The 144,179-nt window shown below is 40.9% G+C and overlaps 1 protein-coding gene across 1 annotated transcript; it reads left to right on the top strand.

Annotated features, from left to right (window-relative positions):
• Positions 1-50,989: 50,989 nt before the first annotated feature.
• enpep (glutamyl aminopeptidase) lies at positions 50,990-113,440 on the top strand. Its single transcript, XM_060832609.1, has 20 exons — positions 50,990-51,727; positions 80,376-80,517; positions 80,987-81,118; positions 82,014-82,134; positions 83,920-84,074; positions 85,241-85,354; positions 87,619-87,753; positions 92,930-92,995; positions 93,342-93,407; positions 93,498-93,649; positions 94,971-95,047; positions 98,985-99,115; positions 99,237-99,292; positions 99,825-99,975; positions 100,075-100,148; positions 100,239-100,340; positions 101,085-101,255; positions 105,360-105,500; positions 111,819-111,900; positions 112,976-113,440. Exons 1-20 carry the CDS (start codon positions 51,090-51,092, stop codon positions 113,117-113,119), a joined length of 2,850 nt encoding a protein of 949 aa, XP_060688592.1. The 5' UTR covers positions 50,990-51,089; the 3' UTR covers positions 113,120-113,440.
• Positions 113,441-144,179: the final 30,739 nt, after the last annotated feature.

Below are 144,179 nucleotides of genomic sequence, written 5' to 3'. Positions count from 1 at the left end.
TAACACAACTCTTTGTTATGCTAAAAGAAGTTAAACATTTGCAATAATCAGGAGACCTACTCTTGCAAGTGTCATTTCTGATTTTTGTGGATTTGTGGACATCATGTGCATGGTTCCTGAGGATAGCTAGCCATTTAAATACAATTGCTGCTGTCTGTAATCCGGAGTGAGTTGAGAAGACCATTTCAGAGCAGATCTCTTTCAATGAATTTATTTTAGGTATTTATTATTATAGAGTCATAGAGATGTACAGCATGGAAATGGACCCTACGGTCCAACCTGTCCATGCCGACCAGATATCCCAACCCAATCCAGATATCCCACCTGCCAGCACCCGGCCCATATCCCTCCAAACCCTTCCTATTCATATACCCATCCAAATGCCTCTTAAATGTTGCAATTGTACCAGCCTCCACCATATCCTCTGGCAGCTCATTCCATACATGTACCACCCTCTGCGTGATAAAGTTGCCCCTTACGTCTCTTACATATCTTTCCCCTCTCACCCTAAACCTGTGACCTCGAGTTCGGGACTCCCCCAACCCCAGGAAAAAGACTTTGTCTATTTATCCTATCCATGCCCCTCATAATTTTGTAAGCCTCTATAAGGTCACCCCTCAGCCTCCAACACTCCAGGGAAAACAGCCCCAGCCTGTTCAACCTCTCCCTATAGCTCAGATCCTCCAACCCTTGCAACGTCCTTGTAAATAGTCAGAGACTATTTCCCAGGGCAGAAATGACTAACACGAGGGGTCATAGTTTTAAGCTGGTTGGAAGAAAGTATAGAGGGGATGTCAGAGGCGGGTTCTTTATACAGAGAGTTGTGAGAGCATGGAATGCGTTGCCAGCAGCAGTTGTGGACACATTGGGGACATTTAAGGGACTCCTGGACATGCATATGGTCACAGAAATTTGAGGGTGCATACATGAGGATCAGTGATCAGCATAACATCGTGGGCTGAAGGGCCTGTTCTTGCTGTATTGTTCTAAGTTCTATGTTCTAAATCTTTCCTGAACTCTTTCAAGTTTCACAACAACTTTCCATTTGGAAGGAGACCAGAATTGTACGCAATATTCCAACAATGTCCTGTACAGCCGCAACATGACCTCCCAACTCCTGTACTCAATACTCTGACCAATAAAGGAAAGCATATCAAATGCCTTCTTCACTATCCTATCTACCTGCAACTCCACTTTCAAAAAGCTATGAACCTGCACTCCAAGGTCTCTTTGTTCAGCAACACTCCCTAGGACCTTACCATTAAGTGTATAAGTCCTGCTAAGATTTGCTTTCCCAAAATGCAGCACCTCACATTTATCTGAATTAAACTCCATCTGCCACTTCTCAGCCCATGGGCCCATCTGATCCAGATCCTGTTGTAATCTGAGATAACCCTCTTCGCTGTCCACTACACCTCCAATTTTGGTGTCATCTGCAAACTTACTAACTGTACCTCTTATGCTCGCATCCAAATCATTTATGTAAATGACAAAAAGTAGAGGGCCCAGCACTGATCCTTGTGGCACTTCACTGGTCACAGGCCTCCAGTCTGAAAAACAACTGTCCACCACTACCCTCAGTCTTCTACCTTTCAGCCAGTTCTGTATCAAAATGGCTAGTTCTCCCTGTATTCCATGAGATCTAACCTTGCTAATCAGTCTCCCATGGGGAACCTTGTTGAATGCCTTACTGAAGTCCATATAGATCACATCTACTGCTCTGCCCTCATCAATCGTCTTTGTTACTTCTTCAAAAAACTCAATCAAGTTTGTGAGACATGATGTCCAACACCCAAATCCATGTTGACTATTCCGAATCAGTCGTTGCCTTTACAAATACATGTACATATGATTTATTTATTTCCCTTTGGAAAGGTGGTTATCATTTCATGACAAATAAACAAAAAGTAGAGAGAGAGCTAAGTGTGGAACAGTGAGGCACAAAGTACCGCTGACATAAATTCATTTAAACAGAAAAGACGACATCTAGAGATCAAAGGGGTGAAAAGAAACAAGAACGTGGATTCAAAAGAGAAGAAAAAAAAGAAGAGAGAGAGAAAGAGAGAGAAAGGGAGTGAGAAGAAACATTTCAAAGGGAAAAATAGATGCAGGAGAGAGAAGGCGAATTTCAATTAAAGAAGTTTGAACTAAGAAGGGAGGATTAATTTGAACTCAGTACAGAAACTGATGAGAAAAGGATTTCCTTCAACTCAAGTCCAAGCTGTAATTTATCAAGGCAATCCCTATATTTGAAGAAAAAGATATAGAGATCTTTTCCCTTTGCTTGGAAAAGATGCAAAATAAATGATGAGTCATAGAAAGGTGGCTGCTAAACAGGCAGCACAAACTAACCAGCAAATCTCAGAGGGAGCTAATGGCATGGTGGTAATGTCACTGGATTTGCAATCCAGAAACCCAAGCTTTGTTGTGGGGATATGGATTTGAATTCCACCAAGGTGGATGGCGAAAACTGATCTTAATTTTTTAAAAATTGTATTAGAAACCTTCTCTAATGATGACCATGTTAGGTTGCCAATTGTTACAAAAACATCTGTGGTTCACTAATGTCCTTTTAAGAAGGGCATTTGCCATTCTTACTGTTCTAGTTTACATGTGACTTCAGCAAAGTGGTTCTTCTCGCCCCTTTGAGTAATGCTGGCCTAGCCATTGATATTTGGACTCCATCATTGCTAATCTTTGAGGGGAGATTTCTGCAGAATACGAGATGGGGAAAATGATGATCCTCAGTGCTTATGGACTGGTCCCTGAAACTTGCACATAGAAATTTGGAAATTTGTGTATCAGCCTGAGCAGACATACTTAGAGTTTGAGATTGGAAAACAACTTTGACAACTGAGTACATGCTTTTAAAATAGGTGAAGTAATTCTTCAATTTTTAAATTCTTCAAGAATTTAAAAAATCACTCCCTTCCTCGATGAGGACAAATATGGTGAACCAGAAGATTTCAAAATCCAGGCAAGCAGCCACAGGGGCTGATGAATATTGCAATATTAAGGAGTTAGATATTTCAAAGTCACTGCAAAGTCACTGGTAGTTCTAAAATATTAGTTACATATAATTTGCCTAGGAACAAATCGAAATGAAAACAATATCTTCAGTTAGGATATCTTGTTGGCATGGATAAGTTGGACAGAAAGGTCTGTTTCTGTGCTGTACATCTGTATGACTCTATGACTCGATGTGGTTCTATGGAGCACAGTTTTAAAATTAGAATTTGCCTTTTTTAGGACTGAGATCTGGTGAATTATTTTCTCAGAGAATGCAGTGCAATTTTGAAACTCTGCCTCAGTAGATGTTGGTGACAGGTGGATATATTGGATATACTTAAGGCAAGGTGAATATACTCATACTAGGCAGGGGAATTAAAGGTTATGCATGTGGATGGGAATGTGAAATTTGAAACATATGGATTGGCCACGATCTTATTGAATAGTAGAACAGGCTTAAAGGGCTGGATGGTTTACTTCTGATCCTATTTTATCTGCTCATATGAACAAGGGTGGGACTTTTTAAATCCATTATTCATGAGTCCTCTCCGCCTATTATCACCTCTCACTATTCCTTGCACCACCTTTCTACAATATTGCTAGCACTGCTCTGTGATTAAATACAGGCTGATTTTTGCTGTACTAAATTGTTTGCATGCGATGTGAAAAGGGCATCAGCTAAATCTTCTCTCTATCCACTGCGTAGTTGAATACTTGAGATTGAAGGGACTCTATCCAATTGCCTCAGTTACTTGATCCTAGTTTCATCTCTGGTTTATCCATATGACTGTAGTAAAGTTTGCTTCTATTTTGCTTCAGCCAGAAGTACCACGTTTCAGAAATTCTAATAGGAAGGGAATGGCATTAACTTTAGTGTCCAATAAATTCTTTCTGTATGCTGAATCTGTATTCCTGAATCAGGAATAATTTGCATTGAATCTTTGATCACAGCTTCCTTTTTGGCTGCCTCACTATCATGAGCCAATGATAAACCTGCCTCTGGCGAACTGTTTACTGGAACACAAACAATCATACCTCGAATGAACCTAGAAGTGGATATACTGAGGAAGGTTGATTAGGCCTTTGGCCTAGCTGTTCTGGCCTAAACAGATGGGAGCATAAAAGTGTTCAGATATTTTAAAGAGTAGATTCATCTATAAGACTCTATGCTACATCTCCTACATCAGCCTCAAATTGTTAATAATTATGAAAACAAGGAGAAATATCATTCCATGAAGCACTCTCAAAACAGGCACACCATAAGATATGGGTTTAATCTCCAGTACAATGTTCCTGACAATGATTTTAGCTCTGATCTTTTTTGCTTCATCAACTGCAAATTCAACGGTCTGAGTGTACAGCTTGGTTTTTGCAATCAGCACATTTCCAGAAAACATGATTACACAACTCTCTGTTACATCCAGTAGTGAACGGGAGGTCAAGGAATATGCAACTGTGATTTTCTGGGAGATATGCATAGGAAATATCATAACACCATTATTGCCAGGACTTGCTGTTTCAGCTTTCTCTGGATTTGATATTAAGAATGTGTACAATGAGCAAAATACAAAACTGTAATCCAGGGTTAATTCTTTGGTAGCATGTTAGGTATTTAATTACAGCTGACATTTTGAAATAAAATACAAAGTGAGCTAAATGGAGTAGCTTCCACCTGAGGTTTGTTGAAATTCCCTTAGCTTGCCATTTGACCTAAACCCTTTAATTGACATTCTGTTTTTCTGTGCTTCAATAAAAGATTTTGTTTCATGCAATCTCTATCTGTACTTTAGAATGAAACATCCTTCTAGGACTGTGACTAACAAAATAAGATATGAGATTTATGATCACTTATTCTTCTACCTTAATTTCAGTGGGGAACAGTAAATCACATGTCATCACTTCACTAAGGAGGTTCTCACTGAAATCTGCTACCTACACTGAACTGCACCTTCAGAGAACACAAGAACACTAACTTCGGAGCAAGGGATGATATAGCCCATCTCGATCAGTCCAACATTTAATACAGTAATTGCTGATGTTGAACTTCAACTCTGCATTCCAGCCCACTGTCCATATACTTTGATTCCCTGAGAAACCAGAAATCTGTCTAACCCAGCCTTATATATCTTAATATCTGAATGCTGAACGTTGGTTGATAAGAAAGTCTTAACCTCTTTGTAAAATTTAGTTTTGTTTAGATCTAATATTTAACCGAAATTCACTGTCTAAGGTCTAAGCAGGATTTTACTAGTTCTCCACTGAAGGAGCAAGTGAAGTTAGCTAATTAATGAGCTGAAACTCCTTTTTCTGTCACTATACATAGCTAACTCTTGTGGCGCAGTGATAGTGTTCCTAACTCTAAGCCAGAGAGGATGGGATTCAAGGCCCACCTGCTCCAGAGGTCTGTAATAGCATTCTGAACAGGTTGATTAGGAAAAATAGGTTAAATAAAAGAAGTAGTTAACTGTTGGAAAACTGTTGGATTTTCTGGTGGTGGTTTGTAGGTAGATGATTTGATGATGGCAAGCAAGCCATTCAGCTATGTGTATGAGTACTTCTGTTTCAAAAACATGCTTATGGGCAAGGGTCTGGTAGTGCAATAGTAATTTTCCTATCTCTAGATTCGAAAGTTTGAGTTCAATCCCAACTGCTCCAAAGATCTGTTTCAATAAACAAATTTAAAAACCTATGAATACAGGTATATTGATACACCTTGCACAGAGTATGACAATGGAGAAAGTGATGGAAGGAGCTACTCTAACACACTTCTCCTTGCAGGAATTGTCATCTCACTCTTTGACAGGAGGAAAAGCTGGCTGTTTGGTGAAGATCTGGTAAGTGGTTAACACTTAATCTACACCAAAAGCTCAGAATATACAGGAACTGTTAGAAACATTAATAAAATGTATTAAAAATATAATTCAATCAAATAAATAACTGTTAATTAAAACATAAGGATAACAGGACAAATAATACAGTAGGTTCTGCTATAACATACTTATAGCTCTCGTGCAATCCCGTCTTATAAGAAAATCACATAATAGCAGCACCATTTAAACTAATGGGGCCAGAATTGCATGATAACCGATACCCACTTTAAAAGTTTGTGGCATAGAAACATCATCCCCAATTTGTCAATTGTGTTGCAGCAAATTTACATTAACAAAACTCACGTTATAGTCAAACAACCTTCATGTCATAGTTACAGCACATGAGAACTCATGGATGATTCCAGGGAAAATGCATCTGTGGTAAGGTTTTGCAGGTTATTTTAACTTGCTGGTTAAAGCACAGCAGGTCAGGCAGCATCCAAGGAACAGGAAATTCGACGTTTCGGGCCAGAGCCCTTCATCAGGAAGGCTTTCCTGCTGTGCTTTAACCAGCAACACATTTTCAGCTCTGATCTCCAGCATCTGCAGACCTCACTTTTTACTCGGAGGTTATTTTAACTTGCCTAGATGAGCTGGCTACAGTACTGTAGTACAACCACCTAATTTGGGAGAGCACAAAGGAATATTGTGCAAATTAGAAGACTGTTTTTTGCAGAAAAAGTTAAAGTCCAGATGTTGTTGCCTGTCTGGTGGCATGGTTGAAGATGTCTGATCAGGCTGGAGTGGAACTTGCAGTGATGGCAGGACGGTCCAGTTGTCATGGTCCATGCTTATGCCCGAAACGTCGAATTTCCTATTCCTTGGATGCTGCCTAAACTGCTGTGCTTTAACCAGCAACACATTTTCAACTGTGATTTCCAGCATCTGCAGACCTCATTTTTTACCCATACATATTTATATATATATACACCAATATTTAGTTATTCATTCACAGATGTGGCCGTTCATCACTCGGCTTTGCTCATGCCAGAGGGTAGTTAAGAGTCAACCACATTACTGGAGTCAATGGAAGCTAGACCACGCAAGGATGGCAGTTACCTTCTTTGAAGGACATTAGCAAAGTGGATGGGGTTTTCCGACAAACATGGTCGTGATATCCAAATTTTTATTGAATTCAAATTCTACCATCTGCCATGGTGGGATTTAAACTCAGGTCCTCAAAGCATTCCCTGGGTTTCTGAATTAACTGTCCAACAATAATACCACTAGGCTGTCATCTCCCCAACAACTGGCAATGGCATGGAGTAACATAACCAGGAGATGGAAAGAGGTTCTGTACAGGCAGCAGGAGGAGCTTGGCATCAAATTAAGAAGCAGAAGCTCAATCTGTGGATTATTGCTAGATCTATTTCAAGTCTTTCTCATTTAGCAGGCTGGTAGTGCCACACAACCTAATAGAGGGTATCTTCAAAGTGAAGACAGTTCTTCATCATCGTACTTACTGTGTAGCGGTTACTTCTACCAATACTGTCATGGACAGATGCATCTGCAACAAGTAAATTAGCAAGGATGGGGTCAAATAACTTGTTTTGTTTTTCTTACCATCTATCACAGACCCAGTCCAGCTGATTTTTTTCTTTAGGACTTGTCAGCTTGGTCAACTCAGTCGTGGTGTTAGCAAGGCATTCTTGGTCATGGACATTGGAGTACTCCACCCTGCGTATATTCTGTCTCTATTGCTTTCTCTGGCTGGTGCTCAACATGGAGAAGCACTGATTCATCAGCCTAGGGGAGGCAGTAGGTGATTATCAGGAGGAAGAATACTTACCTGTGTTTGACCTGCTAACATATAATTTTACAAGATCTAGAGTCACTGTTGAAGAAACCCAGAGCAACATGCTCCTGACTCCTGTAGCACTCACTATGGTACACTAGGGTAACACTTGCATTTGGAACAGGACAGGCCCAAGGGTGCTGATGGTGGTGTCTGGGCCATTACATGTACAGTATGATTCCCTGAGAATAAGTTTCTCAGGCGTTTGCCTGACCCATCTGCAGGATAGATTCCCTCCCCCAACTTTTCTAAAAATCCCAGATAAGGAGGATTTTGCAGGGTGTGATTGCCATTATAATTTCTGGACTCATTTTTAAAATTCATTCATGGGATGTGGGCTATGTTCCCTCTAAGCTGTGCAGCTGTTTGGCCATGCAGCCACTTGAAGGGTCTGCACACACTAATCAATGAGCAACCACATTGACTTCTGGTTTTGTAAGTCACTACTACCCACAGATCTGTAGGTAAAATTAGAGAGAATGTAGGATGTGGGGGTGTCATTGGTTAGGCCACACTATTTCCCATCTCTAATTGCTCAAAAGACAGATAAGTGTCAACCACATTGTTGTGGGTCTGGTGTCATGTATAGATCAGTCCAGCTAAACTGACAAATTTCCTTTCCTTCTAGGAATGTATGAACCAGATGGTATATTACAGCCATCGATAACGTTTATGTGGTCATGATTAGGCTAGCTTTTATCTATGATTTTGGATTAATTCAAACTTCACCATCAACCATAGCATGACTCAGACCTATATTTCTAGAACACTAGTTTACTGCTTGGAATAAGTTCCAGTAATATTACCACTGTGTCTCCCCTTTAGGTGTATGCATTTAATTGTCTTTGCTACTTTCAGCCTGACTGCTTGCCATAACCATACTTCCTATCGTTTAGTAATGAAGAGTACTATCTCATCCAAGGGGGACAAACACATTTCCATTGATTCCTGATGAAGGGCTCTGACCCGAAACATCGATTTTCCTACTGCTCAGATGCTGCCTGACCTGCTGTGCTTTTCCAGCAACACACTCTCAACTCTGATCTCCAACATCTGCAGACCTCACTGTCTCCTGCAGGAGGATTGAGCAATGGCTAAGACTGGTGGTTCAGTTGTAAGGAAGTTGTATTTGAAGATGAGTTTCCTGACTATGGCTATTTACATGAGGTAATTAAAGTTTTTTCAACACTATATCCAGGCCCTTATTTTCTGCATTGGCTATAAAAAACATTCATTCTGCCTGCTTTTCTTTCCAGACACCTTATGGCCTACTTTGTGTCACGTATTTCTCTGCGCTACTGTGCAGTTATAGAGAACAGCGGTATCTGCTCTCTCATTGTTACACCAAGTCACTCTTCTTCCTTACAGTATCTTCCACAGGGACCTTGAGGACTTACTAAGATCTACAATGGACAAGCTCTTTAGGAGTTACATGCTTGCTTGAAACAGGTCAGATTATCTTTGATTCTGGATCCCTTGCTGAGACAAGCAAGCCCCTCAGTAGAATGTTTTCTTCTGGCCGCACAAAGCCATTATAAACATGCACAGACAGCACAATGTTGTGTACTTTCTGCATCTGAAGAAACAGGTGTAGGTTAATTGTGCACTGCAATCCTTGCCTCCCATTTTCAGAATTATACAATTCTATTTCAAAATTTAGAACAAATTTAGAAGTAAAATTAGGAAGCAATTTTTCCGCACCAAAGTTGAAGCTAACTCTCCTCAAGATGTGAATTTTGGGTCAATTGAAATCTTGAAACTTAAGAGTGATGGATTGTTGTAAGTGAGATTTGCGTTTCACAGAAACATAGAATGATTACAGTTCTGACGGAGACACGTCTGTGAGTTTATGTTAACTTCCTGCAACAGCTATTCAGCTACTCTCACTACCCGTTTTCTCCCCATAATCCTAAATATGTTTAAATACAAGCATTTATTGAATTCCCTTTCAAAAGCCACAATGGAATCTGCCTTTACCACTCTCCTAGATAGGGCATTCAAGATTCTAACCACAAAGGCAAGTAAAATAGATCTGAGGTGCAAATCAGCTTGATACAATACAATAACAGAATAGACTTGAAGGGTTTTACTGGCACAGCTCTTCACAGCCCCAAATCTATCTAACAAACTTAGCATTGTGTAAACTGAAATGCTGATTGTTTACACTTCAACAGACAACAGAATGAATTTCACTCTGTGTAATGATTGGAGACAGGTGGATCTTATTGACTATGAGATCCGTGAATGGGGCTGTTATCCTGGGCAAATCAGGGAGCCCTGGCTGACAGATAGAAAGATGGAATCAGAAAGTCTCTTGACTTCAGGTACTGACCCCAATCTGGCTGGTCACAGTCACTGTACTGTGCAACATGTAAATAAAGGGAGACTTGGTGATGGGACAGCAGCCTCTGTGCAGTTATTTGCATTTTGTTCCAAAGGGAAACAATCACTAGAAGTTTTTGTTTAACATTCAAATAAAATTAATGTACTGTGGATGCCCTAGACCTGAAATAAAAACAGAATGTCTTGGAGAAATTCAACAGATCAGGCACCATCTGCAGAGAGAGAGAAACAAAGTTAATTGACTCCAAATTCTCTCAAATATAAACTTTCTGCAGCATTTTCATTTTTTATTCACATTTAGTCTTTTCTTTTTACAACAGATTGCTGGTGGAAATATGATCATTTGTCTTGTGTCCTGTGCTTAATGGTACAAGGCTCAAGTTATGAATTGAGGCAGATGATTTCAATACATATACTAAATAGATGTCTTGAATACCAACTCTAGATCAACTGCATTTAAGAAGCAGTTGACAGAATCTGTACATTAAAGATATTTGCCAATGTGACAGGGAGAAAACTTAACACAATTTGTGTTATTTGCCCTTCAGGATGAATCTTTCCCCAGTAATTTCTGCTAATGTTTGCATTTTTTAAAAAAATTGTGTTGTAAAAGGTTATATAGTACTGTGATAAAGCTACAATAAAATCATCTCCACATATCCATAAACTATATTTCGATATAATTATCAGCATAAGTAAAAGTCCAACAGATTGGTAAGCAATGTAGGAGGAACTTTAGCCTTGAGAAACAAGTATGCCAGAGGCAAGTAAATAAAATAAGATTTTAGATCACAACCCACCCAGGCATTTTAGCAGCACCTCCCAAATCTGCAGCCGCTTTCATCTAGATCAGGCAGATGAGCACACCTGCATATTGCCATTCATGCCACACACTATCTTCAATAGAAAATATATAGCTGTTCATTTACTGCTGCTTAATCAAAATCCTGGAACTCTCTTCTGAATAGGTGAGCTTATACTATATGGAATGAAATGATTCAAATAGTTTAAAGTCAGTTTGTGTTTTTCATGAAGGAATTTTTAAAACAAACAGGATTAGAGGCATGTTGTATAGGCCTTACAGCATATCAGAACAGGGTGAATATCTTCAACCAGAGAGCAATGACATTCTGTGGTTGCCTTTGGAGGCATGTAGTAGCTTCACTGCTCTGTTCCATTGTTAAAAATCACACAACACCAAGGGTATAGTCCAACAGGTTTGTTTGGAAGCACTAACCTTTGGGGCGCTGCTCATTCGTCAGGTCATTGTGGAACAAGACCATAAGACAGAATTTATAGCAATAGATTACAATGACATGCAACTGAAATGACATATTGAACAAACCTAAATTGTTGGGAAGTCTTTCACCTTTTAGAATGGGTTGCAGGTTCATTAATATGTAAATCCCGGAATTTATTTCAAGTCTTTTAAGTCACATTCCAGGTTTGTTCAATATATCATTTCAGTGCTTCCTTTGGGAAGAAGAGAGGACTTTAAATTAAATAAGAGTAGTGGTGCATCAAGCTTGTGTAGATGTATCAAATCAAGGGGTAGAGTCAAAGGAAGACTGCAAAATAGTAACATGAGAAATGAAAGCAGAAAGAAACAGAATAAACCAAAGATTACACGGACTGTAAAGACTGGTTGTTTCAATGACAAAAAAGCCAAAACTAGAAATGCATTGCATTCAAAGCAAAGCAAAGCAAATTAACTTATAACACACTTCCAAGTAAATAAATACAATCTGAAAGCTGTTATAGAGACATGGCTGCAGGACAAAAGGTTTGGATCCTGAGTTTTAAGAGGTACCTAACATTCAGGAAGTACTGGGTGCTAGGTAATGGTAGAGGAGGAACACAGGTAACCAAAGATTACACTGGTGCAACAGTTAGATAGCACCTTGATTCAGAGACCAGGATGTCAAAGTTGTTTGAGTGGAGATAACGAATAGTAAGAAAGTCACTGGTGGGTGTGGTCTACAGTGTTCCTCCCCACCCCACCCCATAGAAACAACAATGTAGGATGAAGCATACATGTAGAAATGTTGAGTGCTTGTGATAAAGAGACAGCAAAAATGATAAGGTGTGTAAATTGGAAAAATTGGATTGACAATGATGATGAGTTCATAGAACATTTAAGAAATAGAACCAAACCAAGAGCAAGTTACACTGACTTCATTTTGTGATAGGATTATTTAATGTCCTTAGAGCAGATACACACCAAGGTAGCAGCAATGTGATTGAATTTTTACATGTTTCATATGTTTATAACTGCCTTCCATTTAAGCATCTGGAGGTCATCCGGCCTCCAAGTTGTGTCATTCTTCAATGTTTTCAAGCTCAGTGCTCGTTTTTGCAAGACTGTTAGCACTTCTTCCAGACACAATACAAAATTCCTTAAAGAGATTAGCTTTACGTAGGACAGATCTAGCTTTAATGGTGTTAGCCATTCATACCATTGGCTGCATGCTGATGCCTCTAACCAGCTAACAACACGATTAGTGCTAGCTAGAGGCTGAAATTATTGAAATGAGCAAGCGATACAATGTTGGCATGCTATCAGCATAACAATCAGTTGGATCTTTTGGTCCCCACATGAAGTTTGCAGGGCTTTAGAATTTTAACCCCCATTTCTGTTGGCATTCAGTTAAAATTAATTCTAAACCTACATAACAATAATTGCTGCAGTTCAGTCTTTGTCCCATAATAATTAATATGAAAACTACATCTATATTTTTCGAAGAGAGACCAGCACTCTATGGATGAAAGGGAAAACAAACCAGCCTTCCAACATTTTCAACGCTGCATGACACCGATGTTGCAAAATATATTGTACTTTATTAGTAGCACTTGGAATACATTCATTCATACTTGCCACTTCCAATTGAGTATTTTAAGAAGTAATCCATTAACAGGTATCTTCCCAGCTGATTGACCATCATAAATACACATGACATGAGTACAAATTGAATGGAAAATTGGTGCTAGTGATCTATAGCTGAAAATGTGTTGCTGGAAAAGCGCAGCAGGTCAGGCAGCATCCAAGGAACAGGAAAATCGATGTTTCGGGCATAAGCCCTTCTTCAGGAATTAGATTAGACTTACAGTGTGGAAACAGGCCCTTCGGCCCAACAAGTCCACACCGACCCGCCAAAGCGCAACCCACCCATACCCCTACATTTACCCCTTACCTAACACTACGGGCAATTTAGCATGGCCAATTCACCTGACCCGCACATCTTTGGACTGTGGGAGGAAACCGGAGCACCCGGAGGAAACCCACGCAGACACGGGGAGAACGTGCAAACTCCAAATGGTCTATAGGAATGGTCTATACACAGCTACAATTATTTGCTTTGAATGAAGAAGCTGTCTGGATTTCATTTGATTTCTAATCCTACAAAGAACTGCAAAATAGAAAATTAACCCCAAAAGTCTCTTAGTATTTGAATATCTTAACCTCAGTTATAGCTCTTGTGATAATTGGCAGGCTCTCTCTTGTGGCATAAACCTTGGAGGTAAGCCACTCTGTTTGTGAAAGTGTCATTTCTTGTCACTTCAATTGAATCTGACCTTTGGCAAGATCAATTTATTACTATCAGTAAAGAGTTCGTACGGAAAACATTTGATGATGGGGTTCTGGTTAGTGTGCCTAATTAGCAGACTAGGAAAAATTTCACAACTCCAGTGGATGCACCGCTGGAAATATAGGAGCTTCGAACCTTTGTTACATTTTAAAATTTGCATTTTTGGTTTGAATTCAACAGGACTGAAGCTAGCATATTGATGTGAGCATGATATGCCATCTTTGGATAGTTCTTAAGCTCATAAGATATAGGAGCTGAATCAGGCCATTCAGCCCATCGAGTCTGCTCCACCTCTTGACCATGGCTCACCCCCATTCTCTTGCCTTCTCTCCATATCCCATCGACCCATCACCAATCAAAAATATGTCTAACTCTTCCTTAAGTTTACTCTCTGTCCCAGCATCCACTGTACTTTGGGGTAGTGAATTTCACAGATTAATTTGTTCCCCATGAAACTTTTGAATATTGTTTTCCTCAGGGTCAACCAACGCTCTATTGATTCTATTAGTTATTGCTATATTCCTTTATTGTTAGATCAATATCGTCTTTTAAAATTGCTACTGTGTTTCAGAACTGTTTTGCTTGTTGTATTTGCTGAGTTTAATGGCAAAGTATATGACTGTAACTAAACATCAAAGCACTATGCTAAATGATAATGCTGTCTCTTTGTACACTATAGAGATGTAAAAATGCATATATTTCCCAAATTGGGTCATAATCCTACCTGCGATTGCACCCTTCACTAACACCTAGGCCCAAATGTTCTCTGGTTCTGCATTTCCCCACTTTATCTCTTGATCTCAGGACTTCAATCACATGAACATCTAAAATTGACTGCACACAGGGTTGTGGTTGTCTGTCTGACCTGCATGCAGGAGAACACAATGGTGGGAAAATGGGGGCCGAAGGGAGTGAGAAGGGTAATTACAATGTGCATGTGTGTTGGGGAAGAAATGCAAGGAGATGTAATGGATGCACAAAGATAATTGGGTATAAGCCTGTGTATGTGAGTGCAGCTGATTAGTGTGTGTGGGATGGGGTTGTGAGGGGCTAGTGTACATCTGGGAAGTGGTTGAGGACAGATTAAAGCTGGTTGCATTTTGTGTGTGTGTTTCTGGTAGGACTAGAGAAGCTGCTTAAGATGTGTGTGGACATGTGGTGCTGGAGAGAAGGGCTTCACTGAGCCTTCTGTCAGTGGAAAATGTAGAGAACTTGGCTGATATTGGAGTATACAGTAAATGTTCACACATTACATTCTATGCTTGCTCAGAAGCAGTTTCCTTGTATAGACCATCCCAGTGTGTATGGAGCAAGCTCCAAATCCAGGAAAGTTACTCAGTGAATCGAATCCATTTTACTTTAAGGTTATAGTTTATGTAAAATTGACAGTGAAACTATCGTCTTTGGGACAGTGAATGGTATTTTCTGCTATTTAAAATCCTTAGCAAACAAAATCTTATTTGATTCATCTTGCATGAAAATCACTGATGTCAAAATTATTTTTAGGGAAGCTTTGTGTGATGTTGCTATAGCTCAGTAATACTGAATGAAAATACAAATGTCAATAATATTCACTGCTCCCATAAGTAAAAGTCCATGAGCTGGAGTGTCTCAGATGAGGCTATGAGCTACTGAGTACATACAATAGTAACATTTTCAGAATGTACCTTAAATGCACAATTTTTCATATGGCTATGATCTATTATGTGTTGCTGTATAAAATGCAAATTTAGAATTATGTTGCTATGTTGTTTTCATTGTCACCAGTGGTCAAGTGTTATATGGCATCATAATGGAAAATAATTCAGAAAACACTGTCTCATAAACAATGTATTTCCTTTATGGTTGGATTTACAACAGTAAAGAGTGCCAAGGTAATAAATATTTATATGTAAGGACATACTTAAGTACTATGATTACTTTAGCTGGGAGTTTTCCATTTCCTTGTGCAGCATCAGCAATGGAAAGAAAATGTGGGAATAAAAAGTTACTCGAGCCTATTAGACTTTCAAGCTGCTCTCTTATTAGACAAATATGACTGCTGGTGCTTTAACTTGAGGGTCATCATGCCTCAAGTGAGGGGAGAGGTTGAGAAGGGGAGTTCTTCATGGTGACCTCAGCCGGTGTAGGAATTGAAACCCACGCTATTGGCATCACTGTGCATCGCAAACCAGGCATCCATAGCAAAAATGAGAAGATCAGAACCTGAAAGTTCAATTTAAAAATCTGATTTAGCCCTTAAAGGTGGAACCAATGCATTCAGAATCTCACTAACAAACAGCAATTATCTTATTTCCTTCCTTGCCTTTGCAACTCAAAATGGCACTTCCTATTTTTTTCCCTACTTCACTGAGAACCACAGCCAGGCTAGGGTTTCAGCCTTCATGTTTGGAGGGTTTGGGAAGGGGGTGGGGGGGATGTTATTTGGGGTCAATCTGTGGATTCCGGGGAGAGCTCAATTTTGGACATGGGGATTCATTGGACGGGGTCACTGAGAGAATGTGTATAATGGGATTTCATAGAGTATTGAAGGGAAGAGGGAGCTCCAAGATGGTAGAGTTCACAAACTGCAATCACTCCAGTCTCTACTTGAGGAGAGTGCATGGTCAAATCGGGCTTGGCAATGTGGAAATCCATACGTGCAGGGGCAAATAGTTACATAAAGGAAGCTGAATGGAAAAGGAGAATGCTAAAAGGTCATAGGGACCACAAGGATAGCAATACAAAAGAGAACCTTAAGGATGGAGGGGTGGTCGTTTTGCCCCCCCGGGAAGTGCTCATAAATCACTCACAAGACATGAAATCAAAACATTGCTATCTTTGAAGCAAAATTAACTGGACAATAATGATACAAATTACTGCCACAACATTTAGAATATGTGGAGTAAATTAGTTCTTCTGTTTGAGCCAGAGTAGAATTGCTTGCATTTATGGTCCCTCCAGGCATCTGCTGAATCATTCAATGACTGATTCAGTAGAGCCTACTTGCAATTCATTAACATTCCTCATTTTTTGCAAGAATGAGCATTAAAAATTATTGCCTGAAGCTATCATGACAATTATATAGTTGGCAGTAATCACTTCCTTGTTGTGTCAGATAAGTGCATCTAATCAGATGTTAACTAAAATGTTACATTTGGGTTTGCCATTTTGTGAATCACTTATCATACCTGACACTGGAAGACAATGCTTCCCTTTCTGGGACATGTCCTGATCAATGATGGTCAAATGCAATAGTGTGAAAGGCATTTCCGGGTTTTTAGTGCAGCCTGGGTTTAAACATGGTGCCGATGGCATGAACCATTGTCAAGCCATAGCAGCAAGAGACACATCTGCCTCTCTTGTTGCACAATTCCATGACATGGAAGTCAGAGAGAGCTGTTGCTTAATTAATAAAATCAAGAGCTGTGGTTTGTGTGAGAAATGTCCTCATATCCACCTGATGGACCGAGTGCCAGGTTTAATGTCTCTTCCAACATACGCCACCTCAGACAGTGCATTGCTCCCTTAAGACCAACTGAGCCATGACTGAGATTTTAACACTTGGGCCAAGTTATCACGTACTCTGCGTCATTGATAATATGCGTCGAGAGTGTAGCGCTGGAAAAGCACAGCAGGTCAGGCAGCATCCGAGGAGCAGGAGAGTTGACGTTTCGGGCAAAAGCCCTTCATCAGGATTTTGCCTGAAATGTCTACTCTCCTGCTCCTCGGATGCTGCCTGACCTGCTGTGCTTTTCCAATACCACACTCTCGACTCTAACCTCCAGCATCTGCAGTCCTCATGCTCGCCCCGTCATTGATAATATGGTTGTTTGGATCAGCCGTACATTGTCAAGATCTCCAATTTTCACTTGATCTTATCCAATTGAGTTATATGCATATTATAAAAGTAGGGCAATTTGCTCTACCCAACTACCACCCATATGGTATAGAGCTATGCAAAGTGGCAGAGAAAACAGTGTGATGCTTCGGTGATAGAAACAATCTGAGTTTGAGGCTCAGCTCTATCTGGAGCAGATGCTGTGGGTTCACAGAGACTGGTTCAGCATGGGAAAACATGGAGGGAGGCAGTTTAATCAAGGCCATTTCATTTTAATTGGTATTTAATCAGGATCAGCATACCTTCACCATAAATTATGTTGTTGCATAAAGTTCATACAAAACAAGCCCGTTTCCAATATTTGTGCTCTAGTGAGGGACCCATAATTCAAATCTGTTTTTCAAGTTCAAATTGGACTTAAGGTTTAAAATAAATAAAACTCAACATGCATTCATGGGAATTTGGAAACAAGTCTGTTTCGGTCTGAATTTCACTGTTTTTTAAATTCTGACTGTATAAAAAATTGGATAAATCTATATATCATACAAACTTGGCTTCAAATTCCTGAGCTCCTTCCAACATCAAAGTTTTCTCCTCTGGACTCGACTGGTGAGACCTGATTTCTGTCTTGGATTGCCTGTTCTTTTCCAATATTTAAAGTATTTTTCAGTTGGCACCCCTTCCCCACCACTGTTTTGATGGACTGACTTCAGTCTTTGACTGGCCACTGGTTTTCAGCTGCAATCTGTTCATGGCCAAGTACATATCCCACTGCGTTGAAAAGCATATCTCTGCTGCTTTTGGATTTTATGATGTCCTCCAACTTTGGCACCACTTTTTCTCTCTTCCAACTGACTCTGTCTGACTCCTGTACTTTTATTTATTCAAAATACCACCATTAGCGAGTCCTCCAATACACTTCGCCTCAAATGTTTTCTGGACTTCACTCACCTCAACTGTCTCCAGCCTTAGATATCAGTTAATGTTTCATACTGTTTCTAATCTACCCAAGCTATCATGATTTCACCATGAGCCCTCCAACTTTAACTCTGGGCACCTTCCTATTACCAACACCTATTTCATTGCTCTCATTTACATTATGTTCCTATCTACTGTTTATAATACAGAACTCCAGTCTTACTCTTTCTTTTCAATTTATTTCCTCTTTCGTCTTCCTAGACTCTCTCCTGTTATTCACTTTCTTTCACTTCTCCTGTACTCTGGTACCCCACCCTCTTAATTTCCTTCACCAACCCTTTAGAACTCCTCAACCAATTTTCCTCTCCTGCTATCATAATTGATGGCACACGGTGGCTCAGTGGTTAGTATTACTGCTTCGCAGAGCCAGGGACCCAGGTTCAATTCCAGCCTTGGGTGACTGTATGTGTGGAGTTTGCACATTCTCCCTGTGTCTGCACGGGTCCCCTCTAGGTGCTCCGGTTTCCTCCCACAATCCAAAGGTGTGCAGGTTAGGTGAATTGGCCATGCTAAATTGTCCATAATGTTCAGGAATGTGTAGGTTAGGTGCATCATTCATGGGGTAAAAAGTGAGGTCTGCCCTTCATCAGGAGGGCTCTGGCCCGAAACGTCGAATTTCCTGTTCCTTGGATGCTGCCTAACCTGCTGTGCTTTAACCAGCAACACATTTTCAGCATCATTCATGGGGAATGGGTCTGGGTGGGATACGTTTTGGAGGGTTGGTGGGCACGTGTTGGCCCAATTGGCCTGTTTCCATACTGTAGGGATTCTATGAATTATCTGTTATATAACCCTATAGCTTCCATCTCTGACTTTGGCATATTCCAAAGGGTTCATCAAGGCACATGTTCTGAGCAAAAGCCCTATTTGGTCATAGCATCTGCTGGGGACTAACCTTCCTGTCGAACTAAGTTCTCTCATGTCTAATGCTGTGGATAAGCTCTAATCAGTCCTTTACACATCTTCCTCCAAAATGTTCATTCAATTATGAAAAAGACACTTGCCATCCATATTGAGGATGAATGCATCAGCTTCATGGCTTTTTCTGAAAAGTAGTTAAGAATAAATAACACCTAGATTTTTTACCAAGCCTCTCCACCTGGCTACATCTAACATCACAGGACTTGCCAAATCCATAGCAATGCCACTTGCCAGAAGATTACACTTTATCCTGCCATTTCCTCCACCCAGTAGTCCACTAGGACAAACTTCCTTTGAAATTTACTCATGCTCTGACCCAGAATTCACAATTTTTATAGTTGTTCTCCTACCTCTCCTCACAAGTCCTGCCTCAGTTTACATTGTCAATGAAACTCACTGCCTGTTTCCCCCATCCTATTCTCATCAAACTGCTGATCACTCAGCTTCCCTTCCTGAGCCCATGATATCTGATGTTGTAAACTATTTTTCCTCCTTGGGTTTCATCCTCCCTTTCATTTTAAATCTCCTATCATCACTACCTTCTCAAAAGACCAAATTTTGACTCTAATGTCTTTGCAGGCAACATTTCTGCTAATGTTTCTTTCTTTTGCATAGACCTCTGAGGTACCCATGTGTGGCAGCTACACCCGGAACTGGAAGTCAATGTAGTGAATGGTATCAGCACCTCAACCACTGTGTGCGGACCTTTGGAGGGTAGGTTACCATTCCATGTCCAGACTTCTGTTCACTTTCCCTCCCTGTCCTTCTCAACTGGTTTGCCCCATTTAACAGTTGACCAATCAATCTGACATCTCTCCACTGTTGTCCAGTTGCATGAGTCTGTTCTCACCCAATCTCATTCTTATCTATCTAATCATAAACAGAAATATTGCAGCAGATACTCTAGCTATCTAATCATAAACAGAGTATCCATTGCAATATTTCTCTTCTTTCTCCTTCCTTGTTACCTTTGGTGTCCTTCAGAGATCAACGCTTAGCTCTTACTTCTCATCTACCTACTGTCTCCAGATTATATCACATGAAGACAGTATTAGTTTTCATGCGCATGCTGATAACTCTTAGCTTTACCTCACTACCGCTTCTTCTGTCATCCTTCTGTTGCTAAATTATAAAACTGCTTATCTGAAAGAAAGAATTGGTTTAGTTGAAATTTTCTTTAAAATTGAGAAGGCTGATGCTTCAAACTCTGTTCCCTGGCTACTATCTCCAACCCTGTGCCTGGTAACATTCCAAAATCATGCTGGCACATTTGTTTGTGACATTTAGTTGCAGATTCATGCCATTAATAGTATTAGTTATTTCCACCTCTATGACATTACCCAACTTCTTAGTTAATCTGCTGCTGAAACATTCATTCATGCCTTGGCAACTTCAGGTCTGACTGTTCTATGAACTTCAGGCTTATCTCCCACATTCTTCCCTTCATAAGAATTCTGCTTAAATCACTGCACGTCCCATTTCTTTTTCAGCTCTCCACTCATTGACTTACACTAGTTCCCAACAAGAAATGTCTTAATTTGAAAGTTTGCATCCTTGTTCTCAAATCCCTCCATGGTCTCACCCCTCCCTACTTCACTAAGTTCCTCCAAACTCACAATCTTTCAGTATATCTGTACTCCTCTAACTCTGGTCTCTGGTGCATCCCTGATTTTAGAAACTTCACCATTGATGGCTGTGCTTTCAGTTGTCTTGGTCTCAACTTCTGGAATAGTCTCCCTCCAACTCTCTGCATCCTTACCATATTTCCTTCATAATGACTTAAAACCTACTGCATCAGTACTTACTGTGGAAAAGGATATGGAAGGTATAGACTGTAGGGATATAGATGGTGACATCTTGCAAAATGTCCAGATTACAGAGGAGGAAGTGCTGTATGTCTTGAAATGGGTAAAGGTGGACAAATCCCCAGGACCTGATCAGACCTAGAACTTTGTGGGAAGCTAGAGAGGTGATTGCTGGGCCTCTTGCTGAGATATTTGTATAACTGATAGTCACGGGTGAGGTGCCAGAAGACTGGAGGTTGGCTAACACGGTGCCACTGTTTAAGAAGGGTGGTAAGGACAAGCCAGGGAACTAATAGACCAGTGAGCCTGACGTGGGTGGGGGGCAAGTTGTTGGAGGGAATCCTGAGGGACAGGATGTACATTTACTTAGAAAGGCAAGGACTGATTAGGGATAGTCAACATGGTTTTGTGCACGGGAAATCATGTCACACAAACTTGATTGAGTTTTTTTAGAAGTAACAAAGAAGATTGTTAAGGCAGAGCGGTAGATGTGATCAATATGGACTTCAGTAAGGCATTCGACAAGGTTCCCCATGGGAGACTGATTAGCAAGATTAGATCACACGGAATACAGGGAGAACTAGTCATTTGGATACAGAACTGGCTCAAAGGCAGAAGTCAGAGGGTGGTGGTTTTTCAGACTGGAGCCCTGTGACCAGCGAAGTGCCACAAGGATCGGTGCTGGTCCCTCTACGTTTTGTCATTTACATAAATGATTTGGATGCGAGCATAAGAGGTACAGTTAGTAAGTTTGCAGATGACACCAAAATTGGAGGTGTAGTGGACAGCGAAGAGGATTACCTCAGATGACAACAGGATTTTGACCAGATGGGCCCATGGGCTGAGAAGTGGCAGATGGAGTTTATTTCAGGTGTATGCGAGGCGCTGCATTTTGGGAAAGCAAATCTTAGCAGGACTTATACGCTTTATGGTAAGGTCCTAGGGAGTGTTGCTGAACAAAGACTGCAGGTTCATAGCTCATTGAAAGTGGAGCCGCAGGTAAATAGGATAGTGAAGAAGGCATTTGGTATGCTTTCCTTTATTGGTCAGAGTATTGAGTACAGGAGTTGGGAGATCATGTTGCAGCTGTACAGGACATTGGTTAAGCCACTGTTGGAATATTGCGTAGAATTCTGGTCTCCTTCCTATCAGATAGATGATGTGAAACTTGAAAGAGCTCAGAAAAGATTTACTAGGATGTTGCCAAGGTTGGAGGATCTGAGCTATAGGGAGAGGCTGAACAGGCTGGGGCTGTTTTCCCTGGAGCGTTGGAGACGTAGGGATGACCTTATAGCGGTTTGCAAAATTTTGAGGGGCATGGATAGGGTAAATAGGCAAAGTATTTTCCCTGGGGTCGGGGAGTCCAGAACTAGAGCGCATAGGTTTAGTGTGAGAGGGGAAAGATATAAAAGAGACCTACAGGGCAACATTTTAATTCAGAGGGTGGTACATGTACGGAATGAGCTGCCAGAGGAAGTGTGGAGGTGGTACAATTGCAATGTTTAAGAGTCATTTCAATGGGTAGATGAATAGGAAGGGTTTGAAGGGATATAGGCCGGGTGCTGGCAGGTGGAACTAGATTGGGTTGGGATATCTGGTCAGCATGAACGGGTTGGACCGAAGAGTCTGCTGTAAATCTCTATTACTCTTTCTAACTTAATATGTCCTTATGTGGCTCAGTATTAGGTTTTGGCTTGTAATGCTCATATGCATTGTCTTCGAATATTTTATTATGTTAAAGGCACCACGTGATGTTATTCTATTAAAAGTCCAGTTACCAGGAAATGGAATAATTGTTAAAAATTTCAAAAACTGTTCTACCTGATTCAATTGGCTCAAACCCTTTGTCAGTAAATTCTCCTGCCTTGGGCTCAAAATTGTTTGTTTAAGTTCCCAGGAGTTTCTTGAATGCTGTTTCAAAGTTGTCCTTTTTGGTCATGATTGTGCATTGTCTTGATGGTGCATTTATATTTCTGATTTGCTGCTGTTCTGCTCTGAGATAATGAGATGTAATGGGAAATGTATGCTGGAGAAGTTTGTACATGAATTATATGGAACACTTGAATGAAGAGACCATCAAGCCAGAACTGGCAAAGCAAAACAAAGAACTTCCTGCTTTATTTCAGTTCACATCATATTTCCAACAGTACTTGTTATATGTGTAAAAGTCCTGATCTTCCCCTATCATTACCACAATCAGAAACGCACCATATCCATTAAATGAAGAGATATATGGAAATATCTGAAGTATATGCTGAAAGTTTGTGACTGTTTATTTGTACACCCTTCCCTGCTTTGCTTCTTCCCATTGTGCTGGAAGCAGATGATTCTAACAATTATAAACATTTTCACATAGCCTTACAAAATAAAGTGCAATCTGAGCCAAAATAAGAAAACAATAAATCACTGCATCTCACAGGAAAACATTGCAAGTGAATCCAACGGCTTCTTTTCCTAAATTTCAAAGATTTATAACAAGAAGAGAAATGGTCGAAAGAATGGATCCAATCAAAATAAACATAGGAAAACAACATGGGATATAGAGTCATAGAGATGTACAGCATGAAAACAAATCCTTCAGTCCAACCCACCCATGCCGACCAGATATCCCAACCCAATCTCATCCTACCTGCCAGCATCCGGCCCATATCCCTCCAAACCCTTCCTATTCATATATCCGTCCAAATGTCTCTTAAATGTTGCAATTGCACCAGCCTTCACCACTTCCTCTGATAGCTCATTCCATACACGTACCACCCTCTGCGTGAAAACGTTGCTCCTTAGGTCTCTTTGAAATCTTTCCCCTTCACCCGAAACCTATGCCCTCTAGTTCTGGACTCCCCGACCCCAGGGAAAAGACTGCCTATTTACCCTATCTATGCCCCTCATAATTTTGTAAACCTCTATAAGGTCACCCCTCAGCCTCCGACGCTCCAGGCAAAACAGCCCCAGCCTGTTCAGCCTCTCCTTATAGCTCAAATCTTCCATCCAAGGCAACATCCTAGTAAATTTTTTCTGAACCCTTTCAAGTTTTACAGCATTTTTCCGATAGAAAGGAGACCAGAATTGTACGCAATATTCCAACAGTGGTCTAACCAGTGTCCTGTACAGCCGCAACATGACCTCCCAGCTCCTGTACTCATACTCTGACCAATAAAGGAAAGCATACCAAATGCCTTCTTCACTATCATAGAACATAGAACATAGGAAAATACAGCACAGTACAGGCCCTTTGGCCCTCGATGTTGCGCCGATCAAAGCCCACCTAAGCTACACTAGCCCACCATCCTCCATATGCTTATCCAATGCAGATCTACCTGTGACTCCACTTTCAAGGAGCTATGAATCTGCATTCCAAGGTCTCTTTGTTCAGCAAAACTCTCCAGGACCTTACCGTTGAGTGAAAAGTCCTGCTAAGATTTGCTTTCCCAAAATGCAGTGCCTCGCATATACCTGAAATAAACTCCTTCTGCCACTTCTCAGCCCATTGGCCCATCTGGTCAAGATCCTGTTGTCATCTGAAGTAACTGTCTTCGCTGTCCACTAAACCTCCAATTTTGGTGTCATCTGCAAACTTACTAACTGTATCTCTTATGCTCGCATCCAAATCATTTATGTAAATGACAAAACGTAGAGGACCCAGCACCGATCCTTGTGGCACTCCACTGGTCACAGGCTTCCAGTCTGAAAAACAACCCTCCATCATCACCCTCTGTCTTCTACCTTTGAGCCAGTTCTGTATTCAAATGGCTAATTCTCACTGTATTCCGTGAGATCTAACAATGCGAATCAGTCTCCCATGGGGAACCTTTCGAATGCCTTACTGATGTCCATATAGATCACATCTACCACACTGCCCTCATCAATCTTCTTTGTTACTTCCTTAAAAAAACTCAATCAAGGGTGTAGGTTTGCTCACTGAGCTGTAGGTTTGATATCCAGACGTTTTCATTACCTGGCTAGGTAAAATCATCAGTGGCGACCTCCAAGTGAAGCAAAGCTGTTGTCTCCTGTTTTCTATTTATATGTTTGTCCTGGATGGGGTTCCTGGGGTTTGTGGTGATGTTATTTCCTGTTCGTTTTCTGAGGGGTTGATAGATGGTATCTAGATCTATGTGTTTGTTTATGGCATTGTGGTTGGAGTACCAGGCCTCTAGGAATTCTCTGGCATGTCTTTGCTTAGCCTGTTCCAGGATAGATGTGTTGTCCCAGTCAAAATTGTGTTTTTTTTTCCTCTGTGTGTAGGGCTACAAGAGAGAGAGGATCGTGTCTTTTTGTGGCTAGCTGGTGTTCGTGTATCCTGCTGGCTAACTTTCTTCCTGTTTGTCCTACGTAGTGTTTGTGGCATTCCCTGCATGGAATTTTGTCGACAACGTTGGTTTTATCCATGGGTTGTACTGGTCTTTTAAGTTTGTGAGTTTTTGTTTGAGAGTGTTGGTGGGTTTGTGTGCTACTAGGATTCCGAGGGGTCTCAGTAGTCTGGCTGTCATTTCTGAAACTTCTTTGATGTATGGTAAGGTGGTTAGGGTTTCTGGCTGTGTTAGGTCTGCTTGTCATGATTTGTTCTTAAGGAATTTGTGGACTGTATTTTTTGAGTATCCGTTCTTCTTGAATATGTTGTATAGATGGTTCTCCTCTGTTTTCCGAAGTTCGTCTGTGCTGCAGTGTGAGGTGGCTTGTTGGAATAGCGTTCCCTTTTTGCCCTCCTGATTTGCCTCTTAAGTATACTCCTACTTCCTTTATGCTCATCTAAGGATTCACTCAATCTATCCTGTCTCTACCTTTTACATGCTTCCTTCTTTTTCTTAAACAACCCCTCAATTTCTTTAGTCATCCAGCATTCTGTATACCTACCAATCTTTCCTTTCACCCTGACAGGAATGTACGTTTTCTGGATTCTCGTTATCTCATATCTGAAGGCTTCCCATTTTCCAGTCGTCCCTTTACCTGTGAACGTCTGCCTCCAATCAGCTTTCGAAAGTTCTTCCCTAATACCGTCAAAATTGGCCTTTGTCCAATTCGGAACTTCAACTTTTAGATCTGGTCTATCCTTTTCAATCACTATTTTAAATCTAATAGAATTTTGTTCGCTGGTCCCAAAATGCTCCCCCACTGACATCTCAGTCACCTGCCCTGCCTTATCTCCCAAGAGTAGGTCAAGTTTTGCACCTTCTCTCGTAAGTACATCCATACGCTGAATCAGAAAGTTTTCTCGTACATATTTAACAAATTTACTCTCCATCTAAACCCTTAAGACTATGGCAGTCCCAGTCTATGTTTGGAAAGTTAAAATCCCCTACCTTATCTACCCTATTATTCTTACAGATAGCTGAGATCTTACAAGTTTGTTTCTCATTTTCCCTCTGACTATTAGGGGGTCTATAATACAATCCTTTTCTTATTTCTCAGTTCCACCCAAATAACTTCCCTAGATGTATTTCTGGGAATATCCTCCCTCAACACAGCTGTAATGCTATCCCTTATTAAAAATGCCATTCCCCCTCCTCTCTTGCCTCCCTTTCTATCTTTCCTGTAGCTTTTGTATTCTGGAACATTAAGCTGCCAGTCCTGCCCATCCCTGAGCCATGTTTCTGTAATTGCTATGCTGTCTCAGTCCCATGTTTCTAATCTTGCTCTGAGTTCATCTGCCTTCCCTGTTAGGCCCCTTGCATTGAAATAAATGTAGTTTAATTTATTAGTCCTACCTCGTCCATGTCTCTCCTGACTGTTTTACTCGCTTCTGCTCTCAACTGTACCAGTCTCAGATTGATCTCTTCCCTCAGTATCTTATTGGGTCCCACCCCCCACCTTACTAGTTTAATCCTCCCAAGCAGTTTTAGCAAATTTCCCTGCTAGTATATTAGTCCCCTTCCAATTTAGGCGCAATCTGTCCTTCTTGTACAGGTCACTACTACCCGAAAAGAGATTTCAATGATCCAAAAATGTGAATCCTTCTCCCATATACCAGCTCCTCAGCCATGCATTCATCTGCTCTATCCTCCTATTCCTGCCCTCACTAGCTCATAGCGCTGAGAGTTATTCAGATATTACTACCCTTGAGGACCTCCTTTTTAAATTTCTGCCTCTCTGTAATCTCCCTTCCTATATCGTTGGTTCAAATGTAGACAATGACCTCTTTCTGACCCCTCTCCCCCATGAGAACATTCTGCACACTCTCTGAGACATCCTTGATCCTGGCACCAGGGAAGCAACACACCATTCTGCTTTTTCGCTGCTGGCCACAGAAACGTCTGTCTGTACCTCGGACTAGAGAATCCCCTAACTCTCTTGATCTCTTGGAAGCCGACATGTCCCTCGTTGCATTAGAGCCAGTCTCAATACTAGAAACTTGGCTGTTCGTGCTACGTTCCCCTGAGAATCCATCACCCCCTACATTTTCCAAACTACATACCTGTTTGAAATAGGTATATCCACAAAAGACTCCTGCCCTAAGTGCCTACCTGTCTTACCTTTCCTGGAGTTAACCCATCTATGTGACTTAATCTGAGACTTTCCCCCTTTCCTATAACTGCCATCCATCGCATACTGTTGCTGTTGAAAATTCCTCATCGCTTCTAACTGTCTCTCCAACAGATCCATTCGATCTGATAAGATTCGCATCCAGCAGCATTTATGATTTGGAGATGCTGGTGTTGGACTGGGGTGTACAAAGTTAAAAATCACACAACACCACGTTGTAGTCCAACAGGTTTAATTGGAAGCACACTAGCTTTCGGAGCGTCGCTCCGAAAGCTAGTGTGCTTCCAATTAAACCTGTTGGACAATAACCTGGTGTTGTGTGATTTTTAACAGCATTTATGGCAGCTATATAATCCTTAGTAACCCTTAAACTCTCTTTAAACTCCCACATCTGACAAGAAGTACATATCACTGTACTAAAGGCCATTTTTGCTCCTATACATAGTCAGTAACAGTAAAATCTGAAATGAATCCTAGACATCGGCCATTGCAGAATAAATGAATGTATAGTACATGATAAAATTGGGATTGAATGCTGTAAGTCAAAAATAAGTAGTTTCCACGTAGGAGTCCAAAACTATACAGCACAAGTCTAAGGTGAGAGGGGAAAGATTTAAAAGGGCCCTGAGAGGCTACTTTTGCATGCAGAGGGTGATGTGTATAAGGAACGAGCTGCCAAAGGAAGTATTAGAGGCGGTTACAATTACAACATTTAAAAGACATTTGTTCACGTAGGCTTAAAGGAAGTGTTGAGAAGGAAATGGGCCAAATGCAGGAAAATGGGACTAGTTGTTAGGAAATCCGGTCAGTATGGATGAGTTGGGCTGAAGGGCCTTTGCTGGATGACTTTATTACTCTATGACTTCTGTAGCAGATTGATAGATATACCTACAATAAACAAAAAGACCCAGATCTTCCCGAATCTGAATATTCGGAGGCTGGATGTACCCTGAAAGTGTAGGACCCCTTAGAAGCCCTGATGCAATAACCACACAGGAATTGCCTGGGAAGTTTAAACTATTTGCAATTAGCATGCATTCAGAAACCTCTAAAAATTGTCCAAACCTGAGTTAGAATCAGAGATTTCAGGCATTTCCAACACACTTCCATGGAGAGTAATCCAGAAAATGTTAGACAGATTAAAAACAGTTCTAACTCTTGGGAAATTAAACAATTGAACACGCTCACACCTATCAACCCTCCAGCCCATTCCCTTCATCCCCAAATCTAACACCCCAAACTTTCCAACTCACCTTGTGACCCTTCCACCCCTGTAATGATCTTCAACACCCGCTCCTCACCCAACGAAGTTCAGTCGTAGGTAGATTATCCTATGTCTTGGCCAGGAAAGACATTGTTAAAATTCATAGGCAATCAGTAAATGGAAAAAAGGATGGAGAGGTCCACCAGCATTATCAGTATCTTACTTGTTCTGGCATCTGGTTGTCTCCAATTGGTTTGTTGCTATTGGAGAACCAAGTCCAGCACACTCTGCCCAACATGCACACAAACTGCACTTCATCATTGAATAATGCCGTTTTATTTTCAGAACATTCAACTCAATTCAATTTCTTGCCACGTGTACTGAAACACAGTGAAAAGCTTTGTCTTGCGACCAATACAGGTAGATCACAGAGTTAAGTAGCATAGATAAGCAAACAGCAGCAAAAAAAAGGTAAAGACGAATGTTAAGAGTTTGTGAGTCCATTCAGTATTCTAACAACAGTAGGATAGAAACTGTTTCGAAACCACTGGTATATGTGTGTTCAGGCTTCTGTACTTTCTCCGCAATGGTAGAGGTTGTAGAAGAACAGTGATAGGGTGGGATGGATCTTTGAGAATGCTGGCGGCCTTTCCTTGACAGTGAACCTGGTAGATGGATTCTATAGATGGGAGGTTGGCCTTTGTGATTGTCCAGGTCGAGTTCACCTCTCTCTGTAACTGTCTCCAATCTTAAATGGTACAGCTACCATACCAGATAGTGATACATCCAGACAGAATGCTCTCGATGGCACCCCTAGAAAAATTGACAAGGGTATGCCAAATTTCCTCAGCTGTCTGAGGAAGAAGAGACATTGTTGGGCCTTTGTAACCAGTGCATGAAGAGTCAAGAAAGCTATTGTGGATGACCATGCCCAGGAGCTTGACACTCTCCACTTGTTCCACCTCTGTGCTGTTAATGTGTAGGGGAGCATGAATAGCATCCTGCCAAAATCAATAATGGTTTTGCTGGTATTAAGAGCTAGGTTGTTCGCAGTTCACTATTTTTCCAGGTCTTCCATATGAAATTCATCACAAGGATTTTTTTAAAAATATGTTTTTATTGAAAAATTAATGTTTTAATATTACAAGAAATACAAAACAATATGATTCAAAAAAATACAAAGAAAGAACACAAAAAATTTCACAAATCCAAACCATCCTCTTGCATACAAATGTATAAGTATATATATAAATATATTTAAAAACCCCAACTAACTACTTAAAGAAATAAATAATAACAACAAAATAATAAATAGTAATAATACAGCTCAGCAAAACAAAACACTAACTCTCGAATATTGAGAGCAGATATTTTCACATATTTATATGTTTGCAGATCCCCCTCTCTGGATAATGGACTCATAAAGCACAATCATTACAGCTACATAAAAGCCCTTATTAGTGTGGCAGACAAATTTGTGTCAAGGTAGTCCAAAAAGGGTCCCCATGTCTTATAGAAATGCTCAGTTTTGTGGTGTACCATATTTGTGAGAAAATCCAAGGGAACATGCTCCATAACAATCTTATGCCAACCCGACAGGCCTGGGGGATGTGCAGACACACAATCTAACAAGATATTCTTTCTTGTGCAGAAAGTAAGGATATTGAAAAGTTAGTTCTTATGCATATCCACAGGGAATACACTGGGCAGGCCAAGAAGAAGAAAAATTGGGTCCTTCTCCATCCAAAATCCCCTACACTTGTACCTGCCACAGCACTCCAGTACATTTGAAGCTTACCACAGGACCAGAGACAATGGGTAAGAGTGCCTGTACTAACTTTACGCTTGGGGCATGTTGAAGATCCTCCTGTTTTAAACTTTGACAAACAATCCACAGCCAAGTGGACCCAGTGAAGAATCTTCAACACTAAAGCATGGGTCCTATTGCAAATTGATATCTTTCTTGCATTTTCCCAAATACCTTCCCATGCCTCTGAGGAGACCTCAACACCTAGTTCTCTCTCCCACACCCTGCAAAGTCGATCGAACTCATCTGAGGGGGCACCCCCAGTTGATGATATAAAGTGCTGACAGAAAGTGTACTCTTAGCACTGAGCACCCACCTCTCTATGTCAGATTTGTAGGGATCTGTCAAAAGTGAAGTTTTTTTTAATAAAGTCCCTAACTTGAAAAAAAATGGAAAAGGTCCCTGCTAGATAGTTTGTATTTCTGCACTAACTGATCAAAAGACATCATTGTGTTTCCCTCAAATAAATCGCCCATGCAAGACACACCCCTAGCTGGTCAATGTTTGAATTCTTAATCCAACATCCCCTGTTGAATACCCGGAATAAAATAGGTGTAAGAAAATATGTTTTGCCAATATTCCCTTCCCTCTGCCGAATTGTCCTTCATGCTTTAACAGTATTGATAACTGTTGGGTTATGGCAATAGTCCAAAAACAGCAAGCTAGTAAAGGGGCATTTTGTCTGAGAGGTTTTGATATCTAACCATATTGAAAGAGGGTCCCCACAAGCCCAATCACTCACTAAGATAGAAGTGAGCTTAGTTGATAGTTTTTGATGTCCGGGAGATTCATTCCCCCCAGTCTGTGAGGCAATTGCAGTTTAGCTAATTTAATAAGGGACCTCTTACGATGCCAAATAAAGGTCTGAACCACCCGTCAGTCTCTTAAATGTTTGCTTATCGAAATCAGGGGGAGCATTCATATAGGGTACAACAAACGGGGGAGAATTTTCATCTTATTAAGAGCTATTCGACCTAACCATGAGACCGGAGCATCCCCAACTTTGACGATTTTGTTTGACTTTGTCGAACAATTGAACAAAATTAGCTTTAAACAAACAATTAAGAATGGGAGTGATGAATATGCCCAAATACATAAACTCCCCCTGTGGCCAATTAAATGGGAATCAAGATTCACCCTCAAGACCTAGCACCTTCATAAGACCATCATTGGCATAGCCTCTGATTTTGCAAAATTAATCTTGGACCTTGAAAAGGTGTCAAACGAGCTGATGCATTGTATGAGGTGAGGCACTAAAACTGACAAAAAAAAAATGAGGACATCGTCTGTGTACAATTAAGTCTTATGTAACTTTGACCCCACTCTCCCTGTGAATTGCCTCTGCCAATGGCGAAAGTGGAGAGCCCTGTTGGGTGCACATAAAAATACTAAAGTTGTTTGATCTTACCTCATTAGTGATGACCGCAGTGAGAGGGTCACTGTAGAGAACCTTTAAACATCATTTAAAGGCTTCACCCAAGCCAAACCGCTCTCGAGTATAAAAAAGGTATGGCCACTCAAATGCCTTCTCTGAATCTAGAGAAATTGCCAATCCCTGTATTGGCTGTTGTTGACACACTGGAATTACATTAAGCAGCCTCCTATCACTATTGTAGGATCTGCAGCCTTTATGAAACCTGTCAGGTCCTCTTTAACAGTAAAAGCCTTAATGCAAGAGTCTTAGACAGAATTTTACAATCAACATTTAAGAGCGAAATGGGCCTGTAAGAGGCACAGTCCTCTGGGACGTTCCCTTTTTTTTAAGAATAAATGAAATATTGGCTTCTCTTAGAGATGACAGGAGACAATCGTGACTATATGAGTCATTGAACATGTTGACAATATGCTTATAAATTCCTTATAAAATTGGCTGGGAAGTCCATCAGAATCAGACACCTTTCCACTCTGAAGCTGCTTCACAGCCTGATGCACCTCTTGCTCTGATAAGGAGGCATTGAGAAAAGACTCTTCTTCGAGGGTCACACCCAGGAGCTCTAGATCTTTGAAGAAAGACTTGATCTTAGCCCGCCCCTCCTCACAATTCTCAGGCTAGTATAATTCAGAGTAAAATCTCTGAAATGCCGCGTTAAGCTTTTTGGAATCACATGTTAGGTTTCCAGCCCTGTCCCTAATCGACACAATGGTTTGAGGGGCACTCTTTTACCTGGTGAGATATGCTGGGTACTTGTCTGGTTTGTCACCATGCTCATACAACCTTTGTTTTGTGAAAGCAAGCTCCTTCTTTGCTGTCTGTGTGAGCAGACCGCAGTGCTGTAATCCACTGTGGCTTGGCCAACAAGGGCCTGTCAAAGTAAGCCTTCTCGTCTGCCTTCAGCCGTGCTTCGAGGACACGTTACTGCTCACTCTTCTGCCACTTCTTACTGGCAAAGTAGGAGATAACTAACCTCCTGGCATAGGCTTTGGCAGTTTCACAAAGGACAGACAGGCTACTAATCAAGCCTGAATTAATGTCTAGGAATGCCCTAAATTCCTGAGAGAAGAACTCCATAAACTTAAGGATAAAGGGATCCATTCACCAGTGCCTTGGACCCACTATAATGTCTTTACACTGGAGCATGAGCGGAGATGATATTATCAATTGTGCAAGCTGCCACCAAGTCCAGGGTTGCCACGGAGGTCAGAAAACAATCAATCCTGATGTGACAATTGTGTGGTTTAGAATAGTACGTAAAATCCCTGCCTGTCGAGTGGAGGTGCCTCCAGATGGCCACCAACCCTAACTCCACACACAGACTCACTAATTGTTTAGTTTGTACAGAGGTATTCGGGGGCCCTTGGGCAACTTGTCTACTGTGGGATTCATAAGACAATTAAAATCTTCCCTTATAATGATAGGGCGGGATTTGCGGCTGATCAATTTAGAGAACGCATCTACCAGAAATTTGAGGGGATGGGGCAGAGGGCAGAAGCATTTAAAACACCATATTCTTTCCCATTTGTCAGGGCTTTCAGGATTACAACCTCTCGTGTGTGTCTTTAACACATGCTAGTAACTTAAATGGGAGATTCCACCTAACCAATATAGCTACTCCCCTACTTCTGGTATGAAAAGACGAAAAGTAAACCTGATCAAAGCCATTCTGCTGTAATTTCAAATGCTCCCTATCATCCAAATGTGTCTCCTATAATAAAGCAATATCTATCTTTTCTTTTCTAAGACTTGAGAGTACCTTTTTCCTCTTAATTGCTGAGTGACACCCATTGATGTTTCAGTACACCATTTAATCAAGTCATTAGCCATAATCTTGTGCAGTAATATTTAGATTCCAGAGAGGAGAAACTAGAGTTACAAATCGCCGAGTCTTAGTTTTGCAAGATACATCAAACATAAAAACTACATAAACTAAAACCACTACAGTTAACAAACCTTCAGAGCTATCAAAGACTGCATACAACAAAAACCAAAATATAAAGTGTCAATGGCATTGAATAGGGGAACTCACACCCTGCCCAAAGGAGGCATCTACACATCCCAACTTCTCATCCCACTGCCAATACTATAGTCAGGGCATTTAAATACCTGAATCAGTCATAAACTGTCGTAAGTAGGCATCTAACCACCTTAACCATTCTCCCCCCCTCCCCCCCCATCCTTGGTATAACTCAACTTAGAAATTGAAAGTAAACATCCCAACCGCTCCTGAGCATAGCTTAGAACAGATTATTACCAATAAAAAATAGGAAAAGAAAGCCCCGACCAGACTTCCTCTTCTTTAAAGAAAAGTAGAGACATACCCAAACAATCCGACTTTTTGTACATACTAAATTGTTCAGATTAAATTAGTTTGTCCACAAAGTCTCTGGCCTTCTTTGACCGTGTCAAAGAGATGTACAGGTCCATCTAAGGTGATCCAAAGCACCGCCAGATACCTCAGAGAGTACTGGATCCCGGGCTCCCTCAGTCTTTTCTTGATGCCTTCATAGGACTTTCTTTTCCAGATCACTACCACTGAGAAGTCCTGGAAGAGTGTGATCTTACAGCCCTTGTAAACTAGGGCTTCGGATCCTTCCCCTGGATTCTGGAAGTTTCCATGATTCTCTCCTTACCTCTATAGTGATGTAATTGCTCCAACATAGGAGCAATTGGTCCAGACCTGACCTCTGCGCTGTGACCTGGTGAACCCTCTCAATCTGCAAGCTTCCCATTCCAACCTCTAAGTTAAGGAATTTCGGCAATCAGATCTAAATAAATTCCACTGGTTGCTCACCTTCCTTAACCTTCGGCAGCCCGATGATCCAAATATTTTTTCTCCTGCCCCTACTCTCAAGGTCATCAACCTGGTCAAGCAAATTACAGACTTGCATCTCCAGGGCCTGGGAACTATCCTTGGAGGAATTGGTATCAGCTTCCACCACAGGGTCTCTGCGTTCTACCTCATCTGTTCCTTTATCCAGGTCTCCCAGCTACTGTTCATGCTTCTGCAGCATGGTAGAGATCAGGGCCAGCTTCTCCTCTATCTGCTTCCCAACATCTCACGAGATTTCTCAGGTTCCTTTATCTGCACCTGGTAGGAAATTGAATCCAAGGATCCTGCAGGCTGGGCCACAGGCCCAGCCTCGGACGTACCTGCTCCCTTCTTCAGCATCCCTGGACAGCTAAAAATGAGGTACATTGTTTTCTGGGAATCCACGACCTTTCCAGAGTCCCAGGATATCATAGTGGTCCAGGCAGGACAGGTTAGGACTTCGGCCCGCTTCCGATGTGGTGCAGAGCTCTGCAACATCATCTCACTAGATCGCCGCCATCTTAGATCTTCTCACAAGGATTTTAAAAATATTTTTACATTGTGGCATGGAGGCTTCCCAAGAACAGCATTGGCATGTTTCGATGAGGAGCTTTGAAATATGTCACTGTATTCAATTGTATATTGTACAGCCAAAGACTTCATGCTACATTGAGTGAGTGGAATTCAACCAGTAAACCACCATGGTGGCTCCCCTCCATCAAGGAAAAGGCTTTCCTCCACATCACAGACCATGTGCATTAGTGGTTTGAATGTGGCAGCTGTGAAACATTGTCTTCCAGTGATAGTTATGTTGTGAGATGGAAACTTCAGGTACTTTTAAGTGCCTTGTTCTGATTTTCATTTGGTTAGCCAATATTACAGGGAGACAAATAGTTATTAGATTAGATTACTTACAGTGTGGAAACAGGCCCTTCGGCCCAACAAGTCCACACCGACCCGCCGAAGCGCAACCCACCCATACCCCTACATTTACCCCTTACCTAACACTATGGGCAATTTAGCATGGCCAATTCACCTTACCTGCACATCTTTGGACAGTAGGAGGAAACTGGAGCACCCGGAGGAAACCCACGCAGACACGGGGAGAATGTGCAAACTCCACACAGTCAGTCGCCTGAGTCGGGAATTGAATCCAGGTCTCTGGCGCTGTGAGGCAGCAGTGCTAACCACTGTGCCGCCCACAATCTAATCATCATGATTGCATGAGGTTCATTGAATGACTTTCAGCATGAATAACTTGCAAGGTCTGTCTGTAATCTAAATATTCTCTGCCAACTTTCTTGGTTTGCTGTCCCTGTGGCCCGATGATCATTCACCATTATCCCATTTCCATTGAGCCTCATTAGATAATTAACACCTAGAGGCCATGACTTTGGAAGTCATCTTGCCCTTATTGACCCTCCAACCTTTGCACATAAAGGCCAGATACCATAAGCTGAACCACTCTTCTACTGTTCTCAGTTACCCCCAATTCACAACCTACTATATCTCCAATTGCTCCTATCACTGTCAGCTTTCCCCCGTCAACTCAATACAATGAAGCCCATTCATAGTCTTGAGTTGTATGCTTTCCCAGCACTCCATTGACTACACCCTGATAAGCTTCCTGACCATTGTTGAGCACACCCCCACAACTAATTCTGTCCTAAGAATGAATTTGCAGAACCATCCTGAGAATGGCCTACACCCCAGATTAATGTCTCCAAAGCACCCTGATAGATCCATCAGTAATCCCCAGACCTGTTGCATTTGATCTGCAGGACTGACAGCAGCACAATTCCTGAACTGCAAGGATTTAGTCACCCAATCTCTGGCCAAGCTGTTGGACTGGGATAGGATGAACCCGTCAACTGATTGTTGCAGTCCTTATTGAATGATCATAATCCCATGCCCTCAAATAAGGATTGTTCCCTTTTATTCGAACACATGGGCATTTGCTTGAAGCAAAGACAGGGTGTTTGCTGTGTAAGTGGCAAGTATGTTCTGTCAGGGTGATGTTAACATAGCATCATGCCTCACAGGAACATGGCTTACTCCCTTGATTGTTCAATGCTTCCTACTGTGACAGGCTTCCTGCCATTCCTGCTATGCTAAAAAGCAAGTGCAAATCACGGAGGCTGGCAGCTTGCAAGTTAGCACTAAAGGTCCTGTGTGCTATGTAAGCAATGTAACCCACAAAGAGGCTGAAAGCTCGCAGGTTAGTGATGAAGTCAGTGAGTCCACACTCAGCATACAATATGAAGTAAACAGAAGCTGGCAGACTCCAAATAGCATACAGTGAATGAAGCTAAGACAAGATGCATCCTGTGTGGACACATGTCTCTTCCAGGGTACAAAGCAACCTGACAGAAGCATCTAAGTCCTCAAACTCAAAAGTCAAGTTATTACAGTGCTACGTGAGTTGGTGCAAGATCAAGCTTGACAATGTAGTGAGATTTGGTGGTGTACTAATGCCGACTTACACAGATAAGGGGTCGAAGGGGATAGTGACTACTGAGCATGCATTGACGTTATTGTGAAGAAGCAATTGGATGATGATATAACCAAGCATTTGGCAAGCTGCTGCTGTCAGAAATGCATGCCAATTTATCAGGAATTTAGGCATCAAATTTCCTGCCGAAGGAGAGAAGAATAACTTGTACTGTATAAATAAGCCGAGCTGGGGCTTTAATATAAATGTATGTAAATAAGGTAGTCGCTGTTCAGTGGTGAGGCTCTGAAGCTTCTATTTAGAGGCTTGAGGTGAAAACCATGAGACTTTCTTGACATAAAAACACTGATTTTTAAAAATTCTTTCTTATTTTCCCACCTGCCTCACCATGGTTCATGCCACACCTGGGAGGGGAAAATTCCACACAATTCCCTAACAATTTTGGGCGGCACGGTGGCACAGTGGTTAGCACTGCTGCCTCACAGCGCCTGAGACCCGGGTTCAATTCCTGACTCAGGTGACTGACTGTGTGGAGTTTGCACATTCTCCCCGTGTCTGCGTGGGTTTCCTCCGGGTGCTCCGGTTTCCTCCCACAGTCCAAAGGTGTGCGGGTTAGGTGAATTGGCCATGCTAAATTGCCCATAGTGTTAGGGAAGGGGTAAATGTAGGGGTATGGGTGGGTTGCGCTTCGGCCGGTCGGTGTGGACTTGTTGGGCCGAAGGGCCTGTTTCCACACTAAGTCTAATCTAAAAAAAAAATTCTGCATGAAAGGAGAGAATTTGGTAGCAGTTATAATCTGCACTTCTGAAGCATCTCAGTTCATACCTGCAGTCAGAAATGAGGAGCTCCACCTTAATTTAACAATTAGAACTGGAGTGAAAATACCACTGTTATTTAATGCCATGATCACCATTCCTCAGAGTATTAGTCCACTTAAAAGAAATAATTAAATACATTTTCTTTTTCCTTTTTTTTCTTTTTTCTTTTTAACGTGTATACCTACCTTCACCGATTTTGTTTTTACTTTATCAGGAAGCCTCAGTTTGTTGGTCATCTCTCAGTAACTAGTAGCTAGCTACTGTCACATGCCTTAAAATCTGACCTAGATTAACAAAAAACAGAAATGTATCTTTATTTGCTGTACTGCAGATGAAAACCTCAAAATTCCAAATTTGAGTGTGGAACATGGCACAGATCATGTGTTGAAACAATTGTGCTGGCTATACTCAGTAAATTATATCCTGCTAGCTAAGTTAACTGCAGATTCTTCATCAGACATCATCTGGAAATATAAAGTTGAATTCTCAGCAGAAGAATTTTCAACAAATATTTCTTTGTGTGTGCTACAATGATCCCTGAACCAGTTTAATTCAACTGATGTATTTTATAAGCAACCCGAGGATTCATTTCAGTACAATTTATGTGAGCCAACAATAGCCTTTTTGCTTTACATTTTAGAGGGTTACTACCTTTATTGGGAAAATCTGCCAAGAAATTTATAATTCTTTATAATGTACTTTTGTAGACCATTTAGATGCACTCTCACACCACTTATCTGTAATGCCTTTATGAAGCTAATACAAGTTTTATTTTTGCTTGATGATCTCTTCAAACAAAAATCTGCAAAGCACTTTGCCTTGCTTTAATAAAAACCCACAGGGTAAGCTTGAATCTTTGGTGCTTTCTAGCAGAACTTCTTGAATGAAGAAAATGTATTACAAGATAAGTGGTGCCTAATTAGTGGATTATAATTTTCTGTCCATTAAAATTTGTTTCTGCATATTAATTATATTTTAATAACTGTACCAGTTTTTCAAACCAAAGTCTGATGTTGTGTTATTTTCTTAAAAATAATCTGCATAGAAAAAATAATGACTGTAAAATATTACAGTAGAATCTAAGATAAAACACAGCAGAAAGGACCTACATTTGCCAAGTCTACCATAGAAACTAGCTGCACTGCTATCAATTTTGTACACAGGTGACTTCAGCACCAGCTCAGGTAAACTCAGCAGTATTTTTACAGGCAGTTACAAAGTTACTTGCATAACGTGATTCTGAGTGTTACAATTTCTAATTGCAGAATAAGATGACATAGGAAGAGTTAACAGTTAGCATCAAAATGATTTCACTTATAAATGTTAATTCCACATAAAACTGTTGAGCAAGGAACAAAGTCAGCTGATGGCAGTAATCCCAGAAAATGTGCTTTACCTAATTTTCAAAAGCCATAAACATAACCAATCCCTTGTGACACAAGTAAGATGGTTAAAGATTATGAAATATACAGCAAATGGTAGAGACTCCACTCCCTTCCCTCTCCCCTCCACCCACAGTTCTTTCTCCAGTATATCAATAATATAATTAGTGCTGCTTCCCTCTCTTGTCTAGAATAGAACAATTTATATATTTTGTTCCCAATTTCCACCCTGCTCACACATTCACCTGGTCCATCCCTTCCCTTCGTTGACATCTTTGTTTTCATTTCTGGGAATAGGCTGGCCACCAATATCCACTGCAAACCCACGGATTCCCACAGTTATCTTGACTATACATCCTCACACCCTGCTTCCTGTAAAGACTAAATTTCATTCTAACCAGGCCTCTACCTCCTCCACAGATGTTCTGATGACATCAACTTTGATAAGACAGCCTCCTCAACCAAGGAATCCCTAGTACTGTATTTGGTAGGACCCTCAGCCAGGTCTGACCCATCTCCCACACTTCAGCCCTCACCTCCTCCCATTCTTCCCAAAATTGTCGATGCCCATTGTCCTTGTCATAGAAAAGACCAACCAGACAATAGCACAATTCACAGTGCTTCTTTATTACTTGCAATGCAAGGAGACTCAGACCCGACAGGGTCAGAGGTCACTCTTGCCTGCAGAATCTAACTATTGGCAGTTACAGTAATAATTTTATACACAAATCTGCATCAATCATATATAGGTTTCTTCTTATTGACCAATTATATATTGATTTTCAAGTCTTCACAACACAAGAGGTTAATTATATTCCACTTTGGTTATGCCTTGCTTTAACATTAGCTCCTTTGCCTTAGACTCCCGCCACAGTGATTAAATGTGGTTACAGCTTTCTCTTTCTTTAAACCAGGATGAGTCATAGTTTGTCTACGTGATCAGTTGTCTACGTATCTTCACTGGAACAAGTTGTGGTCAGTACTGACTACATGTATCTTGCTTTGTCGCTGTCATGTTTAAATTGTCATTGTTTTATTTTAACCTCACCGACAATCTCACCAGCATCTAAATCCAAAGGAACATTAGCTGCCATTCCTGTAATCTCCAGTGGGATGCCACCACCAGACACATATTCTCCTCCCTTCCCTGACATCAGCCTTCCACTGATGGGACACCCTGGTCCACTCCCAACACATCCGACAGCCCCATGGCACTTTCCCTGCAACAGCAGAAGGTGTAACACCCATTTACTTCAGTCCTTCTCGGTGTTCAATGGCCCAAACACACCTTCCAGATAAAGCAATGTTTTACCTGCGCTTCACACAATCTAGTCCACTACATTTACTGCTCACAAAATGGCCTCCTTTACATGGAGAAATGAAGCATAGACAAAATGACCACTTCGCAGAACACCTACTTTCTATCTGTAAAACAGACCCTGAGCTTCCAGTTGCCTGCCACTTCAACACACTACCATGGTCCCTGGCCAATATCTCCAACTCAGGCTTGCTTCAGTGCTTGGCAATGCTCAGCATTAAGTTGGAACAGTCATTTTCCACTTGGGAGTTCCACAGCCTTCTGGACATGTCTTTACCCCAGCTCCCACACACCAGTTATCAAATGTCTACTATTACACACAACCCATTGTTAGCTACTAATAATCTCCATTTGTAACTATTCATTCTCCCAGGCTGACCATTATCCACTCCTTTGTCTGTCTAATTGTTTTGCTTTGGGCTGTATCTCTATCTATCATTTACTCCTTTATCCTCTCCGCCCAACCCATCTTCTATATAAAAATACAACTTTTTCCTAGCTACTATCAGTTCTGTGACCAGGTCACTGGACCCGAAACTTTAGTGCAGATTTCTCTCCACAGATGCTGCCAGACCTATTGAGCTTTTCCAACAATTTCTACTTTTGTTTCTTATTTCCATCATCAGCAGTTCTTTCAGTTTTTATCACTAATTAAATAATTTGCAAGAGCTAAAATGAGAGAAGAAAATTGTTTGGTGATTGTGCTTGCAAGGAACACAGTCAAAATGTTAGAACACATGAGCAGCTTCGTGGTTATGTTGGAATGGAACCAATTTTCATAACTTTAAAAAATAGGAACAGCAATTATACAATTGTCTTATGTGCATTACAGATCAACAACCAGCAAAGATGAGACAGCAACTGAAATCTGAACAGAATAAGAACAGCAGAATAACAGGACAAGTGGATTTTAACTGTTGTTCAAGCCTTTGTGGACCTTTCAGGCACTTCAACCGACAGATAATAAATGAATTTACTCAGATATCCCACGACATTGGAATTATCAATTCACTACAGACCCAAGTTGGTATTGATGCAACTGTTGCAACTTTATTAAGGAACAAGTAGTAGTGAGACTTTACTACTAACAATAATATTCCTAATCCTGCCTGATCCCCTTAATTGTTACAATATTTCCCAAAGTCTCATGTAACCTTGCCAAGTTTACAAAGGCAGTGTTCTTTTTCTCACTCGGTTCATGCTTTTGTCATTCCAGTCACGTCTTCTTCATCTCCAGAAAGTCCAAAGAGAATGGTCTGCAGGTAATCCCTGTTTTAAAACCTTTTTTGGATGGTTTTCTTGAACTTTCTCCAGCCCTGGCCAATCAGGGAGATTTGCTTAATGGTTTGAAACATTACCAATTGTTTGGATGGCTTGCTAATGTTTGTTTCTTTGTGTAGCAGGGCCTGATTGCCTACCTAATTTTTGGTTGAAAATATGCACATCTTCTTTGTTTGATTGGTACATTGTTGGGGAAATGTCTGTCCTGAATAACTTTTGATAAGATTTATCCTTTTACACTATTTTAATGTCATTCGCCCCGGCTGCTGTGCTCGCACTGTACCTGGTTTCTGGGCTTACAATTGCCGAGTTTTCTTTGACTGGGGAGGCATGGTGGCTCAGTGGTTAGCCTCACAACACCAGGGACCCAGACTGTGTGGAGTTTGCACATTCTCCCCACGTCTGCGTGGGTTTCCTCCCACAGTCCACAGATGTGCTGGTCTGGTGAATTGGCCATTCTAAATTGCCCATAGTATTGAGTGCATTAGTCAGAGGGAAATGGGTCTGGGTGGGACACTCTTTGGAGGGTCAGTGTGAACTTCTTGGGTCGAAGGGTCTGTTTCCGCACTGTAGGGAATCTAATCTAATCAAAACCCAGTACCACCTGCTGTTTGGCCAAGTTGACAATCTATGTTTGTTTTGCCAGCCATGAAGCTGTTATATTACTATCCCAAGATATTCTGGAAACATGGTCACAGTGCTTTTGAGAATACAAGTAGAATGGCTTGTTGCATGTCACTAACCTAACAAGCAAAGAACACTGTGTGAATTAGTTATGATAAACATTGAACAAGAGATCTGTAAAACATTAGAGAAATAGTGATTACAACACAGTTAACTCCAACTTTATAAATTATTAAGTAAACTCAGCCAACTGCATAAAGAAGAACTAAACGGGAACAAGTAAAGTAAAATTAGCAGGTATCTTGAAATGGTTTTCATGAGTATATTAGAAGTAAACGGATATTGCAAAAAGAGCAACATTGCTCAGTGATGAAGTTTAGGCTATAGAGGTATGATAAAGGTATTGAATATCTTGCATTGATACTTCCTTGGAGTTTCTGGAAATAATTCAGGAGACACAGCAAAATTTAATCACTAGGAAAAAGAAGCATAGCACAGGAAGGATTAGGCTGACTAGGGAAGTCAGGGATAGTTAGTGGGCGGCACGGTGGCACAGTGGTTAGCACTGCTGCCTCACAGCGCCAGAGACCCGGGTTCAATTCCCGACTCAGGCGACTGACTGTGTGGAGTTTGCACGTTCTCCCCGTGTCTGCGTGGGTTTCCTCCGGGTGCTCCGGTTTCCTCCCACAGTCCAAAGATGTGCAGGTCAGGTGAATTGGCTACGCTAAATTGCCCGTACTGGTGTTAGGTAAAAGGGGTAAATGTAGGGGAATGGGTGGGTTTCGCTTCAGCGGGGCGGTGTGGACTTGTTGGGCCGAAGGGCCTGTTTCCACACTGTAAGTAATCTAATCTAATAAAAAAAAAGCAATGAGAAAACATATAACGTGGCTAGGGATTGCACAAAAGCAAAAGAGAAAGCAGAAAGCATATAAGGAAACCATAGGATTGGAAAGCTTACAAAGACCAACAGACGGCAACAAAAAAAGAAATAAGGAAGAAGATTAAATTTGAGGGTAAGATAATCAGTAATAAAAAGGAAGTCTGGAAGAGTTTCTTTAAATACAGTATTTTCAAGGGCAAATAAGAGGCATAAGTTGACATTGGACCACTGAAAAATGATGCTGGAGAGATAGTAGTGGGGAACAAGGAAATGGCTGAAAAACTGAATAATTACTTTGCGGTGGAAGACACGAAAATATCTCAAAAATTCAAGAGAATCAGGGGTGGAGCTGAGTATGATGGCCATCACCAAGGAGAAGGTGCTAGAAAAACTGAAATGTCTGAAAGTGGATAAATCATTCAGAGCAGATGGACTACACACCGTGTTCTAAGGGACACGGCTGAAGAGATGGTGAGGGCATTAGTGATGATTTTTCAAGAATCATTGAGAGTTAGGGAGAGTCTCAGAGGACTGGAAATTTGCTAACTTGACACCCTGTTTAAAAAGGGAGTAAGGCAAAAGACAGAAAATTACATTCCGATTAGCGCAACCTCAGTTGTAGGTAAGATTCTGGAGTCCATTGTGAAGGTTGAGATTTAGAGTCATAAAAAAGTATAACTCAGAAATAGATCCTTTAGTCCAAGCTAATCTAGTTCCAATTGCCAGCATTTGGTCCATATCCCTCTAAACCCTTGCTATTCATATTCCCAGCCAGATGCCTTTTAAATGCTGTAACTGTACCAGCCTCCACCACTTCCTCTGGCAGCTCATGCCATATATGCACCACCCTCTGAATGAAAACGTTGCCCCTTAGGTTCCTTTTAAATTTTTTCCCCTCTCACCCTGTTCTGGAAACAAAAAAACCCCAAAAGAACTTCAGATGCTGGAAACCAGAAGTGAAAACAGAAATTACTGGAAGAGCTCAGTGGGTCTGGCAGTATCTGTGGAAAGAAATCAGAGTTAATGTTTCAGGCCCAGTGACCCTTTTTTCAAAAATTAATTGTGCTGTCTGTCAGACCATTTGTGCACAAATTGGCAGCAATTTTTTTTCATATCACAATAACAAAATGAGAGCTTAAGGGGGGTGGGTGACATTTCTTCAGAAGAATTAAGGATATCTGTCATAGTGCGAATGGATCGATGTAAATAAGGTGATAACATTCGTTCACTGGTGAAAAGTGTAGCAGTATTTCTTTTTGACCCGCGGGCTGGAAGCTGCGTGTATTTTACAGTTGGATAATTAATTTTCTGGTTTATATTGACTCTTAAAAAGACTCATACTCAATAGGGAAAAGAACTTGTAATTTAATAAGCTGAGTGGAATATGCACGTAAACCACACTGAGCAGATTTGAATTTATGAAATTCAGCTTCATAATCTTGACTTTCTGGAATGTGAGTGTCACATTATCCTTACAAGATGGAAAACACAAAGGCTGAAATTGAGATTGTAAGAAAGTTCATATGTGTGAGGGAGAGTTAGGAGTCGGGTGGGGAGAGAAAACACATTCTTCTGTAAATTACATTCACTGACCAACGGGCTCAAGGGACACTAGCTATGTGAGAGAGGGAGAGATAGGACAGAAGCTGGTGAAAAGGTTCACTCTTTGTGGTCTGATTTGAATGTACACTTGCTTGTCAAGGATTGAATGTTTGTGTGTTGTTCCCTTGAGCTTGAAATCTGGGAATGTTATGAATTTAATTTACATTTGGGAATCTAAGATGAGTTTTTAAAAAAGCCATTTTGTAGGACAATGGTACTGGGCATGTTAGCTGAGCAAAGTTACCTCATGACCTTTTTCAATAGTATAGACTAGTCTCTCATTATGATGGACTGTTAAAAGGGAACTGATCTAGCTAAGGCATTTGGCCATTCGGCTTGGCTTGATCAGGGTTTCCCACTTCGATGTGCATGTAACTTAATTAGTCAAGCATACTCAGACCAGTCAATTAGTTTTTCTTTCTCTACAAACTTTTGCCATTTTATTGCTGCATATCTGATTAAGGACATGTAGTGTTTTTTTTAGAATCTCAGTACCATTTTCTGTAAAAAGACAGCTCATTTGCAGAAATAAGAGGAATAGCCTGAGGTATTCCTTAGGGATAAGAGCTGGTGCCGCTACTATGCTAATGGTTTTAAAGCCTTAGCTCAAGCCTGACTTGTAGGTATTTATGGTATATTGTAACATTGAGGCCATTGGTAAATAAAGGTAATAATTTAAAGTAAACTGTCTGGAAGAATTTTCTATTCCAGACTACCAGAGTACGATCTCCAGGGTGAACCAACAGAGGCTTACAGGTTGAGTACATTGGGATTCCATGAGCCGCCTTGAATAGATTCTTTAACACATTAACAGCCTTCACCTCATTAAACCTCTTCAAAAATTCTAGCAGGTTTGTTCAACACAATTTTTATGCTGACTCTGATGAATCAATTCATATTTTTTCATGTGACTATCAATTTCATCCCAAATAGCTGTTTCTAGAAGCTTTTCCAGTCACTGTTAAAGTGGAGAAACCTTGAGAAACTGACTGGCCTGTAATTGATGGCCTAATCTTTACAAACACTTTTGAAAATAAGGGTAATATTTACAATTCCTCAGTTCTCCAGCACCACCCCCGAATCCAGGGAAGAGTGAAAGATTGTTATTAGCACATCTGCAATTTCTTTCTTCCTTCACTATCCTTGGATGCAAGCCATCCAGTTCTGGTGCTTTCTCGACTTTAAGTATTTCAGCTTATCCAATTCCTTGCCCTCATCAACTTTCTTGTCGCTAGGGGTATGCATTGGTCACTATGGACACTAGCTGCTTCACAGGTCAAGTCAAACATTTAAAACCTCAGTCATGCCTCTATATGTAAATATCCTTTATGATACCTGACTAATCCTATCCAACTTCTTTTTAACCGCCATTGATATCTTTACAACATAGAACAAAGAACAGCACAGTACAGGCCCTTCAGCCCTTGATGTTGTGCCAAACTTTTATCCAACTCTAAGATCAAACTAACCTACATTGGCTCAGTGGTTAGCACTGCTGCCTCATAGTGCCAGGGACTTGGATTCAATTCAAATCTAGGGCGACTGTCTGTAGGGAGTTTGCACGTTCTCCCTGTGTCTGCATGGGTTTCCTCCAGGTGCTCCAGTTTCCTCCCACAATCCAGAGATGTGCAGGTTTGATGAGCTGGCCATGCTAAATTGCCCATAGTGTTCGTGGATATGTAGATTAGGTGTGGACTTGTTGGGCCAAAGGTCCTGAATCCCTACATCCCTAAAATGTAGGGATTCTATTCTATATCCTTAAATTTAATAGAAGAGAACTTCAGGGTTTCCTTTACGTTAGTGGTCAGGTTGTTCTCATAATACCACTTTGCACCAGCTTTTTCAGCTTCCGTCTCAACCTTCTACATTCAACTTCATTGTCAAAAGAAACTTTTTAACCTGCCACTTTTCAGAAGCAGATTTTTTCTTCTTTGACTTGTTCTTTCTCTTTTGTCACCTGGGGGGTCTGGATTTGTATAGCTTCCCTTTCCTTTTTGAGGAAGAATGCCTTTACTGTGCCCAAATCAACTGCCCACTGCCTGTTTGTTCACAGACTGTTTCCTTCATCAAAACTTTGGTTCCAGTCTATCCATGCGAACTCTGTTCTAGTCCTATTAAAGTCTACCCTCCATCAGTTGATTGTTCTTACTTTGGATTAATCAAAGTCGTTTTTGGTTATCATTCTCATAATAAAATGATCAATATCCCATCAATGTGTGCCTCCCTCAACTCCCTCTAACACTTGATCTATTCGGCAAATCTCATTCCCAAGAACCAGGTCTAGCAGTGTGTCCTTTCTTGTTGGACTGGACACATTCTTGCTGCAGGTAACTTTCCTGAACACAGTCTCGGAACGTTCATCCCTTGCTGCCCCTTACGCTACATCAATACCAGATGATAGCGAATAGTTTAAGTCTCACATTAGAACTACTTTATGATTTTTACAAGTGTCTATAATTTGCTTGCAGATTTGTTCCTCTATATCCTTCCCACTAGTTGGAGGACTATGTATTATACTGAGCAATGTAATTGCACCCTTCATATTCCTTAGCTCTAGTCAAATCAATTCTGTCAATGAACCTCAGAAACATTATGCCGTTGTACTGCATTGCACTCCTTAGCCAAAAACACTTCCCAACCTCCTCTCTTTTTCTCCTTTCTGAACATCTTACAACCAGGAATATTTAACACCCAGAAAGGTCATTCCTTGGTCAAGATCTCAACTATCACCATGTCATAACCTCAAAACAATCTATGCTCATAATGCTCCAATCTTAAAACCAATTTACATAGGTACAGTGCAGCTCCAATTTAGAACTGATTATTTACTTGCTTGCTTACTCCAACTCCATCCTTCATAATTCTCTATCTTATTGCAATCTGCTCTTCAAGCATTTCATGGTGATACTTTGTAATGTGCTCTCTTGGTTTGCACACCCCTGTGTTAGTTTAAACTCTCCCCAACAGCACTAGTAAAATACCCTACATGGAACTCAGTCCAGGCTCTCAGATGTAACCTATCTGGCTTGTCCAGGTGCCAACAACACCAGAAACAGTCCCACTGTCCCAGGAATCTTATGCCTTCTTTCCTGCACTATCTTTCTAGCCTTAATCATTAATCTTAATGCATGCATTAATCTGTTGTTCTTCTTAGAACTGGACTCACTTGCAAATGGCACTCAGTAATCTAGAAATTACTTATTTGAGGTTCCCTTTACTAACTCTCTACCTAGCTCCCTAAATTCCAACTACAGGACCACATCCCCCATTCTACCAACTTGCACCATAGTTAGTACCAACTTGCACCATAACCATTTGCCCTTCACAGAAGTATGATCTATAACTTCTGTCACCTCCTTGACCTTAACAGCAGAGAGGCAAGATATCATCCTGCAGTAACAGCTCCACACTCAGAACTGCCTTGTTGATGTTGTAGGTACTTTCAAAGACATTCCATCTTCTGAATACTTGGAAGTGTATGGTAAAATAGGGCAAAGTTAGGATGGTTTCATCAAGGGAGGTCATGCCTGACAAATCTGCAAGAATTCTTTGAGGAGGTTAGACAAAGGAGAACTAATGGATGTTACCCACCTGGACTTCTAAAAGGCCTTTGACAAGGTGTCATACAGGACACTGCTGAGTAAGATAAGGACCTATAATGTTAGAGGCAAGGTGCTAGCATGGGTGGAAGCTTGGCTGTCTGGCAGAAAGCACAGAGTGAGGATAAAAGGATCTTTCTCAGGATGGAAGCTGGTGACAATTGGTGTTCTGCAAGGCTCAGTGTTGGGGTCCCTACTTTTCACTTTATAAACTAATGAGCTAGATGAAGGAACAGGGGGCATTCTGGCTAAGTTTGCAGACAATACAAGATAGGTAGAGGGATAGGTTGTATTGAGGAGGTGGGAAGGCTGCAGAAGGATTTGGACAGGCGAGGAGAGTGGGCAAAAAAGTGGGAGATGCAGCATAACATGGGAACATGTGAATTCATGCACTTTGGTAAGAAGAATAGAAACATGGACAATTTTCTAAATGGGGAGAAAATTCAGAAATCTGAAGTGCAAAGAGACTTGGGAATTCTAGTGCAAGATTCTCTCAAGGTAAACTTGCAGGTTGAGTCAGTCATTAGGAAGGCAAATGCAATGTTGGCATTTATTTTGCAAGAAATTGAATATAAAAGCAGGGATGTACTTCTGAGGCTCTACCTCAGACCACATTTGCAGTATTGAGCACAATTTTGGGCCCCATAACTCAGGACAGATTTGTTGACCTTGGAACGGGTTCAGAGGAGGTTCATGAGAATGTCGCAGGATTGAAAAGCTTAACATATGAGGAATGTTTGAGGACTCTGGGATTATATGCAAAAGAGTTTAGAAGGATGGGGGGGGGGGGGTTCAAATTGAAACTTACAGAATATTGAATGACGTGAAGAGAGTGGGTGTTGGGAAGATGTTTTCATTGGTAGGAGAGACTGGGACCTGAGGGCATAGCCTTAGAGTAAAAGGAAGACCTTTCAGAATGGAGAGAAGGAGAAATGTCTTCAGCCAGAAAGTGGTGAATCAATGGTATTCACTGCCACTGGAGGCCAGCTTATTGAGTATATTTAAGACAGGGACAGATAGGTTCCTGATTGTCAAGGGATCAAGGGTTACAGAGAGAAAGTTGGGAGAATGGGGTTGAGAAATGTATAAGCCATGATTGAATGGCAGAGCAGATTTGATATGCTGAAAGGCCTGATTTCTGCTCAAATGTCTTATGGTCTTACAAATGAGATGAGAATATAGATGTACACAATATGGATGGATGTCTGTATCATTAGAGACAAGTAAAGGAAACGGAGCTGAGAATATTGTCAGAGGTAATACATAAATCAAGAGACATTGGTGGAATAAACCCAAGCCAAAGTTTTGCTCCCAAGTTTGAATTCTCCTTAAAAATGCAAACCACACCATGATGCTGGTTAGCAGCTAAGGTAATACTTTGTATTAGACATGACAAGGTAGTACAGTAAAACTAAACTTTTGGTCAACTAAACATCTTAATTTTGAATAATTCGACACAGATCATGGTGTCAATTTTGATATCTCCTCTTCCAGATTGTCTTTCACCAGCAACAAACCTAAATCAGAACGCATCATCAGTGCAATCTAAAATACTCTGTAGCACGCGTAAGACACTCAGGATATTAATTGGTTTAGTTTGATACGTTCCCTTCAATATTGAGGAATCAGTGAAATCCAAACAAGTTCTAGTAAAACAGAAGTTTAACTATTGTTAAACTATGCCTGCCCACTTCAAGATTTTAAACAAGACATGTTCAATAGCATCTTAAAGTATATCATTTAAAACCTTCTCGGACCCAGGGCTATCTTCATTGGATAGTACTATGCTCGCGGTTTCAGTCCAGCTTCATGCGCACAGTAAAGAAACGGTGCTATATTCAGCGATTAACGAACCCTGAGCATAAAATCTGAAATGGGTGTTCACTTATGGCCCCTGTGTCCCCCAGGGTAGAGTTTAGTTTAGGGTCAAAACCTGAAAATGAAACGATTATTTATGTGACGGAAGTGAATCGTTGCATACACAAAATAAAACAGGCAAATAAATTTGCTTTCCTGAACGCCAATGTTTCGCCGTTCCCTTTTGGTTGGCGGAGGTAAGGGGAGTTGACATGACCTCTGAAAGCTTGCATTGCTCATTAACATGCTGCAGATTTATATTTAACTCGGGTGGATATATCCTGGGGCCAGTGTGCGCTGGGCGAAGTTTGTCGGAGGGGGGGAAATCTACAGTTTTCTCCTCACACCGTAGTATTTAGTGTGTGTTTTTTTTTCTGGAGAGGGGTGAGCTCAGTGAAGAGGAGGACCAAATGCAAACTATGGATTGCGACGAGGCACCGAGGAAGAGGAGAAGCACGAGTTGCAAATGGGTGGCGGTGGTCGTGGCTGGGGTGCTAGTTGCCGTGGGGCTGGCCGTGGGGCTGGGAGTGGGTCTCAGCAACCGGACTGACGGCTGTGAGGTGGACGATGGGGATGAGGACAGCTTGAGCACCGTCAGCACGGGGTCCTCAACGCCCGCCACACCGCCGCTCGGGCTGTGCCCGCCCAGCTCGGAGTCGGGGGCCCCGTGGGATAACTTTCGCCTGCCCGACTACATCGAGCCGACCCACTACGAGCTGGAGTTGAAGCCGGACCTGGAGGCGGGCTCCTACACGGGCACCAATGTCATCCACATCCGCACGAGTCGAGCCACTCGCTACCTGTGGCTGCACATCAAGGCGTCCCGAGTGACCGAGGCGCCCAGCCTTCACCGGGCGGACAGCGAGCTGCCGCTACTCCGCTGCTTCCAGTACAAGCCTCACGAATACCTGGTGCTCGAAGCCGAGCAGGAGCTGAGCGCAACCGACTCCGGCCAACCCTACCTCCTCACCCTCAAGTTCGAGGGCAGCCTGCTCGACTCGCTGGTCGGCTTTTACAAGACCACGTACCTGGAAGGTGGAGTCACCAAGTAAGTTAACTCACTTTCTGTTCAATTCCAATTCTGTTGGGGAAGGTCTTCGAGTGAAGGTGTGCTTTGTTTTCCCTCTCCGATCGCTGAGAAAGCGGGGCGTTGATGGTCAGCTTTTGCTGACATGGGAACTTTCCACACGGTTTTAGAAACTAAAGTTAGTCACATACCACCGAGAGAGAGAGATGGGGGGCGGGCGGAGCTGATTCTTCATCCGACTTGAACATGAGCTGCTCTGTGGAACCAAAAGGCTTGCAAACGAAAGGGTGAATAATGCCTCAACTTGCTCTCGGTTACGTCTTTACCTTCATCGGGTGTCGTACCCTCTACCTGTCCTCACTTATCCCCACTTCACCACCCTGTCCCACCACCCCCTTTATCTGCAGCTGAAGCAGGGTTACACCCAAAACGTAGACTTATCACCACCTGATGCTGCCTGGCTTGCTGTGTTCTTCCAGCCTCCTGCCTATCTCAGAGTGAGATCGATGGCCGTTATTTGAGGAGCCGGTCCAACCTTGGAGTTGTGGGGTGGTGGCGGGAGATGCCTTCCTTGCGTGAGTTGCTTCCGGGAAATGGTGTTTTGCTTCCAATTGAATCGTTTGGAACTGACATTATCGACGCCGTAAATCTGAAGTGGACTCACCTTTAACTCCTTAGAGCTGATAGAGTGCCTCCCTCTGCTCTTCCCGTCAGGCCAAATGGTCAGCCCTGTTTCATTGAGGAGGGCAGCAACTGCTCTACTGCCGATTAAGTGCCCACCTGCTGACGCTCCAGCAGGACTCTACAACAGAGTGGTTGTATCAAGTGGTGTCAAAGCTGCCACTCCCAGTCACTAATGCAGGAGGGGATGCATAGCAAGTAAGCTAGGCTTGAGATAAAGAGATTTCATGAATTATTCCCATACTTTCTGATGGTGGCATGCAGGATGAAGTTGAGGTGTTCCCAGCTGTCTTCAGCCTCATGTCAAGTGAATGAGTTCTCTCTGCCACTATCAAAGGTACAAGTCCAAGCCAATTTAAAGTCATACATCAAGAAAACAGCCCTTTTGGTCCAACTCGTCCATGCTAACCAGACATCCCTGTCTGACCTATTTCCAATTGGCCCATATTCCATGCACCCATCCAGATGCCTTTTATAATTGTAGCTGTCTCCACCACTTCATCTGACATCTTATTCCATACGCTCACTTACCCTCTGCATGAAAAAGTTACCCCTCAGGTCCTTTTTAAACCTTTTCCCTCTCATCTTAAACCTGCGCCCTGTGCAATACTGGTTGCCCTCTATAAAAAAAGATGTTGTTAAACTTGAGAGAGTGAAGAAAAGATTTACAAAGATATTGCCAGGATTGGAGGATTTGAGTTGCAGGGAAATGCTGAATAGACTGGAGCTTTGTTCTGTGGAGCGTCAGAGGCTATTTGATTCAATGTGTCATATCAAGAAACAATAGAGCAATTTGGGTACAGCCTTGACAGCATTCCAACTGTGATGCTGAAGACTTGCTCCAATTAACCACTGATATCTGGGGTTATTGTCATTATTTAATTACCATTATGGATTGTGGTGATTAGTGACCCAAAACAAGGAGAGTATGTCACAGAAAATGTATGATATTATTATGATGAAATAAAGTTAAAACCTGCACAGGAAGACTTGCTTCATATAAGGCAGTGTTTCCTAAACATTTTCCCACTGCAACTCCATTTTAAGGCTTGAAAATTGTCTCAACCTCAGAGCTGATAGCGGGTTCCTGTGAGAGCAGGCATCTGGCTTATTGAGTTCTAAGGAGTGTCAGAGCCCTCAACCCCATTTGGTGTCCTGAATCCTACTTTGGAAGGTCTGATTTTAAGGACATTAGCTAGGATTTGCAAATGTCAGGTGAGGTCTGATTAAATTTTAATTGCACTTTTGAAGAAAAAGCAGATACATTTTCATGAGCAATTTGTGGGATGTTAACGAGGAAGTAATGGACATGTAGTCTAAAGTGAGTCTGAAATTCAACAATATGTTGGCCATTATTCCATGCATAGCTTTTGATTTGAACCCATGAGAGTCACCATTTGACTAGAGTCGAATGGTCAAACTTGCTTTCGTTTGCAGGATGGTGATTCTTTTCTTGAGGCCGACTATGCTATCCATCAATGCTGGAAGAAATATTTTGAACAACTTGTCAACTGTGAATCCGCAGTGACAGCCAATCTATTCCCCTAGTATCCGAACTTCAGGAAGGCAACAGTTGTAACTATCTTCAAGAATGGAGAAAGTTTCCACAGTGTAACTTATAAAAATGCTTCCTTCTTATTCATATCAGAAAAAATACAACACTTATTCTTCTGAATTGCTTACTTTCACTGACTGAGGAAATTCTCCCAGATACACAATGTTGCTTTAGATCCTCTGAGGAACATCAGTCGGGTTCTTTGATACCACAAAAATCTAAGGACAGAATTGATAACACCAAGACATCTTTGTTGGTGTGACCAAAGTATTTAGTTCTGAGGGTCTATAGATTGTTTTTTGTTCTAGAATGTTTTGAATAGTCTTCAAAAATTTGCATTATTTCATGATGAAACATATGCGACTATCTTGAGTAAGAAATTTGAAAGTCATGCTTTAAAATCCATGCATGGGTTGTGTGGTTGTGTGGTTTCCCTCATGCTATTTGTATTCTGCCTGACAGTGATGGAAGTTTAAAATGGCATTGCTAACTGTTCAGTGGCATGTAGTTAGTATTTGAACTTGACAGAAAATGGGGAAAACCTAGATTACCAGATTTCACATCAAACTCCACCGTGTCCCCAAGACTTTCATAACCTCCCTTGTTAAAATTCATGGACTGTTCAGCTTTGGGCTAGATGCATGAATTGTTTTGAGATTTATTCGGATAATATTAGTAATAGACTTTGTCCATGATCTGATTGGCGTTGCTGCATGGGTCCGGTAGAGGACAGGGAATCCAGCAAAACAATTTGTTCTGACCAACCATAAGAGCATGGTCTCGCTAGCATAGAGTTGGGTATTTTTGCCTGTAACCTATAGTTGGACAGTCTGAGAGACAGACGAATGACAAAACCTCAGCTGTCAATTACTGTTGGGAACATGTAGCAATAGTTTGTAGCAGCACAGAGGAAGCATGAGCTCTGATCTCGAATTGTTGAAGGGGTTCAGAGTTCAGTTTAAAGGTTTTGTTGATGGCAGCTGGAGCTTGATAGTGTGAGCAGGATTCCGAATTCAAAACAGACCCAAGGCTGCCTTGAGGCCTGAAGGAACATTCCTGACTCCCACATAAAATCTGAAAGATTAATTCCCAACTTACCTCTGGACTTCTTCAATTCCAGGATTTGGTTCTCAGCAGCTTTGTCTCTGGCTCATACTTGATGGCAGTGTTTTCATGACATCATCAGATCCAATATTTGTATTTAAAATCAAATCTTTTCTGTGTGGAGGAGATGGGAGTAACTGGCACTTATTTCTTTTAATTGCTGTATTATTACACATCCAAGTGGGTTTATTAAAATAAATTAATAAATAAGACATTGTAGTTATTGGGGATAAGAGAGTGAACTTGTGACTAAGTATGTTTAATCATGAGCTTTAATTCTATCCATTATCAACATGCTTTCTGGAAGATAACTATATAACGAAGACGGGTTGCCTTAAGGTGAAGGTGGAAAATCAAAAGGACAATGCTAGAATCCTCATGGTTGTTGTGAAAAAATCTAGCAAAATTTGAGTCAGTAAAAAATCTGGGTGGGGGTGAAATTCTCTGCTGATTGAAGTTATATTTGGCTGCAATGAAAAATGGTTGTTCAAAGTCTCCATTCTCAGCTCACTACATCTCTTCAGGAGTTCATCAAAGTAGGTATTTCATAATCAACCTATTTAGAGATGTTACTATGCTTCTCTGGAGCAGGTGGAGGGGAGGGGTTAACATTGATCAGAAACTGAACTGCACTTGCCATATTGATGCAGTAGCTCCAAGAGCAGATGAGAGGCTTGGAATCCTCTAGTAAGTAGCACATTTCCTGAGTTACTCAAAAAGCATGTCTAGCATCAACAAGACCACCATGTGATGGAATACTTCCTACTTGCTGGAAGAACGCAGCTCCAACAATAAATTGGAAGCTTGACACCATCCGTGACAAAGCAGCCTGCGGTATTGGCATCATTTCCAGTCCTTTCACCATTGTCCATGATAGTAGATGATTACTATCCAAAAGATGCACTGCCAAAATTCACCAAGGCTCCTTTAGACAGCACTTTTCAAATCCATAACCACATGTTAGTATACATGGGAACACTACCTACAAGTTCTCCTCGAATCTACTCACCATCCTGACTTGGAAGTATTTCATTCTTCTTTCAGTGTCATCGGGTCAAAATCCTGAAATTCCTTCCATAAGGAGTCTAGTGACAATACAATTAGACCATTATGTCTCCCAGATGACTTAAAAATTAGAGAAAGCATGTGTCTTGAAGGTATACTGATATTTTGTCACATACTTGTGGAAAAAAAATTAAAATCCTGCCAGATGATGCAGATGTGGTTGACACTATATAAAATTGATAGAAATTAGTGAGGCGTGTAAAATCAGAGTAGCAGACGGTGGTACCATGTCCCATTGTAAGCCTGCTAGTAGCATGTAGACACACAAAATTAGAAATTAGGTGCAGCAATAAACCATTCAGCCCTTCAAGCCTGCTTTGTCATTCAGCATGATCACGGATAATCAACCATCTCTATATTTTATTTCCTGTTTCTTCCCGTACCCTTTGATCCCCTTTAGCCCGAAGCACTATATCGGTAGCTCCTTGAAGACATTTAGTACTTCAGCCTCAACCACTTTTACTGACAAATTCCACAGGCTCATCATTGTTTAGGTGAAGGCATTTCATCTCATGTATCCTCACAAGCCTGTCCTATATATTTTTAGATTGTGACTGCTGGTCATCGAACATCCTTCCTGAGTTTATGCTGTCCAGTCCTGTTAAGAGTTTTATAGGTTTCTGAGATTTCCCCATTACCCTTCTCAACTCTGGTGGATATAATCCTAACTGATACAGTAAAATAAAACACAGAACTGCAGATAGTGGAAATTTGAAACAAGCAAATTGCTAAAGAAACTCAGCAAGTGTGGGAACAACTTTTATTTTTATTTCAAAAATTTTTTTTAGATTACTTTCAATATGGAAACAGGCCCTTCGGCCCAACAAGTCCACACCAACCCGCCGAAGTGCAACCCACCCATACCCCTACATATACCCCTTACCTAACACTGCGGGCAATTTAGCATGGCCAATTCACCTGACCCGCACATCTTTGGACTGTGGGAGGAAACCGGAGCACCCGGAGGAAACCCACGCAGACACGGGGAGAACGTGCAAACTCCACACAGTCAGTCGCCTGAGGCGGGAATTGAACCCGGGTCTCTGGCGCTGTGAGGCAGCAGTGCTAATTTGTTATATACAGGTCTGTGCATTTTTCAATCATATGCTCATATATTTAGCTGAGGCGCCAGCAGAGCCTGAATGACTGCATGGGCCCACTGTTCTTCTTTAGCCAGGCAGATGTTACACGGTGGTCTTTCCCCACCACGCCTTGGCGGCAGTAGCCCCAAGCTTCAGCGCGTCCCTCAACACGTAGTTCTGGACCTTGGAATGTGCCAGTCTGCAACACTCAGTCGGAGTCAACTCCTTCAGCTGGAAGATCAACAGGTTTCGGACAGCCCAGAGAGCGTCCTTCACCGAGTTGGTGATCCTCCAGGCACAGTTGATGTTCGTCTCGGTGTGCGTCCCAGGGAACAGGCCGTAGAGCACAGAGACCCGCGTCACGGCGCTGCTCGGGATGAACCTCGACAAATACCACTGCATTCCTCTCCAGACTTCCTCTGCATAGGCACATTCCAGAAGGAGGTGTGTGACAGTCTCGTCCCCCCCACAGCCACTTCGAGGGCAGCGTGCGGTGTAGCTGAGAGTCCGGGTGTGCATAAAGGATCTCACAGGCAGAGCCCTTCTCACCGCCAGCCAAGCCATGTCGTGGTGCTTGTTGGAAAGTTCTGGAGATGAGGCATTCTGCCAAATGGCTTTGACAGTCTGCTCAGGGAACTGCTCAATAGGATCCGCCCTCTCCTTTTCCTAAAGGGTCTCAAGGACACTACGTGCTGACCACTTCCTAATGGACTTGTGGTCAAAGGTGTTTTTCTTCATAAACTTCTCCACGAAGGACATGTGATACGGAACGGTCCAACTACTTGGAGCATTCCGCGGCAGCGAGGCCAGGCCCATCCTTCGCAACACCAAGGACAGGTAGAACCTCAGTACATAGTGACACTTGGTGTTTGCATACCGGGGATCCACGCACAGTGTAATGCAGCCACACACAAAGGTGGCCATCGGGGTGAGGGTGGCATTGGGCATATTTTTTCCCCTGTTGCCCAGATCTTTGTACAGCGAGTCCCTTCGGACCCGGTCCATCTTTGATCTCCATGTAAACTGGAAGATGGCCTGGATGACTGCAGCGGCACAGGTTCTGGGAATAGGCCAGACCTGTGCCACGTATAATAGCAATGACAGTGCCTCACACCTGATGACCAGGGTTTTTCCCGCAATGGAGAGCGACCGTAGCTTCACTTTGCTGATACGCTCCACCCAAGACTTGGCGCACGCCCCATCCCCCCGAACCAAATACCCAGCACCTTCAGGTGGTCGGTCCTGACGGTGAAGGGGATCGAGGATTGGTCGGCCCAGTTCCTGAAGAGCATGACCTCGCTCTTGCCTCGGTTTACCTTGGCCCTCGAGGCCCATTCGAACTGGTCACATATGTAAGACCCATTCATTGCGCCAGAGCTATCATGTAAGCAATTGTCCTAACTGATTACTTATCCATCCCACATTACAGGAAATTTTATTGAATAGCAACATGTTACAATTATGGGACATACAGGGGAAAAAAAACTACTGGCATGTTCAATTATTGGCTGAGGGTTCAGAATAACTGATCATTTGCAAGGTCTGTGAGCAGGTAAGTGGAAATTAACTGGCAAGTGCTCATGGCAGGTCCAGAAATGATTCTTTCATCAGTAAATTATAACCTGTTGAAGGAGACTTCCTCGCCCCCTCCCCCCAATAATTTTTTTGTCAGATATGAAATTGGAATTTGTGTGGATTAGACGATGAAACATTGACCATGTTAGTGTCTGCAAAGAACAAGAAGCAGAAGCCCTCCTGATTTTGGTGACTAATAACAAACTTGGATTAACTCAACAGAGGCATTACAAAGGAAATTAAGAAGTTTGAGACAGTTTGGGGTTTATGTAAGGTACCAAAAAAGGGCTACCACATGGGTGGATTTGTATTGCAAAACTCCCCTTAGCTGGTGGCTGGGAATTTGAAGAACGTCTGGTGACACACTTGCTATCTGGCAAAGCAATCTCAAATATTTTTAGCTCATGCATTGACAGTATGTCAGGCAAGAAAAACAATAGCTGCAATCAATCCTTTTCAGAGGTATATTTTAGAAACAAGAATAGGTGGAGACAAACACTGGAAATTTATGTAAATACATTTGTGGCTTTAACAATGCTTTCAGTACTTTTCAATAAGGTGTGCTTTTATGGAAATAAACCATTTTTAATTCAAAGCATTTCCTGTAAAATATCATTGGTTCTGTGAATGAGGTTTCAGATGTTGTCTTAATGCATATTGCTGATTTTCTTCATGTTATTACTGACTTTGTGTTATAAGAGTAGAATAAAATTTCAAGTTGGGAATGAAGCTTTGTAGGGTTGTGAAATTATAAGTAAAAAAATATAGTAAGCAATAGGTCTGCAATAACTTTTAAATTATTAATTCTATCTTCAGACAATTATTCCTAGACCTGTGAAACATCGTAAATCGTCAGTGAAATTTACGATGGGGAATTGAACTGGTTGGGCAATTGGATTAGATCAGATCATGTTTATGTGGAGGTGGGAAATGAAATAACCTAAAATAGAGGATATTTTAAGCTCAAATAAAACCTTTTTAAAAAAGTTGAGGATTGTTTCACGTCTGTCATTAAATGACCAAAGAACATTAAACTCATTCATTGACACTACACATCCTAATCTTATTTTACTGCAGTTGGTTTCTCAATGTTTCACACATGTGAATAGAAAATGTCCCTAAGCTTGGGAAACTAAGAAGATAGGGTTGATAAAAGCACTTAAGCTGCTGAAACAATGTAATTATATTTCTCAGTTTTTTAAGGGATATTCTGCACAGTGGGGATACTGAAGGTTGGAATAATCTACAGTCCGTCAAAAGTAACTGATAAAATGGTACAGATTTACCTTCCTGGTTGAAGCGAATGCAAGTGCAAAAGGAAATCTCTGAAACAAAAGATGGATGCATGTATAACAGAATAAGTGAATTGTTAGAAAAAGGGAATTTCACAATATAATGTTTTGTATAAAATATGGAAGTTTCTGATATGTTTTGGAATTTTGGATGCAAAAAAGCAATTTTTCTAGTTAAGGAAATTAGTTAATTTTGTAGTTGAGAATTCATTTGTCTCTGAGTGGACATTTGACCAAAATGGTAATTAGGAGGCATGTGCTTGTAATTTAACTACCTTACAAATAAAATGCTTAAAGCTGTATTAAGGTGCACTCCAGTTCTCTCCGTCAACTGGTTTTGTGTGTATTGTATAGTAATAGTGGTACTGGATACATCAAAAAATAAGCAGTCCTCAAAGTAGGAAAGTCATGCAGTCTTGGTGGCTGTATCTAACATTACTGAAAAAAATAGAGTATGGTCATTGCAAAAGCTGTGGCCATGGTCTGCAAATTTTTCTTGGATATAGGAGTAGTACCAAAGGACTTGAGGAATTGCAAAAACAGGAGTGCGGGATAAATCATGCAGCCAAATTCTGCCAGCCTAACATCAATGGTGAAACTTTGCACACTAATCTGGGGCAAACTTAATCATTTTGGAAAACAGTGAACTAATAATAGTGAAGGACAAATTGTATTTGATTTTGATTTATTTATTTTGAAGGAATTGGGAAAGTTGATGCCATTCATTTGATGCTGTGAATGGGTTTCAAAAAGCATTTTACCAAGTATCGCATAATAGACTTGTTAGCAAAATTAAACTCCGGGCTTATCGGGACAGTAAAACTGTATTTACTCACCCAGGTTGGCAAGTGGAGAGTTCATTGTATACTCCACTCAAGCCTGAAGAATAAACAAGGAAGGTTCTTGGGGAAATAAAGATAATGGGATCGTTTCTGTTTTTCCTTTTTTATAATTCTTTTTAACACTGAGTATTTAGTATTTATTGCCTGTCCTTTGCCTGCAGTTATGATGATGGTAATGAGATGGAGTCCATATGGTGTACCCATGTACAACAACGGGGCAACAAGTACATGAGGACATGATCACCTCTAGATTTCACTGCAGAGATAATGTTGGGAGTATAGTACAGTGTATTATTACCATTAAAAAGACAGTCACAGTTAAATTTGACGATGCTGTTCAAGTTTCCTCTAAACTTTTTGAGAAAATAGGATCTTGCTGCCTGATTTACCACAGAAATACACTAAATGTACAAATTTGCTGTGCTTAACTCACAAATAGAGGAGAAGGGGAAAAATACCAAAAGAAATATATTCTTGTTTGAAGCATCTGGCAATTATATTTTTAAAAACTGAAATCCTGATTCATTATATTTATACAAGTTCATTTTTGGTCCCAAAGAGGCAGTAAACATGATTATGCCTTTGAAAAGATATTCACATTAAATGGACATCTAACACTTCCCAATGAATTTAGTCTATAGTTGAGCAGCAAATTTTGGGTTAATTATCTACATGTAGTTGCTACTTTCTTTTTAGCTAATAAGATCCAGTTGTATAGGCAGATGTTAGGATCTCCTTACTGAAGGTGAACTGGTTTGATGATCTCCTGTCTGAAAATAAATGAGGAAAACATTCTCCAGTTTCAAAAACTCCTTTATATTAACCCCAGTTCCATTTTTTTCTCTTCACATAAAACATTTGCTGTACTTTAATGGAATTACCATATGTCAGGTAATAATAGAGTATAATATTTTATGGTGACATTCTAAATTTTTTTGCATGGTACGTGTCTCTTGGGAACATATATGGTCCTGATCACAATGAACTTGTGCAGTTTGTGTTTATACCTAGTTAAAAAATCAACAATAGGTGGCACTACAACCTAACAAAGTGTGTTCCTTTATTACAAATGATAAAGAACATAAAAGTTTACTGACATTTGTCATCGATAGACCACCAATTAGTGGGACAATGTAGCAGAACAAATTCACAGGGAAATTCCAAAGAGGGACAAGAATAGAACATAGAACAGTACAACACAGAACAGGCCCTTCAGCCACGATGTTGGGCCGACCACTGATCCTCATGTATGCACTCTCAAATTTCTGTGACCATATGCATGTCCAGGAGTCTCTTAAATGTCCCCAATGACCCTGCCTCCACAACTGCTGCTGGCAACGCATTCCATGCTCTCACAACTCTCTGTGTAAAGAACTCGCCTCTTACATCCCCTCTATACTTTCCTCCAAGCAGCTTAAAACTATGACCCCTCATGTTAGTCATTTCTGCCCTGGGAAATAGTCTCAGGCTATCGACTCTATGTATGCCTCTCATTAGGTCCCCTCTTCTCCTCCTTTTCTCCAATGAAAAAAGTCTGAGCTCAGTCAACCTCTCTTCATAAGATAAGCCCTCCAGTCCAGGCAGCATCCTGATAAACCTCCTCTGAACCCTCTCCAAAGCATCCACATCTTTCTTATAATAGGGCGACCAGAACTGGACGCAGTATTCCAAATGTGGTCTAACCAAAGTTTTACAGAGCTGCAACAAGATCTCACAATTCTTAAACTTAATACCCTTGATAATGAAAGCCAAAACACCATATGCTTTCTTAATAACCATGTCCACTAGGGTGGCCATTTTAAGGGATCTATGTACCTGCACCCCAAGATCCCTCTGTTCCTCCACACTGCCAAGAATGATGGTGTTGCTGATGTATTTACTGTGGAAAAGAATATGCAATATATATACTGTAGGGAAATAGTGACATCTTGCAAAATGTCCAGATTACAGAGGAGGAAGTGCTGGATGTCTTGAAACAGTTAAAAGTGGATAAATCCCCAGGACCTGATCAGGTGTACCCGAGAACTCTGTAGGAAGCTAGAGAAGAGATTGCTGGGCCTCTTGCTGAGAAATTTCTATCATCAATAGTCACAGGTGAGGTGGCTTTGTGCGTGGGAAATCATGTCTCACAAACTTGATTGAGATTTTTGAAGAAGTAACAAAGAAGGTTGATGAGGGCAGAGCAATAGATGTGATCTATATGGACTTCAGTAAGGTGTTCGACAAGGTTCCCCATGGGAGACCGATTAGCAAGATCTCATGGAATACAGGGAGAACTAGCCATTTGGATACAGAACTCAGGCGACTGACTGTGTGGAGTTTGCATGTTCTCCCCGTGTCTGCGTCAGTTTCCTCCGGGTGCTCCGGTTTCCTCCCACAGTCCAAAGATATGCGGGTTAAGTGAATTGGCCATGCTAAATTGCCCATAGTGTTAGGCAAGGGGTAAATGTAAGGGTATGGGTGGGTTGCGCTTAGGCGGGTCGGTGTGGACTTGTTGGGCCAAAGGGCCTGTTTCCACACTGTAAGTAATCTAAAGTAATCTAAACTGGCTCAAAGGTAGAAGACAGAGGGTGGTGGTGGAGGGTTGTTTTTCAGACTGGAGGCCTGTGACCATTGGAGTGCCACAAGGATTGGTGCTGGGCCCTCTACTTTTTGTCATTTACATAAATTATTTGGATGCGAGCTTAAGAGGTACAGTTAGTAAGTTTGCAGATGACACCAAAATTGGAGGTGTCATTCCATACATGTACCACCCTCTGTGTGAAAAATTTGCCTTGTAGGTCTCTTTTACATCTTTCCCTCTCACCCTAAACCTGTGCCTTCTAGTCCTGGACTCCCTGACCCCGGGGAAAAGACTTTGTCTATCCTATCCATGCCCCTCATAATTGGACAGCGAAAAGGGTTACCTCGGATTACAACAGGATCTGGACCAGATGGGCCCATGGGCTGAGAAGTGGCAGATGGAATTTATTTCAGGTATGTGCGAGGGCTGCATTTCGGGAAAGCAAATCTTAGCAGGACTTATACACTTAATGGTAAGGTCCTAGGGAGTGTTGCTGAACAAAAAGACCTTGGAGTGCAGGTTTATAGCTCCTTGAAAGTGGACTCGCAGGTAGATAGGATAGTGAAGAAGGCATTTGGTATGCTTTCCTTTATTGGTCAGAGTATTGATTACAGGAGTTGGGAGGTCATGTTGCGGCTGTACAGGACATTGGTTAGGCCACTGTTGAAATATTGCGTGCAATTCTGGTCTCCTTCCTATCGGAAAGATGTTGTGAAACTTGATAGGGTTCAGAAAAGATTTACAAGGATGTTGCCAGGGTTGGAGGATCTGAGCTACAGGAAGAGGCTGAACAGGCTGGGGCTGATTTCCCTGGAGCATCGGAGGCTGAGGGGTGACCTTATAGAGGTTTACAAAATTATGAGGGGCATGGATAGGATAGACAAAGTCTTTTCCCCGGGGTCAGGGAGTCCAGGACTAGAAGGCACAGGTTTAGGGTGAGAGGGAAAGATGTAAAAGAGACCTACAAGGCAACTTTTTCACACAGAGGGTGGTACATGTATGGAATGAGCTGCCAGAGGATGTGGTGGAGGCTGGTACAATTGCAACATTTAAGAGGCATTTGGATGAGTATATGAATAGGAAAGGTTTGGAAGGATATGGGCCGGGTGCTGGCAGGTGGGACTAGATTGAGTTGGGATGTCTGGTCGGCATGGATGGGTTGGACCGAAGAGTCTGTGTCCGTGTTGTACATCTCTATTCCTCTCTGACTCTAAAAGGCTCATTTTGTTGAAAATTTTCATCGAGCATCACTAGATTACTTACAGTGTGGAAACAGGCCCTTCGGCCCAACAAGTCCACACCGACCTGCCAAAGCACAACCCACCCATTCCCCTACAGTTACCTAACACTACAGGCAATTTAGCATGACCAATTCCCCAGACCTGCACATCTTTGGACTGTGGGAGGAAATCGGAGCACCCGGAGGAAACCCATGCAGACACGGGGAGAATGTGTAAACTCCACACAGTCAGTCACCTGAGTCAGGAATTGAAACTGGGTCTCTGGCGCTGTGAGGCAGCAGTGCTAACCACTGTGCCACCATGCCGCCCAAGACATTGCACAAGAAATACAAATTCACAAGGAAAACTATTATTGCAAATGATTTGGATATCACCTGATGAAGGAGCAGTGCTCCGAAAGCTCATGCTTTTAATTAAACCTGTTGGACTATAACCTGGTGTTGTGTGATTTTTAAATTTTATTATTGCAAAGAGGGTGCTGATTGATTGCCAAGTGGATTCTGATTTGTAGAAGCATTGTCTTGGAGAATATTCCCTTATAAAGCCATCACAGAGATGTACAGCACGGAAACAGACCCTTCTGTTTCCAACTCGTCGATGCTAACTAGATATCCTAACCTAATCTAGTTTCATTGGCTAGCACTTGGCCCATATCCCTTTAAACCCTTCTTAATCAAATGCCCATCAAGATGCCTTTTAAATGCTGTATTTGTATCTGCCTCCACCACTTCCATTTATGTCTTTTTCATCAATCCGCAAATTCTAGAGTGCACATAGTAGATGTCTTCCTGTGTGACCCCCGCTACACAAAAATCATGCAGTACAAATACAGTTGAAGTGTTGGTGATGTGTTTGATGTATAATGGTGCATTATAGCCAATACACACTTCAAAAGTTCGCGTTTCAGAAATGGCATCCCCTACTCACCTGATCGTGTTACAACCCATTCGCTTTAACAAAATACAGTATAGCAGAACTACCTATACTGAATAACTATAAATTATAGTGTTTTGTATTGGGAGTCTTTAAATGATCTAACTATAGCCTGGGATAATAGTGGTAGGGGACAGCGATAGGCAAGTGTTCCTAGACTATGTTTAAGGAAAGAAAATCTACAGCAACATGTGTCCTGGCCAATGAGGAATGAGGCAGTGTCAGACCAGATTCTTGGGAATGATATCAATCAAGTGTCAATAAGGGAATATTTAGGGGAAAGTGATCGTTGTATCATAAGGTTCAGGTTTAGCTGTGGAAAGGAGAAGGAACAATCCAAACTAAAAATAATTAACTGCGGAAAGCCACTTTCAATGGGACAAGAATGGATTTCATCCAAGAATTGAGATCAAAGATACATGTACAAAAGGGTATCCAAGCAATGACCTCAGACATGGAAATGTTTTAGAGGTGCTGAGTGTTTGAACTGCTGCATCTCCCTGTACAAATACTGAACAGCCTGATTTTTATATTGTGCATGTAAAGATATCAATGTGGGTTGTGACATAAACCACCATCCTCACACCCCTCTTGCTCACTGCAAGTAACATTTTCACCATGCAACTGAAGTATAAACCAAGGGCAAAAGAATCCTAAGCTCCTTGGATGATTAAAGAAATGGAGGTGAAGAGAAAGTACACTTATGATTGATGTCAGGCAAAGCAGCCCAGCTGAGAACCAGGTTGAGAATAGATGGTTCCATGGGGAAATGAAGCAGTATATAAGGGAGACAGACAGAATGTATAAAAAGTCTTCAGTAAAGAGTAAAACAGTGACGCAAGATGGAGTGGAGTTGACCAGGAGCCAAAAAGGGGATTAACTCATGGAGTTAATGATTGGCATATTAAATAAAAATTTTGCATCTTTTTGGGATGTTTGCAATCTTGTCCTCGCTATGGTGAAAGAAGAGGAAATTCAGACACACTAAGGATTTAAAATTAGTAGGCAGGAAACCTTGTTCAGACTATCTGCACTTTAGAGTAAATAAGGTGCCAGACTTGAATAGAATGTGTAATGCTGACACTGAGAAGTGAGAATGAAAATTGCAGAGGCACTGGATCTAATTCTTCTGTCATTTTAGACTCTAGGGTGGTATCATTGGAATACCAAATATTATGAGCTTGTTCAAAAAAGGCATAAAGATAAACCCACCAACTAATGGCCAGCGAATTTAACTAATGGCTGGTGAAGGTGGGGAACCTTCTAGAAACAAGAATACAGGACAAAATTTGATCGTCCCTTGAAAAACAACAAATTGCTCATTCAATCATACTTGGTAGAATCCACAATCGACATTGCTTACCACATTAATAGCTCCTTTTGGAAGATTAGTTTTAACTGATTACTATTTGGAGCTTCACCTGATCCAGAGATTTTCTAATGAACAGGTATCAAACATCGCAAGATCTTTGCATCATATGCAACAATGACATGGTGATCCATGTGGCAGTGGCTCAACAGTAGCTATCATTAGCAGCCCCTCCGTATTGAGGATGATGTCTATCAGGCTAAATGGGTATTTAGAGACTGAGAAACCCAACTTTGGATCCACAGATTCACTTGCAATAGAGCACTGCAATCTTTAGGGAAATGCAATCAACTTCCCTGTGTTGGCTTTCCTTTTTTTTTCCCTCTGCCACTGCTCCATGACATAATGGAGTTGCTTAGTCTAAAAGTGGCTTGTGTCTTGATAGATTACAAGGTGTCAAAACAAATGGTTGGACGCTTTCTCCTCCTACTTTTCTGTTTTAGGCCAACCTTAAGCATACTTTTTTCCCTTTTGGCTGTCTTTTAAGAGTGGCCAACAGAAAGCTGAGAGAAGAGAATTTGCCAATGACTGTAGGGTTTGGGCATTTGGACAAATGGCCCCTAGTGGAGTTGGTTTGTCCGGGACAGCACTTTGATGCTGGTGAGTGCAACTTCATGGAGGATGTTGCTCTGGCAGTCCTTCCACTTGATCCGCAGGATTCATTATAAGTACCACTCATGGAAGTCTTCAAGAACCTTAACATTACGTTGGTAGACAGCTCAGGTTTTGTTGGAGTAACTGAGTGTGGTCAACACAACAGTTATGCAGACCGGACCTCTTGTTGACTTCCAAAGATCTCCTTTGTCAAAGGCAGGTTGTCACAGAGAAAGGCAGTGCTGACACTATTGAGTGTGTGCTGGTCTTCATTGATGGCTGTCCCAAAGGATATGTGGCGCATGCTGCACATAGATTCACGAGCCCCACTGTCTGCCTAGCCTTCCCGATATTGGGCCAATGCCCAAAATGTCAATTCTCCTGCTCCTCGGATGCTGCCTGACCTATGATTTTCCAATGCAGTACTTTTCAACTCTGATCTCCAGCATCTGCAGTCCTCACTTTCTCCTAGCTGTCAGAAGGGATTCTCAACTGGTCCACAGTAGGTTGGTGGAAGATTTTCATTTTGGTAACATACATGAGGTGTTTAAAGTCAGCCATCACACCACTCCTGAAAGCTGCAACTAAAACAGTGCCTGCTGTTATAGTTGGAAATGATGATTTATTAACCATTTCCAAAACTTGACTGACTGCAGAGTTGGGAATTCCACATTGAATCCCATGGTCAAGGACTGCATGAAATTTTAAAACGCGCACAAGGACACTTCAAACTTCATGATGGGTCTAAATTCTCCAAATAATCACTTAATTTTTGTTTTGGAGGCCACAACAGTGAAGGTGTGACACCTAATCTTCAGAAAACAAAAGCCAATATGGAAGACATTTTTATTTTGATTAAATTAGATTGCTTACAGTGTGGAAACAGGGCCTTCAACCCAACAAGTCCACACCAACCCTCTGAAGAACAACCCACCCAGACCCATTCCCCTATATTTACCCATTCACCTAACACTACAGGCAATTTCACATAGCCAATTCATCTAACCTGCACATTTTTGGACTGTGTGCAGAAGCCAGGGCACCCCGAGGAAAATCAAGCAGACACGGGGAGAATGTGCAAGCTTCATATAGACAGTTGCCTGAAGCAGGAATTGAACCCAGGTCTCTGGCGTTATGAGGCAGCGGTGCTAACCACTGTGCCATCATGCCGCCTATTAGCAAAGAGCAGGAAGTTGCCATTGCCTCTAACAGTACGAAGATTTCAGCTTTGCCTCATGAGATTTGCCTACAAAATAGTCTACATGTAGGGAAAACTGCAGATAATGGCTGTTGCATTGTCCAGAGCAATGATTGACAGCTTTATCAGGCATGGTGTCGATTGCATCCAATTTAATCAAGTCACATTGCTCGATTTTGGCCAGAGCAAGATATCAGAATTGTCATAACATCCAATGATACAGGCAGTCCGTGGATTGCAAATGGTTCTATTCCTGAATCCATTCATAAGCTGATTTGAATGCAAGCTGGAACACAGTTCAGGACACTGCAGAAGAAGAAATGTTCATATGTCTGACCTTTAAGTTTACACTCTTGTATGGGATTGCATTTGTAAGACATGATGTCATAGAAACATGCAGCATAGAAACAGATCTTTTGGTCTAACCAGTCCATGCTAATCATAATCCCAAACTAAACTATAGGGAAAAGATACCTGCCATTCAACTTTGCTATACCATTCATGATTTTATAAACCTTGATATGGTCACCCCTCAACCAACTACATTTCAAGGAAAAAAGTCTCAGCCTATCCTGCCTCTCCCTTTAACTCCATTCCTGGCAACATGCTGGGTAAATCTTTTCTAAACCCTCTCCAGTACATGAATCTCTTTCCTTTATCAGGGAGACCAGAACTGGACACAGTACTCCAGAGTGGCCTCACCAACATCTTGTACAACCTCAACATGATGTCCCAACTCCTACACTCAAAGGTTTGAGCAATGAAGGCAAAAGTGCTAAATGCCTTCTTAACAGCCCTGTCTACCTGTGACACGAACTTCAAAGAATTGTGTACCTGAACTCCTAGGTCACCATATTCAACAGCACCACCCAAAGCCCTACTTTAAATCGTACACTAGTATTTGTTCATCCAACATTCATAAATCAGGGACTCCTAGTTAAGGATAATTAGGATTTACATGAAGAAACACATTTGTAACTGTCAACATAATGCATGTCTCAAAACAAGTTAGAAATGTACTGAATGATTCTTGCCTTTTTTGAAAATAAACTCAAATAGGAAAGGTTTGAATTCAAAATGTAGACAGAAAAATATTTAATGTATTGGCAGGCTTTCATTGATAATTAGAATCATATTGGTGCATTATTTGACGTATCTTTCAGATAAGATATTAAAAGAGGGAGATTAAAGCTTTTAATCAGGTAAGGATAAACTGTTTAATGGCACTATGCAGAGAGTAACGTAGCTCAGGGATGGACAGCACTGGCAGTTTAATGTTCCAGGATACAAATACTGCAGGAAGGACAGAAAGAGAGGCAAGAGAGGAAGGGGAGTGGTATTTTTGATAAAGGATAGCATTACAGCAGTACTGAGGGAGGATATTCACGGAATACATCCAGGAAAGTTATTTGGCTGGAACTGAGAAATAACAAAGGGATAATCACCTTATTGGGATTGTATTATGGCCCCCCTAATAGTAAGTGGGAACTTGAGAAACAAATTTGTAAGGAGATCTCAGTTATCTGTAAGGGTGGTTATGGTAGGGGATTTTAATTTTCCAAACATAGCACAGAATTACCATTGTGTTAAGGATTTAGATGGAAAGGAATTTGTTAATCATGTACAAGAAACCTTTCTGATTCAGTATGTGGATGTACCTACTAGAGAAGGTGCAAAGCTTGACCTACTCTTGGGAAATAAGGCAGGACAGGTGACTGAGGAGTCAGTGGGGGAGCACTTTGTGGCCAGCAACCCTAATTCTATTAGTTTTAAAATATTGATGGAAAAGGATAGACCAGATCTAAAAGTTGAAGTTCTAAATTGGAGGAAGGTCAAAGTTTGATGGTATTTGGCAAGAACTTTCAAAAGCTGATTGGGGTCAGACGTAAAGAGCTGAAAATGTGTTGCTGGAAAAGTGCAGCAGGTCAGGCAGCATCCAAGGAGCAGGAGAATCGACGTTTCAGGCATGAGCCCTTCTTCAGGAGTAAAGGGATGGCTAGAAAATGGGAAGCCTTCAGAAGTAAGATAACGAGAGTCTGAAGATAGTATATTCCTGTTAGGGTGAAAGGAAAGGCTGGTAGGTGTAGGGATTGCTGGATGACTAGAGAAATTGAGGTTTTGGTTATGAAAAAGAGGGAAGCATATGTTCGGTATAGATAGAATAGATCAAGTGAATCCTTAGAATACAAAGGCAGAAGGAGTTTACTTAAGAGGGGAATCAAGAGGGCAAACAGCGGAACAGCTTTGGCAAATAGAATTAAGGAGAATCCAAAGAGTTTTTGCAAATACAAAAGGGTAACTAGGGAGAGAATAGTGCCCCTCAAAGATCAGTAAGGCAGCCTTTGTGTGGAACCGCAGGAAATGGGGGAGATACCAAATGAGTATTTGCATCAGTATTTACTGTGGAAAAGGATATGGAAGATGTAAACTGTAGGGAAATAGATGATGACATTTTGCAAAATGTCCATATTACAGAAGAGGAAATGATGGATATCTTGAAATGCATAAAATTGGATAAATCCCTAGGACCTGATCAGGTGTACCCTAAAACTCTATGGGAAGCTAGGGAAGTGATTACTAGACCTCTTGCTGAAATATTTGTATCATCAATAGTCACAGGTGAGATGCAGGAAGACTGGAGGTTGGCTAATGTTGTGCCACTATTTAAGAAAGATAGTAAGGACTAGAGCGGAAACTATAGACAGGTGAGCCTGATGTTGGTACAGGTAAGTTGTTGGAGGGAATCCTGAGGGACAGGATGTACATGATAGGGATGATTAGGGATAGTCAACATGGCTTTGTGCGTAGGAAATCATGTCTTTGAAACTTGATTGATACTGCTTCAAAAAAACCCAAAGGGGATTGATGAGGGCAAAGTGGTAGACGTGATCGAAATGGACTTCAGTAAGCTGTTCGACAAGGTTCCCCATGGAGGACTGGTTAGTAAACTTAGATCCCATGGAATACAGGGAGAACTAGCCATTTGGATACAGAACTGGCTAGAAGGTAGAAGACACAGGATGGTGGTGGAGGGTTGTTTTTCGGACTGGAGGCCTGTGACCAGTGGAGTGCCACAAGCTTCGGTGCTGGGTCCACTATTTTTCATCATTTACATAAATGATTTGGATGTGAGCATAAGAGGTACAGAAAGTAAGTTTGCAGATGACACCAAAATTTGAGGTATAGTGGACAGTGAAGAAGGTTACCTCAGATTACAATGGTATCTTGATCAGATAGGCCAATAGGCTGAAAAGTGGCAGGTGGAGTTTAATTTAGATAAATGTGAGGTGCTGCATTTTGGGAAAGCAAATCTTAGCAGGACTTATACACTTAATGGTAAGGTCCTAGGGAGTGTTGCTGAACAAAAAGACCTTGGAGTGCAGGTTCATAGCTCCTTGAAAGTAGATTCGCAGGTAGATAGGATAGTGAAGAAGGTGTTTGGTATGCTTTCCTTTACTGGTCAGAGTATTGAGAACAGGAGTTGGTAGGTCATGTTGCAGCTGTACAGGACATTGGTTAGGCCACTGTTGGAATATTGCATTCAGTTCTGGTCTCTATCAGAAGAATGTTGTGAAACGTGAAATGGTTCAGAAAAGATTTACAAGGATGTTGCCTTGAGCTATAGGGAGAGGTTGAATAGGCTGAGGGCTGACCTTGTAGAAGTTAATAAAATCATGAGGAGCAGGATAGAATAAATAGACAAAGTATTTTCCCTGGGATGGGGAGAGGCCAAAACTAGAGGGCATAGGTTTAGGGTGAGAGGGGAAAGATATAAAAGCAACCTAAGGGACAGCGTTTTCACATAGAGGGTGGTACGTGTATGGAATGACGTGCCAGAGGAAGTGGTAGAGGCTAGTACACTTGCAACATTTAAAAAATATCTGGATGGGTATATGTATAGGAAGGGTTTTGGAGGGATATGGGCCAGGTGTTGGCATGTGAGGCTAAATTAGGTTGGGATATCTGGTCGATATGGTCGACATGGACGAGTTGGGCCGAAGGGTCTGTTTCCACGCTGTACACATCTATGACTCTAAGTGTGGTGTAGTTATCCTGGTGTTCTGACTAAAATATGCAGGTATCCCCTTACCAAATCACTAACATATAGGTTAATTGGGCACTTCTCTCTGCTGTCTTTGGGACCTTGTGTGGAAACCACTACATTTCTTTGCATTACAACTGTCAACTTTACTTCCATAATGGGTTCAATGAATAGGAAATATTTTGCAATGCCCTGATGTCATGCAAGAATGTCCATTGTTATTCTTTGCTCTTTCAACTTCTATTTGTATTAGCCACCTAAGGCTGCCTATACCAAAAGGCCTTATCAATGACAACAATCTTACAACTGTACCAAAGTCAAGGTTGTCTGTTGAAGGATCAATTCCATCCTTCACTAAAGTTAATAATATAGTCAAATGGTCACACAGTTCTTGAAGACAGAAATATGTTAATCATAACTAACATTTAAATAAATAAACATTTGTAAATTTCAATCATTCAGTATGATAACAATGTAGAAATAAAAAAGCACTTTTTAAATCCTGCTGTATTGTTCACTTTTTAGCATTATCGCTTGAATTACTTTCATTGTGATATAACAGGTTTTATTCACAATTTTCTTTTATCAATGTTCATAGCTTCTGCCAAAATATATACTTTAATATTTGTTGGGCTCCTGTAATGAATAAACACAGGACTACATTGCTTTGCCAAACATCTCATTTCAACTTCTGTAAAACATGGATATTTAAATGGTTCATTTGCTTTATTTTAATAGAAACTTTTAGTCAATTTTGTTGACCTTTTAAAATGTATAATCTTATGCTTTCAAAGGTCTTTTTTTTTAGCCGAAGCACAAAACGTAAACGTTGGTGATAATTGATTAGATCGGGAAGGAACTCTGTTAAAGTTATTTCCTATCATCATTCCTGGAGTGTAACAGCACCTAGATGTATCAACTTACTTCAGGATTTACCCTAAACATGCCAATAGAATGTTTAATAAAGCTGACCCCTGCATAAGAAATTAGAAACTGTTATTAACCCTAATGTGTTATGTAGAATAATATGGTTTTAAACGCAAACACACTCCTTCATGGCTGTTTTTTCATAGAAATATGAAGTGTTTTTCTGTAGCATTTCACTGATATTACATTAAGCACTGAAGTTATTGAATATGACTGTTTCCAAATATTAGGGCTTAATTTATTTGTTTGAAGCAATCTTTCACCTTTCCATGGTAATCTTTGATTAAACTAGTCTGTTTACAAAATTACCTCCTTTTGATCTTGAGTAGCTTCCAATTGTATGTTTGTGCCTTTTTCTACCTGCATAATCTCACCCCAGTCTCAGCATGCCTGCTGCTGAATTGAGTACTTTAAATATGTTATAGAAATATAAGATGTCACTGCAGACACATACCCCTTGACTATAAGGGATTCAGGGATAAAGTGAAGTTAGTTGGTACATATATTTGTTATCATGAATCTTGTTTCCATCTGTATTGAACTTTGCTAGACATGCATATAAATCTATGAACTCACATAATCATAAATCATACCATGTTACAGTGCAGTACAGGCCCTTCAGCCCTTGATGTTAAATGTGAAGTTAATCTGATGGCCATCTAACCTACGCCAATCCATTATTATCCAATGCCCATTTAAATGCCCTTAACATCGACAAGTCTACTACTGTTGCAGGCAGTCTGTTCCATGCCCCTATTACTTTGTGAGTAAAGAAACTACCCCTGATGTATGTCCTAAATCTATCATCTAGTCATTAGAGAAGTACAGCACAGAAACAGAACCTTTGCTCCAACTCAATTTTACTGACCAGATATCCTAAACTGATCTAGTCCTGTTTGCCAACATTTGGCCCATATCTCTCTAAAACCTTTCTATTCATGTACCCATCCAGATGCCTTTTACATGGTAGAATTGTACCAGTCTCCATCACTTCCTCTGGCAGCACATTCCATACACGCACCACCATCTGCATGAAAACGTTTGCTTTATGGAAATGCCTCACATTTATCTAAATTACCTGCCATTCCCTGACCCATTGGGCCATCTGATCAAGGTCCTGTAGTATTCTGAGGTAACCTTCTTCACTGTCCACTATGCTACCAATTTTGGTGTCATCTGCAAACTTACTAACCATGCCTCCATTGTTCATATCCAAATTATTTATATGAATGATGAAAAGCAGTTGACTCAGCACTGATCTTTGAGACACATTGCTAGTCACAGGCTCCAGTCTGAAAAATGTTCCTCTACCACTACCTGCTGTCTCCTACCTTCAAGTCAATTTGTATCCAGTTGGCTAGCTCTTGCAGATTACATGTGATCTGACCTTGCTAACCAGTCCATTATGTGGAATCTTTTTGAACATTTTGCTGAAGTCCATATGGTGATCATTCTGCCTTCATCAATCTTCTTTGTCACTTCAAAAACTCAATGAGGATAGTGAGACATGTTTTCCTACACAAAGCCATGTCAACTATCACTAATCAGTCCTTGCCTTTCTAAATGCTTGTAAACCTATCCCCCCCGAATCCCCTCCAATAATGTGCCCACTACTGATGTCAGGCTCACTGATCTGTAGTTCCCTGGCTTTTCCTTACCACCTTTTCTAAATAATGGCACCACATTAGCTAACCTCCAGTCTTCCAGTACCTCACCAGTGGCACACCAGCCATGTACCTGCATGGGTTTCCTCCCACAAGCCGAAGATGTGAAGATTAGGTAGATTGGTTATGCTAAATTGCCCTGTATAGTCCATGGATGTGCAGGAAAGGTGGGTTAGCCATGGGAAATGCAGGGTTACAGGGATAGGAAAGAGATTTGGGTGGAATGCTCTTCGGAGGGCAGTTTAGACTCTATGGGCTGAATGACCTCCTTCTACACTATAGGGATTCTGAATCTATATTGATATTTTCTACTTAAATGAAGACTGAATAATATATAAAACCATTTTCTACAAAAGCAGATCATTAGTATTACCAGCAATAATTTCTAAATAGTCAACTCAAGTGTAAAGGATTAGCTTTCAAAATGTTCTATGTTTATTACCTATTTTCCTATCCATCAGAAACCTGAATGAGACTGAGATTTCAACACAAGATTTGGTATAGTTTGTTCTGGTGGAGCTGGGAAATGACGTAAGCCTTTCAAAATCATGCTGATGTTTGCACAATTATTCCAATCAGAATGCACAATTAAATCCTTCATCTTTACATAATAAACATTATGTTTGGGTTTCATTCTTCTGTCTCTCCCATACTCCTTTCTTTGGCAAAAGTAGGCTAGTGACCAAATGCAACATTGGAGACTTGCTAGCAATAACTGGAGAACAGGCAGTTTCAAAACAATTTAAATATGCAATAAAAGAAGATGACAACTGATTTATCCTTGCTGCAAATATCTCTTTCATGTAACATTTGCAAATGTGTTTGGATTGCAGATTCATATTTGAGTCTCTCCATGAGGTTACCTTAGCATGTATGTATTAAAAATACTGTTATAAAATCTGAAGTGCTATGTTCACACTACTTGTATGGTGGGTAGTTTAAGATTTGGATTCAGACAAGTTAATTGGAACAATGTCGTGTCAGCAATGAAAAACAGTATACTATCTTAGCGATTGCTGATACTCTTGTATAGTAACCACCAACTCAAATGCAATTTTGAAATGTCAGCTTATATTCCAAACTAGTTTTGTGCATTTTGTTCTTGCACATAGTAGGTAGAGCAGTGCAAAATGTGTAAAGATTAGAGTTGTGCTAGAAAAGTACAGCTGGTCAGGCAGTGTCCAAGGAACGGGAAAATCCTAATGAAGGGCTCTTGTCCGAAACATTGATTTTCCTTCTCCTCAGATGCTACCTGACCTGCTAAACATTTCCAGCGCCACTCTAATCTTTACTCTAATCTGTAGCATCTGCAGTACCCACTTTTACCTCATGTAAAATGTATAGCCAGTCTGGCTTGAAGCTGACACGTGAGTCAAGTTGAACGAGTCAAAAGTTCTGACGATAAGGAAAGCAGGTTCTTCCATAGGATGAAGGCAGCAGAGTTGTTGCTGTAACCAAGAAAGATTCTGCCATGGAATGAATGGCAGGAATATCGTAACAACTGGGATTGGTGGTTAAAGCATCAGATTCTTACCAACAATTGAAAAAATTGCTACTGAGTGCTTCAGTCCAGACAGAAGTTGTCAGGTGAGAGCTAGGAAATGTAGAGAAGATACCTCCACAAAGTGCTCTGCCTCTGTGAAATAACTTCTGGGCCATTACAGTCTAATCCTGGGTCATACCGGATCCGTTCCCAGTCCTCCTGGGAAGTAACAGTAACAAAGTTTACATGAGAAAAGACCATCAACAACTTCTGCTATCATTTATAATTAATAATGAAAGTGGAGTGGCTAGAAGTAATTCTAGTGGGGCAAGCAAGAGAGACATTACTTTGGGCAGGGGGGCAGCATTAGAATCTACTATCTGAATTTTCAGTCATTATCTATCACAAACTGCTTTTGTATCAGATGGTAATACCAAGTAAGAATTTTGCTCAAGGTGTGCTGAAGAGGAAAAGTGAATCGGGTTGTAATACTAATTATTTATATTGATATGGTGCATAACAAATCCATGTTAAGCCTAATTTCATGCATGTTCCTGGCTCCAAGTTTCTGAAGGAGTTAGCATGCGCAAGACATGGGTCCAGTTCTGGTTGCAAAAGGTTTGATTATTACATGCCCATTTTGCATATTCATGTAAGTCGATATCAGATAGTTTGAGTCAACCTGGACAAGAGAAAGATGACAGACTCTTCACCAGGGTGACTGACAGAAAAGAGAATAATTTGGAATTTCTGTAATGGGTGCTGACTAAAAGGTGAACTCCTGGCAGGGGATGCCAGAAACTGAGCAGCAATTGGCTTGTGGAACCAATTTTGTTCTGTGATTGAGTACCACATATTATCAATGAAACAAATAAAATAAATGGCTGTAACATAGGTTCCTGCCAAATAAGCATTAGATTCTTACCAACAATTGGAAGAGTAACTTGTTGCCACTTGGTTGCAATAATTGTATCCATTTGTTATTACTTCCGAACAACCAGATATAAGGAAGTAACTGCATTTTTTTCAGGCACATGGTATTTGTTTGTTGTGGTTGCTATCAGAGCAATTGGTCAATTGGATTTTTTTTAAAGACTGCCTACAGGAGTGAATGTTTTTTCAGGCTTTATTTAGAGTTTGAGTTTCAAAATTAAAAAAATCAAATATTCAATATTTGATTTGCTTTATTGGAGTCATGTGTACCAAAGTACAGTGGAAAGCTTTGTTTGTGAGCGGTACAGGCAGATCATAGCAAGCAAGGATGTACAGATCATACGTTGCTTAGACAGAGTGAGGCATACAGGTTACACTGCACAGGAGGTGCATGAAGCAAGATCAACATTATTTGAAGTTAGAGAGTCCATTTATCTGTCTAATACCAGCAGGGAAGAAGCTGTTCTTGAACCTGTTGGTGCATGTTCAAGCTTCTGTATCTTCTGCCTGACGGAAGAGTTTATAGGAGGGTATTACTAGGGTGGGAGGGGTCTTTGTTGTTGGCAGCTTTTCTGTGTTAACCAGAAGTGTTAATCGATGTCTGGGCTGTGCACACAACCTTCTATAGTTTGTTAAGGTCCTGGGCAGAGCATTTGTCGTACCAGGCCATTATGCACCCAATTTGTATGCTTTCTATGGTGCATCTGTAAAAGTTGGTGAGGGTCTTTATGTACATATCGAATTTCCTAAGCTCCTTGAGGAAGAAGAGGCATTGTTATATCTTGTATGACGTATCGACATGGGAAGTTCAGAACAGGTTATTGGTTATCAGCACTCATAGGAACTTGAAGCTTTCAACCTCCAGGAGAAAGTCAGGACCACAGATGCTGGAGATTAGAGATGCAAGTGTGGTGCTGGAAAAGCACAGCAGGTTAGCCAGCAGCCAAGGAGCAGGAGAATCAACATTACGGGCAAGAACCCTTCATCAGGAATGAGGCTTGTGAGCCAAGGGGATAGAGAGGTAGAGAGATAAATGAGAGGAGGGTGGGGCTGGGGAAAAGGTAGCTGAGAGTGTGATAGATAAATGCAAGTGGGGGTAATGATAGGGTGGAGCAGATCGGAGGGAAGGAAGATAGGTAGGTAAGATAGGTGATGAGGGTGGTGCCTATTGGAAGGTTGGACCTGAGATAAGGTGGCTGGAGGGGAAATGAGGAAACTAGTGATGTCCACATTGATGTTGTATGGTTGGAGGGTCCCCAGGCAGAAGATGAGGCATTCTTCCTTCTGGTGTCAGGTGGTTAGGGTTTGGCAATGGAGGAGGCCCAGGACCTTCATGTACTTGGCGGAGTGGGAGGGGGAGTTGAAGTGTTCAGCCATGGGGTTGGTTGGTGCGAACGTGCCATGTTCTCTGATCTCAAGACCCCTTCTTAAAATGAAGCACAGGCCACACTGGAAGTTGAAGTTATGACCTCCTGTTTACTAAGCAAGCGCTTTAACCAACTAAGCCTCTGTGTGATATTGGTTCTGCTTCTTTTCCCATACCCAGATTTGCTATAACAGCAATTGAGTGATTTTCCCAACACCAAAATCACCATGACTTTCTTTTTGTTTCATCTTCTAAACATTAACCACCATCCAGTTAAATACCCAATTAGATATTTACAAGCAAAACCCATTATTGGCATGTGAACCATGAAAAGTAAAGGGAAGGAGGGGTGTTTGGAAGAGCAGGAAGGGACCAATTCAAAATGGAGGTGGCTGGGGGAACTAAAGCACTGTATCCCCTGCAGTGCCCATCTTTCCGTAAAGGCAGTCAGAGCACTGAGGGAAAGCACACGCTCCCTCTCGAAGGACACCTAGGCACATACGCAGCCATGGAAGAGGGGCAGGCAGTCTACAGAGATGACTCTGTCCACATCCTGCGGTTTAGATCTGTTCATAGCCGAGATTCCCCGACCTGCCAAGATTCCTCTGCACAAAATACCCAAAGATCAGCAATGTAGGGCTGAAGTGCAGCCAAAAACGCAGCAAATGATTTTTCACAAAACCAAAAACTGGGTGTGCGTCACACAAGGTTCAGGTGATGAGTTCCAGTTGGACTGCTGACTGTTACCAAGGAAGCTCATCCCCAATGAGTTCCACGGGGAGATCAGTGATTCCCATGCACATTATTATCACAGGCTACTTATCTACTTGCTGATATTTACAGTTCGATCATCAAATACATCAATTTAACTATAAATAACTTGTGCCGTTGGATGACAGATATTGAGTATAAAGTTCTATCCATATGCACATGTTTGGTGGGTGTTAGTCAAAACTGGAATTATTTATTAAAAGATGATAAATTTCATAAGAGAAGATTTTGCCTTTTATGATGTGCAGCTTTATTTGCCCCATTAGCTGTATTTTATTATACAGCTACTGATCCAAAAATCTTTTCAGAAAATATTTATCGGACTGGCTTTGTTTTTGATATTTCTAATTTTCCTTAAGTATCCATTTAAATTGTTGCTTTTCTAACAGGAGCATTGCAGCTACAGACCATGAACCAACAGATGCACGGAAATCTTTCCCATGTTTTGACGAACCGAACAAGAAAGCGACATACAAAATCTCTATAATACATAACAATGCATATCAAGCACTTTCAAACATGCCAGTTGAGGTAATTGTATGACAATTCAAAAATTAAATTGATGTAGCAATTGATAAAATATATGAAAATGAGTGTATGGGAAAATTGAGAGCATGTTCTGTGGTTCAGTTTATAGATAATCTAGAATCTGCAGCCTGCCTCTGCTAAAATGGTTTTCTATTTAATGTACTTCAACTTTTTGAGCCCACTGTTCAGTTATTGGGAAGTATCAAAAATAGAATGTTTCTGTAGTAACTTGTAAATCCCTAGATTGTCTCCTTGGGATAAGGGAAGGAAGCTTTAAAATTTCTGGTCTTGATCTGTCAGTAATAATTAGTGTTATCTCTGTTTTATACTTTTCACACTTTATATTGTGACATCAGTTATACATTGAGAGAAATATGAATATATTGTATTAGTACTATGACAATTGTGAAGGCACTAAAACAAACCGAAGTACAGGTATGTTATGGTACATGGGAGTTTCTTTGTCTTCCAGAGAATCGACCACCTGGGTGATGGCCTGGTTAAAACCATATTTGCAAAATCTGTTCCAATGAGTACCTATTTGGTCTGTTTCGCAGTTCATCAGTTTGTGCCTGAAGAAAGGATGTCATCAAGAGGAGTCCCTGTGAGTTGTTTAATATCTTGAGAACAAGCGAGTATTTCTATGCCAAAGTAAATTTGATTATTTTGATGTTGCAAAACAATGAACTTGCCTTGTGCTCATAAGGTATGTTGTTTCATGTGGTAATCATTGCATACTTAAAAGAAGAATGAGTAATTGATAGTGCAACTGGCAGAAGTGAATTGCAATGACAGTGGAGATAACTTCAACTTTGTGCAATCATGTGAAATGGACAACACTGCTCCAGAACAAAATTGTGCCCACTGTGTTGCTTGGTCAGAATCACCAATTGGTTCAGTGCCATAAAAACTTGATCTGTGATGTTTCAACAGAATTCACTCTCACTGAGACACCAATATAGGTGTTAACTTTATTAAAGCTGCTAGGTGCAATAATACTATGCAGAGTTTAGCCAGACATAGCAACACAAAATCTGGATCAAACTTTTGATAATCTTGACTTGGCTGGCTTTAGCAGCTGGGACCCTGACATTAGTGTTTGCACACCAGCTCAGGTTGCTGCTCCTGGTTACTGTTTGGAGATAGGGGAAATGTACAGGAGTTTGTATGTTTCAAGGTGACCAGATCGGGTTCAGCTGGAATATTTCTATAATCGACTAATCTTTTACGCAATCTGGTTTATCAATTTCTCTGAGGAGTGACAAAATGGCACCTGGGAAGCCTTGGTTCAAGAGAGAAGCTTCAGGAGAGGAAGAGAAAAAGTGAAGACTTAAAACGTAATAGACCTCATTGCATGCCTGAGATTAGATTGTTATAAGAGAAGGGAACATGACTACGTTGAAGTAATAAGGACACAAAGGTTTTCTTAGAGAATCAAGTGAATTTAGTAACATTTATACATTTGCTTAAGTTTACTTTTTTGTATGTTTACCTTTCAGCTGAGAATTTATGTTCAGCCTGAACAGAACAAAACAGCAGTTTACGCAGCAGATACAATGAAAGATATATTTGACTACTTTGAGCAATATTTTAACATGAATTACTCACTTCCTAAATTAGGTACTGTTCCTATCTGTTTCTTTCTTGTATATCACAAATGTATATTGCATTCTAAAGAGTTCTGAAGAATGAGGTGATCTCATTGAAATCTGCAAACATATCACAGGATGTAGTAAGATATTTCCCTGGCTGATAAGTCTAAAAGCAGGAGATATCATTCCAGGATGAAGGAAAGGTCATTTAAGACTGAGATGAGGAGGAAATTCTTCACTGTGTTAACTGTTTGGAATTTTCTCTCTCCAATGACTTTTGATGATCACTGAGCATGTTCATGACAGAAACCAATTGAATTGTGGAGACAAATGACATCATGGGATACAAAGTAAAAACAAAATACTGCAGATGCTGGAGACCTGAAATACAACAGCAAATGCTGGGGAAGCACGATCACATTGCACTCAAAGACAATTCTGTTTGTTTCACTGCAGGTTCTGCAGACCACCTGAGGTTCTTTTTCGATATCAACCTCATAATGGGGTCTGAAAATATTACTGCAGGGAGTTGCAAGATGGCTATAGGAAGAGCAAGGTCAACTTGTAACATTAAGCATACTCCACATTGCCAATTTAATGTCGGTCATTTAAATTTATGAATCACTTTCATACCAAAACAGTTCCTGGCTGATCTAGCTGAGCAGTCCTTGATAACTCTAGAAAGGTCATAGGACACTCGCCTTTTCCTTTTAATATCTGATGTATTGTGCATACTGTTCACTCCACTAACATCTTCATTTCTTAGCCAAACTCTGCCGCCTCAAGCATGCAGCTGATTGTGCGACCTTACAAAAGTTGAGAGCATATACGAGAACCAATGGCCATGTTCTGGTTGTACAGGATATTGGTTAGGCCACTTTTGAAATTTGGGTGCGGTTCTGGTCTCCCTCCTATAGGAAGGATGTTGTGAAACTTGACAGGGTTCAGAAAAGATTTACAAGCATGTTGCCAGGAATGGCAGGTTTGAGATACAGGAAGATGCTGAATAGACTGGGGCTGTTTTCCCTGGAGCATTGGAAGCTGAGGGGTGACTTTGTCAAAGTTTATGAAATCATAAGGGACATGGATAATGTGAATAACCAAGTTCTTTTCTACAGGGTGGGGGAACCCAGAGCTAGAGGACATAGGTTTAAGGTGAGAGTGGAAAGATTGAAAAGGTACCTAAGGGGCAACTTTTTCAGTCAGAGGGTGGTGCATGTATGGAATGAACTGCTCGAGGAAGTGGTGGCAACTGGTACAATTACAATATTTAAAAAGCATTTGGATGGGAATAAAAACAGGAAGGGTTTAGAGGGATATGGGCCACGTGTTGGCAAATGAAACTAATTTAGGATATCTGGTCGGCATGGACTGAAGAGCCTGATTCCATGCTGTATAACTCTATAACTCAATGACTCCTTGAATGCAACTGCTCAGTCTGGGACAATTAAGACTCCTTCATTTGTAGGATAAATGTCATAATTTGTTTCCTCTATCTCAGTGTTTCTAGAAAGGCTTTGAAATATACAGGAATCAATGCATTAATCAGATTCGCTTCAGTAAATCACAGTCATAAAAATTAATAGTTAATATTATTTACACAATAAATATCTGCCATCTAATCATTAAATGCTACTTTTTTATGACTGTGTTTTATAGCATATGGTAATCTGCAAATGATAGAAGAATACTGGAGCAGTCAACTGCATGCAGTCTTGTGGTTATTTACTCAGTGATTCTGAAAGATTAACATGAACACACTGTTTGTATTTCTGTCAAATGAATCTTATTGATGCTGTTGGCTACATTGCAGATATGATTGCCATCCCAGACTTTGGTACCGGTGCAATGGAAAACTGGGGACTGATCACCTACAGAGAGACTAATTTGCTGTTTGATAAAAACGAATCTTCCTCCTCCAATAAGCAACGTGTGGCTTCAGTTATTGCACATGAACTTGTTCACCAGGTACTGTAAGAATGCAACATTAACTGTTCAGAAATGCCAGTTTGTATATTATTGACTTTAGGTTGAGCTGCAGATAATGAGACTCGTGCTCAATCTTAAATATCTCTCTAGCTTCTAGTTTTATCCAACGATGAATTGGAAGTTACTATGTTTCAACTAAACAGAATTTAAGGGATTAGAAATAGTGACATTCATAGGATTTTAATAGAGATTATAAAAAGCAGAGGGATCTAACTAAATAAATGCTCGTTGGATTAAAAATATCACAGAGTCATAGAGATGTACAGCACAGAAACAGACCTTTCTCTCCAACTCGTCCATGCCAACCAAATATCTTAAATTAATGTAGTCCCATTTGCCAGCGTTTGGTCCATGTCCTCTAGACCCTTTCTATTCATATACACATCCAGCTTTCTTTTAAATGTTGTAATTGTACTGACCTCCACCACTTCCTCTGGCAGCTCATTCCATATATTCATGAACAGGTTGCCCTTTAGGTCCCTTTTAAATCTTTTCCCTCTCACCTTAAATCTATGCCCTCTAGGTTTGGACTCACCCCACCCTGGGGAACAGATCTTGGCTATTCACCTTATCCATACCTCATGATTTCATAAATTTCTCTCGACTGCTGTGCCACCATGTCATCCACAAATATTTCTTTTGAGTCTGCATTCCATTAGGTTGAATAGTGGATATGTGTTTCTGCACTAAAAAAATCCAAGTTATCTCAAATGGTAAAGGGGCCTTTTACAATTTTAATCTATCTTAATTTGAAGGCCATCCATTAACATGTGTAAATCTAAATTCTTGTGAATGTTTAGAATATGCACAAATATCTGATTTCTGTCAAAACTATATTGCAGATATTCATTGCTTTCAAAAGCAATGGGGATGAATAAAAAGGACAAAGTAAACCTATTTAGCTTTAATTAGGAACCTTAGTAATGAATTCTAAGTTGAACTTTGATTGCAGGCCATAGTTTTCCATGTGGAAATTCCATAAAATCATCAGTTGCAGGAAGGTGAGGTTGAACTCATACATGTAATTGGCAAAACACTAAGGAGGTTTGCTTCCAGATGTTTCACTTAGTTACCTTTTTAATTGATGTCAAGTGCCTTAAAATTAATGGTAATTAGTGTACAATGAACATTGTTTCTACTTGTAGTGGTTTGGAAATATTGTGACTATGGATTGGTGGGATGACTTATGGCTGAATGAAGGATTTGCTAGTTTCTTTGAGAACATTGGAGTAAATGCTACTGAACCTGATTGGTTAATGGTAAGTAAATTTTCCACATTGCTCCTGAACCGACCTCAAAATATATGGAATTGGCAGATCAATCTGGCAGTGAAATCACCCCAAGTGTATCCACTTATACAGGTGACCAAGGCAAGAAAAGTCACCCCCATAAATAGAATGGAAAGAAATGGAAGAAACTTGGGGTCATGGTGAACTAATCAACAGCAAATGTGGGAGAAAACCAGCCAGTGATAAGATGAACATCATGCATGGCAGCATTTACCAAGGCCAATGGAAGTATGGATGGGATGGGAACTGAGGCTGATAGACAGCAGACAGGATTGGAGGTTGAGGTATAGAGAAGTGGGGTAGAGAGCCTGATTGACAAGGCTGAGAACTGGGGAGGAAATGTATATTCAAGTAGGAGAGAGGAAATTCTTTTGAGGGGGAGGTGAGGGTTTAGAGAGGCACTACAGTGTTAGACGAGGAGCTGAAAATAGGAGAGAAGGTCAGCAAATGGCGGAAAGAATCTGATTCAGGGACTAGAAGGGTGCAAAAGCAAGAAAAAAAGTAAGAAATGCTCATCTCAACTTGGAACAGGAAGACTGAAGTAATAAATTCCTTGCAAGTTAATATGGAGTCTGTAGAAATTTAGGAACTGCTATATGGATTAGGATTGGCGGGGAGGGGAATGCATTGGATAAAATTGTATTGACAGCCATGTCTAATTTTATGTAGAACAAATATATTCTTAAAGATTTGCATTTGTGCTGCCACATCTCAAAGTGCCTCACAAGTTAAAACTGAGATCATTTGCATGTTTGATTTAGATTAGATTAGACTTACAGTGTGGAAACAGGCCCTTCGGCCCAACAAGTTCACACCGACCCGCCGAAGCGCAACCCACCCATACCCCTACATTTACCCCTACCTAACACTACGGGCAATTTAGCATGGCCAATTCACCTGACCCGCACATCTTTGGACTGTGGGAGGAAACCGGAGCACCCGGAGGAAACCCTCGCAGACACGGGGCGAATGTGCAAACTCCACACAGTCGCCTGAGTCGGGAATTGAACCCGGGTCTCAGGCGCTGTGAGGCAGCAGTGCTAACCACTGTGCCACCGTGCTGCCCACCATTGTTGTTGGACAAACTCACAAATATTTATCTGAGACCTCATCAGTTTGAGATGTTTTTTTTGTGTATAGAAGTGGGTCAACTTTCCTTTTTACAAAAAAAAATGTAGCTGACTTCTGCCAATTTGAGCACTATGGTGTGCAGAAAATCAATGTTTTCCTTGTTTGTTATGGCTTTAAGTTAAATGAATTCGCGATGATTATAGGAGATTATCCTAATTCTGCTGCCATAAGTCCAAAGCCCCAGGAGACTGTCTCACCAAAATGGAATTGTGTGAGATTGTAAATAAGTGCTGAAATGTATAAAAATGGTCTGTGAGTAATATCAAGTGGATCCCTCAACAAAAATTGAGCCAGGTTCTGAAAGTGCTTCATTGATATCAGCGGAGACCTACTGAACAATAGAGCTCTTGTGATGCACTGGTGGTGCTCCTACCTCTGAGCTGAAAGACCTGGGTTCAAATCCAATTTGTTGTAAATGTGTCATAACATGTCTGAATAGGTTAATTGAAACTATCTATAAATGGGCTGAACATGTTCTTTGGAGATTCCTTTCTCTGCTGCTATTATTGAAGTACAGACAGTTCCCGGGTTGCGAACAATTCAGGGAGAAGGTGAGGACTGCAGATGCTGGAGATCAGAGCTGAAAATGTGTTGCTGGAAAAGCGCAGCAGGTCAGGCAGCATCCAAGGAGCAGGAGAGTCGACGTTTCAGGCATGAGCCCTTCTTCAGGAGTGAGGAAAGTCGATTCCTGATTCCACTTTCCTCATTCCTGAAGAAGGGCTCATGCCCGAAACGTTGACTCTCCTGCTCCTGTGAACAGTTCAGTTCTGGAATCTGTATGCGAGTCAGAACACAAAGCAAGGCAATATATGGGAGCCTTTCTAATTACAGGAAGTGTCCATATTTTAAGTCTTTAAAATTGCACCCCTGTATAAGATCAAAATTGTAAATATTCATGGTCAAGTGTAAATTATGTAAATTAGGAATGTTTTCATTACCTTTCTAATGAAAGCAGTGATTATTGTCTGTTATTTTCTAAATGTTCATAAGTTTTTCTTTATAACACATTGGCAGGTATGTGCATCATTAGTCCTGTCAAAGAGAGACTTGCAGTACTATGATTGATGATTGGTTTGGTCACTAATCGCTGATATGTTTTGCAGATGGATCAGATCCTTATAAATGATGTTTTGAGTGTAATGGCTGATGATGCTTTGTTATCATCTCATCCCATTATTGTTAATGTATCAACGCCAGCAGAAATTACTTCTGTGTTTGATGGCATATCATATAGTAAGGTAAGAATTGTGAATTTATTATAAAGGTAATACATAAGTTATTTGCACTGTAAGGATGTTGTGATATTTTGCAAAAACCTGTGCATACTGAATGGGCTGAATTTTGTCCAAAAATACTTTGGGATGCTCCTCACACTCTTCCTGGCAGTAGCTGTATTTCCAGCCAACGACTGGGTCTGGCCCTCCATCTGTGGTCACTGAAGATGTCATTAGTTGTGAGTTTCATACTTCTTAAAAATTTTGTAGAAGATGCACTGGTGCCCTTTGCCCGACTGCAAAGTGGAGAGAACACAGCGAGAGTGGGATTGTTTGCTGTGACTGATGGGATCTGTAACTGCAAGTTATAAATTTAGAGGGCAACAGAGGTAGGCCTGGAGAATGCAACTAACTGGGTCATGCTTTCAAGAACTGGTATAGGCACGATAGATCGAATGGTCTCCTTCTGTACTCTAAATTCTGTGATGGACAATAAGCTGCACTGAGCTCCCAAGGAGAAAGGCGCATGGATGCCATTGAAAGGGAATGCAGTTTAACAGAGAGTTTACTACTATTCAGAAATTATTGGTATAAATTTTTAATTCACTTATGGGATGAGGACATCACTGACTGATCAACATCTATTATTCATCCCTAGTTGCCCTTGAGAAGGTGGTGATGAGCTGCCTTCTTGAACTGCTGCAGCCACCACATAAATTTGATTATGTGACAATCAATTGTGAAATGACTGCCCTCCATATTTTAGAACCCCCATTTTAGTGAATTACTCTCCACAGAATTGAGTTTTTACAGACCTTGAAAGCGTGCAAAAATGATTTACAAGGATGTTGCCAGGGTTGGAGGATTCAAGTTACAGGGAGAGACTGAATAGGCTGGGCCTGTTTTCCCTGGAATTTCAGAGGCTGAGGGGTGGCCTTATAGAGGTTTATAAAATTATGAGGGGCATGGATAGGATAAATAGGCAGGATCTTCTGTCTGGGGTGGGGGTATCCAGAACTAGAGGACAAAGGTTTAGGGTGAGAGGGGAAAGAATTAAGAGACCTAAGGAGCAACTTTTTCACGCAGAGAGTAGTACGTGTATGGAATGAGATGCCAGAGGAGCTGGTTGAGACTGGTACAATTACAACATTTTAAAAAGCATTTAGATGGGTATATGAACTGGAAGGGTTTAGGGGGATATGGGCTAAATGTTGGCAAACAGGACTAGATTAATTTAGGATATCTATTGAGCATAGATGAGTTGAACCAAAAGGTCTGTTTTAGTGCTGTACATCTCTATGATTAAGCGAATGACTAGAAGTTAAACAAGACAAGAAGGCAAAAGGTATTTCCCATTAAGATCTGAAGGCAACAAAGGAAGATGAGCATGCTTAGATCACTATTTTATTCATGAGAAGAGGAACCGAAAACTTCAGCAGCCACGTGGAAAGGGCTGCAATGTACAAGGAAGCACCAATGACACAGTGCCATGCTAGTGAAGCTCGTAGGGGTGGGTAAGGCAGGCATCAGCTCAGTGTAATTGACTTGTGCAGAATCAGTGTCTCTGAAGAGTCTGCTCATAAAGACTGGCTCTGGCAAAAATGGCATTCTGGAGGAAAGGGTGAGGTGAATGGGATAGAGTTCGGTACTGCCGCCCAGGAATGGAGACGTGAAAGTGATTGTGATGCTCAGCAATTTCACTTGAGAATTGTTCATAGAGTGGTTGGGGTAATTTCTGGGATCTCACATCTGTGGTCCATCTTTGCACAATAAGAAAAGGACAGATACCTCACTTATGAGTATATAATGTAAGGATGAGGACCCATATGAAATTAAGCTATGCCAAAATGACAGTTGAAGAGTGTGGAAAAGCACAGCCGGTCAGGAAGCATCCAAGGAATAGGAGAGTCAATGTTTCAAGCATCAGGAATGAATAGATCTTGCTTGAAATGTCGACCCTCCTGCTCCTGGTTTGCTGCTGAACCAGTGTGCTTTTCCAGCACCACACTTTCGACTGGTCTCCAGCATCTGCAGTCTTCACTTTCTCCTAAGCCAAGGTGACAATCAGCTTCAATGCTATGGTGGGAATCCCACAACTCCATACAGGCTGCCATAATCCCCTTCAGAATGGACATGTGCTTTCCTCAGCAAGAAAGGGGTCCACTCCCTCAAAATGGTGTGCAACTGCAGCAAGTGTGTCAGAGGTTTCTAGGCAGCTGCCAGGTTTCTTTCATTCCAAATTAGTCATCGAGACTTCACTTGGTCACTGCATTGGAGAGGCTTTGTGGACAGATCAAGTGTCTCAAGGGCATATCCACTGAGGGCTTGGCTGCTCTCATCAGTCGAAGAGATGCAGTTGGCAGACAGAGGCCATATACAGGAGAGACTGAGGGCAATGACCACTGACATGCAGGGAGATCCAGAGTAAGTTCAGCTAAGACTCCTCATACTGCTACTGGACAAGAACCATTTACCTCCTAGTGGTAGCATGTAATGCCATCCCATGGCATTCATCAGACACGTCCATCATGCACTCTTGCCCTTCTGTCACCATCATCCATTTTCATGCCCTTTCAGCTGTGCTTGGCCTCCGGCGGGCACAAGAATTACACACGTTGAAGGCCCATGTTGACGTAAACTAAACATACTGTTCCATGCGTGAAGTGAAGAAAGCTGCACGGGCACCACCTTCAGGAGTATCCTCTTTTCTGAGGAGAAGCCCACAAGGCAATATTTCTGCTTTGTGAGTTGGGAGCCCAGAATCCCAGCAAGGATAGGAGCTGCAGTGACGTTTGTGATAAAGAGCATTTGATTTTGTCCAAGGCTAGGACAGGAGGAGAACTGCATAAAAAAATTCTGAACCACTTAATCCCACTATTGTTCACATCTGTCATCTTGAGGCTGGGACAAAAGAACCCGTCTGGCAGCTAGGTGCAACAACGTGTTACTGAACCATGGAGTCACTTCCTGTCATGCCGTGACATCTATCTGAGTGTGGCAATGCTCCCTGATTTGCACTAAGAAAATACCTCTCTGGGTAACTTTTCTGGGTAATGGCAGGGGTAAGAATTTGCTGCACCCCTTCCCTATCCTTTAATGTTTGCCTTTCTCCTCAAATACATGCAAATATAATGAATTGAGAACTGTGTGATCGCACAACTTGCCCCCTAGTGGAAGTGACTGCCAATGACATGCTGAATTTAGCATAATCGAAGATTCCTCCCTATGTGGATTTATTGCTGAGGGACATTAATAGGAAATACATAAACACATTTGTTTGAAATTCATTTATTTTACAAGCCTCTGTTAAAATTGGGGGAGGAATTAATGTTTTTCAATAATATTGTACATCACAAAAAAATTCAACCTCACTGTGGGCCCTAAAATCAGATAGTGTTATATAGGGGTCACTATAATTGATAAATGTACACTAGTGAGCAATTAAAACTTATCACGTTTATTGAATTTCAGCATCTGTTAACAGTAAGATACTTGGTACTGTTGGTAAAATGAAAGATATACTGAATTGATTGTACATAACATAATATGGTAAACAGTTCCTCCCTTGCAAACCATGTTTGAATACAAACAGTGGCCAGTTAGTGAACATAATGAGAACCTATTGCAGTCTTTATTGTAGAGCATTGTTTACCTTTTTAATTTAGAGTCTGTTTGTTTACTGCGATATCATGTGCATAATGTATGAAATGAATTGTTCAAATATTTTGTTCCGTGTGTTTTTATGATTGTTGTCCCCCCAACAGAAAAGTTTTATAACTGTAAATGACAGTGGAATCATAAATCAATATGAGGCTGATTATATGATTATCACTTGCTTGGATACCTTGACCAAATGCAGACAGTTTAACAATTGACTCCTATAAGTAGTGCTTTGACATGAAAGTAGCAATTTTCTACATAAGGTTGGCCGGCTCCTCTTGCAATCCCAGCATCACCAGAACATATTCCTGAGACTGTGAGCAAGCCCCAACAAGATTGATGGCTACCATGCGTGAAAAACAGCAAGGTGGCTCAGTGGTAGCACTGCTCCCTCAGCACGCCAGGGACCCCTAGTTTGATTCCACCCTTGGGCAACTGTCTGTGTGGAGTAAGATCATTCTCCCTGTGTCTGTGTGAGTTTCCTCCGGGGTGCTGCAGTTACCTCCCACAGTTCAAAGATGTGCAGGTTAGGTGGATTGGCGATGCTAAATTTCCCCTAGTATCCAGAAAGGTGTATGTTACGTGGATTAACCATGGGAAATGCAGGGTTACAGGGATAGGGTGGGCCTAGGTAGGGTCTTCAGAAAGTCACCGTGGACTTGATAGGCAAAATGGCCTCCTTCCACACTATAGGAATTCTGTGTAGCCATGGGTTTGTTTTGACGGAGAGAGATAATTCACTGAAAGGGAAGGGACACGTTTTGAAGACCAGGCCATACAAAATTTTCAATTTTGGTGGAAGAAAATTGCCTTTCACAATCTCATGTGACTTTGGTTGCCCAGAGTATTGTACCAGCTTGAGATCCTTAAGTGGTGATTAATTGGTTGAATGCTTTTCTGTATTTTAATTTGTGTTCACACAATAACACAATGTAAGTTTCAGACAGAGGGGAAAAAAATGTAAGTTCATTGGGTAACCCATCTGGAATCTCATGGCTGTTTTCTAGTAACGCCCGATCTTTTTGTTGACCAATGACTAATTCTTTTTTTAAGTGTGGAAACAGGCCCTTCGGCCCAACTAGTCCACACCTACTCTACGAAGAGTAACCCACCCAGACCATTCCCCCTAACTAATGCACCTAACTCTGCGGGCGATTTTAGAATGACCAGTTCACCATTCTGCACATCTTTGGACTGTGGGAGGAAACCGGAGCACTCTGAGGAAACCCACACAGACACTGGGAGAACGTGCAAACTCCACACAGACAGTCGCCTGAGGCTGGAATCAAATCAGGGTCCCTGGCGCTGTGAGGCAGCAGTGCTGCCACATTGAGCAGTGCTAACCACTGAGCCACCATGCTGCCCCAAATTTCTTCATTGAAATCCATTTCATTTTCTTGTTCCACCGCTGCACTAATAGTCTGCTCAACAGATTTGACAATATGTCAGTTAAAAAAAAACAAGCTTTTGTACTTCCGATTATATTTTTAGGGATTATTATGTGTTTCATTTTGTTCATACTGAGTGCTTATGTTTGCAGGGTGCATCAATTCTCCGTATGTTACGTGATTGGATTACTCCAGAAAAATTTCAGGAGGGTTGCCAGGTACAGAATTCTTGTGGGTTTTTTACTCTTGATCAGTAAATGTGGCAAAGCACCATGGCATCAGTACATTGTTTTGAAGTTATGATCTGTCCTTATATTCCTGTACTGGTGAGATCCCGTTCTCAGTCATTCTGTCATGAGGGCATCACTGGAAGTTAAGTAGTTCCGAACAGAGATGGAGAAGAGTGGCATTAATTGATACTAATTCCATGCACACATCTTGCCTGTGGATGACACAAAGAGCTGAGGGTCCAAGAAGGAAAACAATGCATGCCTTATTGAAATTAAACAATGTTGTTCACAATAAGAGAGGAATTTTGTTTTAAATACTGCTCTCTACCTTCAGAAATACCTCCAGGATCACCACTTTAAAAATGCCAAGACTGATGACTTCTGGCAAGCTCTGTCAAAGGTAAATACTAGTTTCTTTCAATGAGAGTTTACTGCTTATATCTGTTCTTATTTTCCACATTTCTCAGCATGGAATTAATTTCTTCTGTAGGTCAGTGGTCATCCTGTGAAGGAAGTGATGGATACATGGACTCGACAAATGGGTTTTCCTGTTCTAAATGTTGATTCAATCTCTGAACTCGCACAGAAACGCTTCCTGTTAGACCCTGGAGCAAATGCAACTCAGCCTCCTTCACCTTTCAAGTAAGACATACAGTTCAATGGATAACCAATTTGCTTTGAATTAGCACGATCCTGGTGGGAATAATGAGCTGGAAATTAAGCCCTATGGTTCCATAAATCATCAAAATTCTGAAATATAATTCATTTATTTTCAGGTGGTTAATAGCTGATTGTGACCATTATTGAAGATAAAAGAAATTTTCTTGCCAAGCGTCATCAATGAACAAGAGATGGAAATATATTTATTGTCACAAACTTATCATCTAACCTTCAAAAAAACCTTCAAAGGGCGGCATAGTGGTTCAGCAATCAGATTAGGAGACAGTGAGGTCTGCAGATGCTGGAGATTAGAGTTGAGTGTGTGTTGCTGTAAAAGCACAGCAGGTCAGGCAGTGTCTGAGGAGTAGAAAATTTGACGTTTCAGCCGGAGCCCTTCATCTCTATTCCTGATGAAGGGCTGTGGCCCGAAACGTCGATTCTTCTGCTCCTTGGATGCTGCCTGACCTGCTGTGCTTTTCCAGCAACACACTCTCAATTTTGTATTTTGATACCCATTGTTGTTGACCACAGCGATCCTCAATCTGAGAGACAGTCAGATGGATTTGGATCTTGGCTTTAATTGGAGGTTTTACACCTTTTGCAAAGTCTTTGCATGTTAAGGGAGAGCAAGGGATACAGCATATGGATAGGGGGTCTATGCCCTAACTGTCATCTGTCTCCTCATTCCAGTGGCAAACTGCTACTTTAAATCAATCCAAATCCTGTCGCTGGGCAGTCACTTTTTTCTTTTTCCAAAAACAATACTTGCTAATGTCAAAATCCATGTTCCAGTTTAAAAAAAAGAGCACAGTTTATCTTTCCTGATGAAATGCCTTTTAGGAATGCATGTGTATCGCATCATCTGGTTCCTTTTCATCTATCTTACCATTACCTCGTAACAGAAGTCTATAAATTTGTCAGGCCTGATCTCCCCTTCATGCAGAAGTGCTGACTCTGCTTATGTGCTGTACCTCTGAATGATCCATTCTTACACCCTTTATTGTAGACTCTAGGTTTATCTCATTTTAAACACAGCCCATTGGTCCATATCACCTGTGAACCAGTTGGTAATTTCCTGCCAGTTATTTGTACATGTTTACTGTTGGCTATATTGTTTCCATTTCCAGTTGAATTTTTCCTGTTCAGAATATCTAGATTTTGATTTTCCACCATGCACAGTGAAAATATGATGTCTGATAGTGCGATGGTGCTCAGAAGAAATGGACCACATTCCGTTATACACTGGCTAAAAATATACAATAAACAATTGAAAATTATTGAATCCTTTATTTTTCCATTTCAGTTATCGATGGAATATCCCGATAAAGTGGCACACAAAGAATGAAACAAATGAAACTTTTTTCAACTCCACTTCAAACAGTATGTATGAGATGAAAGAAAGTTGAGACTTCAAAATATAGCCTTTCAGCTGAAAATCTGAAACCATAGCAGAAAATACTGAAAATGTTTTGCAGATGATGGAGGTGATAATTGGTCAGTTTATAAAATGGGACTTGACATCAAAGCAGGAAATTGGAACTCTAGTCCTGAAAGTCCTGGAATTCAGTAAACCCAGGTTATCTCAGCCTCCAGTAGTTGATGCTCCCTGCTGGCAGTATGAGCTCAGACATTGAGTGTAACTTGTTCGGCTGGAGCATCACCATCAAAACTCTGTTTTTATTTATTTGAGCCTTTTAAAATATAAGATTGTGTCTGATGCAAGATCTATTTTTCTACTTTTTTTCATGGGGTGTGGATATCACTGGCTAGGCTAGCATTTGTCACCCTCCCTTAATTGCCCTGAGTATGGTATTGAACTGCCTTCTTGAACCACTGCAGTCTTCACAGTATGGAAACAACCACAGTGCTGTTAGGAAGTTCCTGCATTCTGATCCTGCAGCAGTGAAGGCACAGTGATATAGTTCCAAGTCAGTTCCATTTTTGGATGGAAGCTTGCAAATGATAGTGTTCCTATATAATGGTTGTCCTTGTCTACCATTGTGATAGATGTGATAGTTTAGAACAGGTGAGTTACTGCTCTATATCTTGTAGATGGTACATACCGCTGGTGATGTGCATTCAGGTTGAAGGGAATGAATGTTGAAGTTGTGGGTGGGTTGCCAATCATGTGGGTTGCGTTGTCCTGGGTAGTGTCATCCTTAGAGTCCTGTTGGAAAATATATTCATCTATGTTAAGTGGAAAGTATTCCATCACACTCCTGACTTGTGCCTTGTAGATGGTCAGGATTTGGGGAGTCATGATGTGAGTTACTTACCACAGAATTCCTGGTGTCTGATCTGCTCTTGAATCCATTGTATTTATATGCTCATCCACTTCAGATTCTGGTCAATAGTAATGCCCAGATGTTGAAAGTGAGACACTCAGCAATGATAACATATTTGAATTTCAAGAGGCAAGGGTACTCTCTAACCAAGATTGTCATTGCCTGGCATATGTATGACATGAATATTACTTGCCACCTATCTGCTGTATCGGTGCCACCTCTTGCTTCCATGAGGAGCTTGAACAGTTCATCAACTTCACTAACATCTTCCGTATTGACCTGAAGTTCACCTGGACCATCTTAGACACCTCTCTCTCCTTCCTGGACCTCTCTTTCTCCATCTCTGGTGACTGACTCAACATGGACATCTATTTCAAACCCACCAACTCCCACAGCTATCTCAACTACACCGCCTTCTACAGAAATACAAACCTTTACTCCCAGTTCCTCTGCCTCCACCAAATCTGCTTCCAGGAGGAACAATTCCACTCCAGAACATCCCAGGTGGCCTCCTATTTCAAAGACATTTTCCTCTTCCCTGTGATCAACACTGCCCTCCAGTGCATGTCTTCCACTTCCCACACCTCCACTGTTGAACTGCACCCCTTCCACGCTACAAGGATAGAACCTCCCTGGTCCTCCACCTTGCACCCCTCTAATCTCTGGATACAGCTCATTATCCTCTACCATTTCTGCCACTTACAATCAGACCCCACCCTAGATATATTTCCCTGCCCACCCTATTTGCATTTCGCAGAGACCATTTCCTCCGTGACTCCCTTGTTAGGTCCATGCCCCCACCAACCCACCCTCCATACCCAGCACCTTCCCTTGCTGCTGCAAGAGGTGTAAAACCTGTGTCTGCACCTTCCCCCAGCTCTGTCCAAGGCCCCAAAGGATCTTTTTTCATTTGCAGGAATTTTTCTGCACATCCTCCCACCTCATTAACTGATTCAGGTGCTCTCAATGTGGTCTCCTCTACATCGGGGAGATAGGACACCAACTCACAAGAGTGTTTCAGGGGACATCTCTGGGATACAGTCACTAAACAACCCCACCACCATGTGACCGCCCATTAAAAGCCCTCTCCCATTCCCCCAAGGACATAGAAATCTTGGACCTACTCCACCACCAAATCCAAGCCACATGATGCTGAGAGGAAGAATGCCTCATCTTCCTACAATAACACGGCATCAATGTTGACTTAAGCAGTTTCTAAATCTCCCCTCCACCCCACTACATCCCAGATCCTGTCCTCCAACTGAGCACCACTCTCCTGACCTGTCCATCTTCCTTCCCACCGATCTGCTCCAATTTCACCCACTGACCTATCACAATTATCCCCACTTGCATCCACCTATCATCATCCCAGCTACCTTCCCCCTGGCTCCACCCCCACCCCACCTATTTATCAGTCAGACACCGCCGCCGCGACCAACCTAACATTCCTGATGAAGGACTTATGTCCGAAACTGTGACTCTCTGACTCCTCAGATGCTGCCTGATCTGTGCTTTTCCACTCTGACTCTCCAGCATCTGCAGTCCTCACTTCATCCCATTTATCTGCAAATGATTGGATACTATCCAGGTCTTGCTGCATGTGGCATGAACTACTTCGGAATTCACAAAATTATGTATTATATTGAACATTGTGCAATAATCCAAGAGTATCCTCACTTTTGATGTTATGATTGGAGAACGGTTATTGAAGAGCCTGACCTTTGCACTGATGAACTGGGCTTCTCCATCACTGGGGACATTCATGGAATCTTCATCTTCTGGTTATTGTTTAAATGGCCACCACCATTCATGACTTGATATGGCAGGACTGCAGAGTTTTGACCTGATCCATTGGTTGTGGGATTGCTTTGCCCTCTCTGCTGCGTGCTGCATCTGTTGGTGGGCATGCAAGTGTTCTAGCTTCACCAAATTGACACCCCATTTTTCGGCATGCATGCTGTGACTCCTGATATGCCCTTCTGTGTTCTCCATTCAATTTAGGTTGACCTGCTACCTTGCTGGTATTGATAGTGGGGAATATGCTGGGCTCTGCGGCTACATTGTGGTTATAAACAAGTCTGCTGCTGACAGCCAATAGCTCCTCAGGGTTGCCTGGTTTGCATTACTGCAACTGATGGAAGTCGGTCCCATTTAGCACCATAGTATTGCTACACAACAAGTGCTAATGGGTCAGTAAATCATAGTTGTATGTACAATAAGAGGCCATTTGCTCCATCATGCCCATGTGATTATTCCACTGCACATCACACTATGTAGTAAAGGAAGTCACACTGCTGGGTGAAATATAACTCTTTTAGCTGCTACAACAGGAAAAAAAACAGTTTGGAATGCCCAATAGATCTAGTAGAATCTGCCAGGACAGAGTTAATATTTCAGGTCTCTTGCCTGTTATTAGATCTGAAATGCTAACCCATTTTCTTATTATAGTGATTTCGGAAGGATGAAGAGCAAATCTTCTTCATGTACATTAGATTAAATTAGATTACTTACAGTGTGGAAACAGGCCCTTCGGCCCAACAAGTCCACACCGACCCGCCGAAGCACAACCCACCCATGCCCCTACATTTACCCCTTTACCTCATACTATGGGCAATTTAGCATGGCCAATTCACCTGATCTGCACATCTTTGGACTGTGGGAGGAAACCGAAGCACCCGGAGGAAACCCACGCAGACACGGGGAGAACGTGCAAACTCCACACAGTCAGTCGCCTGAGTCGGGAATTGAACCCGGGTTTCTGGTGCTGTGAGGCAGCAGTGCTAACCACTGTGCCACAGTAAGAATGAGGGCCAAAGTATTGCAGGAGATATTAATTTATGTTGATGAACTAAGAAATTAGGGCATTGGACTAAAGTTAGGAAAGAGCAAATCTTATTGATAAAATAAGACCAGCATGTAAGATGAAGACTTTCTACTGTTAAGATTTTGGCACATGATATTAGTCTGTTCATTGCTTTTGTTAAAATGCAGACATAAGAACAGTAATTAAACTAGTTTTGATAAATATTTAGGTATTAATTTGACGCAAGAATCAGTTGATGGATTACTGAAAATAAACACAGACCATGTTGGATTCTACCGTGTGCAGTATGAAGCAGCAACCTGGAATAAAATCATCAATCAACTGTTAAATGACCATAATGTAAGTTAAAATGTTCTTCATCCAATTGTATCCCAAAGTGTAAGTGCTAAAAATTGTACAGTTTCATTAAAGTGGAAATCTGTGCTAACTAATACTGTATAACTTATACACCTCCATGTAGTTCTTTTCAACTGCTGATCGTACAGGATTAATTGATGACACGTTTTCACTTGGAAGGTAAGTGTTTGAGTCACTTAATCTTTGAATTTTGAAAATTGCTGAAGGGGGAAACTGAGTGAAGTGATGGGTTCTCCCACTGTTGATTATTCTGCAAGGATGTTGATTGAAATCTAAGCCAAATTCATTCTCTGGGTTTTCCAAAACTAAAATTAATCCTCCTTATTCTAAACCCAGAAGCACGCTCATGCCTTTCAATGCTTTCTCTCTCCTGTCATAAACTCCTACAATTTCAACAAATCTTCATGAACAAAGCAGGGGGAACACACAGGTTTAAAATCACAATTCCAGAAAGAACGAGTTAATTTTTAAATCTTTCACAAAAATAGTCGAAAACCCATACACCACTAGTTTGAAATCCAAACCGTTTAAAACAATGTTAGTTATGCTGTTGTGATGAAAGGCGTATATAATGGTTATCTCTACAGAACTTCTGGAGACACTTAAAGTTTTGCATTGGTCCTGAGTAAAATATATTGGAACCTTGAACCATAATTGTTATTCCCTTTAATGGTTTACTTGTTTGTTACAGAGCGACTCTACTAAGCTATTCTGTAGCCTTAAACATGACAAAATATCTGAAGAATGAATTGGAATATTTGCCTTGGTCAAAAGCGATTTCATCCAGTGCCTATATTCGGGACATGCTGCAAGATGATGAGATTCTTTACTCAAAATTTCAGGTGAGTTGAAATGAATGCCTTGGAACAGTTAAATAATAAACATCGGAAAAAATTGAAAGACTGTACAGTGAAGAGCAATTGACATTTTCCCTGTTGCAGGCCTATTGGAGGAAGCAAGTTAAATCCATTACAGACAAACTTGGATGGGAAGATGATGGTTCCCATTTAAATAGGTTTGCAATTTTTACTTGTGAAACAATAAGAATCGTACATTTATTCAATTGTATAAATTCACTCGAAGAATATTTTTGATTTATGTCCAGGTTATTGAGGGAAGATGTTTTGGCACTTGCATGTCGGATGGAAGATGAAGAAGCACTAGCAAATGCATCTAAATTATTTGACACATGGTTGACGGGAGGACAGTGAGTATACTGCCATTGATTTATCAGATGGCAGGAAGGGATTACGGAATGTGGTGGGATTGGGGATAGCAGTTAACATGAAAACCCCAGGCATGCAGAGGTCCTGATGAATTTAATAAGTAGACCTAATTTGTTTTTTTTAAATGCTTTGTCATAGAACTGAACTGCTCCACAGTGTAGTGTACTGCTGGTTGGGAGGATCAGAACCATAGAGTCATAGAGTTTCACAGGATTGAAACAGGCCCTTTGGCAAAACCTGTCCATACCGCCCATTCTTCACAATTAAACTAGTCAAATTCACTAAAGATTGTATTAGTTTTGCTTGTGGGTCTGAGGGAAACTGTCCTGTTCCTCTTGACTCACAAGCAGTGCTATAAAAAGCACTCGAAAGCAACCAAATCAAGCAGCTCACTTGATTTCAAGCCTAGCAGCTGTGTTTTCAAGCCTAGCAATCCCACTGGCCAGTGTTAAAGTTGCACACCCAGCTACCGGTTGGAGCCTGAATGAAATATTATGGCGAAACATTGTACCTCTGAAGACCAAGACATGAATAACCCCAAGCTTTTTTCAGTGGATTGTGGTCATGCCTCATGGCTGAATCATTCTGATCCCCAATTCCCTTACCCTGTCAAAGCAATGTTAATATAGCCCTTTCCATGCCTGCTTGCACAAAATGAAGTGCAATATAAATGTAACGGAAAATGAAGTATGCCAATAATAACTTGGTTTTCTTCTCATAACTAGTATACCTCCAAATTTGCGTCTGATTGTATACCGTTATGGGATGCAGAAGTCAGGGAATGCAAATTCATGGGAAATTATGTTTAAGAGGTATCAGGAAACTCCCCTCGCTCAAGAAAAGGACAAGCTTCTGTATGGATTGGCTTCAGTGGAAGATGTTTGGCTTCTGGACAGGTAAATACAATACTCAATCCACTTGCATCTGTCACAAATCATTCTATTGGCCTACGTTATCACACTGGTTTATGAACTAGTGAAAGGATTTACTTCAACCATTAAAGATATTTTCTAAATTCTACAAAATAAGATTCTGGCAGTGCCTGTAATTTAAGTTAGGTTAATACTTAAGACAAAGTGAATTTGTTATAGTGAATTTGGATCATGTGGTAAGTCTTAGTTTAAATATAGACTAAGAGAGAGACTGACAGAACTAACAACCTTCAAGTTATTTAAATTATCTTATTACACTATGGAGGTCCTGATAGTGCCAGTTATTTGGCAATTGGCTGAAAGCAGTTGGTTCAGTTGATGTTAATTACTGTAGTAGAAAGCTAAGCTAGTTAGTGCTTCATCAGAGGTCTCTACAACAGATCATTGTTCTCAAATTAAAATGTCCATAAGAGACAAACGATCAGGAGACTGTTCTTGAGTCAGATGTAGACCAAATTACAAATTTGGTTCATGTGGGAATTTGGAGAATAAAAGGCAAGCTTACCTCAATCACAAGGATGCACATCTTATTGTGTGGGGGATCTCAGGGACAGTACCTGTACCCTGCATAACCATTTGAGCAAGAAATGTTGTCACTTATAGCAACCTGAGTTCTGGGTTTCAGAATATGAGCAGTAGTTGGTAACACTGGACTGCATGTCTGAGGCTGAGAACTGGATAGCATATATGTGATAACTCCTCCCAAGGAAAACGGAATGGGTGATCACCAGGAAGTCCAAAAAGAAGCAGAAAAAGTAGTAGAGAAATCTTCTGAGTGCTTTCCACAATCCAACCATTATTCATTTCTGAAAACTGATGACAGTGATGATTCATCTGAAAATTACAGCCATTGAAAAGTGCATGGTACCACAGGTGGTTTAACTTCAAAGCAAGGTGCAAGGAAGACTGAAAGAACCATAATGATAGGTAGTTTGATATGGAACTGATAGACATTTCTGCAGCGGCAGTTGTGAATCCAGGATGCCATGTTGCTTTGCTGATACCAGGATTGAAGATGACACTGAATAGTTGCGGAGCCGTCAGAGGGGAGAGTTGATGAAAGAATGCACCACCAGAATCTGTTGGAATCAACAGTATAGTGGAAAGTGATATGGTCCTGCATTCAGAATTGAGGGACCGAGATAGAAACTTAGCAAGCAGGATCTCAAAAGCAATAATCTCCAGGTTACTCTCCATGTGCAAATGAATATTCGATAAGACAGATGAATACTTAGCTGGAAGGCTCATGCAGGAGGATGTGCGTTTGATTCTTATGGCATTGTGACTTACTCGGAAAGGTGGGACCTGTACAGGCCCAATAATTTTCAGTTGAGCAGAGCCAGGACAGACGTTCCTTGAAGGGTGCTTTGCTAGTGCAATTGGGAGGCTTTAAAGTAACTCAGCAGGGGTTTGGGAGCCAGGAGGGAATATTGGAGGAATACCAATGTGCACAAAATGCTGGAAGAGGTAAGTAGCAGTAGAATAGAGTAGCAAGTTAATTGGAAGGGCCAGGGAAAGGGAGAAAGTAATGAAGTCTAAATGTGGTGGATTGTGGTAGATAACATTGTGCAGGTACAGTTTGCGAAGTATACATACGGTACTATGGCTACAACAGATTAGCCTCAAGGAAGGGCAGACTAGTCAGAACATAAGAAACATAAGAAATAGGAGCAGGAGTAGGCCGTCTGGCCCCTTGAGCACCATTCAGTAAGATGATGGTGGATCTTCTCGTGGACTCAGCTCCACTTACCCACCCGCTCACCATAACCTATAATTCCTTTACTGTTCAAACATCTATCGATCTTTGCCTTAGAATCGTTCAGTGAGGTAGCCTCAACTGCTTCACAGAGCAGGGAATTCCACAGATTCACAATCCTAGATGTGAAATAATGTGAAGTCTCGAGCTATGAAATTCTAGTTGGGAACGAGCTGTTAAACATTCCTGAATGCAAATATTTAGGAAAGGTAGGAAAGGATGAAAAAGGGATCGCGTGGCAGGCCTGACATTGCAGTGCTGGCGAAAGATAATCCCCAAGAGGCATCAAGGAGAGAATCAATTTGGCTAGAGCTAAGGCAAACAATGGTAGCTACTTTGCTTAGTGAAAAGGACGTACATAAGTAAATTTTGAATCACTAAAAGGTGGCAAAATTATTGTAGTTTTAATGGGGGACTTTAATTATCTAAATATAGACAGGGATAGTAGTTGTGTAAAGGTCAGAGTGTGACAAGTATTCCTAAGATACATTCAGGAGAATTTTTCAGTCCAGCAGGTTAGCATTGTAGGCAAAGTAAGTGCTGCTAAACCTGGTTCTTGGAAATGAGATTCAGGCACAGTCAAAGTACATTCCTTTGTGGGACAAACAGATCCAGAACTCCCTGAATGACAGCAAGGGTAGAGATTATCCTTAAGAAGAAACTGTGCTTATGACAAATTTCGAATACAAATTACATTTGAGAAAAAGGCTCAGGGGGTGGTGACAAAGCAAAGGCTGTCAGCTAACATGTTTGTCAACCTGGACTGAAAGGTAGCAAGTAATATTCATGAGATAAATGATAAGCAATGATGATCTACAACAAGAGATCATCTGACAATCAGTCTCCCTTGAAACTCAATAGCTAAATCCCACACTATCGACATTTTGAAGGTGACCATTGGCCAGAAGCTGAACTGTACTAGCCATGTAAATATAATGAGTACAAGAGCAGGTCAAAGACTATGAATGTCACAGCGAGTAACTCCCTTCCTATTCCCTCAAAATCTGTTCACCATTTGTAATGCATACGTCAGGTGTATAATGGAATATTCCCCATTTGCCTGGATGGGTGCTGTCTGACAAGACTCAAGAAGCCTGACAGAAATGGCCTGATAGATTGGCACCACATCGACACTGTCCTCCACCAATGCTTAATATCAACAGTGTGAACTATATACAAGATGCAGTGCAGAAATTTGCAGGGACTCTTACAAACCCATGACCACCACCATCTGAAATGACATTGGAACACTACCACTTGGAAGTTTTTCTCCAAGATGATCACCATCCCGACTTGGTAATATATCATTATTCTGTTATTGTCATTGAGTCAAAACCCTGGAAATCCCTCCCTAAATGCATTGTGCTACCACATACACTAACTGGTACTGAACATCTGTTCAAAGAGGTAGCTTAGTACCACATTCTTGAGTGCATTTAGGGATGAGCAATAAAAGCTGGCCCAACCAGAGGGACATGAACACTTTTGTAGAATGAATTACATAGTAGCAGATGTTCAAATCCAGAGAATGTGAGATGTTGTACCATTGTTAGGAAGAATAAGAATGGCAATAAAAAATAGAGTACAATTCTAAAAGAGGTTCAGGAGTAGAGAGACTTGAATGTATAAGTACATACCTCATTAAAGGTGGAATGGCAGGTTGAGAGAGTACTTAATCACATGCAGTATCTGAGACTTTATTAATAGGGCATAGAGTATAAGGGCAAGGAGGATATATTGAATTTGCAAAAGGTTTAAGTTCAGCCTTTATGGACTATTGTGTATAGTTCTGGGCACACACTTTTTAAGAAGGATGTGGAGGCATTGGGGAATGGTTACAGAGATGAGAATAGATTGCAGAATCTGGAGCTGTTCTTATTAGAGAAGAGAAAACTGAAAGACAATGTAACTACAGTATTAAAGATCACAAGGGGACACAGTAAATAGGAAGAAAATATCCCCATTTGTGAAAGGATAGATAACATAAAGGAACAGACCTAAGCAATAAACACAGATATAAGGAAAAACTGTTTCAAGCAGTGTTCTGAGTTAGGAATGCACTGTATGGGAATGTGGTGGAGCAGGTTCAATCAAGACATATTAAAAGAGAACTAGATGGTTATTAGAAAAGGAATAACATACACAGATATGGGGAGAAAGCAGGAGAATGGCTCAAAGTGAAAATGTCCGTCTGAAGAGCCTGTTTCTGCACTGTAATAGTTGTTATTCTGAGATTGGTATTCTATAAGTTACTATAGTGTTAAAATAATTGATCAGAATTCAAATGTCATTTTTTTTGCTTCATAATGCAGATTCTTAAAATATATTAAAAATGAAAGTCTCATTAAGAGTCAAGACGTGTTCACTATTCTCCAGTACATTTCATACAACAAGTATGGGAAAACTATGGCCTGGGATTGGACACGACTCAACTGGGAATATTTAGTAGAAAGGTAGGATCAATGTTTTTACATCTCAGTATGAATCTGATTATCAGTAAATGGACTTTTATAGATATGATACCAGCTTTATAATAAATTACATTAAGAGTCATGCCATAAAAAATTACATTCTAATTCAAATTTATGTTTTTGCCAAGTATTAATCATAAACCTCACATTCTGTATTTTGCTGAATCCTAAGTCTTTCTCTCAATATTCACGTAAGGCACATGCAATAGTGTAATTAAAATGTTATTCTAAAGTGCATGATTTGAGATGAATTTCAAAATTGGAGTGATATGGTGGGGGAAGTGTTATGAGTCTGTACTGAGGAAAGACACATTTAAGGAAGTCGGTTATACTGTAATTTTCTTTCAAACCTCATGATTGAACTTCTGTTTCTTTTGCTAATTTAAAAAGTACTCTGCATTTATAAAACTCCTTCAGTGGTCTAATAGCACCCAACATAGCAAAGATAAGTGGGAAAACAGAGGACTGTGAAGCTTTTAAAGAACAGCAGAGGATTACTAAGAAGGAAATACGCAGAGGAAAAATGAGGTACGAAGGTAAACTGGCCAATAATATAACGGAGGATAGTAAAAGCTGTTTTAAGTATGTGCAAGGCAAAAAAATGGTTAGGACTAAAATTGGGCCCTTGAAGACAGAAACAGGGGAATATATTACAGGGAACAAAGAAATGGCAGAATAATTAAATGGGTACTTCAAATCTGTGTTCACTGGGGAAGAAGCAATCTCCCTGAGGTAACAGTGGCTGAAGGACCTGAACTTAAGGGAATCTGTATTTGCCAGGATTTGGTGTTGGAGAGACTGTTAGGTCTGAAGGTTGATAAGTCTCCGGGGCCTGATGGTCTACATCCCAGGGTACTGAAGGAGGTGGCTCGGGAAATCGTGGATGCGTTGGTGATTATTTTCCAGAGTTCGATAGATTGGGGATCGGTTCCAGAGGATTGGAGGGTGGCTAATGATATACCACTTTTTAAGAAAGGTGGGAGAGAGAAAGCAGGAAATTATAGACCAGTTAGTCTGACCTCAGTGGTGGGAAAGATGCTGGAGTCTATTATAAAGGATGAAATTACGACACATCTGGATAGTAGTAACAGAGTCAGCATGGATTTATGAAGGGGAAATCGTGCTTGACTAATCTTCTTAAATTTTTTGAGGATGTAACTCTGAAGATGGACAAGGGAGATCCAGTAGATGTAGTGTACGTGGACTTCCAGAAATCTTTTGATAAAGTCCCACATAGGAGGTTAGTGAGTAAACTTAGGGCACATGGTATTGGGGGCAAAGTACTAGATTGGATTGAAAATTGGTTGGCTGATAGGAAACAAAGGGTAGTGATAAACGGCTCCATTTCAGAATGGCAGGCAGTGACCAATGGGGTACCGCAGGGATCCGTGCTGGGATCGCAGCTTTTTACAATATATGTTAATGATATAGAAGATGGTATCAGCAATAACATTAGCAAATTTGCTGATGATACAAAGCTGGGTGGCAGGGTGAAATGTGATGAGGATGTTAGGAGATTACAGGGTAACCTGGACAAGTTAGGTGAGTGGGCAGATGCATGGCAAATGCAGTTTAATGTGGATAAATGTATGGTTATCCACTTTGGTGGCAAGAACAGGAAGGCAGATTACTACCTCAATGGAATTAATTTAGGTAATGGGGCAGTACAGAGAGATTGGGTGTTCTTGTACACCAGTCAATGAAGGCAAGCATGCAGGTACAGCAGGTTGTGAAGAAAGCTAATAGCATGCTGGCCTTCATAACAAGAGGAATTGAGTATAGAAGCAAAGAGGTACTTCTGCAGCTGTACAGGGCCCTGGTGAGACCACACCTGGAGTACTGTGTGCAGTTCTGGTCTCCAAATTTGAGGAAAGACATTTTGGCTATTGAGGGAGTGCAGCGTAGGTTCACGAGGTCAATTCCTGGAATGGAGGGATTACCTTACACTGAAAGACTGAAGCGACTGGGCTTGTATACCCTTGAGTTTAGAAGACTGAGAGGAGATCTGATTGAGACGTATAAGATTATGAAAGGATTGGACACTCTGGCAGCAGGAAACATGTTTCCGCTGATGGGTGAGTGCCGAACCAGAGGACACAGCTTAAAAATACGGGGTAGACCATTTAGGACAGAGATGAGGAGAAACTTCTTCACCCAGAGAGTGGTGGCTGTGTGGAATGCTCTGCCCCAGAGGGCAGTGGAGGCCCAGTCTCTGGATTCATTTAAGAAAGAGTTGGATAGAGCTCTCAAAGATAGTGGAATCAAGGGTTATGGAGATAAGGCAGGAAGCGGATACTGATTAGGAATGATCAGCCATGATCACATTGAATGGCGGTGCAGGCTTGAAGGGCTGATTGGCCTACTCCTGCATCTATTGTCTATTGTCTATCAGCACTTTGAAATAATGTAATCCTATTTTAGTTGTTGTTATAAAGGAACTGTGACAGCCACTTTGCACATAGCAAGAAATGAGATAGTGATCATATCGTTTCTGTTATCTCTCTGTTACCAACGGAAAGCATGGTACATGAAGAATCCACAGCTGACATAACCGTAATTTTTTCTGATTTTTTTTGACAACAGGCACACCCACCTATCCTCTGCACAACCTTTTATAGGACCAGGAGTAGGCCATTCAGCCCAATAAGCCTGCCCCACCTTCCTGAAGAAGGGCTCATGCCCGAAACATCAATTCTCCTGCTCCTTGGATGCTGCCTGACTGCTGTGTTTTTCCAGCAACACATTTTCAGCACTGATCTCCAGCATCTGCAGTCCTCAATTTCTCCAGTCAGCCCATCAAGCCTGCCCCACCATTCAATATTGTCATGGTTGATTGAACATTTAAATTCTTTTTACCTACCCTATCCCCATAACTCTCAACACTATTTTAAATCAAAAATCTTATCAAACCCCACCTTTTAAACATTGATGGACTAAGCTGCCACAGTTCTTTGCGGTAGAGAATTCGAAAGGTTTACAACCTTCTGAATGAAAAACCTCTCATCTTGGCCATAAGTGACATCCCCTTTATTTTTAAATTGTACAGCCTGGTTCTAAACTCCCCAACTTGGGGAAACATATGACCTACATCGACCTTGTCTCTGCCTTTAAGAATTTGTATGTTTCGATAAGATCACTTCTCATTCTTCAGAACTCGAGAGAATACAGGTCTAGATTGTCCAACCTCTCTTCATTCTGGGAACAAGTCTATGAACCTTCTTTGCACTCCCTCTAAGGCAATAATATATTTCCTGAAATAAAGATATTAAAACTACACACAGTATTCCAGCCGCAGTCTAACTAAGCTCCTACACAAGTGAAGCAAGATTTCACTACTCCTGTACTCGAATCCTCTTACAATAAAAGCTAACATTGCATGAACCTTCCTAATACCTTGCTGCACATGTATTTTAGTCTTCAGTGACTTGTTGACAAAGGCACCTAAGAAATCCTTTTGTACACCTACATTTTCTAACTTCCTTACATTTAAGAAATAGTCTGCACTACTACTTCTCTGACCAAAGAAGCTAATTTCTCATATTTCCACGTTATATTATGCCTATCACATTCTTGCCCACTCACTAAACCGACCCGAATCATGCTGAAGCCATTTTGTATTTTCCTCACAACGTTCATTTCCACTTGGTTTCACATTGTCGACAGCTTTGGCAATATTATATTTGGTCTCGATGTCCAAATCATTAACATATCACTAATGTGAACAGCTGGAATCCAAGTACTGATCCTTATGATACCCCACTTGTCAGTATGAGAACGACCCATTTATTCCTACTGTTTTCTGTCTTTTAACCACATCATGCCAGTTCATTTACCTCCTGTCCCATGTGCTTCAATTTTGTGGAGAACTTTATCAAAAGCATTCTGAAAATCCATATATACTCTAGCCAACACCTCTCATTCTATCAATTTTGAAAATAACATCTTAAAAGAAATTCCAAGTTCATCAAACACATTTTCACATTTGTAAATCCATGCTGACAATACCCAATCAGATGGTGGTCACCCAAGTATCTATTAATTCCATACATTACTATACATTCTAGCATTATGTCTATTACTGATGTAAAGCTAACAGGTCTGTAATTTCCTGTTATTTTCCTCTCTCTGTCCCTTCTTAAATAGTAAGGTGACGTTGGATCCTTTAGAGTACATGGGAATCATTCTATAATTTATCAAATTTTGGAAGATCTTCACGAATGCAATCAACACTAACTACCGACATAGCTACCTCCTTCGGCATTCTGGGATTTATCAACTTTTGGTGTTATTAATTTCTCCAGTACAATTTTTTTATACAGTTAAAATTTTTTTATACAGTTTAGTGGGCGGCACGGTGGCACAGTGGTTAGCACTGCTGCCTCACAGCACCTGTAGACCCGGGTTCAATTCCCGACTCAGGCGACTGACTGTGTGGAGTTTGCACGTTCTCCCCGTGTCTGCGTGGGTTTCCTCCGGGTGCTCCGGTTTCCTCCCACAGTCACAAAGATGTGCGGGTCAGGTGAATTGGCCAAGCTAAATTGCCCGTAGTGTTAGGTAAGGGGTAGATGTAGGGGTATGGGTGGGTTTCGCTTCGGCGGGTCGGTGTGGACTTGTTGGGCCGAAGGGCCTGTTTCCACACTGTAAGTCTAATCTAATCTTAACTTCCTTCAACTCCTCATTCTCCACAGCCACTCGAATCACTAGATTCTATGAGATTTGTTCTTTCTTCCTGGATGAAAACAAAGTAATGATTTAGCTTCCCTGCTATTTCTCTATTTTTCAGTGTAAATACTCCTGACCCCACTCATAGTAGATCACATTCATTTTAGCCAGGGTTTTTTTTACGCTTTCACAAACAGTTTTTTTTGATAGATTTAATTTGTATTCTATTCTCCCTTTTCTTCTCAGTCTCTTGGTCCTCCATGGCTGTTTTCTTAAGAATTACAGGCAAAGTATAGTAGACCTTTTCTTTCAATCTTATACAATCCTGAACTTCCTTTGTTAACCAAGGTTGACTGACCTTTCCTGAATTTTTGCACCTTGAGGGAATGTATCGCTGCTGTAAGTCATTTAATAGTTTGTACATTACTTATGTACAATCATGGCTTTTAATGTATTTTCTCAATTTAACTCAATCAATTTGTGCCTCGTGCTTTCATAATTTTGTTTATTCAGAATTGTTTTGCAATAAAAATTTAACTTCAACAGAACTGAAATTGAAAAAAGACAGTAGATCTGGCAGTATCCTGTGAAGAGAAAGCAGAGTTAACATTTTGAGTCCACTGACCCTTCAGAACTGATAGTAACTTGGAAAGGCTGCTAGCAGTGCTGGGGGGGTGGTGGTGAGTAGTGAGCAGTGGAGCCGAGAGAGAAGGCGACGTTAGCCAGGCAAAGGATTGGATGATACTAAGCCAGGGAGAAGGAAAAGCTGTTACGATTTACAGTAAGTAGGTGAGAATGGGTTGACTGTGCTAAAAACAACCCGTGTCATGACAGGGCCTGGGTGTCAGGATGGGCAGAGGACATCAAGAGGTGTATCAAGGTCTAAAATTTTGAACTCAATATTGAAGCCTGAAGGCTGCAGGGTCTCCAAGCAGAAGTTGAAGTGCTGTCCTTCCAGCTTGCTCTCAGCTTCACTGGAGTATTGCAGCAAGCCTGAGACAGAGATGTCGACCAGGGAGCAGAGTGGTGTGTTGAAGAGTCAGGTGACTAAAATCTCAGGGTCATTATTGCAGACAGAATGTAGGTGTTTTGCAAAGTTGTCTCACAATCTGCGTTTCATCTCTCCAATGTAGAGAGAACACTTGGTGAGCAGTGAATATGGTAGGCTGAATAAAGTGAAGTTTGGATAAAACACTGTTTCACCTGGAACGTGTACCTGGAGCCTTGCTAGTGGGAGGGGAGGAGATAAACAGGCAAGCATTACACTTTGTCATTGCATAGGAAGGTGCCATGGGACTGTTGAGAACTGTTGGGAGTTTATTAGGGTGTTCCAGAAGGAACAGGTCCTGCCGAATACTGACAAAGGAGGGGTGGTGGCATCCTGCTGGAGGTGACAGAAATAATGGCTTAGAGTCCTTTTGGATGCAGTTTCTGGGTTGCACTGGGGTAATGGACAGGGAGGACCAGGAAACCCCATTGATGTTGTGGAGGGATGTGAAGAGGTGAGGGCAAAAGTATCGGAAATGGGTCAGACACAGGTCAGCCCAGTCAATCACATTGATGTGGAATCCTCAGTTGAAAAAAAATGGAAATTTCTGAGGCCCCTTAACACTAACTTAAATTTTGTTCAAATTTCAGATACACAATTACCGATAGAAATCTTGGACGCCTAGTTTCGAGAATAACTAGCTCATTTAACACCGAGCTCAGGTTGTGGCAGGTAAGCTGGGGAAAGACTGTTTCAACTTTGTTTTTACATCAAGGATCACAAATCGTGAGAGGTGATACATACGAAACAAGATCAAACCATATCTAGATGCAAACAGAGAAGCATCATTAATAGATAGCTGCATAGTCACTACTGAGGCATTGGTCATGGCAATTTTTGGAATGTGTCATCAAATGAAGAGGAGGGTGTTGACATGAAGGTAGGATCAGAACAGACATGGAAAGTGAGATATGAGGCCAGGAGGCTTGGATGGTTGGTCAAAAAGAAGGGTGGTGGGTTGTTTATAACTTGCAGTCTTGCCTCAGTTGTTTTATGATCAACTTGATAAAATCAGACCTATTGGTAATGCAGACTGGGAGCTTGGGTCCTTTAATTATTTTACAACCTGTTCCAACTGGCAGATGAGCATGTGCAAATGTGGGGCATGAAATAGTTGAAGTGCACATGTTTCACAGGTCAAAGGGAGAGCTATGAATGCCTGTGCAGAAAACAATCAGTTTCCTACAAAGTTGACAGTGCAGATACTGGAAATCTGAATCATAAGCAGAAAATACTGGAAATACTTGGCAGGTTCAGCAACATCTATGGAGAGTGATACATCACATGCTCTTGCCCGCTGTGTTTTTTATTGGGTGCAGGGGGGCATGATATGTTATATAGTTCAGATGGCTAGCCCATGACCTACCCACCCACCCATACTCATAATAGAGAGTGAGTGAGTAAAATCAGCAAGCCGCTCACTGTACACAGATTAAACTTCAGTATTCTTCCCATAGTTAATGTTCCAGTTTGACTTTCAGAATGAAGAAATGTTATAGGTGGTACTAAATTTTAACCAGTATAGAGAGAAGGAATGAGGGAGGAAAAGAAAAAAAAAGGCTTGAGATAAAAAACAATTCGTCATATTCTCCACCACTTTGTTTTCAAAGTATGACATGATGGGGGGGGTTGAAGGTGAGGATTGGGGGGGATCTCTGTTGTGTGGATGGGGTGGGGAAGATTTATTACTTTGGATAAACTAATATGAGAGAAATTGTTAAATAATTTATGCTCTTTTAATTTTAAGATGAAATACTTCTTTGAAAAATATCCAAACGCTGGAGCAGGAGAGACGCCTCGTAAACAAGCTCTTGAAACGGTCCAGACAAATATAGACTGGCTAAAAAACAACAAGGATGAAATAAAAGAATGGTTGCAGAGCAATGCGTGATATTGGGAGCACAGTGCCCTTCATACAAACACTATATATTCTTAACAATAGCTTTCGTGTTGGCTTTGAGGACCATTGTATTTGTAGTATTGTGCTTGAAAATTTAATATATGGAAAAGAATGATATTTCTTCTCTTTTCCAAAAGTGTGCTTTTTTTAATGATTTATTTGTGGCCTGTGTTGCCCATACAGTTTGTGAAAGAATTCAGGTGCCATCTTTTGTTTTCCTGTGACGCCTTATAATGACAGTTTTACAGTTCATGCAACTTAACTGGAATAAGCTATACATTGTCATCTTTGTAGCATGTTCAACAACAAACAAAAACTACTGCTGTAATTATGAGTTTTAAATAAATGAATTGTGAAGATTTTATATAGATCTTGAATGCAACTTTTTTTATTTAAATCTCTATTAGTGGTTGGTTTCTGTTTTTAAAACATTCATGACCACTTTGGGAGTAATTTTAAAATAGCAGATTGTGTGACACTCACTGAGACACTTTTCTCTATCTCTTGCAGGGTAAGTTGAGTCACAAGTAGCAGCAGTAGGAGCTGACCAGAGGGAATAAGCAACTTTCATGGAACTGATGGTGCTGGCAATTTTCAGAAGTATGACCACATTACCATAATATGTGGCCACTGGTGAGACTAAAGCCATCGAGGTTGCTGGTTTCCTTATGCCTAACTTTCCTTTTCACATCCCATTTCCCCGTGTCTTACAATTGTTTCTGATTTGAAATGAATACCTGCCACTCCTCTCTTTATAGACCATTGAAACAGGACCCCAATCTACATTTCCTCTTGATGGCTAAGTGTTTATGAAGCACTCAATATGATTCCAACAGCTACACCCCATAGTTCGTGCACCATAAATCCCACACCTTACCCCACTTGGTGGGCATGATAGCATCAACGTGGCCATAATGCAAAATAGTCACATAATAAACATTCCAAACTAAATTTATGCTAAAATCATGTTGTTGCATTCAAAACTCAACTTGCACATCTTGCACATTTCCTTTATGCCAAATCTCTTGGTGCCTTTCTCTGTCCTAATATCTGTGCCTGTCCCACTGACTGCAGTATGGCTGGTGGAAGGCTGTTGAAAGTCAGTGTTGGATACTTCATATGGCCTGGGAGAACAACCTTAAACCGCATTTATAACCCATCTCTAGGTGCCCTCAAGGTGATGGTGGTGAGCTGCGAACCATGTACCTTTGGTGGAAGAATGGGAAATGGCGCTCAGAAAAAAACACTATCTATTCAAAAACGCACACGGCAAATATTCCTGACACAAGAATTTGATGGATAGAAGCATTCAGATCAGAAGAATTACAGAGAAAACATCTCCTGACAGCTCACCACCACCACCTTTAGGGCAACTAGAGAGAGGCTATAAATGCTGGCCCAGCCAGCGATGCCCACGTTCCACAAGTGAATTTCAAAAACAACCATATATCATCTCTGGCTTCCACAGCAAACTTTTCAATCATAGCAGTTGCATCACCCAGGCAGATTGTGTGACAGTCATTGACAGACTTTTTCCTCTCTTGCAGCATTAGTTAGTCACAAACAACAGTGGTAGGACATGACTAGAGGAAACAGGTATCTTCAGACCTCTGTGGAACTGATCGTGCTGGCAAATATCAGAAGGGCCATGGCTTAATATGTGACCACCAGCGAAACTAAAGCCATTGGAGTTCCTGGTATCCTTATGCCTGACTTTCCTTTTCACAGCCCATTTTCCCCTCATCCTACAATTGTTTCTGACTTGAAATCAATACCTGCCACACCTCTTATTGTAGATGGTTGAAACAAGACTCAAAGCTCTTGATGTTGAAGTGTTCATGAAGAACTCCTAAATGTGATTCCAGTAGCTACACCCCATTCCTCGTGCACCATCAGTCCAACACCTTTATCCCCCTTTGTGGACTTGATAGGATCCACTTGCCCGTAATGAAAACTAGCCACAAAATAAACATTCCAAACTAAATTTATGATGAAGTCTTGTCATTGCAAAGATGGTGCTGACACAGGGCAACTCTTTGTGAGCTCTCTACGGCAGCTTTATTCTCACATTTCTTACAATCATTCTGCACTTTTAAACCTCAATACTAAGTTTGTTTGTACAACATTTTTGGTGCCATAACTTGTATTCCTTGCTCCATCCCATCACCCTATGATCTTTGTATATTATGATCTGCCAAAGTGCACACTGAACAAAGCTTTTCAACGTACTTAGGTACGTGATAATAAATAAAATTTAAAACTCCAGAATGTAAACTCAACTTGCACACCTTGCTTATTTGCTCTATGCCTAATCTCTAAGTGCCTTTACCTGTCCTAGTATTTGTGCCTGTCCCATTGATTAGCAGTATGGTTGGTGGAAGGCTTTTGAAAGTCTGGAGGGTGCTGCATATGGCCCTGGAGAACAACAGCTGTCAGTGTAAAAGCATGGATTGCAGACAGGTACAGCAAGGACTCTTACACATAGTGAGGGGGAAGGGTAAGTGTAGATTTCCTAAGGAAGGTTAGTGCTCCATGCGCATCTAAAGCCATTCACCCAGGTATTGCCTCAGAAATCCTATTGGAGGAGGAGTGCTGGATTGCAGTTATACCCTCTTTGAGCACTGCAACCATTGTGCTTGTTGTAGTCTGAGCCTGCATGCCAGCAACCTGTCTTTGCATGAGAGCAATTTGATGTTCTACTACAGATGCAGTTAATTGGCTGCTACCTGTGCTGGAATGGAAGATGAGGTAAAAGCCATCACATGAAACACTTTGATGTGAGGATGAAGTAAGTCATTAAAACTTGTTACCATCTGGAGTTAGTTAAGCAAATCCTATAAGCTGGAATGGATGGAATCCATAATATTCAATGGTTTCGGCCTAAACACTGCTCTCAGTGATGTCTATCCTGTTAATGCTAGCCTTTGTCATCTCCATCATGAAAGAGGATGAGGCTAAACAATGAATGTTTGGTATGAAGCCTTATTGACAATGAAGAGCTGTGTGATATGGATATGGAAATGTCAATAGTGTCTGAGACCTGTGGTTCAATCAGCAGGAGATGACATTTGAAGACCTATTCACTGACTTTGAGGACTTATGTGAACGTTTTGCTGCACTGCATCCAATGCTCAGGACCTGACTCTTCATATGGATCCCCAGAGTTTATGCTTTATCCAGTTCTTTGAGCATGCATCACCTTGCCACATTAATGAATACATCTCTCCTCTTTCTGCACCAAGTTCTCCAGTGCAGTGTCATGACCAGATGTTTTGGAGCCTGCTTTTTCTCTTGTCATACTATTCTTTCCATACTCAGATTTCTGTCAACCACAATCCCACAGTACCAACTCCAGTTACAATATTTTTTTCCTTTTAGCATCACGGGCTAACCAGTCATGATTTTGTCCCTGTTGAAATCATGGGACTGAGCATACAGCACACAGTTGCACAGCAGTCAATGGGCATCGGTAATGAATGTTGCATTTTTAAGAAAATGCAACCATGGAAATTTTTCAAATTATACATTCTAATGTTATAAGGAGGCTTTGGAAGTTTCATAAAACTAGGTTTCCGAGATGAGACAATGATATAGTGGTATTTTCACTGGACTAGTAATTCAGAGACCCAGCCTAAAATCTTGAATATTGATTAAAAAAAGAAAAAAAAATGGAATATTAAGTCAGTATCATATTGATACTTTTGTTGAATGTTGTACAAACTCATTTGGTTCGCTAATGTTCTTAAAGAAAAGAAATTTGCCATCCTTACCTGGCCTGGTCTGATCTATGTGTAACTGAAGATCCATAAAGATGTTGCTGACTTTTAACTACATCTGAAATAACCTAGCAAGGCATTCAGTTCAATGGCTATTATGGATATCCATATCCATATTAAAGAATAAAGGGGAAATAAAGCACAAGAGCCAATCTACCAAATTTTCTTTAAAACTGATCTTAACTTTTACAGGGGTCCAGACTGCTTGTCACTCACTACCATACAAACTCTCCTAAACAGCATGACTATCTGGTTCAGGAGCCCTTGCCTCTGGCTTTGTCTAACTTCTCTCCTTGTCATCATCATATTTTGCAAGGGTTGGTAGTCCTGAAAATGTCTGAGATTCCATTTACAGTACTAATATACACTAATTCATGCTGCTGTGCTGTAGAAGTTATGCAGAATCTTCTGGAGTTTCAGTCCTAGAGAACAATCAATTCTGGATCAGAAACAGATTGTTACCAGCTAAAAGAAATATGAAAATAAAAGTAAACTACAATGGATATTGGAAATTTGAAATAAACGCAGAGAATGTTAGAGAAATGCCACAGATCTTCAGTATGAACTCATTGCCGACACGAAACATTAACGCTGTCTCTCTCTCTCTCTCTCTCTCTCTCTCTCCCTACAGACACTGTCAGACTTGCTATCTTTCTCCAACTTCCTCTGTATTTGTGAAAGAAATACAGTTACAACATTTAAAAAGCATCAGGTTGGTAAATGAATAGGAAGGAATTAAAGGGATACAGGCCAAATGCAGCTAAATGGGACTTTGTCAGATTGGGATGTCTGCTTGGCGACTCTGACTGTAAATATGGTAAAAACAATGACTGCAGATGCTGGAAACCAGATTGTGGATCAGTGGTGCTGGAAGAGCACAGCAGTTCAGGCAGCATTCAACAAGCAGCGAAATCGACGTTTCGGGCAAAAGCGCTTCATCAGGAATAAAGGACTGGAAATAAATATGAAGACTGATTACATGGATTTGACTTCTATTCCTCTGACAATTAAGGTGCAACTTTGTAGAGGTGTTTGAAATGATAAAAGGAGTTAATGAGTTAGATATAGAAAAATTATTTCTTCTATCGGAGGAATCTAGAACAAAGGGACCTAAGTTTCAAATTAAGTCTAAATCACTCAGAGGTGATATGATGTAGAAATTTTAGACTTTCTTCCCAAAAATGTTTTTATTGGTAAGGTCAATCGCAAACTTCAAAACTGAGGTTAAATAATCTTTTATTGGGTAGGTGTATCAGAGGAAATGGAGGAAAGGCAGAAAAGTGGAGTTAAGGTATAGATGAACCATGGTCTTAATTTCTGACATCAGTAGTATTGACCAGGAAACTTTGATTATCATAAAATCCCAAATGGCTCAGTAATGTTCCTTTTGGGAAGGAAAACTACTGCCGGATTTGGCCAAATGTGGTTGGAGATCCACAACAATATAGTTGACTGTCAGAAATAGAGGAGCAAATAGCTTAGTATAAAGGCAATTGGGATGAGCAACAAATGCTGGCCTAGCCATCAATGCCTACATCCCATGATAAATTTGAAAGATTGTAAAAGAAGAGGTTAAAATATTGATTTGGGCATTGCTGCATCAGAATGGCAGAAGTCTAAAACCATTTTGGAGTGTAAAGAAGGCAATTTTATTTTAATAAATAGTGGAGAATGTTGATGGAGATTTAGTGCAGTTGGTATGTAAGATTGAGGAAATTTGAACATAGTGTCAAAAAAAGGTTCAAAATGACCTAAACCCAAATTTTGACATTACTTCAGACTGCAACTTGGCATCCAGGCCTCAGCATATTCAATTACAGTTATGTATTCTGAGCATGTGCAATTTTTACCGTTTGACAAAATCAATGCATTAATAATAACCGGAGAATAGGAGGATGTGTTTTCCCAATTCTGTGAGGATTTGAAAGTGACTACTTTTTCCAAAAGAGTTTGAAAGAAAATGGAAATTGAATTTTGAAAGGACAAGTGACTTATGCGTTTCTGTTTTCTATTAGCGACTTCTGAAAGATTGTGCCAGTAAGCAGCAGTACTTTGTGATATTCTTAATCAACGGAACATTTTATTTTGCTCATTTGCCTCTATTTGCAGTTGTTTATTCTGCTTAGGAAATATTTTACTTTAAATAGTATGCATTTTAAAATAAGTTTGGGCATCTATGGTCAAGTGAACATCATTGGAGTAAAAGCTCTGAACTGAACTCTTAAGGACGATCCAAACGTTAGACGAGGATAAATTTGACACTTGGCTATGACAGGAAACTGGTCGTAGCAAATTACCTCTATGCAATTGTCCTTTGCATTGATATAGATGGCCCAAATGACAGGCTTCCATGCTATAAGTTCTATGTCAGTACATATTTGAGATGCTCAGAACCAAAACTAAACCAAAGTATATGGACATACAATATAAATTCATGTTTCTAATGTTTATATAATTCCGGTAAACTAAAACTCAAGGATCCATAACATATCCAAAATATTCTGTTTTGAATTAAACCAGTGCATATTACAGATTTTAAAAGAAATGCATAAATAGTAACATGGATATGTTCAAGTTACACAGAATATCTTTTCTCTTGTGTGAGACTATTTAAGAGATTGCTTCGTGGTGTATTGAAATTATATGCTATGTTGATATCCAATTGATTTGAAGCAGCTTTGTGAATATTCATTTTAAAATGTAGATAATGAGGCAAAGCATGCTTCTGTATTTAATCCAACTTTTAATTATTGAAAAGAACCAAAGAACATAATAAATACGAGCTAGGTATGTCCTTTCAATGTTAAACTGGGACGAAGTCTCAACTGAACAATCTACTACCTCAATTCCAGCTGTTTTACAGGACCCTGCGCTTCTTTATCACAGTAACATTTTGATCAGTGAAGTATTCAGAACTGTGAGGTTCTTTCATGCTTGCTGGATTTTAAGTGCTTAAACTTTGATCTTAAGCAACAGTCAAGAGGATGAATGGTCTAAATAATACTCTTGCTGGCACTCTTTATATTACTTGAGAATTTGCCAGATTGGGATAGAACAGCCAAAAGTTGTTCATTTTTGGAAGAAAGAAAACAGAACAAAGTATTATATAAATAAAGAAAAATTGCAGAAAGCAGCAATTCAAAGAGATTTAGGTATAATTATATACAAAACACAGAAAGCTGGCACACAGATGCAGCAGGTAATCAGTAAGGCAAATGGAATGCTGGCCCTCATTTCAAATGGGTTGAAGTCTTACTGCAACTGTACAAGATGCTGGTGAGACCACATCTGGAGTACTGTGAGCAGTTTTGGACCACTTATTGAAGGAAAGATTTTATTTCATTGGAGTCAGTTCAGAGAAGTTTTACAAGAATGACCCCTGTTATGGAGGAATTGTCTTATGAACAAAGGTTAAACAGATTGGGACTTACTCACTAGGGTTTAGATAAATGAGCAATGATCTGTTCGAAACATAAAATATTCTTAAGGGGCTTGCTAGGGTAAGTGCTGAGAGAGACTATAATCTCCGAATAAAGCAGCACAAAGTTAAGGCTGAGATGAGAAGGAATTCCTTTTTTCAGAGGATTTTGAGTCTTTGGAAGTCCTTACCACAGGCAGCTATACGGGCATGCTCCTTCTGTATATTTAAGGCTGAAATAGATAGATTCTTGATCAATAGGGAATCCAGAGTTATGGGGAAAAGACAGAAAAGTGGATGTATTGGATCAGCCATGATCTTACTGAATAGTGGCGCAGATGTAAGGGGCCAAATGGCCTAATTATATTCCTATTTATGGAATCATGTTCATGATTGAGGTGTTACTGAAGCTAATGAGGACATTTTCCATCCTTCTTTTCTGTCCTTGTATCACGCAGATTTCCACAAGGAATTAGTTGTTCACCTTGCTCTGGACTCTGCTCAGATTACAAGGAGTGAAATAAAATCAAACAAAGAATGGACATTTTAAAGCAGATAGGCTTTTAGTCTTATCTGGACACATTTGGCTGTATTTGATTTGAGATCTATAATTACAAACCTGTATCTACCTGTGATTTCTGGATGAGGTCCTCCCAGAAGTGACCATGTACAATTATTGAAACCAGGCTATGTTAATGAACTGGGGTCAACGTGTTTTGTATCAAGCAAAATAAGCAGACAATATGGCAGATTCACCCTATCCAATACCTGGGAAGGAGGGAGGCATTTAAGATGTAAGTCTGAGTCTTTTGTCTACTGGCTGTAAAAATACTTTGTGCAAAAGTTTTGGGCAAACTTTAAGGAACTCAATGTCAGAGCTAAGACTTAAAACTGTCACTGAGAAAAAAAGACATGTAGTGAAAGCTTTCACCTTGAACTCAACAGGAAAGAATTACATGAATACCAAATATCAGATTGAGCATCAATTTATAATGCTTCAATAACACAGCTCTATTTCCTGTAATGCTCAAGTTCAGCAAGTGTCTATTTGTATAAACTGTCACTTATTGGCATTTTTTTTTGCCATCTTGGCAAGGAGCAACAAATAATAAGTTGTATCTAAATCATAGAATAGAATCCCTACAATGTGGGAACAGGCCCCTTGGCCCAACAAGTCCACACTGACCTTCCAAAGAGTACCTATCCAAACCCATTCCTGTACTTTTATCCCTAACTAATGCACCTAACCTACATATCCCTGAACACTATGAACAATTTAGCATGGCCAATTCACCTAACCTGCACATCTTTGGATTGTGGAAAGAAACCAGAGCAAAGACACGCAGACACAGGGAGAAATTACAAACTCCACACAGACAGTCGCCTGAGGCTGGAATCAAATCTGGGTCCTTGGTGCTGTGAGACAGCGCTGCTCACTGGTGAGTCATCGTGCCACCCCGGTGTCTTTAAAATGGTATCTTTAATGGAATAAAGCATACCAAAGTGTTCTATAAGGATATAATAAAACAAAATTTGACATTGTGTCAGGTAAATAGATTTGTGACACTGGCATCAATTTAATGATGTGGAAAATTGCCCAGGTATTTTATGTTCACAAAAAGCAGCAAATCCAACTCAGACAATTACAGCCCCATCAGGATGCTCCCGATCATCAGTAAAGTGATGTAAGGTGTCATCAACAGTGCTATTGAGCAGCACCTGCTCAGCAATAACCTACTCAGTGATGCTCAATTTGGATTCTGCCATGGCCACTCAGTTCATTACAGCCTTGGTTCAAACATGGACAAAACAGTTAAATTCCAAAAAGATGAGGTGAGTGTGACAGCCCTTGATATCAAGTCCAAATTTGATGGAGTGCGACATCAAGAATCCACAGTAAAACTGGAGTCAATGGAAAAAAGGGAGAAGTTAATCTCTGTTTCTTCAGTGACCTTCCCTCTATCATAAGGTCAGAAGTGGGGATGTTCACTAATGATTGCACAATATTCAGAACCTTTGCAATTCTTCAGGTACTATGTCCAAATGCAACAAGATCTGGACAATATCTAGGCTTGAGCTGAAAAGTTGCAAGAAACATTTGCGCCATACAAATGCCAGGCTATGACCATCTCCACCAAGAGACAATCTACCCACCATCCAATGGCATTACCTTTATTTGCTCCCCTACTGTCAACACTTTGGAGGATACCATTGATCAGAAATACAATTGGAATTACCATATAATTACAATAACTACAAGAGCAGGTCAGAGACTAGGAATATTGTAATGAATATCTCACGTCTTGATTCCCAAAAACCTGTCCAATGTCCTGTCAGGTGTGTTAGAATGCTCATCACTTGCAGGTCTAACAACACCCAAGAAACTTGACACCATCCTGAACAAAGCAACACAATTGATTGGCACCACATCCACTTCCTCCACGACTGACATCCAGTAGCATCAGTGTGTACCATCGACAAGATGGACTTCAGCAATTCACCAAGACAATACTTTCTAAAACCCACAGCCACTTCTATCTAGAAGGATAATGGCAGCAGATACATGGGAACAATGTCACCTACAAGTTCCCCTCTATCCTGAATTGGAAATATATTGCCATTCCTGTAATGTCACTGGGACAAGATCTCAGAATTTCCTCCCTACCAGCATTGTGGGCCTATGTACACCACGTGGGAGCAGTGGCTCAAGAAGCAGCTCACCACCACCTCTCAAGGGCTACAAGAATGAGCAATAAGTGGGGGACTGTTCAGCAATACCCATGTCCCATGTATGAAAAACAAAATTAGCCTATTGACAGTACAAAACTTGAATTTCCTGAGAAAATGACATGTTTTATTAAAGCTTTCCCTCCTGAACTCACCGGTACATGTTTATAGATTGGGCTTGAATATAATTTTGCTTGTTCTGATAACCCATAGAGCCTCCAGATGTCCAGTCTTAGATGTAAAATCTGTGTCTGAAATCTATCCCATTCAGCGCAGTGGTGATACCACACAACATGTTGGAGGACATCCTTAATGTGGAGGTGGGACTTTGTCTTCTTGTAGCTGTAACAGGTGAATTGGTGAGAATGAAATCTGAAGTACTGAACTCAAGAAGGAAAATAGGGATAACTGCTACTTACACTGAGGCACCAGTTGACCAAGTGTGGAATTACAGACTCTTTGCAAAACTGAAATCAAAGTGAACTGGGGAAAACTCTCCACTGGCTATTAGCATAAATGAAGACAAAGCCACCCATTTGATTGGCACCCCATCTAAGTCCTTCAGCATTAACTCCCTCCACAGTCGATGCACAGTGACAGGAGTGTGTACCATCAGCAAGGTTGGAACCATAATGTTGTTGCTTCATCTTTGCTGGGTCAACATCCTGGAATTTCATTCATGCCAGGAATTCAGGTTTACCTACATCTCAAGGATGGCAGCAGTTCCAGTGGGTGGCTAACTTTCACTTTCCGCAGGGCAATAAATACCCACTACCCAGCAATGCCCTTAGACCACTAATGAATGGTTTTAAAAAGATACATCTTGGTTTGAAAACAACATTAAAAAATTTGGCTCACTAAAATTTCAAAAAGCCTTGAGTTTGGGGAAAAAAAGCTATAATTTGCTTGTCAAATATTTAAGCCAACCAACATGGCTCATGTTAGTATGATAGTTTTTTTTAAATCTCTAGATATGAACATCGCTTTGCTAGTTATGTCTTTCATAAAAAAAGACTTTCCAATGTTTAAAGAGGATGCACACTCATTCCCAACCGAGCATATCTTTTCTTGTATTCTTGCAGTGAATGCTTAAAAATCCCTAAAGCATGAGATCATTCATTTTCTTCCATATTCCTCTTACTACAAAATGCTCATTCAAGAAGTTGGATAGTGACCTGTTTACTTTTTATTGTAAATGGTCTTCTGCAAACTCCGTCTGCTTTGAATGAAAGGTTTATATAGCAGTAAGGAAATGAACTTAGATTTACAAATAAAAGTAACAATAAGGATATCAACACTCTCCATTCAGAACACAATTATTGTGAGAGTTTCAAATATATATAAAAAAAATTTATGTTTCCTTTCCTTTGCTTTTATTTCACTGTTTTAATGTCATTTTCTTTCTGTTTTCTTGATTTTTCATTTTATACTTGATACACGATTTTATATGTAATTGAACTAACTGTTATAACTTACTGTTGAAAAAGGACATATTTTGGCGAAACTTTCAAGCTTGCAAGCATTAGGACAATTCATAAGAAATACAATCATAAAGGAAAAGCTGTCTCTTTAATTTGGTATTTCTTGCAAATCATCCTGATGAGTACAAGATGAAAACCTTCAACAAAATCTGTCTATCTCAGTAATACTCAAGCTCGGTATTCCCGAAAGTCTGCTATAACTTGGACTTTCCTGCATCAGATATTGCACCCCTTTGAACTTTATGGGCATTTCATAATTTTGGCTCGTCAATGCAAAACCATATGGAAACTCTCAGGGAAAGCATGAGTGTAATGACACCAAGCATTTGGCACTAAAGCAAAATCCCACCTAATATGTATATAGATTTTTTAAAATCACACTTTTACCTGTGTTTAACGGTAATCAATTTGAAAGGATCTTTTTTCTCCATCTCAAGAAAGTGTGTGTCACTACAAACTGGACATTGTTGTTAAACATGCACAATTAAAGCTAGGAATTGAGACCAAAGGTGTATCATTGTCTGCTTTTTTCACCATTAATAATAGCACACATTCCCAGGTGAAGAAATTACTCAGTGGTTAGTCCACCTCTATTATCACTACCTATGGCAGTTCTTTAATATTTATAATATTTTGTAATCTGGACTTCTTCAACATAATTTCAAATTTCCACCAGCAAACATGGATTCAGCCAACAATTTTCTGACTTGGGAGAGTTTGACATCAACAATGAGCATGAAATAACAGAGGTTACACCTGTAGGGATTTTGTGTGACTTTTAACTGTCCGCTGACTTTTAACCCAGTTGAACCAAACCGCTACAATAGCTCTAATAAAGTTGGAACAAGAGAGACCACCTAAAATCAATCAAGGCATTGCATATGGCCAGGCCGTACAGTCTATTGAACCCAGTATTCTATCACAAACTATAGCCACACAGATAATCCAATCTGGCCAATTACCTACTTTAAATTTCAATAAAGTGATAAAGAGTGTCATTGCCCATGCTATTAACCAGAACATACACTGAAAGCTTCTAAGCAGTCAGTCTGAATTTGGCCATGACCATTTCACTCTGAATCTTATTACAGCCAGGACCAGAATGAAAGCGCTCAAATCCAGAGGTAGGGTGAAAGTCAAACATTGTGTTGACATCAAGGATAGACAGAGTATGGTATTGCAAGACCATGAAGACCAAGGAAACAGAAAAATGGGAATCAGGAGGATCTCTCCACTGGTTGGACATACCTATGCAAAAGATGATGGTTGTAGACATTGGAGGCTAATCATCTCAGAGCAGTCACTGTGGGACTTCCTCAGGGCAGTGTCCTAGTCCCAATCATCCTCGTTGCTTCAGCAATAATGTTTTCTCCATGATAAGGTCAGGAGTGTTCACAGAAGATTGTATAGACCACAGGAAATGACATCACCAACCCAAGGAAGCTTAAACATAAATAGAAAGTGGGTCATAACACCAATGCTTCACCGGAGGCTCACTGATGACATTACCCAGTATGGTGATGAAATGCCTGAAACAACCTTTCAGCTCAGCAAGCAAACTTACTTCCAGACACTAATCTTGAGATAATAAGCAGACCACGCCCACATGCTGCAAGAGCTGGTAAGTGGCACCACTGGTTCAGAACCCCACTGGTTCTCACCTATCACCCCACCGGTTCTCACCTATCACCCCACCAACCTCCAGAGACAGTGTATCATCCGCCGTCATTTCCGCCACCTCCAAACGGACCCCTCCAACAGGGATATATTTCTCTCCCCTCCCCTATCAGCGTTCCAAAAAGACCACTCCCTCCGTGACTCCCTCGTCAGGTCCACACCCCCCACCAACCCAACCTCCACTCCCGGCACCTTCCCCTGCAACCACAAGAAATGCAAAACTTGCGCCCATACCTCCTCCCTTACTTCTCTCCAAGGCCCCAAGGGATCCTTCCATATCTGCCACAAGTCCACCTACACCTCCACACACATCATCTATTGCATCCGCTGCACCCGATGTGGCCTCCTCTATATTGGGGAGACAGGCCACCTACTTGCGGAACGTTTCAGAGAACACCTCTGGGACACCTGGACCAACCAACCCAACCACCCCACGGCTCAACATTTTAAATCCCCCTCTCACTCCACCAAGGACATGCAGGTCCTTGGACTCCTCCATCGCCAGACCATAACAACACGACGGTTGGAGGAAGAGTGCCTCATCTTCCGCCTGGGAAACCTCCAAACGCAAGGGATGAACTCAGATTTCTCCAGTTTCCTCATTTCCCCTCCCCCCCACCTTGTCTCAGTCAAATCCCTCGAACTCAGCACCGCCTTCCTAACCTGCAATCTTCTTCCTGACCTCTCCACCCCCATCCCACTCCGGCCTATCACCCTCACCTTGACCTCCTTCCATCTATCGCATCTCCATCGCCCCTCCCCCAAGTCCCTCCTTCCTACCTTTTATCTTTGCCTGCTGGACACACTTTCCTCATTCCTGAAGAAGGGCTTATGCCCGAAACGTCGAATCTCCTGTTCCTTGGATGCTGCCTGACCTGCTGCGCTTTTCCAGCAACACATTTTCAGCTCTGGTAAGTGGCACGTAAAATTCTCAAGAATATGCAGGTGCCAGCCAGTGGCCAGCTTCAGTGAAAGAGTAATGAGCCACATTGACAAGATACCATCAACAACCAGACCAGAAAATTGACTGGATGAGCTATGTAAATACTGATTTCACAGAAGTTAGAATCATTATAGAATAGAAACATAGAATCGCTACAGGGTGGAAACAGGTCATTTGGCCCAACAGGTCCACATCGACCCTCTGAAGAGTAACTCATCCAGACTCACTCCCCAACCCTATTACTCTACATTTACCCCTGACTAATGCACCTAACCTACACATCTCTGAACACTATGGGCAATGATAACTTGGCCAAATAGCAAGGGATGCTGAGTACACTGGCCATGTAAAGAGACTCGGGAAGTGTTGGTAAAGGGTCAAACAGGATTAGAGATAGTATGTTCAGTATTAATGACTATTGTAACTTTATTCCTAATAAAGTCAGAGCTGTTTTGTGTTGGTACCAGCCTGTGTTCAAATTGATTTGAGTGTTTTGGTATTATGGGACACCTGGGCAACTTCATTCATAACATTAATTTTGGGGTTGTCTGAATTGTTTTAAGGGGAGATTAAACAGCACCAACATCTCATAAATAAATAAAATCAAACAAGTGAGTAAAAACCACTTACATTTACTAAATGCATTTAGCCAATGAGGTAAAATGAATGTCTGAACAAGTAAGGCTGACTGGATAACTCAGCAGCAATGAGATTGATGTATGGTTAGTCCTCATGAGGAAAAAAAAATGTCATTTATTGATACTGGCCATGTTACATTTCATTTCCATTGCATGTTTCACTTTAATTCTTGAACAAATGCATTGCTTTATGTATTCCAAATTTGAGAGATCTGAACAATATCCCTCTAGTTCCTGGAACATTTATGTGGTCAGTTTATGTAAGAGATCAGAAGAGTAGTGTGTAAAGCAGGTACGTTGCAGGGCTGAATAGAGTACTCAAATAACTGAAACATAGAAGAATGTTTATAGATAAGCTCATCAGAGGTATCAAGTTCCATGCTATGCCTTTTTCCTTGGTTCTAAGATTGTAGGAAGACAGTACCAAAGGGCCCAAAAAGATTAACAAGTTCACACTAAAAACAAATAAGATCTGAAGGGAATTTTAAATGTATGTGACAATAGTAATATGTAACAAAGCGTTAACATATGTATTGTGATAGATTAAATTGCATTGAACCGATCAAAAAGATGAATGGCAGATTACCACAAAGAGATAGGACAACCCAGTTTCTGGGTATAAAATATGTCGTTTTTGAGTACAGATAATCAGAGAGAAAAATTGCCGTGGGCACTCTTTTCCATCTTGTGCTTTCCCTGAAACCCCTTTCATCAAAGTGGGTGAGGTGACGTTCTGCTAGAAGACCTCATCAGCATCAGTGAAAGATTGCAGAAGGAGAAGGATTTGTTTTGTATATCTACTCAACTGGCTTCAGCAAATGAAAAAACAACCAATCATTACTAATCCAGGAAGGTATCTCACTGTCTATAGCTTGTGGGGAAAGTGGCTTTGGCTGCAGAGCTGCATTTGGGCAAACTATGAATAAACTTACATTTTTTAAATTTACCTGTTACTTGACTGAAGTACTTGTAATCTAGTATTCTGTAAATTCTATTTTTGGGAATTTTACATATTTTTTCATAATATTTGCTCTTTTACTTCTGTAAGTTTTGCTTGCAATAACCTAGTTCTTATTTGTTAACATCAGCAATCTGACTGGCTTGTTTCTGTTGCTGAACTATATATCATCTGATATGAGAGTAGCAATGTCACCTTCCCTTTAAAATTAAAATGGTTGTAGCAAATGAAGGAGTGGAACCAGGAAAGGAATCAATCTCATCCCACTAATAGGGACATAACCGTAATTAGCATAAAAATTAACTTGGCAGGAATAACGTAATGTTGAAAACACTTGCAGTAAAATCATTGTGAGGAAATGTAAATAAACAGTTACAGAGATATACTGAGTGACTGAGGAGCAAGAAGAGGAGGATCAAAAGGAAGAAAAGCAGAATGAAGTTAGCAGGTAGACCACATTACCTTTTCTGGCTGGCCTGCCTGCAATCTTTTGACTAAGGCTTCTTTAAAAATAACCTGAAAATCCTAATTTTATAATAGCTAAACACCTTATCCCTGACTAATGCCTCCTCACCACAATTCTCGAATTAGGGACACAACAACCACTCAACATCCTCTATCAAACAATATCCCATTCTAGATTGGGTTGGAATTTCTGGTCAGCATGGACGGGTTGGACCGAATGGTCTGTTTCCATGCTGTATATCTCTATGACTCTATGACTCTAAGTCACAATTATGCACTCCTTTAGTGTCTATCTTCCCCATACTTAATGTCTTGGAGTACATTGTTTCCACTGTTGGATGATATCAGTTGCCTCTGCCTAGTTTTCCATTCTTTAGGCAGGAGCTTAAAACCATGCTTTTACCAGAGACATCTCACTTTTAAGAAATGGAATTTGGTTTTCAGCAGTGCACGTTTGCTTGAAATGGTGCTCACTTAGAAATTTTGGACCTATGCTTACACATGCAGCAATTCAGTAGGGTGCTTGGCACTGGGCTGCATGCCACCATCATTATAATTGGCAGGAAACACAAAGTTTGCATCAGAAATAACAGAAATTGCTGGAAAAGCTCTGAAAGTCTGGCAGCATCTGCGGAGAGAAATCAGAATTAACATTTCCGGTCAAGTGACCCTTCCTCAGAACTGAGGTCTGCATGCAACATTTGAATGGACCTGAGATAGTGCTGCGTCATCATCGTTCCACCCAATTTTGGGCCCCCATGTTTTTAATGTATGACCTAAACCTGAATGACAGCCTTGTTATGAATTTTAGCAGCCCAATGAAAAAAAGCTTAACATAGGAGGAAATCCAAGTTCAATCTTTCCAAGCTGTTTAATAAATTGCTAGATAATCAAGATGAAACATGACTCCTGAGGTCTATTATTACATTTGCAATATTGGATACCTGCAGTAACGTTGTAAAAATAACAAATAGAATTTGGAACTTTGGGGGAGAACAATGAAGTTGTTTTTTTACCTCCGAGGTGGGACAGCAACCTAATGCACATCCAGGAGGAGGACTAGAGGTCACCAATTTAAACAGCTAAACCTTATTAGCATGTCACTTGCCATTTCCTGACCAAACTGGCCATGGATTCGGGATGGTCCCTTTGTACTCATGCATATTTGATCTGGAAAAGTGGTTCAGACCCCACCATGACTGAACTGGGCATTTTCCCACCCAGTCTCAGCCTCTCCCATCCCTCCCCAGATGTGATCCCATAATTTAAAAAAATACTTCTTTGCGCACAACTGTTGTGAGAAACCAGTTTAATAATGCAGAGCATTTCAAGTTTAAAGGGCTTTGAATATACAAGTAAATAAAACTGTGTTTTGAAATAAGGCAATTACTGTAGCAGACTTCACCACCGCAGGATGTGATTTCAACAGGAAATAACTGCCCTCAGTTACATCATCACCTTTCAACGAAGGAATAAGAGGGAGTCACTGAGTTTGAAGAACCCTGGGTGGGTTCACTAGGCTTTCGCATCATGACAAAATCAATATTTGGTCATAATGTTAAGTGCCCTTTCAGCTTAGACAAGTTTATTTTGCTTACTCTGTCCTTACACATGTGGAACTGATCAACCATCTGGAATTGTTCATGGTAAGAGAACAAAACTCAGCAACTGGTCAAATGCACAAGGGTATAATGTTTCTCACACAGAATAAAATTAGTACAATAATATTACAACTGTAACATTACCTTACTTTGTTACATTTTTTAGCTGAGAATTTACATCCAGCCTGAATAGAAACATATGGCAGTCTGTGAAGCAAATGTCAGAAGATTTGTATTTAACTACATTAAACTGTGCATTAATATAAATTATTCTGTTACTGCATGAAGTGATGTTAATGTGATTTGGTTTAATATCTTTTTTCCCTCAGCGTTTTTGAATCCTCCCCTGAAATATTTAATAATTTATGATGAATCAAGGGATCTACTGTATCAAGCATATCATTCAATTGGCTATTCATTATATATAGCAGTTATTGAAATGTTACCTCACCGTCAAGTGCACTTCTATATTGAGCTTAGCCCCATCTTCAATTTCAGTCCAACATATGACCATCCAGCAGTGTGCATGGTTACCAATTATCAGTGGATCACTGACCTATTATACGATTGCTACAGCTACCTCACCTCAGTTTGACAAATGCAGACTAGGAGATAAATCTGAGACCATCTACTTCTGTTGTGTGTGGTATCATTCTAATAATTACTCACTGAATTGCCCATGTAGCTTTGTATTCGTTATTTATCAAGGATACTTGAAGAAGAGCAGGGAGTTTTCCTTAGTTTCCTGCATTAATTCTCTCTTTCAATCAATTAATGGGATCTTCCCTCTTGTGATCCTCCAGAACTAGATGGAGCTAATTTGGAGGATCACAAAATTCAGGGATCTCTTTCAGGAGAGAGATGAGAAGAAATATTTTCTCTCAGAGGGTTATGAACTTTGGAATTCTCTGAAGAGGATGGAGATGGGTCATTACTATTCTTAAGATAGAGATCGATAGATTTTTGCTAAACAGGTAAATCAAGAGTTATCACAAGTGAATGGGAATGGAGAATTCAAAATACAAACAAATTAGCCATGATTCTGTTGAAAAGTGGAGTTTATCAATCCTTTGTTCTCACTGATTTTCTGTGATTGGGGGGGCCATGACCAGGTAGTCATGGAGGGAACGGTCTTTACGGAAGGCGGAAAGGGATGGGGAGGGAAATATATTCCTGGTGGTGGGGTCCGGTTGGAGGTGGCAGAAATGTCGTTGGATGATTTGGTTTATGCGAAGGTTGGCAGGGTGGAAGTTGAGCACCAGGGTGGTTCTGCCTTTGTTACGGTTGGAGGCGCTTTAGGGAACATCGCTGGGACACTCGCACCAACCAACCACACCGCCCTGTGGCCCAACATTTCAACTCCCCCTCCCACTCAGCTGAGGATATGGAGGTCCTGGGCCTCCTTCACCATTGCTCCCTCACCACCCGATGCCTGGAGGAAGAACATCTTATCTTCCGTCTCGGAACACTTCAAACCCAGGGCATCAAAGTGGACTTCACCAGTTTCCTCATTTCCCCTTCCCCCCACCTCAGCCCAGCTCCAAACTTCCAGCTCAGCACTGTCCCCATGACTTGTCCTGCCTGCCTATCTCCCTTCCCACCTATCCACTCAACCCTCCTCTCTGACCTATCACCTTCATCCCCACCCCCATTCACCCATTGTATTCTTTGCTACCTTCCCCCACCCTCCTCCCTGACCTATCACCTCCATCCCCACCCCCATTCATCTACTGTCCTCTATGCTACTTTCTCCCCACCCCCACCCTCCTCTCACCCTCCACACGGGAGGCTGCTGAGCACGGTGAGGGTCCATGGTGTATGAGGTGAGCTACTGGTATGGATTGAGGATTGGCTGTTTGACAGAAGGCAGACAGTTGGGATAAAAGGTTCTTTTTCGGAATGGCAGCCGGTGACAATCTGTTGGGTTCAGTGTTGGGGCCACAGCTGTTCACGTTATATATTAATGATCTGGATCAAGGGACTGGGGGCATTCTAGCGAAGTTTGCCGATGATACGAAGTTAGGTGGACAGGCAGGTAGTACTGAGGAAGTGGGGAGGCTGCAGAAGGATCTAGACAGTTTGGGAGGGCGGTCCAGGAAATGACTGATGGAATTCAATGTGAGCAAATGTGAGGCCTTTCACTTTGGAAAAAAGAATACAGGCATGGACTACTTTCTAAACGGTGAGAAAATTCATAAAGCCAACGTACAAAGGATCTGGGAGTGCTAGTCAAGGATTCTCTAAAAGTAAACATGTAGGTTGAGTCTGTGATTAAGAAAGCGAATGCAATGTTGTCATTTATCTCAAGAGGGTTGGAATATAAAAGCACCGTTGTGCTACTGAGACTTTATAAATCTCTGGTTAGGCCCCATTTGGAGTACTGTGTCCAGTTTTGGTCCACACATCTCAGGAAGAACATACTGGCACTGGAGCGTGTCCAGCAGAGATTCACAAGGATGATCCCTGGAATGGTAGGTCTAACATATGAGGAATGGCTGAGGATCCTGGCATTGTATTCATTGGAGTTTAGAAGATTAAGGGGAGATCTAATAGAAACTTACAAAATATTACACATGGCTTGGAAAAGGTGGACGCTCGGAAATTGTTTCCGTTAGGCGAGGAGACTAGGACCCATGGACACAGCCTTAGAATTAGAGGGGGTAAATTTAGAACAGAAATGCGGAGACATTTCTTCAGCCAGAGAGTGGTGGGCCTGTGGAATTCATTGCCGCAGAGTGCAGTGGAGGCTGGGACGCTAAATGTCTTCAAGGCAGAGAATGCAGGTAAGTGGAGTTGAAATGCCCATCAGCCATGATTGAATGGCGGAGTGGGCTCGATGGGCCGGATGGCCTTACTTCCACTCCTATGTCTTATGGTCTTATGGGTCTTATTTATCTCTCCACCCTGCAGGTACTCTGTCTGTATTCCTGAGAAGGGCTTCTGCCCGAAACGTCGATTTTCCTGCTCTTCGGATGCTGCCTGAACTGCTGTGCTTTTCCATCACCACTCTAATCTAGAATATGGTTTCCAGCAGCTGCAGCCCTTGTTTTTAGCTACACGGTTTTACAATAGTTGATGATATTTGTCACAGCCAGAACCTCTAATATTAGATTCATATTGCAAATTTATTCATTGAATTTGAGGTCCTCTAGCTGGCACAAAAGGACTTTGAATTCATTACCTCTGGATTACTAGTTCATTGATATTGCCACTACGTCACCACTTACCCAATTTCCTGTACTTGCAGACTTTAGTTGGTACAGAAACAACAGTTATAGTTTTGCCATGGTCAGCAAATCAACACTTTGCTGAGATCATCCAATGTGTGTTGAAATCCAGCTATGCTATGGAAAACAGACATTCTAAGGTATTTAGAGCTTCCTCAGTGACAGTATTCTCTCTGGAGTGCAGCTGAAGGTAATAGGCCATTCATCTCTCCAACTGTTTCAAACAGCAATGACCTTTCCTGTCTTCCATTTCAATGAAGTTGTTTTACTTTGCTCACAGACCTGTTGCCTTTTCAACCCTAGCATGCAAAACGCCTACACTTCCTATGTCAAAGAATACCTGGGCATTTTATGTAAAATGTTTTGAGGTGCTAAATAAATGCAAGTCTTTTTTTCTGCTTGTTCTGTGTTTGTGAAAACAACCTTACTACAGCAATGCCAAAGTTTTGTCAGTTGATTTACGTTTACATTTTCGTCTCAGTTCAGATTTGGTGAGAGGGCTTATTTTCATTTTTTATCTGAATGTTGGGTGTCATTAACACTTCAGTTGTTCAACTTATCAATGAAAATTAATGGTGGCCCATTTAAAAGTCAGATGAAACAATATACTTTTTGAAAGCAAAACAGCAGCATCTCCAGATTGAGAGCACCCCCTGACACCGGTAAGGATTTAACAATGTGACAATCATTAATATTCTTCCACAGAGACCTAGTGTAAAATAATTATCAATATCTTAGCTTCAACCATAAGTATTACTCCCAACAGAATCTTTCAAAGAAAAATCACACCCAGTCCACCATCATAATCCAAAGCACATGTCTAGTGAAACCAGATATTGAGGTTAACCATTCAAAATTAGCACCTCATCAGACAGGAATGCGCAAAGTCGAAGATTAATAAATGAGCAGCTCAAACTGGAATATTTGTAAAAATTAAGTGAAGTTAAAAAGGGGAAGAGGGAGTGAGTTGAATGCTGGAGGTAAGAACAAGATAGAAATGTAATTCATACTTACTGGATAAACAGAGAAGGAGTTATTTTATTAAGGACAGTTCCTGGACAGCAGTGGGAGCTCAGCCAAGGACTTAAGCATCTCACAATATAGGCTATGGTATTATTTCAATAGGCCAAGTCCCATAAGTGGTCTCTTAAGTAGAAATGGCTATACCAGTGCTGACAATTTAAGTCATGAACAAATTGGCCAGAATAAACAAGGGATGTATAGGAGCAGTTAGCTTTAGAGCAGAGTCTGCATGGCTCAATGGCTTTGCTTTATTTGTTCCAGTGATGTAAAAGATTGAACACTTGAGAACAGTTCAAGCTGTTACATTGAACCATCATCAATCATAGTAAACCCAAATATGCTCGACTGATACATCCTTCAGGAATCTTGATGCACTCAGTACATTCGCTGCAGTGGTTAGTATGCTATTCATGTCATCAATATAACACCCAAACTATGGTGATAGTTGGGCTTGGTTTAAAGTGCCCACTAAGATGCCTATGCATTTCTAATGCTGGTACAGGTGGAAAACTTCAAGCTGCCTCTATGCAAAAACAAATTGGCAATTTGCAAATAAATAAGGGAAACAAGTTCATGTCAATGTGGAGAAAACTAATTGGTAGCACCCATTTTCTTTCCAGCCTCTTGTGGTTTCTTTGGGAGATACTGATTTAACCACATTCCTCTATATTGTAGTGCACGTGGCCTGGGCACTCCCTGATCAAAATTAGAACCATGCCTTATGTCATACAATGCTGCTTTAAGTAATAAGACTCTCATTTACTTCTGATGGAACCTTCAGTCACTTGTTTCAAGACTAGCTACAAAATCAGAGAAAGTGGAAAGAAAGCGGTAGGTTTTCCATCATAAAATTAAACTCATTAATACTTAGTTCCCTCTGCAAGACAAGGCAGTAAGGAGATTAAAGTATCCCCCATGCGGAAACTGTATAAACAAAGAGAGTGAAACAAAACGGAAGTAGACATGTACGTAGCTAAAATCACACAGGAGACTAATTCCAAAATATCTGGATTTCAGTAGTTGAGATTAATGTGCAGGATTCTAAGTGGAGGAATAGCTGCTGGCCAATACAGGCTGTCTCTTTTAGATTTTTTTAGAACTAAGTCATGTCTTAATGTGCTATCTGCTTTTTGTTCCTGTTCAGCATAGATGCAGCTCTCACTGAGACCTCACCCTCATGTGGCTGGATTCCTATTCATTTCAGTATTCCAGCATTTAAGGTGAGCATCAGTTAACAGACTACATACTGCATTGCACTTTGATTTTATAGTTATATGAAATCAAGTTGCTGGAGATTTCAGTGTAAAATGCTGCATGTTACAGATTAAATGCCAAACTTATATTTGTTGTTTTATTTTCAGAAACTCTCCACATTCCAAAGCTAAGTTATGTCTTGTGTGCCGTCTACTGGTTTCCCACAGCAATCGATGAGACGGATTGCTAAATTGTTTAATGTAAGGTATTAAGTGGAATAGGGTATAGTTCCAAATCAGATATTTCATATATTTTCTTTGTTTGAAATATTTAGATTTAAACCTTTTTCCTTTCAATTGATCCCGCTAAGCACAACGGTTGCAGATACATGGGAACACAAGCCACACAGTCTTGACTGGGAATTATCTCACCACTTCTTCACTGTCGCTGGGTCAAAGTCCTGGATCTTCCTTCCTGGTTTAGAAAAGATCTCTTTCAGTGCTTTAATCACTGATTTAGCAGTGGCCCCTGCCCCCACTTTGCCTGTGGACAGGATTGATCTACTCCTCAGTGGAATCAAGTAGAATCTCAGCAGTCTCCAAGAAACCTACTGAGGTCACAGAGACTGACGAAGTAGTGAATAAAGCAGGAGAGCAAGTTCACCCCTTCTCACCCAGGAGCTTCATACGTTGTGATATCTCATCTGGAACCAAAGCAGGTTGGAGAGCCTTGCCCAGCAACTGGTCATTGCACTTTACAAATAAACAACTCTGATACGAGTAGACATTAGCAACGATTCGCCTCATTATAAAAAGAACCTTTTCACTATTGCACCATTTAACCATAGCAGCATTGCTCAGATGAAAATTGATCACACACTGACCATACTTAGAAAACTATATTTTTGATTGTTTGTGTACTGTAAGGCTGTTTGTGAAGTAGCAAGGGTAACATTTAACACTAAGAAGAGTGAATGAGCTGACCAAGAGGATAAAAAAAATGCAAGAATCAAGAAATTGCTCAAATATTCCATATGGAAAGACATAACTTGGGAAAAATATGAAATGTAATTGAAGAAAAAAACCCTATAAGATTCAAAGAGTAGCAAATAGTTTTACAAACCACAGAATAAAGCTTTGAGTTGACAGTGAAAACATGCTTCCAATTGTATGCAGCACCATGAAGCACATGGGTTACACAGCAGTGGAACACATTACCCTCATCCTATTAATAACAGCAACATATGATGTATATTTAAACAACCACGTTTTACTACAGAAACAATGTTTCTTTCCTTAATCTGAAACATGATTGCATTATCTTTGAAAATATAACACGCGCTGTACGATAAATGGCACAAGTGACCCTGCAATATAGAAAATGCATTATAAACAAAATGCATCTCATAATTTGACAACTCCAATCTTAAGTCTGGGTTGTGCTGCATTGCACTCTAAATATATTTCTCAATTTATTGTAATCCAGCTGACCCAACAATGCTTTTAATCTGATTTTCCATCAATTGTTAGCTAAAATGTTAATTTTTCTTATTGCCAGGTTGCTGGGCTCTTCAGAGCGAAATTTCTACATCAAGTTGCTTACAATCTTCTGTCATTGTCCCTGGAAATTAAAGGGTTTCCTGGCAATGTCCGGTGAAATCTGAACAGTAACTTTAGTTTAAAAAATTACAAAATTCTAGCCTGAATGTCAGACTGCCCAAAGGTTTTTCAGTTGCATCAAAAATATAAAGTTTTTGGATTATAAGCAGTTGCCCAGCAACACAGAACTTGAATATTAGTGAATGGAAAGAGATGTTGCAGAAGTTTTCATTTGGCATTCTTCAGAACAAATGCAAGAATGCCAAATTTGAAATGATAATAACAAGTTATACCACAGGAGATTCAGGAGCTGTCATGGAAAAATTAATGGTCAACTATTTACAGTTGCCCCAAACACCTAGATAATTTAAAGAGGTCACAAGGCTTGAGTATATCCTTCCATTCACTGAGAACAGTTCTGGTTAGGACATTCTACAGGGCGAAGGCCAATATGATCAAATCATTGTTCATTCTGTGTCAGGCAAAGTCTCAAATGGGACAAAGATAGCAAATTTCAGACCTGAAATGTACAAATGACCTTGGAAATGTAAAGTATCTCAAAAAATTGAATAAGTGAAGCAATCCATTTCATACTGTTACTGTGCAATGGTTATGTGAGTGGTGTGTTTCCACTGATAGGATGCTGCCTTGGTGCAAAATGGTATTTTGCCAGCCACAGACTTGAAAAAAATTGTGCTTCATTTTCACTGCCAGTACAATGCCACATATATAGGCTGGATAGATTCATAGAGTCATAGAGATGTACAGCATGGAAACCGACACTTTGGTCCAACCCGTTCATGCCGACCCGATATCCCAACCCAAACTAGCCCCATCTGCCAGCACCCGGCCCATATACCTCCAAACCCTACCTATTCATCTACCCAAATAAATGCCTCTTAAATGTAGCAATTGTACCAGCCTCCACCACATCCTCTGGCAGCTTATTCCATACACGTACCACCCTCTGCATGAAAATGTTGCCTCTTAGGTTTCTTTTATATCTTTCCCCTCTCACCCTAAATCTATGCCCTCCATTCTGGACTCCCCCACCCCAGGGAAAAGACTTTGTCTATTTATCCTACCCCTGCCCCTCATAATTTTGTAAACCTCTATAAGGTCACCCTCAGCCTCCGACACTCCAGGGAAAACTGCCCCAGCCTGTTTCAGCCTCTTCCTGTAGCTCAGATCCTCCAACCCTGGCAACGTCCTTGTAAATCTTTTCTGAACCCTTTCAGGTTTCACAACATCTTTCCGATAGGAAGAAGACCAGAATTGCATGCAATATTCCAACAGTGGCCTAACCAATGTCCTATACAGCCGCAACATGACCTCCCAACTGCTGTACTCAATACTCTGACCAATAAAGGAAAGCAAAGCCTTCTTCACTATCCTATCTACCTGCGACTCCACTTTTAAGGAGCTATGAACCTGCACTCCAAGGTCCCTTTGTTCAGCAACACTCCCTAGAACCTTACCATTAAGTGTATAAGTCCTGCTAAGATTTGCTTTCCCAAAACGCAGCACCTCGCATTTATCTGAATTAAACTCCATCTGCCACTTCTCAGCCCATGGGTCCATCTGGTTCAGATCCTGTTGTAATCTGAGGTAACTCTCTTCGCCGTCCATACACCTCCAATTTTGGAATCATTTGCAAACTTACTAACTGTACCTCTTATGCTTGCATCAAAATCATTTATATAAATGACCAAAAGTAGAGGGCCCAGCACCAATCCTTGTGGCACTCCACTGGTCACAGGCCTCCAGTCTGAAAAACAACCCTCCACTACCACCCTCTGTCTTCTACCTTTGAGTCAGTTTAGTATCCAAATGGCTAGTTCTCCCTGTATTCCGTGAGATCTAATTTTGCTAATCAGTCTCCCAAGGGAAACTTTGTCAAACGAAGTCCATATAGATCACATCTGTCCTCGTCCCAGAAACTGACTGATCAAATCAGGCAGAAACTTTCTTGACTTGTTTGTAATGGGCAGAGTGTGGGCTGTAATCAGCCACTCTGTGGTCACAATACCCAAAGCAAAATGTCTACTTTTGGATGTGATTCTATGATTGGGCAGCACTTGCTGAATAATTGCGACAGTGTTAATAGCTACACTTAATTTACGATAAATAATTGAGCTCATAACAAAGCTCACACAGGCTTGCGAGAAGTGCCAAGCATTTGAACTCAGGGGTCTGTTCTCTGCAAATATATTCAAGGTTTTCACAATTTTTTAATTTCACAGAAGCTGTCTAATGGGTGTCCATGACATAATCAGGACATTGGTTAAGCCACTTTTGGAATATTGTGTGCAATTCTTGACTCCCTCCTATAGGAAAGATGTTGTGAAATTTGAAAGCATTCTGAAAAGATTTACAAGGACGTTGGAGGGTTTGAGCTGTAAGGAGAGGTTGAATAGGCTGGGGCTGTTTTCCCTGGAGCATCAGAGGCTGAGGGGTGACCTTATAGAAGTTTATAAAATCATGAGAGGCATGGATAGGATAAATAAACAAGGCCATTTCCCTGGGTTGAGGGAGTGCAGACCCTGAGGGCATAGGTTTAGGGTGAGAGGGGAAAGATTTAAATGGGACCTAAAAGACAACTTTTTCACACAGAAGGTGGTGTGTGCATACTGCAAGGGGAAGTGATGGAAGCTGGTACAATTACAACATTTAAAAGGATGTTACCCTGGATGGGTATATGAATAAAAAGGATTTAGAGGAATTTGGGCTAAGTGCTGGCAAATGGGATACAATTAATTTAGGGTATCTGGTCAGCATGACGTACTGGATCGAAGGATCCATTTCCATGTTGTACAACTGTGTGACTCTATGACTGCTCTGCTTAATTCCAGGTCAGGTTTTGAATAAACAGCATCAAGTTGTCACTGTCTCTGTCATAATGTTTTGAAGAGAATTTATCCTCAATCCTTTGGTGTGTGCAACTTTTAGGGTATGTTGCTGTTAATATCGAACAGGGCAGATCCCAGATTGAAACCTGGCTTGGCAGACGCCAACTTTTTTTTAAAGTTTAGATATCTGTTACTGAACATATTCAAAAGAGTCAGCAGCAATGATTACTCCATTTCCTCTGCTCCTGCGTGAAAATCTCCCTGGAACATCTTGTCACCAAGAACAGCTATGTAAGAATCCTACTCATTGACTACAGTTCAGCCTTCAGCACTATTATCCCCTCAAGACTGATTACTAAACTTAATGATCTTGGACTAAGCCCCACTCTCTGCAACTAGGCCCTCAGTTTCCTGACCCACAGGCCACAGTCATTGAAGATTGGGGACTTTATTTCATCCTCACTAACACTCATCACTGGAGCCCCCATGGGTGCGTATTCAGCCCCCAACTGTACTCACTGTATACCCACAACTGCATTGCCAAATACCAGACTAATGCCATTTACAAGTTCACTGATGACACCACCATAGTTGGTCGAATCTCAGATGGCGATGAAATAGACAATAGATGGGAGGTGAAAGACCTGGAAAAATGGTGCTCTGAGAACAACCTAGCTCTCAATGCCAGTAAAACCAAGCAACTCATTATTGACTTTCAGTAGGATGTTACTCATGCCTCTCCCTCCACAGGTTAACACCACAGAGGGGAAAGAGTGGAAAATGTCAAGCTCCTGAGAGTAGTCATAAATGACAAGCTTTCTTACACTCTTCATGTGGGTGCACTGATTATAAAGGCCCCAACAACATCTCTTCTTCCTCAGGCAGCTGAGAAAATTTGGCATGACAGTGAATACCCTTAACAACTTTTAGAGGTGCACCATTGAGAGCATTCTGTCTGGATGTATCACAACCTGGTATGGCAACTGTACCATTTAAGGTCTGAGATGGTTATAGAGAGTGGTGAAGTCAGCCCAGACAATCACAAAGACCAATCTCCCACTACTGAATCCATCTTACAGGCCCGCTGTCAAGGAATGGCTGCCAGCATTTCCAAATATCTATCCCACCCTGGCAATGCTTTTCTACAACCTCTACCATTGGGGAGAACGTACAGAAGCTTGAACACATGCACTAGCTAGTTTCAAAACAGTTTGTACCCTACTGGGTTAGAATACTGACGAACTCTTGGCATTTGCCTGTACCTGTGTTTTGGTATTTGCCACTGTTTACCTATTATTTATTTATCTATGCTATTCAACTATCTGATCTGCCTGTATTGCTTGCAAGACAATGCTTTTCACTGTGCTTCGGTACACGTGCCAATAAATTCAATTCAATTCAATTCAAGATTTAAGATCTCTGAGCGGCAGCAACCTCCAGAAGTGAAAGCTGTGCATCTGCATACCGCTGGTATATAGGGAGGTTCCCAAATGCTGCATGTGTGCATTAACACAAGATAAAACATTTATTAGATAAAGAAAAAAATGTGAACTACAGTAGAATAGATGGTTTGGAAACTTTTAATGAAAAACACCAGACAAATATTCAAGCTTACACTATTCCTTTAACTCCATCAGTATTTTTGCAAATACCCAACCCAGCTAAGAGTTGCCATGACTTCATGGTGAGGCTAGCATAATACATAAACAGGAAATGTTTAGAGGGAAAGGGGTTAAAATCTAGCAAATGGGACTAGATTAATTTAGGATACGTGATTGACATGGACTAGTTGGACCAAAGAGTTTGTTCCATATTGTACAGCTCTCTGACTCTATGACTCATTAAAATTATCTGCACTCACCCTGACTCTGCAAACTTTGCTCTATCAGCTCCTTAAATAAAATGCTAATCTAGATTTTTATCCTCTGGAGATTCAGCAGCACAACAGAATTGTAGAATTTCAAACACCTAGTAATGATACTTTTGGTAATACAATAACTATGTTCAATTTGTTCTTTATTAGCAAACACTTTCACTGCTCTTCTCAGTGTGCATTTTACTCAAACCTAAAGTCCTAAGTCCTTTTTTGTTTTCCTATGTAAGTTGTGCTTCATTTGGTTCACTTGCTGGCACTCCCATCACAGTGGCTCAGTGGTTAGCACTGCTGCCTCATTCCCAGGTTTGATTCCAGCCTCGGGTGATTACCTGTGTGGAGTTTGTACATTTTCCCTGTGTCTGCAAGGGTTTCCTCTGGGTGCTCTGGTTTTCTCCCACAGTCGAAAGATGTGCAGGGGAGGTGAATTGACCATGCTCAATTGCTCATAGTGTTAGATGCATTAGTCAGGGGAAATGGGTCTGCTTGGAGGGTTGGTGTGGACTGGTTGGGCCATAGGGCTTGTTTCCACACTGTAGGAAATCTAATCTAAATCAAAAGGTTGTGGAGTCAGGTCCCACTGCAGCATTAGAGCACAAATTCTAGGCTGGTGCTCCAGTGGATGGGAGCAGGAGTCCTAGACTGTTGGAAGTGCCATCTTTCACATGTGATGTTAAACCTGGGCTATATCTGCCCACTCGGGTCAATATAAAATATTCCATGGCACTATGACAAAGAAGAGCAAAGAAGTTACCCCTGGTGTCCTTGTCAATACTTAAATTTTGGTTAATATAACAAGACAAAATACCTCAAAATAGATTAGTTTGCCATGACCACAATGCTGTTTGTGGGGCCTACTGTGTGAAAATTGTTTGCCTTGATTCTCACATTACTACAGTGGCACCACTTCAAATAAAAGGTTTTCTCTGGCTGCCAAGTATTGTCTGGTTGTCTTGAAAGATGCCATGTAAATGCTTATCTTTTTGTTCTCTTCTCATCAACACCCCTTCGCAAACAAAGAAAAATCAGACACAAGGTCTTACAGGAGAGAAAGAGATGGGAGAGATATTCAGCATGGAACACTTTCTATGTTACTGTTGCTTGGACCAGCAGCCTCAAGAGTGACTGACTGCTTTCAGTGAACAATCAGACTGCTAAAACCAAACCAAACCAAACCAGATAAAAACTGAACTAGGAGAACTGGCCATTCACCTTTCATTGTTTTGTTTTTAAAACTTGAAGGCCTTTTGTCTGAGGGAGTATCTGTTATCTATAATTAAACTGGCCCTAAAACCCTTCAAACCTAGACTTTTTGGAATCACTGTTTTTACGACCTCTCTGAAGAAAAGCCAAATATAGCATATCCTTGTTAAAGGAGCAGCATCATCAGACATGTCACACAATTTGAAAGATTGCAAAACACATGATAAAAATATAATATTAATCCATGCAAACAACATCCTTTTTCAAAACTCAACCACCAGAGATTTCCTTTCTCTACTACGTCTATAGGTTTGACTCAATTGTTGCTTTCTCTTCTCGGTCTTATAAGTTTGAGTGAACAATCAGACTGCTAAACCAAACCAAATCAAACCAGAGAAAA

The sequence above is a fragment of the Hemiscyllium ocellatum genome, chromosome 1 (genome assembly GCF_020745735.1).
Source record: "Hemiscyllium ocellatum isolate sHemOce1 chromosome 1, sHemOce1.pat.X.cur, whole genome shotgun sequence".
Classification (NCBI taxonomy): Eukaryota; Metazoa; Chordata; class Chondrichthyes; order Orectolobiformes; family Hemiscylliidae; genus Hemiscyllium; species Hemiscyllium ocellatum.
The sequence above is the reverse complement of the archived record's forward strand: the minus strand, read 5'-3'. Positions and strand labels throughout refer to the sequence as shown.

Excerpts from the sequence above, each read along its gene's own strand:
- enpep (XM_060832609.1), top strand. The coding sequence starts at position 51,090 with ATGCAAACTATGGATTGCGACGAGGCACCGAGGAAGAGGAGAAGCACG. Across the intron at positions 80,518-80,986 it reads TTTCAAACATGCCAGTTGAG|AGAATCGACCACCTGGGTGA; the intron begins GTAATTGTATGA and ends TTTGTCTTCCAG. Across the intron at positions 111,901-112,975 it reads CCGAGCTCAGGTTGTGGCAG|ATGAAATACTTCTTTGAAAA; the intron begins GTAAGCTGGGGA and ends TTTAATTTTAAG.